Source organism: Phoca vitulina, unplaced genomic scaffold (genome assembly GCF_004348235.1).
Source record: "Phoca vitulina isolate PV1807 unplaced genomic scaffold, GSC_HSeal_1.0 scaffold4, whole genome shotgun sequence".
Lineage (NCBI taxonomy): Eukaryota > Metazoa > Chordata > Mammalia > Carnivora > Phocidae > Phoca > Phoca vitulina.
The window spans coordinates 44,837,991-44,970,591 of NW_022589707.1; the positions used below are offsets into that span (position 1 = coordinate 44,837,991).

At 39.3% G+C, this 132,601-nt stretch overlaps 1 protein-coding gene and 1 pseudogene across 6 annotated transcripts; one reads left to right on the forward strand and one right to left on the reverse strand.

Annotated features, from left to right (window-relative positions):
* Nucleotides 1-1,319: 1,319 nt before the first annotated feature.
* KLHL7 (kelch like family member 7) lies at nt 1,320-69,999 on the reverse strand. Of its 6 annotated transcripts, none has more exons than XM_032401948.1 (12): nt 69,921-69,997; nt 53,435-53,565; nt 48,791-48,893; nt 47,790-47,883; nt 47,391-47,515; nt 42,015-42,190; nt 39,155-39,329; nt 27,113-27,255; nt 11,965-12,205; nt 9,140-9,341; nt 3,947-4,044; nt 1,320-2,736 (listed from the first exon to the last, which is right to left on the reverse strand). In XM_032401948.1, exons 3-12 carry the CDS (start codon nt 48,867-48,869, stop codon nt 2,453-2,455), a joined length of 1,617 nt encoding a protein of 538 aa, XP_032257839.1. In that variant the 5' UTR covers nt 48,870-48,893; nt 53,435-53,565; nt 69,921-69,997; the 3' UTR covers nt 1,320-2,452. The 6 variants fall into 6 exon arrangements, with proteins under 6 accessions (XP_032257839.1, XP_032257842.1, XP_032257838.1 ...); XM_032401951.1 differs by lacking the exon at nt 69,921-69,997 and adding an exon at nt 69,625-69,750; XM_032401947.1 differs by lacking the exon at nt 69,921-69,997 and adding an exon at nt 68,975-69,595.
* A 10,373-nt stretch (nt 70,000-80,372) lies between these two features.
* Nucleotides 80,373-80,758, forward strand: LOC116630656 (annotated as a pseudogene).
* Nucleotides 80,759-132,601: the final 51,843 nt, after the last annotated feature.

A 132,601-nucleotide genomic window follows, 5' to 3' on the forward strand; every position in this document is an offset into this window, starting at 1 on the left:
TACATACTTATAATGGTGTGTTCTAGTCAGTTGATACAGCCTAAAGAAAAGGCTAATCCATTTAAAATATTTCAAACAGTGCTGCACATTCCATATGGGAGAGTATTAAATTAAGTAATATAAGTAAATTGTAATATGACAAATGGATGTTCTTTTCTCCAAAAAAACTGGACATTTTTTTTTCCCAGTGGAGTACAGAATTGAAAACCCAACATAAAAATGTTCAAGATAGGCAAATCTAGAGACAGAAAGATTTAATGGTTGTCTAGGTCTATCTGGGGGATGTAATTGGGTTGGATAATGTCCCCCCAAAATTCATGTCCACTTGGAATTTCAGTATGTGACCTTATCTGGAAACAGGTTCTTTGCAGATGTCCTTAGTTAAGATAAGGTCATGCTAGATTGGGAGGAGGGTTGGCTAAATCCAATGACTGCTGTCCTTATCACACCATATGAAAACACAGGGACACAAAGGAAAGAAGGACATGTGAAGCTAGAGGCAGTGAGTGAAGTGGCACAGTTATAAGTCAATGAATGCCAAGGACTGCCAGCAACCACCAGAAGCTGGGCGGGGGAGGTGGGCAATTTTTGCCTTAGAACTCCAGAAGGAGACAACCCTGCCAACACCCTGATTTAGGACTTCTGGCTTCCTGAGCTGTGAAAGAATAAGTTTCTGTTGTTTTAAGTCACCAACTTTGTGGTAATTCATTACAGGAGCCAAAGGAAACTAATACGGGGGAAAATGGGGGACTGACTGCTAATGAGTATGGGCTTTCTTTCTGTGGTAATAAGAATGTTCCAGAATTGTGATGATGATTACACAACTCTGTGAATATGTTAAAGACCACTGAATGATACACTTTAAATGGGTGAATTGTGTAATGTGATTTATATTTCAATGAAGCTGTTACATGCATAAAAAGTCCTAAATAAAAATATACTTTTTAAAAAAAGATTTATTTTCTAGAGAGCACACGTGCGCGAGCACAGGGGAAAGGGGCAGAGGGAAAAGGAAAGTCTTAAGCAGCAGAGGAGCCCCACACGGGGCTGATCTCATAACCGTGAGATCACGACCTGAGCCGAAACCAAAAGTCGGATGCTTAACCCGATTGCGCAATGCAGGTGCCCCTATCATTATGCTTTTTATAATCTCTTTCATTTAAACATTTTTAGGATTTAAGATTATAACCCCCATATAAATAAAGCAATGAAAATTAGAAACACAGCTTCACAAATTTTAAAAACAACCACTGCCTAATACATTTAAAATGAAGGATGAATAAAACTTGGTCTATTTTAAGTTAAAAAATATTTAATATTATTGGATAAAAACACCAATGGTGACAGCTTTACATGGCTCATCCCATACATTCCGTAATGTAAAAGGGCAAAACATTACTAGGAAAGAAATGAGTAGTTGGGTTTGTAAAAGATTTATTGACCAGATAAAAGCAATTAATACGAGATGACAACATTGAACTCAAATTATTACAAAACTTTTAGGAGATAACTGGGTCAAATCTCTCTCATGTGTCCTGCTAAGGAAAAGAAATCATGTATCTTTTTAATCCATAAGAAGTTCAAAGTCAACATTGATATTGTGTAACTATCAGTGCTATTCTAGTAACCTAGAAATTTGCTATAAATAGCTTTATCTTTTGCTAATCATTCTTACTATGATTTTATTTTATTTAACAGTGAGGACTGAAGAGGCATAATCATTTTTTAACCACTGGGTAAAACAGTACTATAAATTAAAGAGGGTGCTAAGCTTGACATTTTGTGTTTTAAAAGATGGAATATATTTAATTGGACTGAATATATTTCATGAGGACTTGGGTACATTTTTAAGCCCAAAATGTGTTTATGAAAGTTCTGTGAGAGAATACGTGTATGCCTTGACTCACTCTGGCTTGCTTTTAAAATGAAATAAATTTGGCACTATATGGAACAAATGAAGACAAGCAAAATTAGGTGAGACTAAGATGCTTCATCAGAGTTGCCTGTCTTGACTTACAATTCTTACTATTTCTTAGTTCTTGACCGAAGAGAAACAAATAGACCTAACTACAGAGCACTTCTATGATGTATGAAAATAGAATCTAGAGCTAAGATGAGACCGCTTCACTGATGAGCCAATCCCCCACTCTGCATAATCATAGTTACAAATGTGTAATTCATTCAAGAATTCGTATTTTCACCAAATGCTTATGATTTTTCAAGTTTTCTTGCTAGATATGTCATGGTTAAGTGGCCAGCTAATATATGGTCTTTGAATTAAATAAGGAAATTCATATAAAAGAAACATCTATTTTATAGCGATCTTACTTTACTTGAAATTTCCTTTAAAAAAACAAAACACCCAACTAAAACTTTGTAACCAAACTCTTGGAACAAAGCACTGGTGGCCATATTTTTGAGTCTCCGATAAATCTTGAAGTCCATTCCCTTTTCATGTTTCAAGTGTTTCTTCATTTGCTCCACAAGTATCAACAACACAAATTAAACAACTTGTTACTGGAAAAGCTCGGACTTTGGAGTTGGCGACCCATTTGTCTGTCTCAGTATTATATTCAAGGATGTGTCCTAATCGACCCACACCTTGGAAACCAGCCAAGACATAAACTATAGAGCCAACTGCTGCACACTTCACTGTTACACCTTTCCATGGCATTGGTGAGACCATCTTCCATTCGTTTAATTTAATATCGTAATATTCCACGTTGTCCAGACCACCTTCAAAAGAATAAAATAACATGAACAACTACAATTAACAATTCTAAGATCTCTTAATGTAATAATTCCTTGCATCTTCCCATCATTTTATTATGAACATTTTCCAAATATGCAAAACAGTTAAGAATCTTACAGTGAATGCCCGTATATCTACTATCTATTCTTATTTTTACTTTAACACAATAAAAATTTAACTTGTTACTTGAATCCTAAAATATGTATATTTATTTTTACAAAATTATAAATGTTCTATCTGTTCTGGGAAAGCAAACAAGTCAGTGGATTTTCCTTCTGATTAACTTTGACTATAATTGACTATAATTATTCAGAAGTCTTCTGCCATTTATCTTTTAGCAGTTTTTGGAAAACAGCAATGGCAAGAGACAGGAGAAGGGAAGAAGGTATTTCTTTGTTATACTTAAGTAATGCTTAAAGGTACTGACTAAAATGAAGTTTGTGGACTATAGATTCAGTCCAGATTCTCTATTATTTAAAGAAATAATTTCAGATTTTTTACTACAAATTATTTAAGGAAATAAAAAGTCAAATTTACTCATTTAAAAAATAGTAATATTGATATTTTCATGCAATGTTTAAAAATGTGAAGGAAACTTTGCCATTCAGGGCCTGTAATTCAAGTCTTAAAAGTTGTATTTAAAAGTTTGTAAAAATTCAAATGTTTGTGGGGCGCCTGGGTGGCTCAGTCATTAAGCGTCTGCCTTCGGCTCAGGTCATGATCCCAGGGTCCTAGGATCGAGCCCCGCATTGGGTGCCCTGCTCTGCGGGAAGCCTGCTTCTCCCTCTGCCACTCCCCCTGCTTGTGTTCCCTCTCTCGCTGTGTCTCTCTCTGTCAAATAAATAAATAAAATCTTAAAAAAAAAAAAAAAAATTCAAATGTTTGTCACTTAATAGTCCTTTAGCTAGTGTGACACTGTTACCCAGAGGGTGTTTGGAAATGTGTGAAGCTGAGACTGTCACAATGACTGATGGCAATTACAGGGATGTTAAATGTACTGCAATGTTTCTTAAAATATATTAGTTCTCAGAAACTATAAGTATAATAATATATATGATAAATGCTTGTATTTATTTTTTTTATATATTTTTTAAATGCTTGTATTTAGATTTTAAGAAATGTTTCAAAAATTTATGAGAAGGAGCTATCAGCAAACTCACTGGGAAAGTTGAACAGTGAATTAATGTCACATACCCAAGCCATTCTGACCACCTACAGCAAATATCTTGTCTTTTACAAATACCAGTCCATGATTCTTCCTGGCCTCAATCATTGGACACAGCTCAGTCCATCTGAAAAATAAGAGAAAGCTTTTAGAGTACTTGTTCACAGGAAGTAAAGTACTCATACTACTTTAAAAGAAAGGTCTGTTATCCCAGTTAAGTGCTCATTTAGTACTCACGTGTTCACACCCACACACACACACCTGAAAGACTAGAAAACAAAGGTTTAATGTGGTTTTGAGAACTTTATTTACAGGTGGGGTAAACAGGGATTTTATTCCTTTCAACTCCAACAGAATATGAGAAAGAGAGAATATCTGGAGACTAACACATCTTTGGAAGAAATCCATTTCCTAGTTCACAGTAACTTGTTAAAATGGTAACAAAAAAGAAAGGGAGGATACTTAAGAAAATATAAAATACTAATATTGTCACATATGGTTTTTTAAAGAATTTTTTTTAAGAAAAGATTTTATTTGAGAGAGAGAATGAGAGAGAGAGAGAGCATGAGGGGGAGGGTCAGAGGGAAAAGCAGACTCCCTGCTGAGCAGGAATGCGGGCCTTGATCCCAGGACTCCAGGATCATGACCTGAGCCGAAGGCAGTCGCTTAACCAACTGAGCCACCAGGCGCCCGTCACATAGGGTTTTAATTAATATTTATGTAGGAGTCAAACATAAATTTAACATTGGGCTCTAGCAATCAGCAAATTAGAAGTATCTGTTACTTTTCATATGTCCACCTTCAAATGTACATTTAGAACTTTAGGCAGCACTAGTAACAGAAGTACTGTCATTCTGTCAAATTTAATAACTTATTAGCATGTTGTTTTGTTCATGGCCACTACTATAAATAATGAGATTGAGGGGCGCCTGGGTGGCTCAGTCAGTTAAGTGTCTGCCTTCGGCTCAGGTCATGATCCCAGGGTCCTAGGATCAAGTCCCACATCGGCTCCCTGCTCAGCAGGGGGTCTGCTTCTCCCTCTCCCTCCGCTGCTCCCCTTGCTTGTGCTCTCTTGTGCTCTGTCAAATAACTAAATAAATAAAATCTTTAAAAAAAAATAACAAGAGGGGTGCTTGGGTGGCTCAGTTGGTTAAGCGACTGCCTTCGGCTCAGGTCATGATCCTGGAGTCCCGGGATCGAGTCCCACATCGGGCTCCCTGCTCAGCAGGGGGTCTGCTTCTCCCTCTGACCCTCCCCCCCTCATGCTCTCTCTCTCTCTCTCATTCTAATAAATAATAAAATCTTAAAAAAAAATAACAAGACTGAGAACATAAATGTGGACACAAGTGTTGAGAACACTAATTCATAGGTAGCAGCCTCATATACACAGACGAGTGTTACTTTTTTCTGTGAGACGCAATCCCTTCTTCTGCATACGATCCCACACGTACGACTGACGTCTGTGATGTGAAGGTGGTGCTGCCACACAGGCTTGTGCCTCAACAGCCAACATAAACCAAAGTGTCCAAGCAACAAGAAGAGGTAATCTGACGTAAGTGTAACTCTTTAATATGGTTATTTATATCTCTTCTTTTAAATAATTTACTAAATTTAACTTTTCAAAATATAATTAGGACATAATGATTAACTCTGAAATACTAACTGTTTTGTTGCCATAATTATATTCATAAAATTGTTTTGTTTTAAAAGTGGTTTGACAGTTGCCACATTCATTTTCAGAGCACTCTGTAAGGTGAGGTGGGCAACACTGTTCTTTTTTTCTTTTTTTTTTTTTTAAAGATTTTATTTATTTATTTGACAGAGAAAGACACAGCGAGAGAGGGAACACAAGCAGGGGGAGTGGGAGAGGGAGAAGCAGGCTTCCCGCGGAGCAGGGAGCCAGACGCGGGGCTCGATCCCAGGACCCTGGGATCATGACCTGAGCCGAAGGCAGACGCTTAACGACTGAGCCACCAGGCGCCCCAACACTGTTCCTTTTTTTCCCCCCCAGGGTAAACACACATGCTCTTCCAGGTGAAAAGACCAGCATTCAGCTCAGAGGTGGGAGCCAGTACTGGCCCTCCACTCCCTCTCCATGCAGTGAGCCGCACAAAGTGACTGTCAAAGTGTATTAAACATAGTATCTGACTTGGAAAAATTCAAAATATATACCCCTTTCTTCTCCACACATGTCCATGATATAAAGTAAGAGCACATTTTTATGTAGGGTGGTCCTTGACTTACAATGGTTCAACTTAGGATTTTCTGACTTTATGATAATGCAAAAGTGAAACATATACAGTAGAAACTGTACTTCACATTTTGAGTTTTGATCTTTTCCTGGGCTCGCTGTATGATACTCTCATGATGCTGGACAGCCGCGGTGAGCTGCAGTTCCCACTCAGTCATGGGATCACGAGCGTAAAGACGTGATACACTTGCAACCATTCTGTACCCACACAGCCATTCTGTTTGTCACTTTCAGTACAGTAATCAATACATTACATGAGGTATTCAACACTTTATTACAAAGCAGTTTCTGTGTGAGATGATTTTGCCCAACTGTAGGCTAACGTAAGTGTTCTGCGCATGTTTAAGGTAGGTTAGGCTCAGCTATGAGGTTCAGTACGTTAGTTGTATTAAATGCCATTTTCAAGGTAACAGTATTTTCAACTTACAGTGGGTTTATCAGGATGTAACCCCACTGTAAGTGGAAGAAGACCTGTGTAGCTAAGTCTCCTGAAGGTTTAGAGTTAGGAAGTTTCACAAAATATACTTTCTTCTTCCTGTAACTTCACATGCAGAGTATGTACTAGGTGCTTGCTCTCCCCAACCTGGACTTTAGTGTTTAGAAGCTTTTCTTAAAATTCTGACTGCAGCAACTGTGTCATGTCATTTCCATAAGGCTTCAATTCTTCGCTTCCAATTAAACCACTGTAGTTACAAAACACTTAAGAAAACTGTAAAAATTGGAAAGAGTTCTTATAAAAAATAACTTAGATGGATAGATCACATATTAAAAAAAGGAAATCATTGTAGCACATAACTTTTCATTTTGAGATCTGGATAATTATAGTCACACTAGCTTTTCACTTAGGAAAATTTAAGGGCATTGAAGAGAATATAGAATATTCAAGTTTCACACATAAGCTCAATATGTACAAAAGAAATGCTAACTTGTGTGAGTTTTAAGATATTCCCCAAACTAAATATATCCACCTAGTTTTAAAAAATATTGAGGTTGCAGAATTCCTTTATACCTTTTCCCTGCTACTATGAATAAGAATATATTGATTTACACTCATAGTGCCTGAATAAAGATCTCAAAATTTAGAATCCTGGAGTTTATCTAGTATGGGTTCTACTTTAAGAGATTTTTTAGAAATGAAAAAATAATTAGGAAGCAGGATAATGAGACCACAGTTTTCCAATTAGTATGCTGTAATACTTTTTTTTTTTTTTTTTTGAAGATTTTATTTATTTATTTGACAGAGAGAGAGACAGTGAGAGAGGGAACACAAGCAGGGGGAGTGGGAGAGGCAGAAGCAGGCTTCCCGCGGAGCAGGGAGCCCGATGCGGGGCTCGATCCCAGGACCCTGGGATCATGACCTGAGCCGAAGGCAGACGCTTAACGACTGAGCCACCCAGGCGCCCCATTATGCTGTAATACTTTTTGAGCATAAGGTGTCTGGGAGGTAAAGTAGAGACTGATATAAGAGGGAAGAGAGTTGGTATACACCCCCCTCTTATAGTTTGGGACAAGATGGGGCAGATAGCTCAAGTGATGGATGATAGAATGAGATAAGGGGTATCCCCAGAGTGCCCAGGTAAGTACAAAGATACATTTTGAAAAACACTGAGAAGTAGTAAATTTGATGATCTCAAAGAGATTTTCTAGTCTCAACATAAGATTTTATTTATTTATTTGACAGAGAGAGAGACAGCGAGAGAGGGAACACAAGCAAGGGGAGTGGGAGAGGGAGAAGCAGGCTCCCCGAGCCCGATGTGGGGCTTGATCTCAGGACCCTGGGATTACGACCTGAGCCGAAGGCAGACGCTTAATGACTGAGCCACCTAGGCACCCCCCCCTTTTTTTTTTTTTTTAAAGATTTTATTTATTTATTTTACAGAGAGAGAGACAGCGAGAGAGGGAACACAAGCAAGGGAGTGGGAGAGGGAGAAGCAGGCTCCCCGGCGAGCAGGGAGCCCGATGTGGGGCTCGATCCCAGGACCCCGGGATTATGACCTGAGCCGAAGGCAGACGCTTAATGACTGAGCCACCCAGGCACCCCTGGATTTTGCCTTTTAAAAAGCAGTTATTTACTTCCCAGATTTAAGAATAATCATAATGAATAAATATGTATCGAAACATACTTTAGTAAGCATGAACTCAGAATTAAGACATTATACCTAGGGGTATGATGACACAAATCAATATATAATGTTTCTAATTAAAGGCAAATTTATGGGGCACCTGGGTGGCTCAGTCAGTTAAGCATCTGCCTTCGGCTCAGGTCATGATCCCAGGGTCCTGGGATCGAGCCCCGCATTGGGCTCCCTGCTCTGTGGGGAGCCTGCTTCTCCCTCTCCCTCTGCCTCTCCCCTGGCTCGTGCTTGCTCTCTCTCTCAAATAAATAAATAAAATCTTAAAAAAAAAATAAAGGCAAAGTTACTACTGACTGTAAATTTCTTCCATCTCCCCTACATTTCCTGACCTCAAACAAAAATATTTTATGAATTTGATGAATTAGTCAGACTTGTCTCATTCATAGGCATTTATTGCACAAACAGGAACAGAAAGAGAGGGGCTCCCACAGGGTAAATAAGGTCAAGTCATTTCTTAAAGCACAGAGGAAGGGAGGGTCCAGGACATAAACATGTCCCGAACCCAGCTCATTCAAAAGTGTGTACACATTCTTAATACAAGAACTAAATTCTTCTGTTGGGTTCCTTCTACTTTTTGCCACCTTCTTCCTCTGAGCTTATAGAATATAATTAACTGTGAGATAAGACTTTTTTTTGTTTTTTGTTTTATACACAGTGTAGTTTTAATGAGTTATGCATAAGGTTATTCCCATACACTTCTACACATAAGTTTACAAACACATATCTAAATAAAGAAGTTACTTGAAAGACAAATTATACACAGCATAATTTCACTGAGTTAAGAACAGGTCTATTCCCAGATGATTTTAAAATAAGACTTTTAAATGGATACATACGTTTCTGTGGCAGGATCATACACCTCACAGGAATTCAGCACTCGCCCAGAAACATTGTTCCCTAAACTTCCACCACAAACATAGATCAGGCCATTGGCTTCCACCATGCCGTGGCTGCAGCGCTGAGTCAGCATGCTGGGCTTCGTGTGCCAGCTTTCGGTTCTCGTGTCGTAGCACTCAAATAAATACAAAGCTGAGTTCCCTGTAAAAGAAAAAGGGCTCCATCATGCCTCACTTAGTATATGTGTGGGTTTGGAGTGAGCTGACGGTAGAGCTGGGTCATTAGTTACTGGAGAGAAGAATTTAAAGTTGTAGTCTTTTCTTCCCTTTTTTTTTTTTTTTTTAAATATTTTATTTATTTGACAGAGAGAGACACAGCGAGAGAGGGAACACAAGCAGGGGGAGTGGGAGAGAGAGAAGCAGGCTCCCCGCGGAGCAGGGAGTCCGATGTGGGGCTCGATCCCAGGACCCTGGGATCACGACCTGAGCCGAAGGCAGACACTTAACTGACTGAGCCACCCAGGCGCCCCCAAAGTTGTAGTCTTTTCTAAACTTAACGATAACAGCAAAATGGAGGAATAACTTAAGAAAAAGCTAACCCTGTTTGTATGGACCTTAGAAAAATATTTTTAAAAAGGATCTGCTGGAGAGACTTATTTATTGGTAATTGGAAATTGGTTTGATTTCAGAAGAAAAATTAAGTAACATTACATATGTCTTCGTGCCCAGTTATGCATGATGGGAATTATTCAAACTTTAAATGCTTATAGAGGAGAAAAGCATAGCTATTTATAGATGGTAAATCCATACCTTAGACTCCGAAAACTACTATCTGATAATATTCTAAAGTTTATCATTTAACATTCTATAGTAGTCACTGCACCATTAACAAAACTATTTTTCCTGACTACTCTCGGTGGCTGTGTGAGTAAGCCCTGAAGTCATGCTGGCCCATTTTTGACTATACTCTCAAGATATCACTGTATGTCTCTGGTGTGCTTTGATTACACTTTTTTTCCCCAAAGATTTTATTTATTTATTTGGGAGAGAGAGAGAGTGCACGCACACAAGCACAAGTGGGGGGAGCTGCAGAGGGAGAGGGAGAAGCAGGCTCCCTGCTGAGCAGGGAGCCCAATGTGGGGCTCGATCCCAGGACCCCGGGATCATGACCTGAGCTGAAAGCAGATGCTTAACTGACTGAGCCACCCAGGTGCCCCTTGATTACACATTTTAACAGCAAAACATATACATCCTGTCTCATTATAGGGGCTCAATAAAGAGTTTTAGAAATGATACTAATAAAGCAACAAGTGCTTTTTTCCTTCCTGAGAAAAAAATTAAAATTTAACCAAATCGTATCTCATCTCCCACTCCTGGAGTTCTTGCTAATAGTCAAAAACACCACCACCCCTAAAATTCTCAATCACAGTCAAAGTCTACAGAAAGCAAAGTTCAGGGAGTAACAAATGGAAGAAGCAATGGTCCTGATTAACAATAACTTCTTTTTAACTTTTAAAATATTTTCAATTAGATTCAGTTGGTTGATATTAAGGGGAAATACACAGTGTATGGCAGACATGAGAAACTACTACTTAACTAAAAAACTTAGTAATTGCTGAAGATATAAAGTTACCTACTCTACTTTCTACAAAAAGTGTTTCTATAGAACAGTTACTTTCTATTATCTTTAGGATTTATTGTATTTGAAATATACTGTATTAGACATTCTCTAAAAAATGCTTTTGGGGGGGAAGGTCATTTCTTAAGTCACATTTTAAAAAATCTTTAATTTTTCTAATATTCATTTGATATTTTGTGGGAGAGTAAAAACTTAAAACATAAATATGCTGACCAAAAGTAAAACATTCTTTGGCCTAATATAAAAATCTCAAAGAAAATAAGGACTTAATTAACATTTGAATTCCACACCTTAGGTTTACTTGGTCTTCCTAGTTTTCTTTATAAGCCCATTATTTAGCTAAAGAAATTATTTGAAAAGGTTAAAGCTATTATTAATCTAGTCTGTACCTAGAATATCCATTTAGAAAACTTATTCATTTAGAAAAAGACCACCACTGGACACTAACAAATTACCCATTGACGAGAAAGATTTTTTACACACAAACCCATACCCTGTTCTGCTCAGTGAGCATAAAACACCACTACCAGCCATTATATTACATATTTAAAGAATAAAAGCAAATGAGAAAGATCATTCTTACTTTTTTCAGATACAAAGAAAGAAAAGGTAATAAGGTATAACAGATTTTAAAAGTGTGAATGTAATAAAGAGATTTTAAAGGGTCTATGGAGTGAGCCAAACTGAAATCTTTAAAGCAAATTAATATTATGTATCTAAAACTAATCAGGGGCGCCTGGGTGACTCAGTCAGTTAAGCGTCTGCCTTCGGCTCAGGTCGTGATCCCAGGGTCCTGGGATTGATCCACATGTCGGGCTCCCGGCTCTGCGGGGAGTCTGCTTCTCCCTCTCTCTCTGCCCCTCCCCCCCCCCGGCTTTTTCCTCTCTCACAAATAAATACAAATAAAATCTTTAAAAAAATAAAACTAATCTAGATAGAACTAAAATCCAGATGGTGTGAGGAAAAAATGGGACAATTAACATAATCGAGGAAGCTGAAGTTCTTGTAAAAGGATTTTTTTAAGAAAAGTAAGGTAAACTGTCAGGGAAATGGGCTCTAAAATGTGACAGATATGTATTTAAATTATCTCAAAAAGACACCACCAACTGTTTATGTAAATATGAAAGCCAAGAAACATATTTGGTAAAACACCTTCCCCAAAGAAAAATACCGAGTCAGTCCTTACCAACTTCGGAACCTCCAGATGTGTAAATTTTGCCTTCGGCGGCACAGGCAGCAAGGCTGTCTCGAGGTGTCGGAGGGCCCAGTTTGGAATACCAGCTGTCCTTCACGACATTATAGCAATCCATTCGTTTTATGGGGAAAAGCTGAGAGCCACCCAAAATGTATACTACATTGTCCCAAAACACACATGCTGCATCTCTTCGTTTTTCAAAGGGGCAGCGGATGTCTGTCCAGCTATAATCCTATAAAAGGAAAGGACAGGAAGCGGTCAGTAATGTAAAAATACAATTGATACAGATGAGGCAAGGATATAGTTGAGAAAATACAAAGTATGAGTATGTTAATTTGCTAGAGTACATATAACAATGTTTGGCTTGAGACAGGATCTAATTTAATCTTGTGTGATTTCTTCAGAATGTTGGTTAGCTGGGGCAGAGGGCAAGAGGAAGATGGTGACTGCTTTGGGTGTTTTCTGGCTCCAGATTAAACTCTAATATATTTGGATGTATCACTACCACCAGTCTTCTAAAGTAGTTTTGTTATTTAGAAAAAAACTTCTTTCAAATGTAAATACGGGCACCTGGGTAGCTCAGTTGGTTGAGCGCCTGACTCTTGATTTTGGCTCAGGTCATGATCTTGGGGTCGTGGGATGGAGCCCCATGTGGGGCTCTGTGTTCAGCGGGGAGTCTGCTTAAGATTCTCTCTCTCTGCCCCTCCCCCTGCTCGCACACACTCTCTCAAATAAATAAATAAATCTTTAAAAACAACAACAACAGGGGCGCCTGGGTGGCTCAGTCGTTAAGCGTCTGCCTTCAGCTCAGGTCATGATCCCAGGGTCCTGGGACTGAGCCCCGCATCGGGCTCCCTGCTCAGCGGGGAGTTTGCTTCTCCCTCTGCCTCTGCCCCTCCCCCCTGCTCGTGCTCTCTCTCTCTCGTTCTCAAATAAATAAAAAAAAAAAATTAAGAAAAGTAAACAAGAAGAAGAACAAAAAAAACCCAAATGCAAACATACCCATCCCTTCCCTGCCAGATATATAGAGTGGTTTAAAGAATCATTGGAGGGGCGCCTGGGTGGCTCAGTTGGTTAGGCGTGTCGGACTGTTGATTTCAGCTCAGGTCATGATCTTGGGTTGTGGGATCTGGCCTCAAGTATAGCTCCACAGTCGGTGAGAAGATTGCTTGAGATTCTCTCTCTCCCTCTGCCCCTCCCCCAGCTCACACACATACTTACTCTCTCTCAATCAATAAATAATATCTAAAAAAAAAAAAGAATCACTGGATAATATGAAGCTTAAACTGCTGTTATCCTACTGATGTCTAAAGCTAGAAGATATTTTGTAGACTTGTGTGATAATAAATTTTTACAAAATATTCAGTTGAGCCAGTTTATTCAGAAGGACTCTTAAGGCTGTGATATTTACTATGAAATACTTGAGTAATGTTTTGACTAGTCTGGAAACTCACTTTTCTCTTCCTGATAATTAGAAGTGAGCATGTATCAGTATTTCACAACAAGGGCTGTTCACAGGTTCATTTAGTTTCCTTACTATGTTTGGCACATCCAGGAATATATTCTTTTGAATGATCTTTAAGACATGCTACTCTTCAAATTAACTGCCCAGGGGTGCCTGGGTGGCTCAGTCGTTAAGCGTCTGCCTTCGGCTCAGGTCATGATCCCAGGGTCCTGGGATCGAGCCCCACACTGGGCTCCCTGCTCTGCAGGAAGCCTGCTTCTCCCTCCCCCACTCCCCCTGCTTGTGTTCCCTCTCTCGCTGTGTCTCTGTCAAAAAAATAAAATCTTAAAAAAAATAAAATAACTGCCCATGTAGGAGCTGGGATTAAAAACACAAACAAAATACGTTTTCTTTTAGCTAAATGAACATTTAGGCACTAGGGTATGAAGTTCCAAAAGAAAGGGGGAAATAATACCCAAGAGTTTGGTAACAGAACAGTTCTAATTTTCTAGTACTACTCAAGGGTTTGAGTAAGGAATAAATGAGTACTCATATGTCCCTGTCATATAGGGCTTAGGCTTCAGATTTAAGAATTAAAAATAAATTGCTCTCTTGGAACTATAAGCCCAAAGGAGAAATGATTAGCCAGTGTGTGTGTGCAGTGTGTGTGTATGTGTGTGTGCACGCACGTGGGACAAGAAAGGCACATGCTTCTATCTACTTATAATATGGGCTCTGATTTCCTTAAATATCCTCGTTTTTTTTTAATATCCTTAAGTTTTTTTTAAATTTTTTTATTAAAAGATTTTATTTTATTTATTTGACAGAGAGAGACACAGTGAGAGAGGAAACACAAGCAGGGGGATTGGGAGAGGGAGAAGCAGGCTTCCTGCCGAGCAGGGAGCCCGATGCGGGGCTTGATCCCAGGACCCTGGGATCACGACCTGAGCTGAAGGCAGACGCTTAATGACTGAGCCACCCAGGCACCCCTATCCTCAAGTTTTTAAATCTTTTTCAACTCTCCAAATACTGTCATTGGTTGAAGTACATGTTAGACACTAGGTTTGATCAATACTGACTATATTTAATGTTCTGCCTAATAGTTTACCTTCTAGGCAGATGAAATGACCTTTGCAAGAATTTTACCTAGAATGCAAGTACGATTTCATTTCAGCTAAAATTTAATGTTTTACATTTGAGCTCATTAAATATACCCGTCAGGTGTTAAATGCACCTGTGTTTGAAAACACCTGGCTTTGGCTGTATCCATGTATGGAGGGAAGCTTTTTTCCCGTGTGTGTATGGGTAGATCTCACTGGAAAGTCTAATTTTCCCAATCTATACCTCATCCAAAACAGAATACTAAGAAGGTGATTTGATCTTTGCCCTTTAATAACTTGTTATACTGCCTAGGAGATAACATGTGTAGTTGAGGAAACAAGCAGAGAAGGTAAAAATATAGATGAGAAGTCAGACTTACAGGCTCCATAGATATGAATGCCAGGTATTATCTTAGTGATGGGACTACTCCCAACGTGGGGCCTGCAGGTAGAGGAGGGGTTGCTTAAGGCTCCCTGAGCTCCTAGGCTACAGGTCAAGCTAGAGGGACATGCAGCTTTTCTGTCAGCAATAAGATAGATACATAGCAGTAAAGTTACAGTGTATGTGTGTGGGCAGAGAATTGTTACTCTAGAAACATAATTTAATTCAGTCAAGTTTTATTGAGTATCTATTTCATGCAAGGTTCTGTGCTTGGCTGAGGAGAAGATATGAAAATGGGAAAATTGGAAAGCCTGGAAAAGACAAAGGTAGAAGGAAGTTTTGACAGATCACCCATCTATGCATCCACACACATACATATTCATGTATAAAGTCCTGTCTACCCTCGTCCTAGTTAGCCTTTTTTGTCTCTGCTGTGATACACCTCATTCTAGACTTTTTTCAAGCTCAAGGTCGAGGCTCCTTTCCTTTTTGTAGGCTTCCCTGACTGCCTTGTTCTGAATCCCCACCACACTAAAGTCTGGGCTTGATGACTGAGTGCTCCATTACATCTTGCCCTGGGTGAGTCTCCAGCAGCAGTGCGATGCTACAGACAGTGAGATGCTTCCTTTTTTTTTTTTTTTTTTTTAAAGATTTTTATTTATTTATTTATTTGACAGAGAGAGACAGTGAGAGAGGGAACACAAGCAGGGGGAGTGGGAGAGGGAGAAGCAGGCTTCCTGCCGAGCAGGGAGCCTGATGTGGGGCTCGATCCCAGGACCCTGGGATCATGACCTGAGCCGAAGGCAGACGCTTAACCGACTGAGCCACCCAGGTGCTGCGACAGTGAGATGCTTCTTGAGGTGAGGGGCTGTAACAGCTTCTCTAAATCCCTCCAGGCAAAAACATCAGCCTGCTATTTTCCTTGAGAGTAAGGACTGATTTTATACTAATCTGCATTCTGAAAACACATGAATCTTCAAATAATAGAGATACCACAGATGTAGATTTTAATAATCAAGACAACCAAAATCCAAAATAAAAGAAACACTATTTATTTGTAAGACTTGAGAATTTTATTTTGGATCATTTTGAGAGGAAACCAAGCAAAAACAGGGAAGACAGGTCTTAGAAAAAAGGAAAGCAAAATTAACAAAAATGTAAAGCCTTAAGATTTCTTGCAGAAACTTCAAGGAGTCAATCTAATCTAAGATGACCAAATTATAAGCACTTTCTGTTAAGCCATTTATCTAATTTTAGTTTTTTTTTTTTTAAAAAGATTGTATTTATTTGAAAGAGAGAAAGAGAGCGAGCGAGCACGAGCAGGGGGAGGGGCAGAGGCAGAGGGAGAAGCAGACTCCTCCCTGATCAAGGAGTCCAGTGTGGGGCTCGATCCCAGGAACCTAGGATCATGACCTGAGCCGAAGGCAGATGCTTAACTGACTGAGCCACCCAGGTGCCCCTAATTTTAGTTTCTAAGAGCTGTTTAAAAAATAATCACAGAACTATGGAAACAATCTATATAGAAAGCAGGTTTATGCCAGATGCAAGAACATCCCTAGAAGTAGTTTCATGAAAAATGCATAAAAACACTTCTGGCTTCATTCATTTCACAAGATCACAAAGAATGCAGCTCTAGGGAGCTGGGAAAGGCGGGCACTGAGCTAGGCTGTGGAGAAGCTATGGGTCGCACGGAGTCACTTCACCTTTCAGGGATGTTAGCTCCCTTCCCCGTGAAACAAAAAGACTGAACTAGATGAGCTTAGAGCTCTCCCCCCCTTTCAGCCCTAAAATCCAATGATTTTAAGGTCCAAATGATTTAGAAAAGCATCGCTGAACAAAGAGCTACTAGTTAATTTATTCATTATCAAGCACTTCCCTTTCCAGGAACTATGCTGAAATATCTTAAAACATTATTTAATTTCCTCAATAATCCTATGAGGTAAGAACCTTATCTAACAGATAACAAAACCTCAGAGAGTTAAGTACCATGTCCAACGTTACGGAGTTAGAAAGTGGTGAACCCAAGATTTAAGTTCAAATTTGTCAGACTCCAAAACTGCACTCTTAACCCCTACACTGCCCTGCTTCTCTAAAAATCTTATTACAGGGCCTCCTAGAAAGAACACTGGATTGGGAATGGAGTAATCTGGGTTCTTCCTGTTCCTGTTATATTTCTAGCTAAGTCACTCCAGGTATCTGACTTGACATCAAAGGACCTGAACCAGCCTCATCTACAAATCATACAAATCAGGAAGCTGGCAGGATGGCTGTGAGGTCCTCCTGAACAGCCTCCATATCTTATCACTTAGAAAAGCAATGCTTAAGCACTAAAACCAGAGCTCCTCTGAAAACGGGGATTTTCCCCGTCTTTGTATGGTATTTAGCCCAGGGCTCAGCACACCGAAGGGAGTATTTCTATTGAGTGTTAGGCCACAGTTGTGGAAAAGTATGTCTCATCCAGCTGAGCCATCTTCATTTCATACTTTCTAAAGGTCCAAGGCTACAGATCCTGCACAGGGCTCCTAGCACAGCAGTGCTGCCTTTAAATTATACTGACTCCAGGATGCATCTTGTCACTCTGGCCCCTGGTCGTTTGGTGGCTGCACTACTGAGGGACAGAAAACCTGTGACAACCAACAAACAGTACCCGATGTTAGAAACCAGGCTTTTCTTTACTTTTTTGGTAAATCAAAATAGTTTCCATCTTTATCCTTTGCTAGAGCAATTCTTCTCCCAGGAATTTATCCTACAGAAAAAATTGGGACAGTGTACAAAGTTGGCGTATACAAGATGTTTCACTGCAGGGGTATTTTAACAGGGAAAAATAGGAAATAGGCCAATTGTGCATGAAGAAGATAAGCATTAAACAAATTATGGTATATCCTTAGATTTAGATAAATTATGCTATATCCTTATGATGGAATACTCTGTAGCCCTTCAAAAGGATGATATTTTCACTGACATGAAAATACCTCCACAATATAAATGCTGAAAGAGTGAAAACAGTTTCTGCAAGACAGCACATATAGTATGATCTCATATATGTAAAATGAGAAGACTGGAATGATGTTCACTAGCTACTGATGACTGTCTTTTGATATTGGGAGTGCCTGGGCTTTCTCTTTTATATCTTGCTAAATTTGAATTTTCTACAGTGAGCATGTGTTTATTCTTTTTTTTTTTTTTTTTTAAGATTTTATTTATTTATTTGAGAGAGAGAGTGAGGGAGAGAGAGAGCACAAGCCCTGGGGGAGAGGCAGAGGGAGAGGGAGAAGCGGACTCCCTGCTCTGATGCAGGGTTCAATCCCAGGATCCTGGGGTCATGAGCTGAGCCGAAGGCAGACACTTAACCAGCTGAGCCACCCAGGCACCACTGTTTTGTTTTGTTTTGTTTTAAACAGAAAAAGTAAATACAACAACCAGGCAAATGGTACCAAAAATATGGTACAAGGAAAACAACTTCTCAGAGCAAATGCTTATAACAGTGCTAAATGTTTTAACAAAGAAGTGAAAGTAAAACTAATTTAAGGTTTTAAGAACTGAAAAACTTAACAGCTACTATACTATGAGGCTGCATTTCAACTACAGGACAGATCAAAAACAGTCTTTGCCTTCCTTCCAAACAGCACAGTTACTAGGGCACTCTGGTTTTCAGAAGTAAACACTTGATCATGCCAAGTAATTTCATAGGTTGTACCCATTTTGAAATACACTCATTTTCAACACGGTCACGCAAATATTTCTGGATACATATTAAACTCTTAAAGTCCAGAAAGGGGTTTAATAATCAGCCATTAGGAGAAACCACTCTTGTAATCTAAGTTCTTCAAGAAATACAGCATTGTAGTTGAAAAATGGCTTCCACTGTGGGTGCTGGGTGGGGTAGGAGGGGCATGATTGTGCTGTTGTAAACTGCTAGATAAAATGAGGAACAACAAACCTGTTAAGTGGTCATTTTTCAGCTGTTAATGACTGTTAAACATTAGCAAGGAGACTGAAGTAAGGCCAGAGACCAGTTTAAAGGGAATCACTGATTCAGAATAACTGCTGTTTTATAAAGTCACAAAATGTTCTTCCTTTCCACTCTCAGATGAAAACTGTACCACCAAAACCCAAAAACTCAAACCTAAACTACTTAGAAATTTAGATATGAAATGAAACTCAATCCAAAAGTGAAACCCGAGAAGGATATTATGCTCAATAATACAGCTTGTCCTTTGAGTAGAAAATAAATGAAATAGGAGGGAAATATCCCTGTGCTGGTACTCTGCCAATTATCTCAACAGAAGATTTACCTTGAGATGAACCCTGATATGTTATTTTAAATCTTGGCACAGGAAGGCATATTACCCTTTAAATGATTATCTCACATCTCAAAATGCAGTTAACATACTCATTTAATAAACTGTCCTCACCATGGGACAAACATCTGCTCTGTCTCAGATGTGCAGAGTATAAGAGATAATGCCGAGGGGCACGAGTTAGGGAAGGTGAAGAGACAAACAAAATGAAGAAATGAAGATGGTAAGCCTTTTTACATTTAAATATGGAAAGTGAGGAATCCGAAAGATGGCAGGGAGAAACTGAGTGCATGAAGATCAAAGAAAAGATGGAGTCAAATGAACATAATTGAAATTCACACAAATCCTGAGAAGATTTCAACTTTTTGTTAACAGACCAGAAAACTGAAGTTTAGAAAGACTAGCTGATTTGCCTAAGCTCATATACCTAAACCTGAAATGCTCTTTCTATATAAAAGAGCTGCTTTCCTTTACAAAAAAAAAAAAAAAAAAGACCAGTGGCCTAGTCCTTCAGTTTTTCCACCTGTCTAATTTCTTTTTTTAAAGCGCAAAGTTGTTAGATTCCATTCAGTTAAGTAATGCTTTGGAAGCTTGTATGAAAAATTTTAATAACCATACTTATCAAGCCAAAAAGATGCATTCATACTTAGGAGTCAATATATTACTGTCTTTTCTCTTTCTTCCTATCCAAACTCTACCAATAAGTTTCCCTCAAGAAAATCTCCATGAAGCTTCCATGGACAAATCCAATTCAGGGGGAGCTCTTCAAATCAATAAGGCTGTTTCTGCCTGTCCCATATTGGGACTTTTTCTTTCTTTCTTTTTTTTTTTTTAAGTAGCCTCCACCCTGGGCATGGAGCCCAACATGGGGCTTGAACTCACAACCCTGAGATCAAGACCTGAGCTGAGATCAACAGCTGGACACTTAACCAACTGAGCCACCCAGATGGCCCCCATATTGGGACTTTTAAATGGCTATGTTCAGTGGCCACCTCACTGACCTCAACCTCTAACTGCTTTATGCTTCTGTACATATTCCGTACAATGTGCTCTGTTGTTTCTAATAGCTGAGGATAATTATCTCTTATACCTGATCATCAATATTCAAAGAAAATAATCACACCAAATCTATTCGGACATGTTTTAATACTCCTAGGATGACAGATCTGACTGTGCCTCTGGGTCATCATATGAACAATTACCAAGGTAGCCAACAGAAATTTTTTAAGTGACATGGTATAGTAAATAGTGATAATTTATCTCCTTCTCTGTTGGTTACCCTCAGCCTGACCCTTACCCCTGTAGCCCTGTATTCATATGCCCACTACTCTCCAGCTAATCCTAGGATGGCTGGAGTCCTTTAAAATACCACCACACACAGATACCATTTTTAGTTTCCTCATTCCTTCCCACTTACAGCCCTCACTCAAACACCTACAGCTCTATTTCTGCTCTCTCCCAGGTTTTTTAGGGGACTGATCTGTTAATCTTTGATAATTAAAGACAATGAGTCTGACATCATCACTCCCATGGTTAGTCATATTTCCCTGGGGTTTCTTGCAGATGCAGTGACAAAAGGAACCAGATCCCTGAAGTGGGAACTTCGTGGGACACAACGGGCTGTTAGTTTGATTTTAGAACAAAACCACAAAACTGTGTGGTGCTTGAAAAGAGAAGAACAGAGGCTCTCAATATCTTGGAAGACATTCTAGGGAGGCAGAGCACTCTGCTGAGAATTTACTTCAGAGTATGTTCCAGTCTCTTCCACATGAACGTGAGGGACCACTTGTCTAACCAAACTGCCTGCAAACAATCAAGCTTGAGGAACACTTACTGTGCACAAACTGCAGAGGACACTGTTACCACTGGGTGCCTATTATAACGACAACTAAGGAAGCTTAAGGGATACCCATGATGACCCACACTTGCATTCCAACAATGTCAGCCCCTGGGCACGAAGCTATAGGACCAATCCACTTGGGATGACTGCTGCCCATGTTGGATATTTTGTCCCTGTAGGTGCTCCTGATCATTTTAGCAGTGCTCACCCTTTTACCTCGGTGTACTGCTTCTACAGCACTCTTTTGCTGGTAGCAAGCACTACTGATAGACTCTTATAAAAAGCCTCGTTAGTTTTTTAATTTAAGGTTTATACTTCTTTATGCACACATCTTTCACAATCATATGCAATGTACAACTGCCCATTTCCACCCTGATCACAGAGTGGGACCATCTCCTCAGGAGAGGGCTGTTTTAAGAGGTAAGGTGGCTACGATACTGTGAGAAAAAGCACTGCAATACCTATATTAAACAATATTTCCAACAGGAAAATGTGTTCTAAGTTGAAGGTAATTTCATTTTTTTTTATTTAGGGCCCACCTATATTTAAATCCAGTCCTATAAAGCCAAATGACAAAATTGCTTGTGAAATGTTATATAAAGTTATACTGCTTTATTCATCCTTTTGAACTTGAGTATCCACATTGGGCCAGACACTAAGCTCAGTGATGGGTCTACTTAAGAGTTCTGAATAAGAAAATGTACTCAGGGTAAACCTTCTGAACCTGATGGTTCCATGTGATACAGCACCATGTGGTTTTCTGCCTTTGTAATTTATAGGCTCTGGCCCTTACTTACCCTACTGGTCTTAGTCCTTACTTGTTTTTGGCAGGGAATATGCAGAATCCCTTTTTCTCTAGGGCACAGTCTCCTATTTCTCCACCATATTAAAGTGGTGAGCCACTTCACAAAGTTCTAAGCCCTTCAGAGCTCATCGTTTTACCGGTAGGAAGAGTCCAAATAAAAACTGGTCCGTTAAGTCAACTTTTATTTAGGCATCAATATCATAAGACATTCTCATTCTACAATTAGAGAATACCAATACTAAGAGAATAGAGCACTGGTTACATATAAACAACTTTCAGTAATCACTAAGCACTTGAAAACTTTAAAAACAGGTACAGGTGAGGAAAGGGAGGCTTAACAAGCTTTATAAAAGGACCATAACAAGAATTATATAATTTCAATTTGATACAGCAACCCAAGACTTTTTTCTATTAATACTCAGGAAAGAAAATTAAGATTTTCTTTATCATTTTTCAGTCAGCAATTAATACAAATATTTGCCTCCTCTCACCAGTGACATCCAAGGAAAAATCTAAAGACAATAGTTTTTAGGGATACTGTCTTAATTCTGGATAATTTGATTATGTAATACTGCTTCAATTGCCCCCTTTGAAGGAGATCAATTCTGAAAATGATAAATTTTTCGCTAGTACAGGACATACAAATGGGTCCCACTTAATGAAGGTCAATTCTGAATTTCTGAATTCTGAATTCTAAGTTCAAGAATTTTAAAGTAATTCCTGTATAGTACTTTTCATTAAGCAATTTATTTGAATCGAATAATGAAATAATGTTCACTTAGGCAGATTCAAGATAAATAATAATAATGAAATCAGCCTTCTCAATTATTTTATTAGAATAATGATTTATCAACTTATATTAAAATATTATATACAAAAAATAGTAATGGGTGAAAGTTCCTCAAGATAAAGTTTTATAGTAAAAAGAAGGGAGGGCCTGGTACTCCTAACAGACACATTTAATAAACATTGAAGTGGGATTCTAATGGTGTTAGCTTCAGGGCATAAGAGATAATTGATAGAATGAGGATATTTTTATTGGTAGTTATTTCCTCAATTATTTGAATTTTTCCATTGAAAGTCTAAAAATTTGTGGATGACTATACAAAAGAGCAGTTAAGTATGTATGGGCCACTGATAAGAGCAAATAGGAATTCTGAAGTTACAGTCTTCATTTCCAGGCTTGTGGAGAATACGTGTTTCTTTTCAACTGTCCAGTAAAAAAAAATCAAGGAAAGTGTTAGGACTACAGACCAAAAGAGAGTGCTAAGAGTCATTCCACGTTTGCCATATACTACAAACAATGCTTACTGTCTCCTAAATGAAATCAGGGTTCTCCTATCCCTCTGTACATCAAAATAGCCACCTCCTTTATTTTAATATAAAATATTTTCTACCAAAATGTAGTTTAATTGCCTTTTTAAAAAACTGAAGTATAGTTGACACACAACGTGACACTAGTTTCAGGTGTACAACATTCGACAAGTTTGTATGTTATGCTCTCCTCGTAAGTGTAGCTAGGTTTTTTGCTTTTAACCGTAAACCAATACCATAGTTAGGCTTTGGAAAACAAGAGGGGATTATGATCAACACCCGAAAGCTGCAATTCATAGAATTATAAAGTCCTATGATTTCAATTTTTGCTTGGAAAAAAACACCATATTTATAAATTTCCCGCTCTTGAATCAAAAGGATCCTGAAAAATCAAAAAGCACTTTAATTAAATAGGCACTGGTATGTCAAGACTCTTAACCTTACCTGGTGTGAAACAGATGGGTAGGTGTATCAATCTCTTAAGCACAATGCCATTGTGCTTACTGGAGTGTACTGCATAGGCCAGGAAGCCTTGTGGTACCTGCCGGACACCCAGTCTTTACTGAGAAAGGAAGCCAGATGTCTTTGTAAGAAGATCAGCTTATATTCTGGAGACAGAGGAATGGGCCAGACACAGATGGATGAGCTGAGAGCAGCCCAACAGGGACAGTCCAAATATGATGGTGTTTAACCAATCCAATTCTGATCCTCCATACTTGGAGAGGTCTTTTTGCTATCTGACAGCATATCTGTTCTATGAATCATGGTGTTAAGTATTACAGTAAGCAGGAGAAGCCTTCTTTATAAGACCTCCTTCTCTACCAAAATAGAGGAGGAACTGCTGCTTCGTAGGACCTGCCAAGACCATGCCTCTAACAGTTGCGGCAGTGCCACGTGTGGCCTTCTTCCTGGACCAGACTGAAGCAACTACTAAAACTCGGCATATAGCTAACACTTTGGCTAATGTATATTTCTGTTACTGTCTGCTCAGACAATTAGATGGGATTTCTTTTCAGCTGGAAGGGAAAACAAAATGATTTCATGGTCTGACCCCAAGGATCTCCTGACTCTCTGTAAGCTGCAGGAGCCTTGGTCTATCTCACTTTACCAAAGGTAGTCACACACGGTCTCGTATATTGATGCCCATAATACTGATCAGGTCTGGGGAACAGGACACGGTAAGACAAGTGCTTGACGGAAATTTATCCTAGAATACAGTGGTGGTCACTACAAAGTTCCCAGCTGTCTACAGGTCTAGAGCAGGGGTTGGCAAACTATGGCCTACACACCAACTCTAGCCCACTGCCTGTTTTTGTAAATAATGTTTTATTGGAACACAGCCATGCCCATTTGTTCACGTATGGAAAAAAAACGGAAAATATTTATTTTCTGGTCTTTTACGTAAGAAAAAAAGTTTGTCAAGTTCTGACCTACAGTAGGTTGGTACAGCTCCTTGGAAACAAAGGATATACCTTGCTGCCCCAACTATCTCCCACATATTATAGATGGCATATCCTGTAATTGAGTGTCCCATTTAAATACTTTAACTGGGTAAACCAAAAATCCCTGCCAGTTGCAAGTAAAAGCTAGAGCAGGAGACAGCTTTCTAAATGGGACAGGCTACAGTAAAATGGCCTGGCTGCTTAGATTACTTTGTGATCCTGGGGCATGAGGATACTGACCAGGATGCTGCTTATAGAGGCGCCTGGGTGGCTCAGTCATTAAGCATCTGCCTTCGGCTCAGGTCATGATCCCAGGGTCCTGGGATCGAGCCCCACATCGGGCTCCCTGCTCCGCGGGAAGCCTGCTTCTCCCTCTCCCACTCCCCCTGCTTGTGTTCCCTCTCTCGCTCTCTGTCAAATAAATAAATAAAATCTTAAAAAAAAAAAAAAGGATGCTGCTTATAGTTTGGATCATGTTCCAATATGACCACAGAGCATGACCCTGGGATTCTGGAGCTAGGTCAACCTCCTTTAAGCAGGTATCATTTTTTTCAGGAAATAGTTCCTGGCTGGCCACTAGGTCTTGACAGACAGCAAATGTCTGACATCAAGGAAAACCAGGTAACCATACCATTAACACATTTTGAACAGTTTTACCTAATCTACCAAATCACAAATAGCATGCCTTCGACCAATAATTTGGTATTTAAATGTAGCCCTGGGCTTACAGAGGTTTCAAACGCACAGAATACCCAAATGAGCTAATTACAACCCTTTCCTAGGAGGCCTTCTCCGTCAACCAGCGTTCTGTCTCCATAGAGGTGGTCCCTATAAATCAGCTGATAAATTTGAGAGACCTGAGCTTGGTTCATTTATGACAGTACTAGCCAAGAGTAGACTGCTAAAGCATTATAGTCCCTTCAGAAATGGTACCTGAAGGACAATTCAGAAGAAACCTTCTGATCTGGCAGAATCTTAAGTAGTTCCTTTTATTTTCCATTATGCCCTTCAGGAGGGAAAGGCTAAGGTCAGTTTTTATCAATTCTTGACAGTGGCTAATGGTTTACCTAGATGGATGTAGACCTGAAGTAAGTAACAATGTAAGATTATTGACAAAAAGGTTTGAGGAAGGATAATGTAGATGACCCTTTAGAAAGGACACAAATTTGCATCCCATATGAATTCTTACCAGAGTACCCACAACTTCAGCAAAGTCTCTTAATAATTTTAATCACATGGATAGGACTGCATCTCTATCTTCCCTCTCCAATCTGAGGCTTGCTCAGTGGGTTTATGAGTGACCACAGGGGCAGTGATAGAAGCTGCATAAGCCAGCAGCTTTGGAAGCTAATGTACTTCCTCTCCCTAAGGTCAAGCGGCTATCCACTACTGGACAGCACCCATTTTGTCAGGAATATGGACCAATCCTAAGCCCTTGATTCGTTACCAAACCTTGGGGAACCAGTTAGTTACCTAATGCGAGGCTAATTGCACTGGGACCCCTCCACTGTTAAAGGGACAATGCCCTGCTCTCATTGGAATTGATACTGATTCTAGACTTGGATTGATCTTCACTGTTTTGCACTCTTCACAACATCACTGTATGCGTTTTTACAAATGCTTTGTTCATCACCTCTACAGTATTACATAAAACACCTCCAAAGAAATGAGTATCAGATTAAGTATCCTGAAGTCAAGAGGATGCTTCACTCATCAGGTATCTATCATCAACCAAAAATGGGCCAACAAAATGATAAAATAGACCATTGTATGCTTAGATTCAATACCAGTTATAGGTGATATCTTTTATGACTGTGGTATTTGCTCAGCCCCAGAAATACATACAGAACTAGCAAAATACAATATTATCTCTTCCATAGCCAAAACACACAGGTCTAAGAAACAAGGGGTAGAAATGTGAGTGTACTCTCTTCTCAAGGTTTTAACTAATAATCTATTAAGAAAAATTGTGTTTCTAGACCTAAGACTCAGGCTTTGCTGGCCCAAATGGCATTAACATATACCAGAAAACACATTAAAATTGGCGATCATTTCTAGATGGTTGAGTTAAAGGTAACTTTATCTTTTTTCTTTCTTATTTTCTTGGTTTTCCAAATTTTCTAGAATTACTATGTATTATTTTACATTAAAACATAACTACTAAAAAAAACCCCCCAAAAAACACATACAGCTCCAGAATATTTTCACTGAAGATTACACATAAGGAAAGCAAGGAGTTGCTAACAAAATGAGATAAGATAGGAGAACTAGTTTTCCATTTTCTCTGATAGTGATTACTATGCAGTGCTCCAGAGCAATTATGGAAACATTTAAAATCTGACTAAGCTTCAATTTCCTTATTTGTTAAACAAAGAGAACTGTGTATCTCAAAAGATACATGAAAGAACAAATAAACTGCAACTTCTCTAAAGGCATGAGCTATTATTACTAATGGCAGGTTGAGTGTATATGTGCTCAAGGCTTTCAAAAGCAAAAACAAAAATTAGTTACCTTTGGGTTAAAATATCTACAAGACTGTGGCTGGGAGCCTCCAAATAGGGCTATGCGATAGTCATGTTTCTTTCTTCTGGGCCTTGTGCCTTCTACCAATTCCTCTCGATCCTCTGGAGACAGCAGATGATACCTCATTCCACCTGTAGAAAAACACATGGCAACTTTTCAAGAACTTCAGGCACTTTAATGCTTTGAAGAGGAAATAACCAAATATCATAGTGCTTTTATTTCTGTAACTTTTTCTACTATCCCTCTATAGCATTTAAGCAAAGAGTGAGGGGGGAAGAGGCAGGAAAATGTGTAAGGATCTGAGCCCCAACCAATTTGTTATTCTTAGCAATCACTTTTATGCTAAGAATGCCCCATCCACTTATTACATACCAGTGAATTATCTGGCTCTTCAAGCAATGGCTGCCAAAATAATAATGACTGAAATTCAGATCTCCTAACCTAGCAGTTCTCAATCTTACCTGTACATGAGAATCACCTAGGAAATCTCTGAAACTACTACAGACCTCTCAAATAAAAAATTCTGTTGGTATGGTCCAGGCACTAGTACTAACACTTAAAATGTGGTTCAAAGGCCAGCAGCTTCAGCATCTGGGAGTTTGTTAGAACTACTGAACCTCAGAATCTACTAAGCTTAGTGAATCAGAATCTACATATTTAACAAAATCCCATGGTAATTTAGATGCACATAAAACTTTGAGAAGTAGATGCCTTAGATGATTTTTTTTTTGAAGATTTATTTATTTGAGAGAGAGAGGGGGATCAAGTGGAGGAGTTAAGCGACCAACTCCTGGTTCTGGCTCAGGCCTTGATCTCAGGGTTGTGTGATCAAGCCCAGCGTCCGACTCCACGCTCAGCACGGAGTCTGCTGGAGATTCTTTCTTCTTTCTCCCTCTGGCCCTCCAGCTGTGCTCTCTCCCCCTCTAAAATAAATAAATAAATCTTAAAAAAAGAAAAAAAAAAAAAAAAAAGGCCCCAAATGGGGACGCAAGGCAAAAAAACACAGAAGCCATGAAAAAAAATTCAGACTTAACTACATAAAATTTTAAGTTAAATTGCTGCATGGCAGAAAAAAAAAAAAGACAATGACAAACTAGGAAAGTATTTATTAATCATATAACAGACCAATTGGAAAGATACCCAATTAATAAAATTAAAACCAGTTACTAAAAGAAATTCCATTAAGTGACAGAACACAGTTCACAGAAAAAGAACTAACTACAAACAACTCTTAAACATATGAAAAGATGCTCAAGTGTTCTAGAGAAATACAAATTAAATCATACTTTTTCACTTATCAGATTGGCCATGATCAAACTGTCTGGAACACAGTATAATATAGGTGTGGGGAAACACATGCTGATTCCTACACATTGCTGGTGGGGATGTGGACAGGTACAAACTATATGCAGAGCAATATACTATGATCTCCCCAAAATTACAAATGCACACACTCTTTAGTCAGTAATTCTTCTAGGAGTTTATCAACGTAAAGTTCAGTCAGGGAAGTGGTTAAAAATTACTGTATATTCATACAATGGAATATTCTACGTGGCTTTTAAGAAAAGTGAAAAAGGGTAGTATATACCCATGGAATGATCTCCAAAAACTAATGTGGGATGAAAAAAAGCAGTATGTAGCCGAATACACAGTATGATACCATTTGTGTTTTAAAACTTTGTATTTTATACATATAGTTATATACACAATTTATACAAGTATATGTAAGTAAAAGCGTATGTAGACTATCTATGGAAGGATATATAAGATAGTAATAGTACCTCCAGCATGAGGGGATGAGGGGGTAGGGAGCAGGGGTATTGGAGAGATTTTCTTTTCACTATATACCCTTTTGTATCTTTGAACTATATATGATGTGTAGTATTACTGATCCAAAAATAAAATAATGTCAACAATTCTTAACACATGCAAAACACTTTGTTCATGAGGCTATCTATGTTGGGCCTTTATAAAAGAGAGACAGGTTGGAGAAGTTTGCGAGCGAATGAAAATCAGTATCAGTATTTAGCATTTCCTTCGTTTTGGAGTTTGGGTAAAAGCACTTCGTATTAGACCAGCAGGCAACCTTTGTAGCTAAGGCTCTGGTTCATGATCTAGGTCAGGGGTCAGACTTTCTGGAAAGGGCCAGATAGTAAATATTTTAGGCTTTGCAGGCCACATACGGTTTCTGTCACACACTCTCCATTTGTTTGTTTTTATAATCCTTTATAAATGCAAAAACCACTTTTTACTCAGGGCTAGCTACAGCCTGCGGCATGTAGTTTGCTGACCTCCCCTTCAGCCCTCCCACTCCAGGTCTAAGACAGCAGTCCTTAAAGTGTGCTTCCCTGACCACCACCAGCAGCAACGGCACCTGAAAACTTGTTAAAAATCCAGATTACTGTACACTACCCCAGACTTCGAAATCAGAAATGCTAGGGTTTGAGAGCTACCGCTCTTAGGAGGGCTCCACACAGGCCACAAGTGCACTGTGGATACTCCCAACCAGAGAAGACAGGTAGCAAAGAAGGAGAGAGACAGGAGGGAACTGTTTCCAGGCAGGTCACTGGGTAAAAGTGGTGGACTGTGGCCAACGGTGTTGACCCCTGAAGGAAGCATAAGCTGGGGCTTCACTGATAGGCTTTTTCTCTCCAAGGACAGGGTTGGGGACAAACATTCTGACATCTTTCCCTGAGGAGCTCTTTGCTTCTTAGGCTTATCGCTTTAGGAGTTATTCCTTTGAGAGTCAGGTATTGTCATTTGCAAATTTTGAGTAAGAAGTTGGTCTGGCCCTTTGTGGTGGCTTTGACTGTGTTTTTCATTTTTATTTTATAACTCATTTTCTTTTAGTTATAAATTCTTTTACTTTTACTCTATTTTTCTACTGTCTTTCTGTTTTGCTTCCACTCTCAAAAGACAGCTCTAACGCAGATGGTAGGAAGGTTAACTAACTGATGACCTTAAGAAGGGAGGCTGGAGGTCTTCTTTCCCCCATTTAGCTCTGCCCAGGTCCCAAAGTCAAGAAGATTCTCAGCTGCTTGTGCCAGGCAAGGAATTTTAGAATAACCTACTGTCTTTATTTAAAAAGAGAAAAGGGAAAAAAAATGTAATAAACAACAGAGTTTCCTGCTCAAGAGCCTTACTGGCTTTCTGGAATCCCTGTACTTGGTTGGATTTCTGGAACAATCCTGCTATCCTGTTTCTAAATCAATTCACAATTCACATAAGAACTAAATACTGCACTTGACTGAGATTGGATAGTTGTCTTTCTTCAGCTTTACAGTATGAAGAAACAGGTGCAGCTCTTTGTCAATGAAACCAGAAATACAACACACGGTTTGGGAATGGAGGCATGACAGAAAACCTCATATTAACATGTATGAAATCCAAAAGGTGAAAGCTCTAATCTAAATGTATCTTTTTGGTCCCCATTTTCATTCATCTCTCTAAACTTAAGAGACTAGGGGCCACCCACGCTCCACTTAAAACTCTCCTTGTACCTTGGTTTTCAAGACACTGGACTTCAGTTCAAGCAGTTTAGTACATTCTTCTTTCCTGGTTCTTTTCCTCCTAGCACTGCTTAAATGTAGGTATTCACAAAAATATGTCCTTGACTTATACCCTCTTCTCTTTTTCCCTTGACATTTTAACTGGATTAAAATATTCCTAGTCTTTTAAAAAAATTTTTATTTTCATTTAACAGAAAGATATTATACCATATACTGCTTTATGCTTTTGCCAATTATGAAAAATTTCTAAATTATTCATTTAAAATATTTTTAGTAAATACAAAGCATTCCATTGTATGAATATATCATGATATTTTTCCAATTTAAGGGACAATATTAGGTCAACATACCTAAAATCACAACAATATTATTAAGTAGTAGGTGTTTAATGAAAATTTTACTTAACTTCCAAATAAGAGGCAAGTGATACAATTTAATAACTAGGACATTCAAACTTAAGGCCACTCTTGAGAAAGATGTCTTAGGCAGGAGGGAAAATGCTCATTTCTCTTTCAATTATTTCCTTAACTTTGTGACTGAAACCAGCTATACCTTAAATGAAATGTCCAGATGAGGTACCAAAAACAACTTAATGGTTCAAAATAGGTTCCAACTACCTTCTATGAGAGGCTTTCTTGCTCATCACATTAATTGAAATCGAACTGCTGGTTCCATTTGTAGATACTGTCTATGTGGTTTTTTGGTTTAAGATGAATGGGAATTCAAGAGCCCAGGAGAGTTAGCAGGAGTCTACTTAACTCAGCACATTACAGTCAGTACACTGCATATTTCATGCCTTTTTAAAGAATAAGCTAAACTTCTCTTTACAGCAGTAGGACAGTTCAGACTTTCACAAACACTTCCCAGTACAAAATAACTATAATGCTGGAAAGAATGAACATTAAAACATTGTTTTAGGGGTGCCTCGGTGGCACAGTTGCTTTAGTATCCAACTCTTGGTTTCGGCTCTGTCGTGAGAACAAACCCCACATCAGGCTCTGTGTTCAGTGCAGAGTCTGCTGGAGATTCTCTCTCCCTCTCTTTGCCCCTCCTGCTTGTGCTCTCTCTCTCTAAAATAAATAAATAGGGACGCCTGGGTGGCTCAGTTGGTTAAGCGTCTCCCTTTGGCTCAGGTCATGAGGTTCTGGGATCGAGCCCCGCATTGGGCTCCCTGCTCAGTGGGGAGCCTGCTTCTCCCTCTCCCGCTGCCATTCCCCCAGCTTGCACCCTTTCTTTCTCAAATAAATAAAATCTTATAAAGAATAAAATAAAATAAATAAATCTTAAAAAGAAAAAAAAACCCATATTCTTTTTTTTTTTGAAAGAGCGAATAAACATGAGTGGTGGGAGGGGCAGAGGGAACAAGAGAGAACGAGAGAGAGATATCTGAGAGAGAAAATCCTTGAGCAGATTCCCCACTGAGCAGGGAGCCCGATGCAGGGCTCGATCCCAGGACCCCGGGATCATGACCTGAGCCGAAGGCAGACACTTAGCCGACTGAGCCACCCAGGTGCCACTACCCCCCACATTCTTTTAAATGCACAGTTAAGGGGCACCTGGCTGGCTGTCAGTAGGGTATGCGACTCTCCTGATTCCTGGGTTTTGAGTTCGAGCCCCACATTGTTGGGTAGAGATTACTTAAAACAAAACAAAACAAAATAAAATGGTTAAAGTGGCAAAGTAAATGTACAGCTAAGATCAGAGGGTGAAAAATGAGAAAACTAAGCTCTAGAATGGTAAGCATTAAGAGACCTCTAGAATGGCAAGCACTAATGGTGCTACTCTGAGGGCTTTTGATAATATTGGAAACCTAGAAATTTATCTTACTGGCTATATGAGGGAGAGAAGATAAGGTCTTGGATTTATACAAGTAAGATGTTGGAATTGAGATCTTTGTTTAAAGCCAGATCACTTGGATTGTTATACCTTTAATGAAAAGATGAGCTAAAAAAAAAAAGGGCAAAAAACCAAACTGCCTTATGGCAAAAGATGTAAATAGTAATTTGCTTATTTAAATTTCAGCTCCAGGTGAGGTAAAGTTTCCTTCCTTTAAGAATTTATAATGATGGCCCTGCCCTTGTGCAGGTTTGAGGTTTGAATTTACCTACTTGCAAGTCTAGGGAAACCATCAGTCAAGAAAGATTCAAAGTAGTCTTGGTTTTTTGTGCCCCAGGGCACCTGGCAAAAGCAAACACCATTCTCCTTTTGAAGAGAGCAGGGAAGACCCACAGTAATATATCCCAGGCCTCCCAATATTCTTGGAAATCAAGATAAAAAAATATAAACTCACAATCCAAAATTACAAAACACATAAGGAATTAAGCCACCAGGAATAAGTCAAAAGAAACAACAAATAGCAGCATTTGGTCTTCAAAGACTTCAGATATTGGCATCATCAAACACAAAACACAAAATAACCACATTTAAAATGTTTACAGAAATGAAAGAACTGAAAACATGAGCAAAGACCATCAAAAATGACCAGGCTGCTCTGAAAAAATGAAATATTTAGTTAATATTCAAAACTCAAAGGATAAGTTAAACAACTGATCAGAATAGAGACAGATGAAAGAAGAATTAGTGAACTGTAATATAGATTTCAACAATTATCCCAAATGCAACACAAAGAGACAAAGATGAGTGAAAAGTTTAGAAATCACAAAGGAAAGACTTGCCAACATTTCTAATTAGAATTCCTGAAGCAGTGGCATTATTTGAAGAAAAATGGCTGAGGATTTTCTAAATGATGAAAAACACAGATCGCTGGATTCAGGAAACAAAACAAATACCAAGAAGGATAAACCAAAGAAATGAATGTCCATACACATTTGGTGTTAAACATCAAAAGTAAAGAAAAGCTCTTGTAAAAAGCCACAGAAAAAATTCAGATTGTCTACAAAGAATGACAACTAGACTAACAGCAGGGACCAACAGTAATGATGAAGGCAGGATGAAATATCTTCAAAGTATTCGATCTAGAATTACATGCCCAGTTAACCTTTCATTTAAGAACAGCGTGGAAAAAAAAAAAGACAGTTCCAGATAACTAAAACAATTTACAACAAATAGACTATAAATGTATGAACTTTGTAAAAGATGTTCTCTAGAAATATGGAAAATTATCTCAGAAGGAAGGTCTAAGATACAAGAAGAAATGGTGGGGAAAGAAACTGGCAAACATGAATAAATCTAAACACTCACTGTATTTTTTAAAAATTATAAAAAAATTATCATGTCCCATTTGCAAAGTTAAAAAAAGAGAACTAAAGTACAGAACTAAACATATAAATACATAAATTGAATTGAAGTGTCCTAAGAGGGCGCCTGGGTGGCTCAGTCGTTAAGTGTCTGCCTTCGGCTTAGGTCATGATCCCAGGGTCCTGGGATCGAGTCCCACATCGGGCTCCCTGCTCGGTGGGAAGCCTGCTTCTCCCTCTCCCACTCCCCCTGCTTATGTTCCCTCTCTCACCGCCTCTCTGTCAAATAACTAAATAAAATCTTTAAAAATAAATAAATAAAGTGTCCTAAGATCCTTGTTTTCTTCTGGAGGAGGGTAGAAATATTAATGTCTAAGGCACATATATTAAAATAGAAAGGATAAGAGTATAAAAGTTCTCAAACAGTAGAAGGAAAAAAATGTAGGCAAAAAAACCTCAACCCAAAAGGAGAGAAGAGAGAAGCATAGAAAAATTGAGATGAACAGAAAGTGCAAAATAAGGTATTAGAAATAATTCAAATAAGTAGTACTTACAATAAATTAAATGGAATATAATTTACCTGCTAAAAGATAATCAGAAAGAATTTAAAAAAGAAAATTAAGCTATATGCTGTTTTGAAAAAGATCTAACTAAAACATAAGGACACAAAATGTTTGAAAAGACACAAAAGGATGAAGATAAGCCAGGAAAACACTAACCAGATAAAAAGGCAGGTTAGTTATATAAATATCTAATAAAACAGAAAGGCAACAATCATTACTAGGGAAAAAGTAGATCATTACATGATGATAAAAGGTTCCATTCACTAGGAAGATAACAATTTCTTTTTTTCTTTTTTTAAAGATTTTATTTATTTATTTGACAGAGACACAGCGAGAGAGGGAACACAAGCAGGGGGAGTGGGAGAGGGAGAAGCAGGCTTCCCGTGGAGCAGGGAGCCCGATGCGGGGCTCGATCCCAGGACCCTGGGATCATGACCTGAGCCGAAGGCAGACGCCTAAAGACTGAGCCACCCAGGAGCCCCTGAAGATAACATTTCTAAACTCATATTGATAAGCCCTCAAAATATATAAAAGAAAAATTAATAGAATTACAGAAGAAACTGAGAAATCTACTATAGTGGGTGAACATAATACAACTTTGTCAGTAAGTGATAAATTAACTAGACCAAAAAATTAGGTCATAAAAGACACAAATGACAATTTTACAAAAATTGACAACTTTCAATAATTATTAAAGAACTAGTATCTGATCACGATGTTCCTGGACCACACTGCAATTAAGTTAAAAATCTATAACCAAAGGCTGATTTAAAATCTTATTCTACTAAACTTACTGGTCACAAGAGAAAACATAATGGAAATTACAAAGTATTTTTAAAAGCAAGTTGCAGAAGAATACACACAGTGTACCATTTATGTAGAGTTTAGAAACATGCAAAACAATACCAGATGTTGCTTACATATACGGTAACTGTTTAAAGAACTGTATGGTAATCAAACACCATATTCAGGGCTGTTTCCTCTCAGGTGGAAGAATGGGAGCTGTCACTGGGGAGGAGTACACTGGATGCTGCAGCTGTACTGATTTCTCAAGGTGCTACATAAGTTCAGGAATATCTGCATTATTTTTACACCTTTCTGTACAGCTTAAATATGCATACCAAATTTTAGAATAACAACACTATAGCAATATTTGCCAAAATCCTCAAACTCAGGAAAAAAATAATTAACTTTTATAGGTGTTTATTCAAGTTTAAGATTTAGGCAAAGTACTTTCTTAATTATAGACACCTCCTACCCACTCTACTCATATCCACCTATGTACCACACACATACAGCCAACCAGTCAAAACCCATGTCCACACCACTAGGACTAAAGGTATTCCCATTAAAGTAAGGAAAAGACAAGGCTGCCATTACTCACCATTATTAGTTAATTGAACACTGTCATGAAAAAGCCATTTAATGTAATAAGGCAATGTAATAAAATAATAGAGGGGAAAAGCTAAAATTATCATTATTAGCAGATAAAGGAATAAAGCCCTAGAAAAAGAGAAATCAACTGAAAAAGTTTTAAAAGGGATCAGTAATGACTAATACAAAGAAAAAGATACAATTTATAATAGCAACAACAAAGATATCTAAAAAAAATGTTTAAGTGTAGAAGTTATAAAAAGAAAATTATAAATTGTCCAGAATATAGAATTTAAATGAGGTAACAATAATTAAAAGGTACTAGAATGAAATGGAAGAGAAACTGATTTTTGTGCATGTATAGATAAGTGGGAATTTAGTTTATGATGTTTCAAATCAGTGGGAAAAGATGAATTATTCAATAATGATACTGGGCCATCTTGCCACTTTTACAGGAAAAAAACCCCTAGATTCTTATTTATTCAAATAAATTTCAGTTGGGTATAAGGTTTAAAATTAAAAAAAAAAAAAAAAGGAGAAAAGAAGAAATCTATTAAGTGCATGAGAAGAATTTATAAAATTAAAAAAAAATCATCTTGGAATAAGGAAGATATTTCCAACTACACCCTAGAGCCAGATTCAGATTTAACAATATAAAAGAACTTGAGATTGAATGTGCCATTTTAAGACCTTTTTTCCCCCTCTTCTCTTAAAAGCCATCCCAGACAACAAGGAAGCAAGAAACAAACACAAACTCTACCTTTGATAATAGAAGATATGTAACCCTAAAACTCAGTTAATGAAGACAGGTAGCAGATAGAATGCTAAACCAAAATGGATGTGGAAGAAGAGGCCAATGAGAAGCAAGCCAAATTATCCTGCAGAACACTGGAAAGAGTCATAATTGGAGATAGGAAGTATCCCAGAAAGTGGGGTGGTGATGAAAACAAGAGAACTGTAAAATTCTGAACCAACAACATTTGAACTGCCAGGTCTCCTACACAGTCAGGTAACGTGCCATGCCTTCTCCACTGTAGGATATATGAGGACTGGTCTTTGGAGATATTCTAGTCTCAAGGAATAACACAGAGAAGGATATGAGCCTGAAGACAAGGATTAAATGAAAGTTTACATATCAAAATATTCCCTACCCAGGTTTCAAATGTCTGTACCCAGCTATCTGAGAAAATATCTACAGATACTGACATTTGAGGGCTCCTCAATTAAAAAACTGTGTTACACTGATTACCCTACAGTTCAGCCCAAGAGGTGAGAAGCCCATTCACATATACAGCCTTATCTACTGGTTTTATAATAACTTAAGTCTTATAAATATGACTCACAGATGACACCAAACATTTAAGAAAAGCTTCCAATAGCAACAAAAAGAGAAAAAATTCAAAGGTAATATAGACAATACAGACAAGAAAGCATGAAAGGCACTACAATGCTCCTTCAGAATAAGATATTATAGCCATGAAATAAGAAATTAGAGAATAAATAAAAGCTCACAGAAATTAAAAAGAGCTGAAATAAAAGTGTTGGTAGAAAAATTAAGGCTATCTCCCAGAAGATAGAACAAAGAGGGAAAGATGGATAACAAGAGAGACAAGAAAAGATTAGAGACTCAACTGCTGAAGAATCACAATACCAATAATAGAGAACGAAGAAATCCGTTGAAAAGATAGAAAATGCCCAACATAACTTCAAAAAATAAAGAAAGAAGCACACCAAGTTACATTATTGTGAACTTCCAGAACATCAGGGATATGAAAAAAGATTTTATTTTATTTTTTTATTTTTTTTTTTTTTAAAGATTTTATTTATTTATTTGAGAGAGAGAGAATGAGAGACAGAGAGCATGAGAGGGAGGAGGGTCAGAGGGAGAAGCAGACTCCCTGCCGAGCAGGGAGCCCGATGCGGGACTCGATCCAGGGACTCCAGGATCATGACCTGAGCCGAAGGCAGTTGCTTAACCAACTGAGCCACCCAGGCGCCCAAGATTTTATTTTTTTAAAGATTTATTTATTTGCGGGTACCTGGGTGGCTCAGTTGGTTAAGCGACTGCCTTAGGCTCAGGTCATGATCCTGGAGTCCCACAATGGAGCCCCGCATTGGTCTCCCTGCTCAGCAGGGAGTCTGCTTCTGCCCTCTGACCCTCCCCCGTTTTGTGCTCTCTCTCTCATTCTCTCTCTCAAATAAATAAAATCTTAAATAAATAAATATTTATTTATTTGAGAGAGCGCGTGTGCACGTGCACGTGCACACACAAGTGGGGGAGGGGCAGAGGGAGATGATCTTCAAGCGGACTCCCGGCTGAGTGCAGAGCCTGGGGCCAGGCTTGATCTCAGATCAGAACCTGAGATCATGACCTGAGCTGAAATCAAGAGTCAGACACTTACCTGGGCCAAAACCAAGAGTCAGACACTTAACCGACTGAGCCACCCAGGAGCACCCCCAAAGATTTTAAATGCTTACAAAGAGGAATAAAAAATAAAAGGATCAGACCGACATCGTATTTCTCAAAAATAACACCAGAAGCTAGTTAATAATGGAGCAATGCCTTCAAAATTCTAACTGAAAATGATTTTCAACATAATTCTATACCCCGTTTAAGAATCCTTCAATGTTTTATGGTAAAATAAAGATATGAGATTCATCAAGTCTCCAAATATTTACTATCATATACACTTTCTCAGGAATCTTTCAGGGGATACATTCCATTCAATAGAGAGAATTATGAAAAGGGAAGACCTGGGTTCCAGGAGTCAGTGGGTCTAACTTAGGAGAGGACTGAAAGGACATCCCAGGATGGCAGAGAAGGGAAGTCCAAGACAAGTGTGCCTTAGGATTAGAGTGCAAACAGTCCATATAGGAATATGTAGAAGGAAGGCTCTATGAAGGATGTTTCCAGGAAATAAAAGAAAAGCAACAAATTGTCTAATTGTACAATTTTATTAAGGAGCATTTTACAGAGGGATTGGGACGTAGCCTGCAAGTCAAGAAAAACTAAGTAAATGAAAAAATATGGCAGCTATTAGTTCCAGGCCAAAAAAAAAAAAAAAAAAAAAATGATCACAGTACACTATTTGGTTGAATAAAATAAAAAAGGAAACACCAGAAACGAAGTGCAAGAAAGCTATCACACACAAAAGAAAACAAGGTATAAGTAATTTTTACCCTCTACCACACGTGTCCCTATAAAATAAGGGCTGGGGCTAAGTCTTCTCCAAGTAGACAGCTGACAACCCCAGTGGATTAATTATCTAAAAGAGCTAAGTCTTGAATGTTTCTCCCTGGTGCGGAGTCTGATCCGTTCTAAAGGGTTTAAGCTCAAGAGAAACTGGCTACAGGATCAGGTTATAAATGGACAGCAAGGCAACTTACTTATCACCATCTTAAGGCATTCAGGATTGTCTTGAATAAGTGGTTCAGCTTGTACCGTTTTACTTAAGAAATTCTTTGATATAAGAGGAAACCTGACTTTAGCAAGGATATCAACCATAAATGGCTGGCGATTAGGTTCATCGTATTTCAACCATCTGACAGCAGCATCATAAACCTAAGGGGGGAAAACAGCATAGTAAAGTTCTTAGAAGGCAGCAACATTTCCAATTACCTATTTACTCTCATATTGAAGGTTGGGGGAGGATCTCATGAAGACACAACCACTTATTCCCAATATTTTATTCAGCTATTTTCTTTCATTCCCAAACACTTGCCAGTACTTCACAACAGTTTACCCACTGCTCTAATGATTCTTGTAGAGAAATATTTTTAGAACTAATTACTACTATATAATGTAATCACAGGGAGGATATTGAATTTGTGATTTTTTAGAACAAAATATAACTTCTTTTCAGAAGGAGCTATGATGTACATTTCTACTGAAAGAAATCTACTGGTCAATGATAGTTTTAATACATGTTCACTCGGTACCAGGAAAACAGGCTAATTTCCTCAGGGGGCTTCCATCCCAAGAGATATGAAGGTCATCTATGATTTTATTTTAATACGATATTCCTGAATTATGAATTGATAGACTTACCTGTTTTCCAGAAACTTTACGATATAAAAATTCTATATTTAAAAAAATACATTAAAGGATATTTATATAAGAATTGTTTTCAAAGTGGTACTGTAGCACTCATTTATCTTTACCAAACAAGTCCAAGTTTATCAACACAGTTTGATTTATAAATTATTAGGGTTTTTTTGTTTTTTTTTTTTTAAAGTAGGCTGCATGCCCAGGGGCCCCTGAGTGGCACCGTCAGTTAAGCATATGACTCTTGGTTGTGAGATAAAGCCCTGAGTTGGCTCTGCGTCTCGTGCAGAGTCTGCTTGAGATTCTCTCCCTCTGCTCGTGCTCTCTCAAATAAATAAATAAATCTTTTTTAAAAAAATAAAGTAGGCTCCACGCCCAACGTGAAGCTTGAGCTCATAGCCCTGAGATCAAGAGTCCCATGAACCAGCTAGGCGCACCACAAATCATGAGTTTAGACACACTGAAAACACACCTATTATTTCATAAACATACACATCTACCACATACATGTTTGAGCTACTTAAATTGGTTAATTTGGGGTTGGTGTTAATATGGCCTAAGTTCTGATCTCCATATGAATTAATTTTTTATGGGAACTGGCCTATTTTTTTAAAAATAAACTTTTAATTTTGGAAAAGTTTTAGATTTACAGAAAAGTTGCAAAGATGGTGCAGAGTCCTCATATACCCTGCACCCAGTTGTTAAAATGTTACATTAGCATGATACTCTTATCACAACTAAGGAATCAATTATTAACTAAAGTCCATACTTCTAAAACTTTAGTTTGTCTAATTTTTTTCTCTGTCCCATAATCCCATAAAAGATACCACATCACATTTACCCATTATGTCACCTTAGGATCTTCTAGACTATGACAGTTTCCCAGACTTTCCTTGTTTCTGATCACTTTGACACTTTTGAGTGCTGGTCAGGTATTCTGTAAAACGTCCTTCAATTTGGGTTTGTCTGATGTTCTTCTCATGATTAGACCAGGATTACAGTTTTTTAGGAGGAAGACCACAGAGTTGCCATGCCATTCTCCTTACATTATATTAAGGGTGCATGATATCAACATGACTTATCACTCAAAATATTAACCTATACGTAGTGCTCATCAGGTTTGATGATCTGTAGGTACTGTTTGCCAGGTTTTCTTCAGACTAAAGTTACTTTTAAATTCCCTTTCCATAATGCATACAAGTCAGTTAATTTTGGTCACAGAACTGAGGATTTTTGTTTGTTTGTTTTTTGTTTTTACCTAGTCAGGTCTTCCAGGTCCAAGTTGTCAACTTGCAGACTAATATAACTCATGACCTTGGGCCATTAAGAAGACCAGACAAAAAATGGCTCAGTGCAAATCTTTTATCTTTAGAACAAAAGTAACTCAAAGCATATGATCTTACAGTATCTCTATTAGTTTTCTATTGCTGATGTAACCAATTATCACAAATTTACTGGCTTCAAATACAGAGAAAGGTGTAGGACTGAAAAGAGGGATTAACTGAATGTCTGCATATCAAAGTGTTACTGTTAGTCCATCTAGCTCCCAAATGCCTGCACCCAGCTTTCACCTCTGACAGTTTATTTGACAGTTCTGGAGGTTGAGTCCAAAATGGGTCACACTGGGTTAAAATCAGGGCTGCCTGAAGGCTCTAGAGGAGAAAGCATTTCCTTGCCTTTTCCAGAAGCTAACAGCTGCCTGCATTCCTTGGCTTGTGGCCTCTTCCTCCATCTTCAAAGCCAGCAATCACTGGCCAAGTCTTTCTCACATTGCATCACTCTGACACTGACTCTTCTGCCTCCCTCTTCCACATTTAAGGACCCTCGTGATTACATTGGGCCCACCTGAGGTTAAAGACCTCAAAGATCTTTAACTTAACCACATCTGCAAAGTCCCACTTGCCATGTAAGGTAACATACTCATTGGTTCTGGGGATTAGGATGTGGACATCTTTGGAGGGGAAGCATTGTTCTTCCTACCATGGTATCCAATAGGTTTATTTCTACCAAATGGCCTCTCTCTCAAATAGAAAGCCCTTATAAGCACCCAAGATTTACTTTTCCTATGAAACAGATTTTGGAATACTCTGTTTAATGTAAAGAACAGATTCTCTCCTAATAGGATTCTTTTCCTTGTCATGTATCCAAACATGAAACATAAGAAATCAAAAAGGATAAAACGTGAGAAGACAATTTAGTCACCTGATCCTCTGCTCTCACAGTCAGTGTGTCCTGGTTGAGGAGATGTGTAACTCGCTTGACATCAAGTTGCAGAAATTCATCAGTTTTGTAAACTTCAGTAAAGTGCTGATGAATGAAGTCATCTGCAGTTGCTTTCAATTCAGGACAATCCAGACACTCTGCTAGCACACTTATACCTAAATACAGAAGAAAATAAATGAATAGAAAATAACTTCAAAAAACCCCAAACATACACTGAAGACAAAGTATGACTCCAGAAATATAAGGCTGAATGAATTTCATAAATTCGGATCCTTTTCTGTTCTACTGATTTGTTTATTCTTATGCCAATACCATACTGACTTAAGTATGGCTGATGTTGATACTTTGTAGGAAAAGCCCCTTCAATGCTTTTTCACATTTTTCTTGGCTAGTGTTAAACACTTTCTCTTGCAAATAAATTTTAAAATAAGTTTACAACATTCTACTGTAAAAAATCCTGATACGATTTTAAGTTCTACAGCTGTTTTAGGTTCAAAGCAAAATTTAATAGGAAGTAGAGTTCCCACATACTCTTGTTCCACACATGAACAACTTCCTCCATTACCAACACCTCACACCAGGGTGGCAAAGTATTATTATTATTTTTTTGGTAAAGCATTATTATTATTATTTTTTAAGATTTTATTTATTGGGGCGCCTGGGTGGCTCAGTCGTTAGGTGTCTGCCTTCGACTCAGGTCGTGATCCCAGGGTCCTGGGATCGAGCCCCACATCGGGCTCCCTGCTTGGCGGGAAGCCTGCTTCTCCCTCTCCTGCTCCCCCTGCTTGTGTTCCCTCTCTCGCTGTGTCTCCCTCTGTCAAATAAATAAATCTTAAAAAAAAAAATATTTTATTTGAGAGAGAGAGAATGAGAGAGAGCGAGTACATGAGAGGGGGGAAGGTCAGAGGGAGAAGCAGACTCCCTGCCAAGCAGGGAGCCCGATGCGGGACTCGATCCAGGGACTCCAGGATCATGACCTGAGCCGAAGGCAGTCACTTAACCAACTGAGCCACCCAGGCGCCCAGTAAAGCATTATTTTTAAAAATACATTCATCGATGGATTCAATTTGCCTAATGGGGGTGGGGGAGGGGGACTTGATCCCAGGACCCTGAGACCATGACCTGAGGCGAAACCAAGAGCTGGATGCTCAACCGGAGCCACCCAGGTGCCCCTCATCTTTCCTTCTTGTTTAGACTTGTTAACTATTTTATACCATTCTTTGAAATAGCTTTTCTTTCTCTGGCCAATCTATAGTCTATTAGTGTTATTTTTCTATTTTATTAATTTTACTTTAAAAGATATTTTCTTCTACTTTCATTAGGTGTCAAAAAAAATTTTTTTCCTACCTCCTTGAGTACAACACTCAGTCAAGATAAAAATAAATGCATTTATTTGGAAATATTTAAGACTACAAATTTTCTTTAAAGAAATACTCCAGTCACATTCCAAAGGTTTTGATTTATTCTGTGCTTATTGTCATATATTTCTATACAGCCTGTGAGTTCATTTTTAATACCTCTTTATAAATGCCTATTTAAATAATTCTTCAGTTAAGTATCTAAGTGTTCAGAGTGGAGCGGGAGAAAATAGCTCTCCTTTTGAGGTTAGTTCACACCTTTATTGCGCTGTAATCAGCAGATGTAGCCTGTGTCTCTTTTAGGTGCTCCAGATTTTCTGTTTTTGTAAACAGAATTTGTATTTGTAAACACTCCAAGGGTGCCCGAAAACCATTTGTGTTCTCTGATTATTGGGTAAAAGATTCTGTGATATCTAAACAACTTTGTGTTGTTCAAAACCTTATTTTCCTAAGCTTTATTTTTGAGATTTCTAGGCAATTCTTTGGTGTGTTTTTTATTTTAAGTAAACTCCCCGTCACACGTGGGGCTTGAATTCACAACCCTGAGATCAAGACTCACAGGCTCCCCCAACTGAGCCGGCCAGGCACCCCTGTAGGTAGGTCTATGAGTAGCTCAAAAGCATTCAATAAATTCCTTTTCTGTTTAAGCCAGCAAGTCAGTTTATTTTGCTTGTAACAAAGGAAGCTGACCAGCACATCCCTATCTTGAGATCTTTACCTCTTACTTTGCTGTAGTACTTCCCCTAATACTTTTCTCAGAAGGCTATACGTGGATTATACATCGTGTCTTTGCAACGTCTCCAGTGAATGATGTTTTAAAATGTAATTGGTTTTTTTCTCCCTCCACCATTTGCATATCTTATGCTACTACCTTCTAACTTCCTGTTGCAGATAAATTAACATCACTCTGATTCTTTCTTTTCTAAGTAAACTTTTATAATAGTTACCTATTTTTTTTAAGATTTTATTTATTTATTTGAGAGAGAGAGTGAGAGCAAGAGAGATCACAGAGGGAGAGAAAGAGGGAGAAGCAGACTTCCAGCTGAGCAGGGAGCCCGACGTAGGGCTTGATCCCAAGACGCTGAGATCATGACCTGAGCCGAAGGTAGATGCTTAACTGACTGAGCCACCCAGGTGCCCCAGTTATCTACTGATGCAGGAAAAACAACCCCAGAACTTAGTGGCTCAACCTAACAAAAATGTATTATTTCTTGCAATTCTATGAGTCAAGTGGGTTGTTCTTTTGAACTGGGCTGGTTTAGCTAATCTCTGTAGTTAGCTGGTTGCTCAGCTGGGGACTGGATGGTCTAGATTGGCCTCATTTACTTATCTAGTAATAAGTAAGCTGGTTGGTACAGACATCAGCTAGTACAGCTCATCTGTGCCCCAAATGGTCTCTCATCTTTTCATGATGGCAGAAGAGTCCCCAGCAGCAAAGAAGGGCAAGCCCCAATGCACAATCATTTTTTAAGCCTTTGCTCATGTCACATTTGCCAATGTCCCATGGGCTAAAGCATGCTACATGGCCAAGTCTAGACTACACAGGGAAAAGACTCTCTACCTCTTGATGGAAAGCTACAAAGTCACATATATAAAGGCTTATGCATATAGGGATGGAAAGAATTTGTGGCCAATTTCTGGCTAACCTACCATACTCTTTCTCTCTAAAAGCTTATAAATTCTTTTTATATTGATTTAAAAAAAAAAAATATGGTAAAACACATGCAACATAAAACTTACCATTAGTGACATTTAGTTTATTCACCATGTTGTACCACCGTCACCACTATCTAGTGCCAGAGCATTTTTAACACCCCAAACAGAAGTTCTCTCTTGATCTTGGAGGCAAAAAATATCACTAGGATACATCGAGGAGAGGAATATCTTTTTTTTTTTTTAAAGATTTTATTTATTTATTTGACAGAGAGAGACACACAGCGAAATAGGGAACACAAGCAGGGGGAGTGGGAGAAGCAGGCCTCTCACGGAGCAGGGAGCCTGATGCGGGGCTCGATCCCAGGACCCTGGGATCATGACCTGAGCCTAAGGCAGATGCTTAACGACTGAGCCACCTGGGCGCCCCTAGGAGAGGAATATCTTACTTCATCAGGTCTGGTACTTAGTTTAGTGTGAAAGGTAAAGTCTTTTTAAGCTCAAATAAGTTTTCTTTTATTACTTCTTTGATACTGCTTTTCCTCTATCTGTTCCTTCTGGACTTCCTACCTCATATCAGTGTCCCTTTATCTTCCTTCCATGTCTTTTATGTTTTCACTAATGATTTCCATTTCTTTGCATTTCTGTTTTGTTATCATAAGGCAGTTTTCTCTGTTTGATCTTCTTTAGTTTGATTTTTAGGAATATCCATTCTATTTTTCAATTCAATTGAATTTCATGGAAAATCACAGCTTCCCCCCACCCCTTCATATGCATCCTTTCTATTTTAAGTTCTCCACTTCTTACATTAAATTTGTCTACAGGAAACATTCATTTTGGCTGTTTAGCTTGATATTCTGTCCTCCAAACTACTGGGGGGACTACTTTAATCTAGTACAATCTTTGCCCAATTCCATTAGGTGCCATGAGTTCCTTTAGTATTCATGGAAATCAGCTTGTTGGGGTCTTCTGGGCAGCAGAGAACTGACAAGTGGTAAAAACAAAGACAGAGTTCTCTGATCAGCTCACAGGGAGAGCCATACTCAGGGCTAAATAGAAACAGGCTGAAGTAGTTCCCTTGGGTACTGACAGTATACTTGGCTCAACTGGGTGGGCCACTATATTTGCCCCAGGATTAGCCAGAGAATCAGGCTCCCTTCTAGGCTGCTATGCTGTCCTTCCTCTCAGCTTTGAAAACAATGATGACAGAAGGCATCCAGAAGTAAAACTCTAAATGGTCTCCTCAGAAGCCCAAAGCCTAAGATGTGGTTAGCACAAACTTGCTCCAGGTTCCACAGTATGCTTTGTACCACCATATCCACTCCCTACTCTGGCTGGTTTTCTTTTAGTTGAATCACCTGGTTGGAAATTTAGAGCAGTAGGGAGTTAGGGAAAAATACTTAAGTCATCATCTTCCAAAAACTTCTCTGAATTCCCTTTTTACAATAAATTTTGTGAGAATATTTATGTAAGGAGAAATAAGTAAAATCTCAGGAACATTAATCTTATTGATGAATGGAGCCCCAAACTATGGCCCAGAGAAACAGACTCATTCCAGAATGTCTCTGTTGCACGGGTGAGATTAGAGACTGGTCTTTTTAAAGAATGTATTTATTTACTTGAGAGAAAGAGAATTGCACGAGTGGGGAGAGGAACAGAGGGAGAGGGACAAGCAGACTCTGTGCTGAGTGTGGAGCCCAACATGGGGCTCAATCTCAAGACCCCGAGATCATGACCTGAGCTGAAATGAAGTTGGATGCTTAACTGACTGAGCCACCCAGGTGCCCCCTACAGCAGTCCCTTAATTAGTATCTTAATTTATAGTCTAGGATTTTTAAGTCTTCTAGTATACAATAGCTAGCATATCTGACAATGTGGAGAGGCAACATGGTGTAGTAGTTAAGAACAAGATTATTTTAATTCCAACCTCAACACCTCCATATACTAGCTATAAGACCTCAGGCAATATATACAACCTGTTTTCTCATTCAAGACAGACTTTAGCAATCTTAAGTGCTTCAACGGTGAACATTCATACTTATGATATCATATATCACACCACCACCAGATGCAATCCTTACTCTCCATTCCAGATTCATAAAAACTCATTATTAAAGTTATTTTATATTTTAGAAAATGTTAATACAGTATTTAATGGGCTTCTTGCTGCGCAGGTTAATAGGCACCTCCCTAAGTGTCTCTTAAAATGCATTTTAAGTGTATTTTCTAGTGGACAATGTCTTTAAAATTAAATGAGGATACTTATAACCATACTTTTTAAAATTAAAATACACATTAAAGTTTGTTTTTGTTTTTATTTTAAGTTACGAATCTGATTTCTTACCAAGACAATTTGAAGCATCAACTTGTTCTTTCAAAAAATCAACACACATTTTCTTCACAGGTTCAATCTGGTACTGGTTTGCTGCATCTAACAAAGACTGAACGTTGTTGCTATTCACAGAAATTCTGCAAAGAAGTTAAAGTGAATATTAATTTCCTACAATTTTTTATTATTTAAATAATGCTATTGTAAAATGTATCCTACTAGCCCCTGAAATTAGACAGAAAATTAAAACTTTTCAGTCCTTGCATCAGTATGGTGTAGGTTCCTCAAACTTCCCCATCCTTGTAGTTTTTCATGTTGAAGAATTTGGAGGACATCAATTTGTCACCACAATACTCTGCCATGGTAGATCCCAACCTTTCTTCTCTACAACAGAAATGATCCTCCTTAACTTACCTAGCAGTATAAGCAAATTCCACAAGTTGTTCGATAATGTCAGGTTCAGCATCTTTGAGTTCAACTTCAAAGGATTTTGATTCGAGCATGTTAGCTAAAATGAAGAGCAGAAATATAAATGGCATGAGTACTATTACCAGTTTAACTGAGGACCAGATCATTCCAGGCCATGTTAAATATGGAAAAGAATAATAGGACAGAGATCTCTCTGGAAAAAAAATACCCAGAAAGCCCAATATTCCTATAATAAATGCAAATTAATTCTCCATACTTGAGATGTGTCTTAAATTAAAATAAGCTAAGAAATTAGTTAATTAGTATATTTCTTTTAAAAAAAGGCCAAGTAAACATATACATAAAAATAGATTCAGTATTTCCCCAAGTCCTAAAATAATTTGGTAGCACTCTTCTAAATTGCTATGAGCAAAACTACATCTGATGTAGCCGGAAAACATATACAAGAATAATGACAATTATATATACAGTAAGCTATAGCTTGCAAAGCTCTCATTCTTTACCAAAAACCTCATAGGTAGCCAGAGCACCAAAGAGAAAGCTTGAGGCAGATATATTACATAACCTGATCAAGCTCATAAAACAGTACTAAGCAAAGGAACCAGGACTTGGACCCAGTTCTCAACTCTAAATCTGAGTTTTTTCTAGTATGATATGCTATATTTCATATTTCATTTTTATTTAGTTTAACTTGCTAGATAAATTATCCTAACATTTATTTTCTTCTTTGCCTTTCCATCTAAGGTTAAGAAGAAAACTGGGCATTCAAGTAGAAACTGTATCTTCATCCATAAAAGTCTTGGGCCTGTAGGGCTAATGAAAGGACATTTTTCTTTTGCTCAATCCTCATCATAACCACTTTTCAATCTCTTCATTGTTTTATGGCCTTAATTTCTTAAGTGCTTTAAAAACTAGAAAGATATTTTCATTTAGACTCTACCTCATTCTCACGGAAAAAATATTATGTTTTACTTTAAGATACTTACTTGTGAACATTAAGTTAAAAAAATGACTGGCTGCTGCAAGGACAACTCGATGAGCAGGTATCTTTCTTTCCTGGACCATAAGGATCACATCACAAAGTGTTTTCTAGTCAAGAGAGAAATAAATGAAATTAAAAGGGGCTCACTGGGTCTGGCTTAGCAAACATACAAAACCAGTGCTTGACAAATGCTTTATCTCTATTTTCTATTCAAATCCAGTCTTTGTCCAGCACAGAATTTGTTCATCAGACACATTTAGAAAGGACTTACAGAGTTGCTATCATGATTTGCTGTATCAAAATGTGGTACTGAGCTTCCCAGCAGTAAAAACAGGGGAAAAAAGAAAAGATCTTTATAATCAGAAAAGTAGTCTACTTATCCTTTAGGGAAACCAATTTTTTTTCTGACACAAATTCAAGGTATTTCTCATGGTGAGATTTTATGGAAACATTAAATGAAGTAAGAGCAATGTCCTTGATGGTTTTTCAAACATAGCAATCTGGGTTTTTAAAAAATTATCTATTCTTGATAAGTTCCAAAGTGCACACTGTGTTTCCCAAGAAAGTAGCTTACACAGATCTAACTTGAAACAAAAACAATTCAGAATACAGAGTGGACAAACCAAATGAGCATTCAGCACTCTTTCCTTAGTAACACTTCTCTCAAATGTATGTCTGATAAGAGCTGGATAGCAACCACTTTTAAATTGTGATTTCTGACCAAGGCCAAAATGGTGTCACCCTAGGTTCCTAAAAGAAGGCAGAGTTAAATACTTACAATGCTGACGAAATGAAATATTAATGAAAAAATTTAAGGTTTACTGGAACCCTTAAAGATGAATTTCAAGGAGAAAGAATACCTTTTTTGTCAAAATTTCAATTTCTTAATGAAGTTAAAGATATAATGTACAGGTTAGTCTCAGAGAAAATCTGCAGCTTGTGATATGTCAGGCACTCTTTTAGCACTGGGAATATGAGGCAAATAATACTTTCAGAGTAAAAAAAAAAATCTATCACAAATCTAAATATTGGCTTAGTAGCTCAGACGATATGGCATTTTGTAAATTTTAAGTATTTACTAAAACTATTAATACAGGGCACCTGGGTGGCTCAGTCAGTTAAGCATCTGCCTTCGGCTCAGGTCATGATCTCAGGGTCCTGGGATTGAGTCCCCTGTTGGGCTCTCTGCTCAGCAGGGAGTCTGCTTCTCCCTCTCCCTGTCCCTCCTGCTTGCGCTCTCACTTCCTCTCTCAAATAAATAAATAAAATCCTTAAAAAAATAAAACTACTAATACAATTTCGGATAGGTAAGTCACTATATTCTACTTTATTACTCCACGAATAAAAATCCAAGTGAGATGGTACTGCTCAGTACAAGAAAGGAAATGGGCTTTGTTTTTATTTTATAGTGGGCTAAAAGATGAACAAAATTTCATTTTTACAGCCATGTGAAGATTTTTTTTGTAAGGCCTATGGACTACTGCTTAGAATTACATGCAGATTACTTATAGTTAAAGCCATTGTTATCCCAATAGTGTCTTGAATTTTTAAATTTTTATTTCCTTTGATTTGGTGGGGGAGGTACAGAGTAGGCATAGTTCTTAGGTGATTTTGCCACATACCATACCAAAAATACCAGGTAGCAAAACCAGGTCAACTATTTGGTTACCACCAAAACAAGCTGATCTAGTTGCTCCAGAGAAAGAAAGAAAAAGGCGGAAAGAAGGAAGGGAGGAAGAAAAAGAATTCGGACAGAAGAACAAGCAAGTCAGATAAGGGAGGGGTTCTATGGCTGCTGACAGAAAGTTCCAGAAGATGTACAACTATACTGAAATGCAGCGAAAAACCTTTCCAAAATATACACTCAGCAATAAGGATTTTTAGTGCCATGAATTTATAGGCACTTTAGGAAGTTAAAGAAATCAGAGAGATCTCTGCACAGCAATTTAGTCTTCTCTAAGAATAATCTCCAGCTGGATATTAATGTTATGGAAGGAATGGGAGGAACCTTTTGTATCCAAATGGTACATGTGACTGTACTACAATAGATTAACAGGTTTCAACAGGAGATGGGACTGACTTAAAGAGAGAGGCTCTGCTCGGGAAGAGTGTATCTGCAGATAGAAAATGGGAAGAGACAGAGATCTGGGTTACACTGGAGAATATGAAAGGTAACAAGTCCTATGTGAATTGAAGAGAAACTTAAACAAAACTACCTTCTGAACAATACATGTTCACTGGATAAAACAAGAAAAAAAAACCCCTGGCAACTTCTGTTTATATCCCCCCATATTTGTTATATCTTTATATTTATTATTCTCAGCTTTTGAATTTTTAGTCTCTTAGATATTGCATAGATTTGTGTGACTTAATCTGAAAATCTCACCATCTAAAATTACTTTTAGTAGGATTTAGATCCTTCATATTTATTACTGATAACTTATGTTTCCTCTTACATAGGCCATCTTCTTTTACACAATTTATTATGCTTCCTTGCTGTCTTCTTTTTTAACTACCAGGTGGTATTTTAGTCACATTTTCTTTGCACTTTTGCACTTTTTTCTTCTTTTAGGGACTTACTTACAGATCTGTCAAATATTTGCAAAGTGAATTCAGCAGGGTTATTAGTCAAATATTGTTCTAGGAATGCAAGGAGGCTTCAAGAACAATAATTCTTTAATATAATCAGCATATTCACAGGTTAAAAGAGAAAAACTTCAATAGATGGCAAAATTAAAAATTCATTTCCTTTTATACTCTTTAATAAAGAAAATGATGTATCTGTATGCTGAAGGTGTTTTGACTCAAAAGCAAACATCACATTTAATAGTGACACAAAAGAAGCATTCTCATTTAAGTTTGAAAAGACACATAACACTGTCACTACTATTATTCAATTACTGAATAATCTGAAATCTGAAAATTTTAGCCAAATTGAAAATTGCCTCTGCCTCGGCCCCTTTGGCCAACTTACCAGTCTCTAAGTTTAGCAAGCATCTTTAGCCCTCCTGATTAACTAAACCTTTCTTTGTATGGGAACCAAACTCTCTCGCACAACCTCCCCCGTCAGCCCGGGGCACCAATACACAACTTTCAGGCACGGCTATAATGTCTGTAGCTGGTACCATTGAGTCTGCACGCAATCAAGAAGTGTTATAGACCACTGTGCTCCCCTTTACTGATTAACTGCCCTAAAGTTCCTTTAAAAATCTTTGGCCCAGGCAAAAACCTTAGAGTTGGTTTTTAAACAAAAGTCTGCCTTCTTCCCAGGTGGCCTGCCTCCTGAATAAAGCTCATATTCCTTTCCAATCAAAATTCGTCTCTTAAGTACTGGCTTTTTGAGCAATGAGCAGCTGACTTGGGTTTTTAGGTAACAAAATCAGTAAGAAAATAAATAAACTTAATACTTACAGAACTAAATAAAAAGTCAGTAAGATAGCTAGACAGAAATAAGATAAATATGAAAAAGCAATTAGCTAACCTATATGTGAGCAGTAAGCCACAAAGAAACACAAATGAGGAAAAAATAACAAAAAACCCCAACAACCTCGCATAGCAGCAACAAAATAAATGTTGAGAAATAAACTTAAGAAATGTGAGGGATCTACATTAAATAGGAATTTAATATAGATAAAGATACTATCTCAAAAATGTGGTAAGAAGCTGGAGTACCCGCAATGTTTAGGGCAGTGAAACTATTTCCTATGATACTGTAACAGGATACATGTATAGTATACATCTGTCAACATCCACAGAATGTACAACACAGAGAATAAACCCTAATGTAAACTATGGTTAATAACAATGTAACAATACTGGCTCATCAATTTTAACAAATGTATCGTACTTGTGTTAGCAAGATGTTAATAGTAGGGGAAACTGGGAGGGGGAGAGGGAAAATGGAAACTCTTGTACTTTCTGTTCAATTTTTTGGTAAACCTAAAACTACTCTAAAAAGCAAAGTCTATTAATTTAAAGAATGTGATGAGAGAATGGATAACTGAAAAAATGGTATTAGCATAACTGTTACCCATTGAGGGGAAACATTAGATTTCTCTCTCATACCGTAGTGTTTCTTCTCTGGGGCAAGTTAAGTACTGGGAAGGAAGGTTCAGTCCTTTTCTCCCCTGTCACTTGTGGAAGAGGTTCTATAGGATGAGCAAGAATAAAGTAGAGGTCACTGACCACACACTGCCAGGCCTTCTGGTTCACTTTCTTCTATAAGTCTGCCCCAAAGTGGAACATAACTCATCTCAAATGTTTGGAACCAAGAGTGGAAGAGGGCTGCTGAAATCCGTATGCAGAGACATTCAATGCACTGCAGACAGAGAGAAACTCAGGTGATGCTTTAGTGCCTATAATTATTAGGGGTTTCTGCAGGAACAGTCCTTTGGTTAGGAAAGATTTCACTTCAAAACAGGCAAGAATTTCAGGCAAGTGTTGGTAGAATGACCTTTTCTGCTCTCTTTACGTGTTTGCCAGGTAGGACTGCAAAAGGCAGTAGGCTCCACGTAAGCTCCACAGCACTGTGCGAGGCTCTAACTTTTAACAATGTGTGCTGGCATTACTAAGGCATGCAATCAGCTAATTCTATTCCCAAATTCTATCCTTCATCGTATCCCAAGAAGAGGACTGAGGAATGACTAACCTTCGGATTTATGTAGCTTGTCAACAAGGTTCTGCAATCAGTCCCGCCCAGCGTGATTTCAAGTTGGCCCTGGGTATAAATCCCTGAGTAGACTGTAGATTCAACTATAGTTGGGTGGTGGATTTAAATCACTGAAAAGATAAAGGGAAATGAAGCCCTTATTATATGGGGGTAAATCATCTTCTTGGATTGAGATACTAGAAAAGCCTCAACAAAGCCATAATAAACTCAAAAGCTAAGAGAAAAATTAAGAAGGCCTTAGGAATCTTATTTGCTCAGAAAAGCAAGAAAAATAGCATTGGATTTAAACACACATAATCACAATAAGGCAAGTGGGAAAGTAAAAGAAAAACAAAGTTAGACACCCAGATTCATTGGGGAAAAGCAGATTTCTTCCTTAAGGGAAACATGACAAGTTAGGTCAAACAGCTTTAAAAGGCAGAGGAAATACAGTTTGATATAACTGCTCTTTAAAAGATGAGGCTAGGGGAAAAAAAAAGTTATTTTTGCTGTTATTTATTTAAGTAAGGTGATATAAGCCAAAGAGATATACGGAGGAAGAAAAGTAAAATTCAGCTGTAGTCTCAAACAGTTCTCAGAAAAAGCCTGGATCGAAGAAATTTTTGTTAAGAGCTCTCTTAAAGCTAAAGAAATCAAACACATAATTAGAGGACTATGCTTAAAGACAGAGACAGTTGTAACAGGTGATTACATTAAATTCAGATTTGTAAAGTTTTGGAAAAGGAAGATCAGCAATAAAATAGTTCATCCATTATGTAATTTGCAATGTGATATGGGTGGAAAGACAGGAATGCTACATACTATAGTAGAACATATCTGGGAAGTCTGTGGAAAAAAGACTCTAAGGGAGAGTACTAGGTCACATTAAAGGGAAGCCAAATAACCCAGACATAATCCAAGCCTAAGTTAGATGCTGAACCTGTCCATAGCTGTAATTACTTTACTGAGGGTGGTGAAGATTGGCAGCAGCTGAACCAATCCTGAACACATGGACCTCTTCATTTCCACTGTGACGGTGTCTATAAGAAAGGCACTAAAGGAAGAAGAAGCAAAACAAACATTTGGGCCCAAAATCGAAAGGAAAAGTAAGGAAGGTATTCTGATCTAAACAGTGTTAGCTCTATACTATGTAGAAAGGAAAGGATTCAACTTGACAGGTTAACAACTCCGCTGGGGATGCCTGAAAGGAACAAATAGACAACAGAGTCATAGCCTATTTTGACACATACAGGTAACAAAAAGGAATATGTCTGCTACCACTGAGTTTCCAAAGCCTGGAAGACTCAAATAATGAGGAATGGCAAGGTTTTGAGGAGCACACTGTCAAGGCCATGTTGGTCCCTATGCGACCAACAGGCTTTAGAGGAATCAAAGGTCATTCTCCAGCTGAGATAAATGGAAAGGAAAAAAGACCCCTCCAAGAGACAGGATTAGTAGTAGAAACAAGGAATTTCACAGCAGGATAGGATCATAATGGGGACATGGGGTACAGAACAACTAGTTGGATCAGAACTGTAGAGAATGCAAGGCCACAAACTGCTCTGCACGACCGCCTGCTACAAATGTGGATCATTCTTCTCTCAAAATACTTCGTCACTACACAGAACTCAACTGCCAACAACATAAGGTTCAAAAGAGAAATAAAAATTAAGATTTAAATGTGCAGGACAGACAACAGGGAAAAAAGGGAGACTCTAGAAGACCTGGCAGCTGGGTAAATCCCCCTGGCAAATTTTTCCAAGAGCAAGGTATCCTATGTCAGTGAAGCATTATTACACGTAGATGAAATTCCTTCCCTATTCGGTGAAGTGTCCTATTAGCCTCTTGATAAGTGATTCCTCTCACCTGAGTTTAGAGTCTGCAAATTACAGACAGCCAACACAGACTGGTAACCTGTGCAAGCAAAAAGCCCAGACATCCTTATGTTTTCTTTGAAGATTCTCTGTTCCCTAGAAACTGAAGTTTCTGTTGTTTTAGTCTGGGAACAATAAGGTGGGTTAGGACTTCATCGTGAGGTGTCAACATCTGCACTATTTATTGTAGAGATGGGAGATTTGCTTGTATCTTTTCAGGTTTCTGGGGGTGGAGATGATGCTGTGCTAAGGTGCTAGGGCCCTTCAACATTCTGAAAACACGTGGCACCAACTACCTTGAAATTGGAGAAATTCACCTTTGGAGTTGCTAAACTAACTAAATATATTCCAATGGAAGATAGCCCAGGCTGCAGCTGCTGAAGAAAGCTTCCCAGAATCTACCCAAACACTTAAGCAAATGCTTTCTGGCTGAGACTGAGCAGTGTAAGAAACCAGGGAGAGCACATATTTGGAACGGCCTTTAATTTTAACTCACAGGAAGATCACAGATGTGGGAATTTAACAATGAGGGGGTTCATAAGAGTCAAATTTAGCAGATTTTACGTTGCTAGTACGGAATTAGATGAAGTGTTTTAAGTGGTCATTTGGCTGTTCACTGCAGATAATCTGGAGAGCTAAAAATGAAATTTTGGTCGAGAAAAATTTGAGATGGGAAATAGAAGTGAATTTCCAGTCTGGAGTTAATAGATTACCCATTTAAAAGCTTTCTGGAGTAAAAAAATTAAATAACCTTTCTAAGTGGGTCTACAGAGGATACACAGAAGAACAGTTATCGTAGAGGATGCCTTTAAGATAGAACAAAATGCTCCCTGTGCAGGTAAAACAACAACAACAACAAAAGCCAAACAGAAAACCTTAAAAAAAACAAATTTGGAAATAAATTCTTATTTACTTGGTCCAGTTAGTTTCTGTTGGGAGTTGGGATAGGGCTTTGGTTCCTGGTCTACTATTCAGCCCTCTGAGATTCTCATCAGGGAGTTTACATAAAGATTAATAGCCAAGCGAGACATAATAAAACACACTACTGGGGCGCCTGAGTGGCTCCGTTGGTTAAGCATCTGCCTTCGGCTCAGGTCATGATCCCTGGGGCTCAGCACTGGGCTCCCTGCTCAGCAGGGAGCCTGCTTCTCCCTCAGCCCCTTCCCTGGGCTCATGTGTGTGTACTCTCTCTCTCAAATAAATAAAATCTTTTAAAAATTATATATATTAAAAAAACACACTATTGATAAATGTGTGAGTACCTGGTAATCCCCATCTACTCACACCCGTATACCCCAATAATCTAAATTTTGGAATTTGCATATTCATATGTCCTGTAGTGGGGAATAAAAGACGGCGGGGCCCAAATCCAGCTTACAGAGTCCACCATAAGACATACCTTACCTATTCTCCTTAGCTGATGGAGATCTTAAGTAGATGTGAATCTCAAAAGAATAATCACACCATTAATAAAACAGCAGAGTCTTAACTTCTAGCTTCATTAGATTACAACTTCTCTCTCATTGGGCAAAACTTGTAGGAGAGAGAGATGAGCTCAATATACCTCATTTCCTTTCCTTTGGGTGAGGTGAAGGTCACACATGTTTTCCCAGCCCCAGCCCCTTTGCCCTCTGTTCCCCACACCACATACAGAGACAAACTCACACACATATATAAATGTGTGGGCGTGTGTGTGTGTGTGTGTTCATTCTCCTCCTTTCAGGGAAAAGCCTTATAACAGTGGTTTTCAAACTTTTTAAGCAGCAGAATCCATTTTTTTCTTTTTTCTTTTTTTTAAAGATTTTGTTTACTTATTTGACAGAGACACAGCGAGAGAGGGAACACAAGCAGGGGGAGAGGGAGAGGGAGAAGCAGGCTTCCTGCGGAGCAGGGAGCCTGATGCGGGGCTTGATCCCAGGACCCTGGGATCATGACCTGAGCCGAAGGCAGACACTTAACGACTGAGCCACCCAGGCACCACCAGCAGAATCCATTTTCAAATGATGTGATTTCACATAATATACAGACACAAGGGGCAGATGGTTTGGCTCAGGTCATGACCTCCAGGTCCTGGGATAGTGTCCCACATCGGGCTCCTTGCTCAGTGGGGAGCCTGCTTCTCCCTCTCCCGGTTTGTGCTCTCTTTCTGTCAAATCAATAAATGAAATCTTTAAAAAAATAAAAAAATAAACATTTAAAAAAATTTACAGAGACAAAATGGTTTCTATATAGTCAGACTTAGCCTGGCAACCAAGGGATGGAAGAAGCTCCCCTCACTGTTAAGCTTAATGATTCACTCACAAATATTTTGCTTCTGATCTCAGCAATTAGTCTTTCTGGAGGTGGATTCTGCTAGTTTAAAGATATGAGGACCCAAAAGAAGAATGCTTCAACCAAGTGACAGAAAAATGTTTTTACAGAATTAGAAGTTAAGACTACAACCTGGGAATTTTGGCATCCTCCTGGCGCTGGGTAAAAAGAACAAAAGTTATTACATTTGGTTAGGTGCCTGAACCTGGCCATGAAGGAAAAAAAAAAAAAAGATTTCTGTTCTCTATGGGACAGAAGACAGCTGGAGCTCAGGGGATCCCCTTGGGTACCTTCTTGTCGTTGGGAAAGAAGAGTCCTCTATGGTTCTCTTGAATTCCTACATATCTTCCTGGACATGCCAAGAAGGCAAGGCCCTGACACTTTTTACCTGGGGCACCATTTCTCAGGGTTATGTTGGCAGCAAGGAATCATAAGGGATGTAATAGTCTTCCCCATAAGAATAAGGAATAGGCTTGCTTACTGTTTGCTATAATATGGCAGATTCCTTAAGCTCAGTGTTCATTCTGTAGCGACAACACAAATCCACTGTGTGTATAACATCCATCTGGGCCCCAGTGGGTCACCCTCAGTACTTGTGGGGCGAGGGGAACTGACACATACATGTGGATGCCCATGATGCTGTGCTGTGAGTAATCAAGTCTGTTGTCTCTAACCTAGGAGTCTCATGTCTTCTGCCAGCATCCATTAAACAGCAACAGGCTAACTAATCAGCTTATAAATACCATAAAATCAAATCCCAGGCCCTCTGCTGGTACTGCTAAATCTAGTAATAAATGTTAATAAAAGACTAAACTGACCCTATACAGGCAAGACCAAAGGTTCAAGGCACCTAGGAATAAAGGATTAGGTCACCCCATCAGATAAAGAATCTTGAGGAGTTGGCTAAAGAGAAAGAATAGGAATAGGCAGTGAAGGAAGAAATCATGAATAATAAAAACATTAACAAATAAATCATAAGCAATGAATGTGGCTTCTATTTTTATTTTCATCCTTGCTCTTATATTTATATGTTTTAACTATGAAACTTTTCCCTCCACAATCATATAAAGAATCTACTAAGACTTAGGCCTTAGAATCTTGAAATGATGAAACTTGATGACTTTTTTAAATGGATTCTGGCAATCTAGCATCCAGTTTCCTGCCTATTAGAACCCCAAGCTCCCATTTCTGGAAAAATTCCTCATTATGAACTACGTTGGTGAGAGGCCAATTCTCAGAGCTTGCCTCTCATTATGGAAGATAAAAGTCAGTTATTTCTTCTGTTCACTCAGCACAGCCTAAATCTGGCAAACAATCTAAGGCCAGCCAATTATATACCTACTTTCAGGATTTTAAATTTTGAGCAAATAATAGAAAGAGGGAGGAAGAACTGTCTTTGCGGCAGCGGCAGCTGTGGCAAGCAGTCAAGACTGCCCCTGCCTTGTAACTGACTCCAGAGTCTCTGAAGCCCAGCTAACACAGAATGCCAGGGTTTCTGCTTGTCTGCCATGCCTGCTCATCTTCCAGCCTGTGGTCAATACGGTAAGTTCCTGATGTTCTTGCAATAAATTATTTTGACTTAAGAGAGAACATATTTTGGTTGCCTGGTAACCAATAATTCCAGGAGATTCACTGTGATAACAGTAATACCAACAACATTTGATAATGCTGAATAATTTATCAAGAGTTTTCAGGGGCGGGTGCCTGGGGTGGCTCAGTCGTTAAGCGTCTGCCTTCGGCTCAGGTCATGATCCCAGGGTCCTGGGATCGAGTCCCACATCGGGCTCCCTGCTCGGCGGGAAGCCTGCTTCTCCCTCTCCTACTCTCCCTGCTTGTGTTCCTGCTCTCGCTGTCTCTCTCTCTGTCAGATAAATAAATAAAATCTTTAAAAAAAAAAAAAAAAAGAGTTTTCAGGGGCACCTGGGTGGCTCAGTTGGTTAAGCATCTGCCTTCAGCTCAGGTCGTGATCCCAGAGTCCTGGGATCGAGCATTGGGCTCCCTGTCCAGCGGGGAGTCTGCTTTTCCCTCTTCCCCTCACCCCGCTCTTGTGCTCTCTCTCAAATAAATAAATAAAATCTTAAAAAAAAAAGAGTTTTTACATTCTCTGTCTCACTATCCCCAACATCAGTAAGCGAGGTCAATATAATATTATGATCATTGTTGTGCAGATACTAACATAAAAGGCTAAAGAAGTTGTGACTTGCCCAATGTCACACAATTAGTGAGAAGACAGAGCTAGGATTCAAACCCAGATCTATTTGATTCCAAAATCCATCTTATTTCCACTATAGCATACTGTTTCCCATAGTAATGAGTGACTAAAGGCAACACTACTAAAAGAAGTTTTATAGAAGATACAAAGCCACTTTATTTTTTTTAATTTTATTTATTTATTTGAGAGACAGAGAGGGAGCACAAGCAGTGAGAAGGGTCAGAGGGAGAGGGAGAAGCAGGCTTCCTGCTGAGCAGGGAGTCCGATGCGGGGCTCGATCCAAGCACCCTGGGATTATGACCTGAGCTGCAGGCAGATGCTTAACTGACTGAGCCACTCAGGTGCCCCACAAGCCTCTTTACAATAATTTTTCATGATGAACGCTTACAGTATAATATTAAACTGTGATTTGATTTAAGTGCAATTCAAAGAGAAGTTCTAAAAAAGAACTCATTTAATCCTGGTATACCATTTTCCAGTAGGTTAACCTGATATTAAGTATAGAATTTATGATATTTAGCATAGATGGCATTAAGAATGTCTCTCTTAAATATTAATCAACCACATTTTTGACAGTTTAACAGAATGTAACTAAATTACATGCTGTATTATTATGTACTAAAATATTTAATATGCTGGCTATTTCAAAGATACGAAATTTTGTAGTGGTTTTTCACTGGAGTAGCTACCTGACTTATAATTCTCCCCTCTCAGGAAATGGCCTCAGTACATAAAATGAATCTTTCAAGACATGTTTGTGCTACATGACCTTGTTCTCCTTAGCATAGATAATTGATTCAAAGGGTTAACACTCCACCCAAGCTAGGTCTATCAGATCCTCTCTATCCAGGATTTGAAACTCTGAAAGAGAAACAGTTAGTGGTAGTTACAGCTGAAGTCCAACGAAGGCAGTGTCCCAAAGGCTAGAGGCCTTTGGGGTTGGCATGAAGAGTTCTTGCATCTCCCAAATCTTGACTGTCTTTCTCTTCAGAAGGAATTTTAATACAATCATGTCTCCCTTAAGATACGCTTCTGTATTCATTCATTCAACACACATGGGGTAAGTGTCATGATGGTAGTATGCACTTTATACTACTGGAGTTTATTTTTTTAAATGTGGAGATCAATATATGTTTAGTTTTTATTTAAATTCCAGTTAGTTAACGTGCCATGGAATATTAGTTTCAAGTGTACAATGATTCAACTCTTCCATACATCAACTGGTGCTCATCACAACTGCCCTCCTTAATCCCCTTCACCTATTTAACCCATTCTCCCCCACCTCCCTTCTGGTAACCATCAGTTTGTTCTCTATTATTAAGAGTCTATTTCTTGGTTTGCCCCCCCCCCTTTTCCCCTCTGCTCATTTATTTTGTTTCTTAAATTCCATGAACGAGTGAAATCATATGATATTTGTCTTTCTCTTACTTATTTTGCCTAACATAATACCCTCTAGCTCCATCCATGTTGTTGCAAATGGCAAGATTTCACTCTTTTTTATGACTGGGTAATATTTTGTGTGTGTGTGTATACACACACAACATCTTTATCCATTCATCAGTCAATGAGCACTTGGGTTGTTTCCATAGTTTGGCTACTGTAGATAATGATGCTATAAACACTTTGAATTAGTATTTTTGTATTCTTTGGGTATATACTACTGGAATTTAAAGAACATTAATCCCATCCTGAAAAGCCTAGGCCATACAGAAGGCAGGTCCCTCTCCATCTACTCACCACTTTGTCCCTCCTTTGTCCTGTAAAATCTGCCCCCTCCCCCACCACTCCATTAAAACTTAACTTGCTAAAACCACCAATTTTCAAATCCAGGGGACACTTTATCTTTTTTAGCCTCCCTACTACATTTGATACTCCTGACTGTCTCTTCTTTGTAACTTGTATCTTGGTTTGAATGACATTATTCCCTGCTGTCTTTCTTCCTTCCATACCTTAATCTCCAATGCACTGTTCTTCCTATCCTTTAAAATGTTGGTGCTCCCCCAGAGTTTTATCTTCTGTCCACTTTCCTTCTTACTCTGCCCTCAACCTCTAGGTGTTATCACCCATACGTATGACATCAACTATTTACGTAACAAATATTTGAGCACCTATATTGTAGATGTTGGCAATATAGCACTGAATAAGACAGTGTCCCTACCCTCATGAAGCTTAGAGCCTAGCAGCAAAGACATACTTTAAAATAAGAAGTCATTCTTGCCTTTATATAGATGATCAGTGCGTGAACGAAAGGAATGGAGTATATATAATAGAGGCTCTTGACATAATACAGGGCATTCAGGGAGGAAGTGGCAAGCACGAGGAGGAGAGAAAGAGAGTTAACAGGCATTGTTACAACATTTCAGGCTCTGAAGGAAGACAGGTGCCTGGAGTGAAATGGCTAAGAGAAAAGTGGTGATCTGACTGAAACAGGTTGGGATTACGTCAGACAGGACTGTGAAGACCTGGTTAAGAATATATATTCATTACAAATCCATGATAATTAACCTCAAAAATACTGCCAGCCATTATACCAATTCTACTCTTCACAAAAATTACTTTCCTCAACCTCTAGCTTCATCTTCCTCCTTCATTTTAGTGGATGATCTCATCTCCTACTTTTCAGAGAGAGCAAAGGCCTCTGGACAGAAACTCCTTTATTCTCCTGATTCCAAACACAACTATATACTAATCTCTCTTCCTTCCCACTCTTATGGAAGAGAAACTGTCCTCCTCCCAAAAGAGATTAATTACCTTTACTTTAGATCTCATCTCAGGAATCATCTATCAATTATCCATTCTGTCTCATATACATTCAAGCTCTACACCTCAAATGAATTCTTTTTTAAAAATTTTTTAATTTAAATTCAACTGAATTAACATATACTGTATTCTCAGTTTCAGAGTTAGAACTTAGTGATTTTTAAGCACACTTATATCTCTCCAATTTAAACAAATAAAACCAAATGAACTTCATTTGACTCCCCTACTTCCTTCAGGGCCAAATTTCTCCAATAAAGCTGTTTCAATTGTCTCATATCTTACTCAAGATAACCTGACTTCCATCTGTCTCCCTATCAAAACAACACTCACTACAGTCAATTAGCTCTCCTGTGTCGCTATATCCTGATTTCTCATAGGCTTCAAAATTTGCCATGCTCCTTCTGAAACAATTTCTTCTCAGATTCTGAAAACTCTCATTTTCCTCTTACTCTTCTGGCCATTTTTTGGGGGGATGAGGGGCCTCCTTATAGGCTCATTCCTTATCCTTGACTCGCCATGGTTTCAACAAAGAAGTTATCTTCCATCTGCAGATAATCACAAATTAACACTTAAATTTTTTTATTTAATTTTTATTTTTTAAGATTTTTTATTTATTTATTTGACAGCGAGAGCAGGAACACAAGCAGGGGGAGTGGGAGAGGGAGAAGCAGGCTTCCTTGGGGCAGGGAGCCCGATGCGGGGCTCGATCCCAGGACCCTGGGATCATGACCTGAGCCGAAGGCAGAGGCTTAACCATCTGAGCCACCCAGGCGCCCCACACTTAAATTTTTTTTCAAGATTTTATTTATTTGAGAGACAGAGAGAGAGTGAGCACGTGCGTGCACACACACAAGTGGGAGGGAGGGGCATAGGGAGAGGGAAACAGACTCCCATGAGCAGGGAGCCTTACATGGGGCTCCAACCCAGGACCCCAGGATCGTGACCTGAGCCGAAGGCAGACGCTTAACTGACTGAGCCACCCAGGTGCCCTTTTTTTTCTTTTTTTTAAAGATTTATTTATTTTAGAGAGAGAAAGCGGGAGGAGGGGCAGAGGGAGAGGGAGAGAGATAATCTTAAGCAGACTCCCCACTGAGCTCAAGCCCGACAAGGGACTTGATCTCAGGACTGTGAGATCATGACCTGAGTCAAAATCCAGAGTCACATGCTTAACCGACTGAGCCACCCAGGTGCCCCTAAAATAAAATTTTTTTGAAAAAGATTTTATTTATTCATTTGAGAGAGAGACAGAGAGAGCACATGAGCAGGGGGGAGAGGAAGAGGGAGAAAGAAAAGCAGACTCCCCGCTGAGCTGGGAGCCCGATGTGGGGCTCGATCCCAGGACCTGGAGATCATGACCTGAGCCAAAGGCAGACGCTTAACCATATGAGCCACCCAGGCGTGCCGCCCCCCCCCGCAAATTTTTTTAAGTAAACTCTACCATCAACATGGGGCTCGAACTCACAACCCTGAGATCAAGAGTTGCACAAGGTATGACTGAGCCAGCCAGGTGCCCCACGAATTTACACTTTTAACCTGTAACTCTCCAGACCTGTCAATTCATCATATGTACCTTAATGTCTCATGGGCACTGTAAACTGAACATATCTAAAATACAAACTATAATCCTTTCCTCAAAGCCTTGATCCTTTTCCAGTATCTCCTAGTGTCACCATCTACCTAGTTATGCATTCTAGAACCCTAGAGGTCATAACCGAAAACTTGTATTGAATCCCTCAGCATCCAGTCAACCACCACTATCATAATAGCAACAAAAATAGCTAACATTTATTGTGAACTTATCAGATCCTGTTTCAAGTTATCTTAATTTGGTTATCTAATTTAGTCATCACAGCCACATGTGGAAGTTATCACCAAGTCCTGTCAATTTTACCTCCTAAATTTCTTGAATATGTCACCTTTTCTTCATTGCTACTGCTGCTACCACCTTAGTTCAAGGGACCGTCTCACTGAGCTACTGAACAACTTCCTGTTTGGTTTGCCAACAACCACTCTGAGAACTCCCTCATTTGCCACAGATCAGGAACTATCTTTTTCAAAAGAAAAACAAATACCTGCAGATCCCTCCTCTCTCTCTCTCCCTTTTTCTCTCGCACAACACACATCTGAAGGGGTTTTAGAATAAAGGCAAATCCTCCTAACTTGACTTAGGAGACTGTGCATGGGCAGGTCTCTAGCTACTTCTCCAGTTTCATCTTACACCATCCTCCCCCTTATGTTCTGTGCTCCAGTCATACTGGCCTTTAATCAGCCTCTTGAACTTGCCATTCTATGGTAAGTAGGTCTCTGACTCAGGGCCTCTGCATCTGCTGTTCATCGACCTAAGAAGCTCTTCCTTAAGGTGCCTAATTAACACGTACTCTTATTTCAGCTCTCAGTTCATTTACCAGTTCCTTGGGAAAATCTTCCTGATTTGATGGTCAAATCATCCAATCATACCCCTCACTGTATCACGTTCTTCTCTTTAATAATACCTACCACTGCTGCAATTTTACATTTCTTTTGTGTGACTGCTTGACTAATGTCTCACTCTCCTACTAGACTAAAACCACATGAGAGTAAGGACTGTCTGGTTTTGCTCATCACTGCAACTATAGAATCTAGCAAAACGCCTAGCATGCAGTGGGTCTCAGTAAGTATTCATCCAAATGGATGAGTTAGAAAGCCAAACTGAGCTAGAGGAGTAAGTCAACAATGAGCCAAAAAAAGGTGGGGGGGGGGGGCAGTGAATCTACCCACCCTCTGGTTTTAACAGCGGGGAGAGAGTTATTATTTATAGAGGAATGTTGAAACTAAGAATAGGTGGACTGGTTTGGATGGTTGGTTTAAAAGTTAGAGAAATTAAAACATGCCTAAATGCTAGACTCAGGTAGAGAAGGAGAAGTTAAAGATGCTCAACAGAGATGGAATAACCAACAATATAACTTTTCTGACTAGGCTAATACTGAGGGAGCCAAAGCCCAAGTGAAAGTACTGGCTTTAGATGGAAAGGAGGCAGCTTCTTCACTGTAGCAAAATTAAAAACTGTCAAAATAGGTGTATAGATATGGTGGTGGAAATTTAAAAGTTAGATAGTACCAAAATAATGTCTTTTATTTATTTATGATATCAAAAGGGGGTGATCTATTGAAAGTGAAGATACAGAGACAGGACTCATTTTAGAGGAAAACAGTAAAATAATGGAGATCACCAGTACTGACAGCTGAGTTGAAATTAGGACTTAACTGGCAAAGAACTGCCCAGTAATGGGATATTTTCCAGCTGTGCTTGGAAACCTTGCACAAAAAAGGTAAATAGTCATCGATGCTTTTTACCAGACGGATGTGAAAAAAGGATGGAAGGTCAAGAAAGCCTGGGGCATTGGAAAGGGAGTGAAGAGAGATGATTATCTCCTAACCTGGACAGACAAAAGGAGAAGACAGCAGAGAGTTAAAAATAGGAAGGTCTGGATGATGGGAGATGACAATGAGAGCTGTTGGAATTAAATGAGACAAAGCATGTAAAACACATTGCACAATGGCTGATAGAAAAGAAATGCTCAAGAAGTGTTTCTATTACTGAGGATTTAATGCAGAGGGTACAGATTATTCACAAGAGACCCTAAAGATTAATGACTAGTAGTAACTTACAATCTTGAAAAGGTGAGTGTACAGAAGTTGATTCATTTTTAGTTACTAAGTAAGCCCAGCTGACTGCTCAGCATCCATTCTTAAATCAGTTTTGGTTCTCTCACATAATTCTCAATAGGTCTTTAACATAAGCTTCTAAATTCTAATTATGCTTTAATTCACTTAACATGAGGAAACTGTAAACTGTAGTGGTACTAAGGAAGGTCTCAAAACATATCCCTCAAATGTTAAGGGTCTCCTAGACTTCATTAACACAAGAGCAAAAGCAATTAGATATGAGCAGTAGTGACTATGACCTAGCCCTGCTTTGTAGAGCTCCTCTGTAGTGTATCAAGTAATAAAATTAATCTAAACAAAAAGGATAATAAAAAGGTGCTCAACCTAATTAAATAAGATGCTACTATATACCCATTAGAATGGCTAACATTATAAAGACTGACAATACCAAGTGTTGATAAGGAGGTAGAGTAAAAACCTAATACATGGCTGGCATGAGCATAAACTGGCACAACCTTGGAAACTGCAGGACAGTATCTATTAAAGCTGAGTGTAGCATAATCTATGACTCCACAACTCCACTCTTAGGTATTTCCCAACAGAAATGCATACATGTGCACATCTAAAGACATGTACAAAATATACAAAAATGTTCAAAGTAGTACTATTCTTCATAGTGCTAAACTAGAAATAATTCAAATGTCCATAATGATAGAATGGATAAACTGTGGTATATTTCTACAATGGAATACTAAATACAATGAGGATGTACTAGAGCTACATAGAGCATCATCCTAAATCTCACAAAAATAATGTTAAGCTTTCTGAAACCAAGACTCAGGAGTATATACTGTATGATTCCATTTATATACATTTTAAAACAGGAAAAAACAAATCTATGGTGATAGAAGTTAAAACAGTGGTTACCTTTGGGGGGTGGCTAGTGATTGAGAAGAGTGTAAAGGGGGACCTCTAGTGTACTCTTCATGTTCTATTTCTTGTTGGCAGTGGTATGTCTATTTTGTAATAATTCATTGAGCTGCATGTTTATGATTTGTATCCTTTAATGAATCCTATACTTCATTGGAAAGCTGACTTTAAAAACAAAAGGCTAGAAATGACTGCAAGGATGATGAAGGAAAAGGCTCCATAAGAAGCTGAGGCTGCTGGCTCTGAAGAACCCCCACTGGCCACTATGTATGGAGTTGGCTGCTAGGCTAGCAAGAGATGAAATGACCTAAATCATATTTATCTAAGATCACAAAACTAATTAACGGGAGAGCAGGAACTGGAATTCAGACATTCTAATTTCACCGCGTTCTCAACTTCCTGTAAGAATGTTTCTGGGTGTGTACAGAGGGGTCCTTGTCATCCAGGCACTCATTATTCTGATCCCCAAAGTAATGAGGTCATATGGGGAAGCAAAAATAGTCACAACATAATATTCACTAAAGAACAAGAACACTTATAAAATTGGTTCTCACTCAAACATTCTTCCGCTGGCCCAGACGGGTTTCTATTTCTGCTAATTCCCATCAACTGCCCTTGTCAGTCATTCTTGGTGAGTCTCTCTTGTGTTATGATGTTATACAGAACAATGTGAGTACAACGTAAATCAACTGCAGAGTGAAACTGCACATCTTGCAAAAGATGCAGGATTCCATGAAGTTGGTAAAAGTTCTATTGGAGAATACCCGAATAACATGTAAAGCCATTGACAAAGAGAGAATCTAACAGATTAAGGTCAGTTAACCACTGTGGAAGAGATCCCTGGTTGTTCCACCCAGCATCTATTTTCCCCTTCCTACTAAGTAACAGTAACAGCATCCTGATTGTTCAGTAACTTTATTTCTAGCTTACCAGTAAATAAACAGATGTTAATATACTCTAAAGCTAAGTCTAAGGACGGGATATGAATCAATTTTTAAACCCAAAGAGCTGAACATACAGTTTCAGAAAAATCCCCTCTTCCTCAAGTAAACAACTGATGCTGCAACCCAGCTGCACCCTATCTACATAAGGAATGAGGCAATGCTTCACCATGCTGGCGTTCATAGACAAAACCACATATCTAGGGGGAGTGAGAGGGCTGTTGGAAACAAATTTGAGCACTGGTGAAGGCTGTTCACCCTTTATAAGCAGACACTTGTTAAATGCACCAGTAATATGAAGTCACTGGTGTTGTAAATATAAAAAGGTTTACATGAAAGGAACTTGAATGTATACATGGAAATAGATACATGAAAGTAAGTTACACATGATACTGAATTCAGACGTTCACAGCTACTTCAGCACAAAAGCCAGGAAAGATTTAAAGGCATGCGGACAGGTATCTACTGCATTCATGCACCACGCCAGGCGCTGATGAACAAAGACAAGATCCCGGCAGTCAGAGTTTGCTTAAAGAAACCAGAAGCTAGTATCTTCATACAAATCTCAAATTCCTGTACTGTTTTCCATATTCTCATCAGAACCACTAGATAAGCAAACGAGGTTTTGCTATTATTCATACATCCTGCTTTTGTCTTCTTTAAAAACAGAACCACGGTTACAAAACAGAAACATTCCTGCATCTCCTTAGATGCGTATTTTTTAGAATAAAGCTTACGGAATAAAAAAAAGTAACCAAGTGACTTTTCTATGCTCTTTGGTATCAGATGTTATGGAATTAAAAAAACAAAACAAAAAACCTCTCTAGTCTACATTCTCCGTGTTAAAATCCATTCTTTTCATAACCCACCTTTCGCCGACGTGAAGACTTTCATTAATGCGCCACACATCAAAGACAGAACAAAGAGCTCCTCTTAATAACAGAGGCGCACAGGGGCCTTAAAAGACTGCGCGGCATTTATCGGTGACTGTTTCTGCTCTAAATTAACACGTACAGGAGGATTGTCTTCAACTAGCTCCACCCGGCTAACACAGAGGAGGGGCGGGGATCGTTATTTAGAGTAGCTGATTTCAGGCCAGCACTGCTTCTCCCTTCTTTGGGGGCTTCGGGTTGGGCTGTGCCAATGGGCTTCTTCGCACAAGATCTCACGACACCTTAAAGCGGCTCGCCAATGGAGGGATCCTCGCCTCACAAAGAGATAACTAGGGCAGAGCTGTTATACAACCGATACGCGACGCCGAACGCCAGCCCGGGGAGTCCCCCAGGAGTGTGACCTGGGAGCCACAGCATCCGCAGACGAGGAGACGCTGCTGCTCGAGAACGGGTTAACGCGACCCTCTGCTAAACAGCAGCTTGACTAGCGTGCGAAAATGGGAGGAAGGGCGAGGACCGAGGAAGAGAGCCGCGATCCACCGGGCGCGGTTTCGGCCCAGGGAGCCAGGGGCGCGAGTCCCGGACCCCCTCCCCCCTGGCGTCCGTCACTCCCACAAAGGCGGTACCTGTTTCCGCATGTTATTCATGACGCCCATGAAGCCCGCCAACAATTTAGCTTCTTCTCGAGCAGCAAGTTTCTTCTCGGTCTTCTTCTTGCTGCTCTTCTCCACCCCGGAGGCTGCCATCCTCCGTCAGCTCGGTGCACGCCCGGGGCTGGCCTACCGAGCGAGGGGTTGCACGCTCCGGGCACGCTGGGGCTTCTGTTTACCAAACAGCGCGGCCGGGACTGCGGCTGCAGCGCCCTGCTGCCGGCGCGGCCACTGCGGAACGACAAGGCCTGGCGGCCCCCTCAAAAACTCACCGGGAGGCGACGTCGCGGGCTCGGCGGCGTCCCGACAGAACCGGAGCCGGGCCGAGGAGTCTGCGCACTTGGCTCCGGGGGCGGGCGCGCTCGGAAGGGAGCAGGGGGCGGGGCCTGCGCGTCACAGCGGCGCGCCGCTCCCGGCGACGGGGTGCGGGCCGGTGTCTTTGTCGCCGCCGGCCGCCGGCGGAATTTTCACTGCCAGCCGCTCCGAGGGCGTGCGTGCCCTTCCGTTTCCCCGAGTCAGGTTTTACAAATTTAGATTACGGGGTGAGATTTTCTTTTTTTGGATAGGGAGGCGGTATCTCCTGTTGGTGTAAGCACCAGAGGAACCGGGTTGGTGTTTTCCTCCCTGCAGCATCACAGACTGGCAAATTGTAGACGCTCAATATATATTTATTAAATGATGAAAGATTATCACGGACTGCAAGTGAAAGGCATCGTGCATGGAACACAAGAGTTATTTGCTTGGTATTCGTAAAGCAAAAACACACGATCCCGTTGGTGTCTCCTGGATGTGGAACGCCTGCTTACTTAGGCTGGTTTACGCAGTGTTTGAGAGCAGATCAGGTGTCAGCTCCAGAAATCCTCAGTCCAGTTAGTCTTCCCCAATATTCTACCGTGACGCGAAACTCAGTCACGGAACTCATGAAGAGGATTTTTTTTTTTTTTAACTATAATAATCTGTTCTTTCGAGTGTATGCTAATAATACAAGATTATTTGAAATGGTACATTATTTTACATTCTGAAAATTTTCTACATATCCTTTTAATTTTCTACCTAGGTCTATATAGGCATATACGGAGACATAGTTCATGGAAAATAACACTATTGAAGCATGCTTTCTCTTGAGGACAAACAATATACAATAACTCAAATGAAAGAGCAGGTGGCATATAAGCCTCCATTTTTATGAAAGAGTAAGGCATTTATGCCTATGTGCACTTTATCTTTCTTCCGTTAATCTAGACGTTCTCGGATCTTCTATTTCAATAATTTGAGGTTCTAGAGTGGACCCTGGCAAGAGAAACCATTTGTTCCTCATGAAATGAGAAACAAGGAAAATTTTGTTTATTAAATGACCCAGAACACTGAAGAATAAGAGTGTATTTAAGCATTTCTTTTCATTGGGCTGCCTGGGTAGCTCAGTTGTTAAGCATCTGCCTTCTGCTCAGGTCATGATCTCAGGGTCCTGGGCTCGAGCCCCGCATTGGGCTCCCTGGTCCACGGGAAGCCTCCTTCTCCCTCTCCCACTCGCCCTGCTTGTGTTCCTGCTCTTGCTATCTCGCTCTGTCAAATAAATAAATAAAATCTTTAAAAAAAAGAAATGAAACATTTCTTTTCATTGAAAGAAAGTGGAAACCCGTCTTTTAACTCTAAGGCCTTGGGAGACACTAAGGATGTAGGATTCAAAGGCAAAAATGCAGGTGATGAGATGGAATACTATTCTGTAACAAAGCAAAAGAAACAAGGAACAGCAATCATCCTACTTGATATTGAAACAGTTATTTCACATGTTGCAGGATATACCTCATTTTATTGTGCTTCATTTCATCGCACTTTGCAGTATTGCTTTTTTTTTTTTTTTTTTTTTTTTTTTTACAATTTAAAGGTTTGTGGCAACACTGTGCTAAGCAAGTCTATCAGCACAATTTTTCCAATAGCATTTGCTCACTTTGTGTCTGTCACATTTTGGAATTCTAGCAGTATTTCATATTTTTTATCATATTTGTTACGGTGCTCTTGATCATATGCTGCTCAGTGATCTTTGATGTTACCAAACCAATTGTTTTGGGGTGCCACAAACTGCCCCTATGTAAGATGGTGAACTTAATAAATGTGTGTTCTGACTGTTCCACCAACCAGCTGTTTCCCTGTCTCTCTCTCCTCAGACCTCCATATTCCCTGAGACACATCAGTATGGGAAGTAGGTCAATTAATAACCCTATAATGGTCTCTAAGTGTTCAAGCAGAAGGAAGAGTTGCAGGTCTGTGTCACTTTAAGTCAAAAGCTAGAAGTGATTAAGCTTAGTGAGGAAGACATGTTGAAAGTAGAGGAAGACATGAGATAGGCTCAAAGCTAGGTCTCCAAACTAGGTACCAAAGTTAGGTACCACACTGTGGGCCAACTTGTGAATGCAAAGGAAAAGTTCTTGAGGGAAATCAAAAGTGTTACTCCAGTGAACACACAAATGATAAGAAAGTGAAACAGCCCTACTGCTTATATACAGAAAGTTCTAGTGGTCTAGATAGAAGATCAAACAAGTCACAGCATTGCCTTAAGCCAAAGCCTAATCCAGAGCAAGGTCCTAACTCTCTTCAATTCTGTGAAGGCTGAGAGAGGTGAGGGAGCTACAGAAATTTTAAGCTAGCAGAGGTTGGTTCATGAGGTTTAAGGAAAGAAGTTTCTATAATGTAAAAGTGCAAGGTGAAGCAGTGATGATGTAGAAGCTGTAGTAAATTATTTAGAAGATCTAGCTAAGATAATTAATGAGGGTGGCTACACCAAACAACAGATTTTCAATATAGGTGAAACAGTCTTCTATTGAAAGAAGACGCCATTTGGGACTTCCATAGCTAGAGAAGAAAAATCAATGCCTGGTTTTAAAGTGTCAAAGACAGGGTTATTCTCTTGTTAGGGGCTAATGAAGCTGGTGACTTTAAGTTGAAACCAATGCTCATTTACCATTCCAAAACTCCTAGGGCCCTTAAGAATTATGCTAGATTTACTCTGTCTGCACTATACATGGAACAACAAAGCCTGGGTGATGGCACATCTGTTTACAACATGGTTTACTTAATATTTTAGTCCCACTGTCAAGATCTGCTCAGAAAAAAAGGATTCCTTTCAAAATATGATTGCTCATTGACAATACTCCTGGTCACTCAAGAGCTCTAACGGAGATATGAAACAACATTAATGTTGTTTTCATGCCTGCTAACACAGCATCCATTCTGCAGCCCACGGATCAAAGAGTAATTTTGACTTTCAGGTCTTATTATTTAAGAAATACATTTCATAGGGCTATAGATGCCATAGATAGTGATTCCTCTGATGAATCTGAGCACAGTAAATTGAAAATCTTCTGGAAAGGATTCACCATTTTAGATGTCATTAAGAACATTTGTAACTCATGGAAGAGGCCAAGATGTCAACATTAATGGGAATTTGGAAGAAATTGATTCCAATCCTCATGGATGACCTGGAGGGGTTCAAGACTTCAGTGAAGGACAGAACTGTTGATGTGGTGGAAACAGCAAGAGTAGATCCTGGGGGTGCGTGGGTACCTAAGTCACTTAACCATCCAGCTCTTGGTTTCGACTCAGGTTGTGATCTCATGGGTTGTGAGATCAAGCCCCGTGTCAGGCTCCCTGCTCAGTGGGGAGTCTGCTTGAAGATTCTCTCTGTCTGTCCCTCCCCTGTGCTCTTCCTCTCTCTAAAATAAATAAAAAATCTTAAAAAAAGAAATAAAATAAAATAAATAAATCTTAAAAAAAAAAAGAAGGGAGGCTGAAGATGTGATTGAATTGCTGCAATCTCATGATAAAACTTTAATGGATAAGGAATTGTTTTTCATGGATGAGCAAAGGAAGTTGGTTTCTTGAGATGGAATCTACTCCTGGTGAAGATATTGTGCAGATTGTTTAAATGACAACAAAGGATTTGTAATATTACATAAACTTAGTTGACAAAGCAGTGGCAAGGTTTGAGAGGCTTGACTCCAATTTTGAAAGAAATTCTACTATGAGTAAAATGCTATCAAAGATCATCACATGGTACAGAGAAATTAGCTGTGAAAGGAAGAGTCTATTGAGGCAGCAAACTTCACTGTTGTCTTATTTTAAGAAATTGCCCAGCCACCCCAGCCTTCAGCAGCCACCGTCCTGACCAGTCAGCAACCATCAACACTGAGGCAAAACCCTCCACCAGCAAAAAGATTACAGCTCACTGGAGGTTCAGATGATGATTAGCAATTTTTAGCAATAATTTTTTTTAAATTAGGGTATGTACCTTGTTTTTTTAATATATAATGCTATTTCACACTTAATAGTCTTCAGTATAATGCACAGAGGTTAAGCATGAAACTTTGCCTGATGCCAGTCAAGCACCCCCACTCTTTAGTTGTTCAACTTTGGACAAATTGCTCAACTTCTCTCATGCCTCAGTCTCTTTATTTATAAGAATAGAACCTGCCACATGTAACTGATATAAGGATTACAAAAATGCTTAGATTGGTGCCACCCTGAGACAAACAATATTACTTAACTCAGTTAATAATTTCACTACCATTATTTAATCCAGAATTCCCCAAAATGTGTTCCTCAGAATTCTAGGGCTGTGAACCACTGAAATAGGATCCCCACCTCCCCTACCTCCCCCTGAAATAGGATCCCTGTGATTACAACTTTGGGAAATAAGATATATGTTCTTAGAGAAAATCCACAATATATTTGCATATGAAGTGTTTGGCGAGGGCTGCTGTACCTATTGCTTGAACCTACCAATTTGCCGTAGTATACTGCCTTTTGAGGTATCAGGTTAGCCCATTCCTATTTTCCATGGATTATTCAATCCTTTATCCACGTGTAGTATGGGGCCTAAAGAGGCTCTTGTTCTGTGGGACTTATACTTGGTACAGCTTATTGGATCACAGTTGAACACCCGAATCAAAGATAGCCAATTAATAAAGTGGAGGGAAGAGCGATTAGCTTCTCTCTGGAAAATGGACAGATAGATGTTAGTGAGCTGGCACTTAGCAATTCTACAGGGAATATGTAACAAACTATAGAAATGATCCCTGAAAGTATAGTCTTTCTACAGGGAATATGTAGAAGGGGCTCAGGCAGCCATCTCCGGGCCATGTGCATCGAGAAGCAGAAAAAGGCAGTCTGCAGGAACTGCATAGAGAGAAAAACAAACAAACAACTAAGCAAAACAAAACCAGAAATCCAAAGAGAAGTCAAAGGAGAGACCAGGTGGGGTGTGTGTGTGTGTGCGTGTGTGTGTGTGTGTGTGTGAGAGAGATAGAGACAGAGACAGAGATAGAGATAGAGACAGAGATAGATAGAGATAGAAAGAGCTACAGTGAGGTTAACTGAGCTTAAAATTCAGGATCTCTAACTTTAATAGACCCCTATCAAGTTTGGGGTCCTAGCAATGCGTTCATATGGTCATTTGGTTTTGTAAAATTTCTAAAAGATATTCTAACCATTATAGGTTGAGTCTGTTGTCTCATTCTACTCTGATTTTGCCTTATCATATTTCTTTTACTATAAAGTGGTATTGGAGTGGATGAGGACTTCTTGGGAACTGACTAAGAACAAATTGAGTTGGGGATACATTTTGTTGGGGGTTAGTAGCATATACTTTTGTGGATCATAGTTACTTCTATATAATTAGGTTATTTTTAGCCCTTCTGATGTTATGTGTGACTTCCAGTAATGGTCCCTGTGTCCACTGTGCCAATGCAAAGATGTAGGGCCAGAGATCTTATCACAATATATCCTACAGTGCCCAACACTGAAAGTGTGTAAGGAGTGGAGGACAAACAAGTTTGAAATATATAAAGCCAGGAGCTGATCTGTGCAGAATTCTTTCACATCTTCAGATGTGTAAAATTGTAAGCAAAAGATTTAGTACTCATTGAATTCTAGTCAAAAATGGTATAAATATACTTGTCATGCATATATTTTATAATAGAGCATGTAAGTTACAAGTGTGACCTCAACTTGCAAAATGGCAGAGTAAGGACCTCTGAAAATCCATTCCCCCATAAAAGTGACAAGAACACTGGGAAATTGTCAAAATCAGCTTTTTCAGATTGCTGAAAATTAGCTAAAGGCTTGCAGTAATCCAAGGAGTATTTTTCTGCACCTTGTTTTCTTTCTTCAATATTATGTTTATGAAGCTCATCTATGTTAATACTTAGAGCTTTAAGTATCATTTTTTTTTACTACAATATGATTTTTTACTGTATCAATATCCATCCTTTATCCATTTTCCTATTAGGGGACATTTAGGTTGTTTAGACTTTTTTCTATCACCCAAACATAGCTACTCATATATAAATACGTATCTCCTTGTGTATATGTGTGACATTCTAAGTAAGGTCCAGGTGTGGAATTGCTTAGAGAGGAAATATGCATTGTCAACTTTACCACGTTTTATCAAAATGCTCTCCAAAGTGGTTGTACCAAATTATATTCTTGCCAGCAATGGATACATGCTCAATAAACTCAGAGCCCCAATTTTTGTTTACACAGCTCATAATCATAAATGGTAAGGAACTGCGGGACTTAAGCTGACAATTAGTCTTAATTATCGAAGTCATTTTTCCTTCAATAAAGTCAACAAAAATCAACATTTAATGAGAACTTACTATATCGTAATCACTGTTACATATTTTCTCTATATCACTCCCTTCATCTTCATGGCCCTGTGAGCTAGGCACTGATAATTCAGACTTCACAAAAATTAAGAACTTCTCTTCAAAAGTCATTGTTAAGGGAATGAAAAGACAAGCTACAGACTGGGAGAAAATATTTGCAAATCACATATCTGATGAATGACTCATTTCCAGAATATGTAAAGAACCCTCAAAACTCAATAGGAAGAAAGGAAACAATTTTGGGGAGAAAAAGACAACCAAGCAAAATATTTGAACAGATATTTCACCAAAAAATATATTTATAGATAGGAAACAAGCATTATTAACTATCAGGAAAATACAAATTAAAACCAAATAAGATACCACTTCACACCCAAAAGAATGTCTGAAGTTAAAAAGATTGACCACATCAAGTGTGTGAGGATATGGAAAAAACTGATGCTCTCATACATGGTCAGTGGGAACATAAAATGTATAACCGCTTTGGAACACAGTTTGGCAGTTTCTTAAAAGTAAGCATATGCTCACTAGGTAAATCAGTCATTCAACTTATAGGTATTTACCTCCAAAGAAGTGAAAGTATATGTCCTGCTAATATTTGTAAAAAATGTTTATAGAAAACTTATTTGTAATAGCGTGAAGCTGGAAACAACTCTATGTTCAACAGGTGAAGATATTAAAAGAAAGTGATATATCCATACAGTGGAATACTGTGCATCAATAAAAAGGAATGAACTCTGATACATGCAAAAAATGGATGAATATTAAAATAATTTTTTGCTGAGTAGAAGGCAGGCAAAAAATAGTACATATTGTATGAGTCCATTTATATAATTCTAGACAATGCAAACTAATCTGTATTGATAGAAAGCAGATCAGTGGTTGCCTGGGCTATGGGTTGGGATCAGGGAGGGACAAAAGGGAAGGATTACAAAGGGGCATGAAGAAAAATTTGGGGGAGCTCTAATGGTGATGTCAGCAAGATGGCTGAATAAGATCTCCCTTTCTTGTATTCCCTCCTCAACAACGACCATTTGATATCCATCCATGAGCAAAAGTGCCCTTGTGGAAACTACAGGATTCAGTTAGGAGATTGTGAAACTCCTGTGCAGTCCAAGAATTAGGAGAGCTGTTTGGGAGGATAGGCCTGTACCCAGGCAGCTGACCTACCTACTGTAGTTCCAGCCCTAGACCCAAAAGAGCTTCATACTCCTAAGACTCAGCTACAGCCTTGTTTGGCTTTGGTTCTGCTACCAGCACCATACACCACAGGATCTGGAGGGCACTTGCCTACTTGTGGGTCGAGTAATAGACATACAGACCTCAGTCTAGGCTGTGGACCCTGAAGTAGCCCTTGAACTGGCTTCTGTCTCTCTTAGCCACAGTCCAGGAGATCCTGGAGAACACTGATTTAGGCAATCACCCACAGATGAGAGAGCCTTTGTGGAAGTCCAAGCGTCCAGCAGATAAGATCCAGCACACCACTGGAGCCCAAACATAAAAAATTCAAGCCTGAATGCAGCGGTGAGAGTAAGAGGAATGGACTCTACCTGCATCAACCTTCCCACAAGGCAGCCCAGCTCAGTACTAAGAGAGCCCTTCTCAGCTCATGATTTCTCCCATAGGAGAAAGTAAAAGCACGTGAATGAACACCTGACTTTCCTACCTGTTCAGGATGTTGCCCAAAAGGCCCATTTCTCTCTAATCACAATCCAGAGTACTGAGTCATGAGCTGCATGATGGGGGTGGGGTGGGAGGGGTGAGGGGATAGAGGTGGTGCGTAGCTGGGAGAATAGCAGCCAGGACTCAGAATGACTGGCGTAAGGGACACAGATCCTCTAACCCTGACATGGACTCCATTGGGAGGCTTGCCCATGAGCCACTGGGGATGCCTTGCATGCAGATCCCCCTCAATTGGCCCACAGGTACCCCCAGCACTCTATATGCCTCACCCACACAAACTCCCACCCCATGGCCAGCTCCCTGTGTACACTCCCAATGACAGGGAGAGGGAGCTTTTGCAGACAGCTAGTGAGCACACGCAGAAAGTCCAAATCTGTAAGCCTGGGAGAGACCACAAACTTGAGAATTTAGTACCTCCTTTGGGAAAGCAAAAGGGAAGCTATCAGCACTTGATCTGGTGCTTTGCAGGACCCAGACAAGGCATACGAGTTTAAGAATTCTGCCACAAGAGGAAGCAAAAGGCATGAGGCAGGCATATTCATAGAAGGTCTGAGAAAGCCTCAGAAGCCCTAGCAGGACTGATGGGAGGTATCGCTCTTCCAGTCAGTCAGGAAAAGACAGGAGAAGGTGACTGCTACACAAATGTAAAGATAGCAACGTGAGACTTCAAGAAACATGAAAAATCAAGGAAACATGACATCACTAAAGGATCACAATTTCTTTTTATTTTTAATTTTTTTAAAGATTACTTATTTATTTGAGAGAGAGAGAGTAAGCAGGGGGAGAGGCAGAGGGAGAGAATCCTAAGCAGACTCCAAGCTGAGCATGGAGCTTGATGCAGGGCTTGATCTCACAACCCCGAGACCATGACCGAGCCAAAATCAAGAGTTGGACACTCAATTGAATGAGTCACCCAGGCACAGCCCCCCATTTTTAAAAGTAGGCTCCATGCCCAGCATGGAGCCCAATGCAGGGCTCGAGCCCACAACCCTGAGATCGAGACCTGAGCTGAGATCAAGAGTTGGGCACTTAACCGACACAGCCACCCAAGCGCCCCTCACAACAATTTTTCAGTAATCAACCCCAAAGACATGAAGCTCTGTGATTTACCTGATAAAGAATTCAAAATAACTGTTTTAAGGAAGCTCAATGAGCCAACAGAAAACACAGGGACAATTCAATGAAATTAAGAAAACAGTACACGAACAAAATGAAAAGTGTACCAAACAGATAGAAATCATAAAAAAAGAACCAAACAGAAGTATTGGAGCTGAAGAATACAATGAATGGAGTGGGGAAAAAAAAATGCAACAGAGAACATCAACAACAGAATGGAGCAGAGGCTGCTGGGAAGATGGTGGAGTAGGAGGACGCTGGGCTTACCTTGGGCAGTGTGGCCACCTAGAGAATACCCACATCAGCATAAATAACCCAGAAAGCAACCCGAAGACTGGCAGAACAGACTCTGTACAGCTGGGTGTAGACAAGAGGCCACAGCACAGGGGATCTACCCCCTCCAATAATGCTCTTGGCAAGATCCCATCAAAACAGTGCCACAAGCCTGGCAGTGTGCAAGCAGCCCTGACAAGGGCCAGCACCAGTCCAAAGTGAGTCCTGCTCCAGGGAGAGGGAAGATAACTACACACCAGTCTGACTGCAACCCCAGCAGTGGGCGGGGGCAGGCAGCTGGTCTGACTGCAGACCCCACCCACCAATAAGGGCTTCTCAGGGCACAGCACAGGGAAAGTGCCCTGCAGTTTGGTGCTACTGCATCTCTGGCAAACACCTGGTCTGACTCAACTCAAGCCCAAGGCAGCCCCTGACTGGCCCTCTAACACTGCAGGCACCAGACTCTGCCCACAACAGGCAGAGAGCCACCGCAGGCTGGACTGAAGGCAAACACAGCTCCGCCACAGCGGCAGGACACCCCTGCAGCAACACACATAGGAGACACCCCTGAAGACCATCTTCTGGTGAAAAGGAGACATTGCACTGGGGGGCACTACAGGACCTCTTCTTCATAAAGCCACTACCTTCAAGTGTGGGAGACATAGCTGACTTTCCTAACACTTAGAAACAGACACGGCAATAGACAAAATGAGGAGACAGAGGAATATGTCCTAAATGAAAGAGCAGAACAAAATCATAGCAAGAGACCTAAACAAAATGGAGATAAGTAATATGTCTGATAGCAAATTTAAAGTAATGCTCATAAACATACTCACTAAAATTGAGAAAGGAGTGCAGGACCTCCATGAGACCCTCCACAAAAAGATAGGAGATCTAAAAAAGAACCAATTAGAGATCATGAACTCACTAAATGAAATTAAAAATAGACTGCCTGGAATAAATAACAAAAAAGAGGAAGAAGCAGACAACATGGCTGCTTCCGTGCTGGGCTCTCTGCTGCGGACTGTCTGGCAGGTGTTCCTTCATCACCTTCAGGCCAAGTTCAAGGTTATTAGGTAGACTGGAAAATGTTGCCTGATGTGAAGAGACGAAAAATGGCCTATGAATATGCATATGAGAGGCTACAGATCAATTTACTCAGGAAGAATACCATTTTGCCAAAAGATCTTCAGGCAGTGGCTGATGGAGAAATTGCTGCCCTTCCTTGGGATACCTGTCCTGTTAGAATCTGAAATCAGTGTGTTATGACGTCCTGTCCACGTGGTGTGAAGCGGCACTGGAGGCTTAGTTGTATTGTCTTCCGTCACTTAGCAGACCATGGGCAGCTGTCGGGGGTCCAGCGAGCAATATGGTGACCCACTCCGGAACCTACTGAGCAGGAAAACCAGTTCTGGCAAGAAGAGGCTTCTCTAATAGACGAAAACCTAGTTTTATAGGGGTCAGTATGGGAGTCTAGTCTACCTGATGCTGCCTGTAGTTAAATTACTTTTTAATTTTAAATTAAGAAATTTAGAAGTTTCATTCTGTCAGTGAATTCTGGCTATCTGTGAATTATCTCTTCTCTTGGACTTAAAAATGAACCATACTGGGGCGCCTGGGTGGCTCAGTTGTTCAGCGTCTGCCTTCGGCTCAGGTCATGATCCCAGGTCCTGGGATTGAGCCCTGCATTGGGCTCCCTGCTCCATGGGAAGCCTGCTTCTCCCTCTCACACTCCCCCTGCTGTGTTCCCTCCCTTGCTGTGTCTCTCTCCGTCAAATAAATATATAAAATCTTAAAAAAAAAAAAATGAACCATACTGTTTCCATACATAGTACAAGGAGTAGAGTAATAAAAAATATTCTGTGAAAATTAAAAAAAAAAAAAAAAGAGGAAACAGAAGAACGTATCAGTAACCTGGAGGACAGAGTAATGGAAAGTAATCAAGCTGAGCAGATGAGAGGCGGAAAAAATACACAAAATGAGAATAGACCCAGGGAACTCAGTGACATTGTCAAGCATAACAGTTGCATGATAGGGATCCCAGAAGGAGAAGAAAGAGAAAAGGGGGCAGAAGATTTATTTGAAGAAATAATAGCTGAAAACTTACTGAATCTGGGGAAGGAAAGAGAAATTCAGATCCAGGAGGCACAGAGAGCCCACCAACCCAAGGAGGTCTGCACCAAGACAGAAAGTAAATAAGATGGCCAAAAGTAGTGATAAAGAGAGAATTTTAAAAGCAGCAAGAAAAAGGAGAGCAATTATATACAAGGGAAACCCCCTAAAGCTATCAATGGATTTTTCAGCAGAAACTTTGTAGGCCAGAAGAAAGTGGCACAGTATATTCAAAGCACTAAAAGGGAAAAAAATCTGCAGCCAAGAATACTCTATCCAGTAAGGCTTTCATTCAGAATAGAAGGAGAGATAGAGTTTCCTAGAAAAACAAAAGTTAAAGTTATTCATGGCCAGAAGCAAAACCAAACATGTCCCCATCACACACAATTCCATTAACCTGTGGGTCTCAAATCCACAGTCCAGCCACCCTCCTGCCCAAGTCAGCATGCACTGCCTGCCACCTGCTCAATGCCAAGTCAACATGTCTTCACCTCAGATTGACAAGGACTAAAACTGACACTAGTCCCCTCAAATTCCAGCCCCTGTGCTCAAGTTTATTCACAAAAGTGGGCATAATTATAACAGCAGAATGAAGCAACCCAAATAGTGACACTAATGCTGTGGAATATATACTGGATAAAAGAAGTGTGCTAGGCTGAGAACATCTCAACAAGCACATCAAAGAACAATACAAACAGCATGATTCTTGTTTACTAAAAGAAACAAACCTGGAAAAATAAAACAAGATGAAATCAGAGAGGGAAACAAACCATAAGAGACTCTTAATCATAGGAAACAAACTGAGGGTTGCTGGAGGGGCGTGGGGTAGGTGGATGGGATAACTGGATGATGGGCATTAAGGAGGGCACATGATGTACTGAGCACTAGGTGTTATATGCAACTGATGAATCACTGAACTCTACGTCTGAAACTAGTAATACACTAGATGTTAATTAATTGAATTTAAATTAATAAAAAGACCCCCCCCCAAAAAAAACAACAGAATGGATCAAGCAGAAGAAAGAATCTATGAAGCAGAAGACAAGACGTTTGAAATTATCCAGTCCGAGGAGAACAAAGAAAAAAGAATGAAAAAGATTGAAGAAAGCCTACACAAACTATAAGATACCATCAAAAGAAGTGGCCTGCGAGTTACTGAAGGCACAGAAGGAGAAGAGAAGGAGAAGAGAGGGAGAAGGGGGCAGAAGTCTTATTTAAAGAAATAATGGCCAAGAACTTCTCAAATCTGGGGTGAGATTTGGCCATCCAAGTTCATGAAGCTTATAGGTCTCCCTAAGAATTCAATTAAAAAAGATCTCCAAGACACAGTGTAATAAAACTGTCAAAAATTGAAGACAAAGAAAATAGCTTAAAAGTGGCAGGAAAAAAAGAAGCTTGTCTCTTACAAGGGAACCCCCATAAGTTGATCAGCCAATTTCTCAACAGAAATCTTAGAATAGCAAGTGGGATGATACATTCAAAGAGCTGAAAGAAAAAAACAACTGCCATCCAAGAATACTTTATCCAGCAAAGTCATCCTTTAGAAATGAAGGAGATAAAGACTTTCCCAGACAAACAAAAACAGGGAGTTCATCATTACTAGACCTGCCTTGCAAGAAATGCTGCAAGGAATTTTTTCAAGATGAAATGAAAGGATGCTATTTGGTAACATATGAAAATATACAACACACAGGTAAAGTTAAGTATGTAGTCAAAGTTCAGAATATTCTAATAGGATAATATAGTGATGTGTTTACCACTTAACCTTAGTAAAAAAGTAAAGGATAAAAGTATTAAAAATAACTATAGCTACAATATTTTGTTAATGAATAAACAATATAAAAGGGGGAAATATGTGACATCAAAAACATAAAAGGGTAAAAGATAGAGTTTTGGTATGCAATTAGAGTTAAGTTGTTATCAATATAAAGTATACTATAAATATACCATGTTTTATATAGACTCATGGTAACCACAATGCAGAAACCTACAGTAGATACACAAAAGACAGAGAGGGAGTCAAAGCATACCACTATGGAGAATTATTAATTCACAAAGGAAGAAAGTGAGAGAAGAAGAAAAGAACAAGAGAATTACAGGGGCACCTGGGCAGCTCGGTTGGTTGTGCGTCTAACTTTTGATTTTGGCTCGGGGTGTGATCATGGAATCACGGGATTGAGTCCCACATCGGGCTCCGAGCTCTACTTGGGATTCTCTCTCCCTCTCCCTCTGCCCCTCCCCCGCTCTCTCTCTCAAGTGAATAAATAAATCTTAAAAAAAAAAAGAATAAGAGAACTATAAAAGAGCCAGACAAAATGAGTAAAATGGCATTAGTAAGTCTTCTGTATCAATAATTACTCTAAATTTAAGTAGACTAAATTATCTAATCAAAAGGCATAGAGTGGCTGAATGGATAAAAAAGCAAGACCCAACAATATACTGCCTACAAGAGGCTCACTTCATCTTTAAGGACACACATAAGCTCAAAGGAAAGGGTTACAAAAAAAAATATTCTGTGCAGGTGGAAGCCAAAAGAATGCAGGGATAGCTGTACTTATACCAGACAAAATAGATTTTAACTCAAAAGCTATGACAAGGGACAAAGAAGGTCATTATATAATGATAAAGTAGAAAATTAATCCAGACGATATAATGATTGTAAATACACATGCACTTAACATTAGAGCACCTAATATATTAAGCAAATACTAACAGATCTGAAGGGAAAAATAGACAATACAATGATAGTAGGGGACTTCAATACCCTACTTTCAACAACAGCTAGACCATCAAAAAAAAATGTTGAACTTAAACTATACTTTAGACCAAACAGACAAATAGACCTTACAACATATACAGCATACACAGAACATTCCATCCAGCAACAGCAGAATACACATTCTTTTCGAGCACACACAGAACGTTCTCCAGGATAGATCATATGGTAGGTCACAAAATAAGTCTTAGCAAATTTAAGAAGATTGAAATCATGCCAAGTATCTTTTTTGACCACAGTGATATGAAACTAGAAATAAATACCAAGAGAAAAATTGTAAAATTCACAAGTACACAAACAAATGGAAAGATAGCCCACATTCATGGATTAGAAAAATTAATATTGTTAAAGGTCCCTACTACCCAAAGCCATCTATAGATTCAAGGCAATCCTTATCAAAATTCCAATGGCATTTTTCATAGAAATGGAAAAAAAGAATCCTGAAATTTTTGTGGAGCCACAAAAGACCCTGAATAACCAAAGCAATGTTGAGAAAGAAGAACAAAACTGGAGGCACCACACTTCCCAATTTTAACTATCCTACAAAGCTATAATAGTCAAAACAGTATGGTACTGGCATAAAATAGGCACATCTACCAATGGAATAGAATTGAGAGTCCGAAAATAAACCCTCACCTGTAAGGGTAACTAATAGTTGACAAAGGAGCCAAGAAAACTCAATGGGGAAAAGATAGGCTCTATAATAAATGGCTTGGAAAAACTGGACAATCCCATGCAAAAGAATGAAATTGGACCCCTAAATTACACCACTTATAAGAATTAACTCAAGATGGATTAGGTAATTAAACATAAGAGTAGAAACTATAAAATTCCTAGAAGAAAACATAGGTCAAAGACTCCATGACATTGGTCTTGACAATGACTTTTTTGGATATAATATCAAAAGAACAAGCAACCAAGGCAAATATAAGTGGGACTACATAAAAATAAAATGCTTCAGCACAGCAAAAGAATCAACAAAATAAAAAGGCAATCTATGGAATGGGAGAAAATATTTGCAAACAAACTGGCTTATAAGGGGTTAATAATCAAACTATATAAGGAACTCATACAACTCAATAGCAAAAAACAATCTGATTTTTAAATGGGTAGAGGACCCAAATGGACATTTTTCCAAAGAAGACATAGACATGGCTAATAGGTACATTAAAATGTGCTCAACAAAACATTAGGAAAATGCAAATCAAAACCACAATGAAGGATCACATCACACCTTTTGGAATGGATATCGTCAAAAAGACAAGAGATAACAAGTGGTAAGGATGTGAGAAAAAGGAATCCTTTTGCACTATTGATGAGAATGTACAGCAACAAGAGAAAACAGTATGGAGGTTCCTCAGAAAGTTAAAAATAGAACTACCATATGATCCAGCAATCCCACTTCTGCATATATATCCAAAGGAAATGAATCAAGATTTCAAAGAGACATCTGTACTCCCACATTCATTGCAGCATTAATCACAATAGCCAAGATATGGAAACAACTTAAGTGTTCATAATGTGATATATATTATTATTACAAATATTATTACATATAAATTAACAAATTGTATACCTTATGTGCAACTTATTGTACGCCCATTATACCTCAGTGAAGTTGTTTTTTTAAAAAAAGCAGCTATGAGGTCATGGAGATTTTATATACATGTGAGCAAAAACACTTTGTTATTTGAACTGCTCAGTACTTTTAAAAAAGCATCCAAAGATTTTTTTTCCCTTTTGTGGTGGGCATCTGCTTTGCCTGGTATTTTATTTTTCAACTTAAAATCACATTCATTTTTTTAAAAATTTAAACCAATCAATTAACATATAGTGTATTATTAGTTTCAGAGGTAGAGTTCAGTGATTTATCTGTTGCATGTAACACCCAGTGCTCAGTATGTCATGTGCCCTCCTTAATGCCCATCACCCAGTTACCCCATCCCCTACCCACCTCCCCTCCAGCAACCCTCAGTTTGTTTCCTATAGTTAAGGGTCTCTTATGGTTTATCTCCCTCTCTGATTTCATCTTATTTTATTTTTCCTTCCCTTCCCCTATGTTCTTTAATTATACATATGAGTGAAATCATATATTTGTCTTTCTCTGACTGATTTATTTAGCTTAGCATAATACCTTCTAGTTCCACCCACATCATTGCAAATGACAAGATTTCATTCTTTTCGATGGCTGGGTAATATTCCTCTGTGTGTGTGTGTGTGTGTGTGTGTGTGTGTGTGTGTGTATAACATCTTCTTTACCCATTCATCTGTCGATGGACATCTGGGCGCTTTCTATTTTTTGGCTATTGTGGACATTGCTGCTATAAAAAAAAGCATCTAAAGATTTAATAGGCTTACATATTACAGCTTGTTTACAAGATAATTTCTCAAATATAACATTATTGAGTGCATACTTGTGTCAAGAACCATACCACTATCTCCCCATTTTACAGATAAGAAGACAAGGCTTAGGAAAGTCAAGAAACAGCTAGTAAACAGCAATGTCAAGATAGGAAATTAAATCTGCCCAACGCTAGGGTTCAGGTACTTAACAACCATGCTATCCACCTTTCTGAATTAAATTTATTATTGAAATTTTTATACTGTATGGAAGATAATCAAGAAATGAATGAATGTTTATCTCACATTTTCTGTGTGAGAAATACTGTAGCAGAAGTCAAAGAAATATAACATGGTTCTGGGCTCCTTCCACCTCCCCCAAAAGCTTAGATTGTATTAGGATTACAAGACACCTGAAAGCGTCAAAGGCATCATGGTAGCAAGTGAAAAGAGTCAGGTGAAAGGTTTGTAAGAATGTCTTTTCATCGGGGCGCCTGGGTGGCTCAGTCGGTTAGGCGTCTGCCTTCGGCTCAGGTCATGATCCCAGGGTCCTGGGATCGAGCTCCCACATTGGGCTCCCTGCTCGGCGGGGAGCCTGCTTCTCCTTCTCTCTCTGCCTGCCACTCTGCCTACTTGTGTTCTCTCTCTCTGTCAAATAAATAAATAAAATCTTAAAAAAAAATTATAAAAAAAAATTATAAAAAGAATGTCTTTTCATCTATCCAGATCTTCTGCTGCTCTCAGGAGAGAGTGAATAAATGAACATTTAGAAAAAAACAATTAATTTTGTTGGACCCATACTGTTTTCTTATCTTTTCTAAATGTCAGAAGACCTCCTTTGATCCCTTTGTGAAGAAACCTGATGAATGGAGGGATCATTCACCTAGAGAGAAGAGTCCCAAGTGGACAGAGGAAACTGGTAACAAGCTTGTAGACCTTGGGATCACCTTTTTAAAAAGAGCTTTAGATCTGAATTATGACAGTGCAAGCTTAGGTTTTGGGGAAACCTTTACCAATATGACAGGCAAAAAAAAAGTTTTTTCAGTGTTATTTAAAAAATTTCTAATGAGATTGAACATCTTTTCATATGTTTCTTGGCCATTTGTGTTTTTTCTGTCGTGAATTGCCTATTTATGTCCTTTGTTCATTTTTGTTTTTTGATTTTGTAAGCATTTTCTGCTAAGGTGGGTTTTAGGCAAATTGAGTTTGAGATAATGTAAGTCATTGAAGACGCATGATGAAGTCTCCAAGAAAAGCATACAAATGAGCAAAAGTAGATTACTGATTCATATAGCTCAAAGAGAAAAAGCATCCTGCAGAGGCAAAAGAGAAGTATTCAGAGTGACCTGGAAAAACATGTCCTTATATGATCCTTACCAGTCACACTTCCTTTTACAATACAATTTAGTGTGGCATGCATGACTGCAGGAAGTCCAGTCTTTTTTGAGTCTTCTTTCTCAACTATATTCAAGAAGCCCCAGGGTAGCTGATTCATGTCCAGATGTTTGTCATTCTAAGTATTATTTTTTTCTTAGCAAACCCAAAAGTCAGTGCGCCCTCTTGAGGCTAGAGGATTGCACAGAGCTGCCCTGATGCTCTAACTCCGGAACGTGCTGCTGTTACAGGGTCGGCTAAGATGCCCGGTCTACTGCTTTCTGAAATCAGAGCAGTCTGAAGACATGCCCTGACTAGGCCATGTTCCTGTTGCCCAGTGACCATCTGCATCGTCACTACTGTTGCTGGAGCCGAACCTCGGGATTGCTGTCTGCTGACCCTGGCCGAGCCAAACAGCTGTGTCTCAAGCTGTGGCTCTAATTATGCCACCAAGGATATTGTAGATCTTAGCCGAGACCATGGTTGTTCCTCACTGTACAGGGGAGGAGTGCACAATTCATTGTCAAATGGGATCTATACCAAATATAGCCCCGCCTTACCACCTCCAAATGCTTATGGTACACACAGGCCCGAGTCGGCCTCCAGCTGGCTGTGTTGGGGGCACATTCACGAATGAATCCAGATTTGGGATTGACTTTTCCCAGCTCATCTCTTCATCTATCTTTCTTTCCCCATCCTCACGGTAAGTTATCTCCTAGGGGTCTTGTTGCTTTTTCCTGTTGCCTAATTTGGGTTGGGCTGTCCAAGTCCATCAAATGATTTTGATTCTTTTGAACTTGAGAGGAAAAGAAACAAGCTCTCACTTCCATTCCTCCCAAAAGTACTTCATGTGTTGAGGGCTCTGACCAACACATCCTCTTTCCCAGCAGCATCTCCGTTTTTCAACAGTAATGAATACTTCTGGCGGTGGGAGGGTACTATTGAAGTGTCCTGTGGCATTACAAAACACCTTCTCTCACTATTAACCAGGCAAAGTTAACCTGCAATGTTGAATTCCCAACAAAGGTGGGCTGTCTATGATGTTAATGAAGCTTGAGGGTTACTTGCCCGGACTCCTTCCAGGTGACAGGAAATTTAGTGTGTATTTAAAAAATTTTCAGAAGCATGTGTTTCTTTGACGCACTTGACCTGAGTTCTGAGACACAATTAAATGCCTTGGGCTGAAATCCTTTCATAGAAGGATCATCATGTTGTCTTCTTAACTAAAACAACCTTTCAATTACAAGCTACAGTTACAGTGAATTAGAGTGTGACCCACAGGCAAAACAATTAAGCAATTATAAGAAGTGTACCAATCTCCTTGGGTTTCCTCTGTGTTCCAAATCATTTCTTGAGTGTATTTGAGGTATTTTCTTTCATCCCCACGTCTTACCCTTACCATGTAATCACATGCTCTTATATTTTTGTAAAAATTGCAAAAGTAAGATATTTTTGTATTGTTTTCCTTAAAGAAGTTTTCTCCCCCCAATTAGATGACCATTAGGCTCTCCAAAACCTGGATCCAACCCTGATCTCAGGCAGAAACTTTTTGTCACTTAACTTTAGGAAGCAAAGTGGCATAATAGCATCAAGCTAATCTGATTCCATCCCAGCTTCCACTTCTTGCTAGCTGTGTAATCCTAGGCATGTTACTTAACCTCCCTGAACCTGAGGTTCTTCAGCTAGAAGGTGGGGATGATCATCCACGTCTTGCAGGATTGTTGTGGGAATTAGAGCACCGAGTATGGTGTTGGAACATAGTAAGTAATCAAAAGCATTGTGTGTTATTATTACTTTGTCAACTGCAAAAAGATCTTTGCTTTGGAGGAGTGGGTACTTATTTCCCACATTTCTTACATATCTATTTAGTCTCTCTTCTTGCCAAGACCTGATCAAAAAGAGCCTTGAACATGAAAGAACAAGCCAGAAGAATGGGGCTCTGCTCTGAACTTTTAACTGAGTAATCCAATTGCCAAGCATTATTTTCTTTTTTCATATCTCAAATTTGAGGTTTTCTGGGTGGCTAGATTGTCTTGACTTTCCTGATGTTATATTACAAAAAAAAAATTCATATCTGATGTAGAAGAAGTGTTAGGGTTTGAAGCCAAGAGCCAAGAAAGAATACTTGAGACCTCTTTGGTGCAAAAAGGTGGTTTTATTAAAGCATAGGGACAGGACCTGTGGGCAGAAAGAGCTGTACTGGGGTCATGAGGAGGGGCCATTATACACTTTCAAGTTGGGAGGGGGTTAGGGATAGCGTAAGTCTCTAAGGAATTTTGGAAGCAAGGTTCCCAGGACCTTGGGGGGGCTAGGTATTGTTGGGAAAAGGTCATTTATTACTGTCTAATAAAACCTTAGTCATGAGACCCTTCAGATGGATATCGGTGGGTCATATGCTTGGGGGATGATTGCCAACATATCTCTTGGGGGATAGAGATAAAGGAAGTTTCCAAGGGAATTTTTATACATTAAAGTAGACTTACAGGATCCTGGGGGATTGGGCTAAGATCGCCTTTTGCACTTAGTAAAGTATTAACATCGAGGCAGTTGAGTCCCAGAGAATTGTCACTCGGCCTGTTTCAAGGACTTGTCAATGGGCTGTAAGTAGTTAGGAAATTTAATAATTTTTCTTCACTTTTGTTTCCCACATCAATATCTAGGCAAGAAGGCTAAAAAATGTCTTTCAAAACCCATTTATTTTCGGTCTAAATCTCAAAGAGAAAATTTGATATTGAAAGTATAATTAAAGTCAAAGTTCTTTCAAATGTGATGGGAAATGGACAAGGTGGTGGTCTTCAGCCCATATGCCAATATGTTAATTCAAGTGGCCATGCCCCAGGAATATAGTGGTTCTTTTTTTTCCAACTGAAGTGCCAAACATATTTAGTCTTCCAAGCTATGTGAGGGGGGGAAAAAGTATAATTTAGTCACATCCTCACTTTAAAAAATATGAAATTTACACATAGGTGCTCTAGTAAAAAAGACATGGGGATGAAAGAAAATATCTCAAATACACTCAAGAAATGACTTGGAACACAGAGGAAACCCAAGGAGATTGGTACACTTCTTATAATTGCTTAATTGTTTTGCCTGTGGGTCACACTCTAATTCACTGTAACTGTAGCTTGTAATTGAAAGGTTGTTTTAGTTAAGAAGACAACATGATGATCCTTCTATGAAAGGATTTCAGCCCAAGGCATTTAATTGTGTCTCAGAACTCAGGTCAAGTGTGTGGAAGAAACACATGCTTCTGAATTCCTTACTCCCGAGCTTCAACATCTTTGTCTGGCTTATTTTGAAGATACATCTGCTGTCTCTTTCTCCCAGTGCACCCTCCCCTCCCCCACCCCCCAGGATAGTTGTTCTCCTGCACTTAGATTTATCTTCATTCTTCTTCGTATCCTCCTGTCTACCTCACAAACACAAAGGAGAGTGGCCCTGTAAAGTCAATTGGAATTCTGCCCCCAACTTCCTTCTCACTGGGGCCTTGTCGACCAGACTTTGAGGTAACCCTTTCCACCTTCTCTAGGCTTATTTTCTATCCTCTTCCTCTCCATACTTCATCTACCTTTCCCCACACTCCACAAGCTTTTCCAACAATAGGCACACAAATGGGAAAATGACAATGATTTTCTAAATCCCCAAATAGGTTGAATACAATCCCCAGGTATTGCATTGCTATACCAATATTCAAAGTCTGTTGGGAAAATCTTTCATTGTTGTGAGGAAATGGTTCAAAAAGACAGCCTCTTGACATGGCAAGATAGCAGAACATATTGAAAATACATAGGAGATCTGTCTGGAAACCAAATGATAAACCAAACTGCTAACAATGCTTAAATACAGGAGATGAGAGATAATTGAACAGAAATAAAAAAGGAAAAATATTCTCATAACTCCTCAATGTAGGCTCCTCTTATTTTAAGTTTTACCACTTCTTTTAGGAAAACAAATAAGTAATAACAGAAATAGCAAATACAAGGAAGTTAAAAATGTTGCAAAGTTCTTTCAGAAAAGGCCCCTGGGCCCATTTCTCTTGCCACAGAGCTTGGGTATTTTATTTTAATAGGACTTTGGTATTTTATTATAGTAAGATGGTTATACTGGTTATCTAAATAGTCCAGATCAAGTCCTTCATGGTGGCAGTCAGCTGATGAGATGCTGGGAAGGAGAGGTCCAGGGAGCTGCTGTGAGCAAAACCTTTATCTCTTTTGGGCACAACCACAAAGGCACCGATGCTCCCAAGAGAGCAGCACTCTGGGGTGACTGTTAAGATGGTTCCCTTCTTCGTAGACAGGCTAGGAGCTAAGAAGAAAATGACACAGGTCAAGTACCTGTGAACCTCTGTCAGTATTTTTTTTTAGAGGTTTATTTATTTTAGAGAGAGCGAGAGAGAGAGCGCGAGCGAGAGAGCAGGGGGGGCGGGGCAGAGGGAGATGGAGAAAGAGCATCTCAAGCAGACTCCCTGAGGAGCATGAAGCGTGATGTGGGGCTCTATCCCACATCCCTGAGATCATGACCTGAGCCAAAAGCAAGAATCAGAGGCTTTGGCTGAGCTACCCAGGAGCCCCTCTATCAGTCCTGGAAAAGCAGGTAAATACGTCAGATAATGTGTGGAACAATACAGAGCTTTAAAAGCAAAATTCTCGAACAGTTGCTTATCAGAATGTGTCTAATTTTATTTTAATTTTTTTAAAAGATTTTATTTATTTATTTATTTATTTATTTATTTAAGAGAGAGCACATGAGTGGAGAGAGGGGCAGAGGGAGAGGGAGAAGCAGACTCCCCACTGAGCAGGGAGCCCAATGTAGGGGCTCGATCCCAGGACCCTGGGATCATGACCTGAGCCGAAGGCAGACACTTAACCAACTGAGCCACCCAGGCGCCCCAGAATGTGTCTATTTTTAATTTAAATTCTTAATGAGGGAATCAGGAATTAGACAATTAGGCAAAAGAGCTGATTTCCATTAGTGCTTTCACACACACACACACATGTCTACACAGTTAGCAAAAGAAGGCATTACTAATTGAGACACAAAACTGGTTAACATTCTACAGGGCAATAAAACCATAACATCTTCAGGGTTAATTTCTCTAAAGGCTATAAAACATAACACCTTATCAAGTCCTTCGAGGGTAACCTTTCAAGGGCTGTAGCACTATTTGCCCTTTTATCCATTGTGAGTAGTTAGTCAAATATACTTTGAAAACAAAGTTACGGCCGTGATTGTATAGTGGTTAGTACTCTGCGTTGTGAAAACAAAGTTACAATGGCCACTAGAATCAGTTGAGGGTAAAGCAGGACTGCCTGATTTCACTCCACCTTCCCTCTGGAGAGTCTCCTTCTAGTATTATCTGTGAACGTTCTTGATATTTACCTCGTAAAGGAGCCAGTATTTTCCAATGCCAATGATGCAGTTTTGGAATGTTGGTGAGGTCCGGAGCTGATGGCCAAGAAAGAATTCTTGAGATGTCTTTGGCACAAGAAGGTGATTTTATGAAAGCCCGGGGACAGGACCCGTGGGCAGAAAGAGCTGCTGCACTGGGGTTGTGAGGAAGGGCTGATTATATACTTGGGAGTTGGGGGTGGGGGTAAGGAAAAAGGGAGGTGTTCAAAAGGACTTTCTTGGCTAAAGAAGATTCGCAGGATACTGGAGGCCTGGCTACTGCCCAGTTAAGGTTGTTTTTCTTCTAGTAAGACAGTAACACACAAAGACAGCTGGGAGCTTTCTGGAGGACTGTTAGACTCCTTCTATTACAAGTCCTTGTCAATAGGCTGCAGGTCGTAAAGAAACTTAACTTTGTTTACTTTCTTGATGCTTCTGTTTGCCACATCACTCATGAAGCGAGGGTGATGTTAGAGCTCCAGGAAATTGAGTTATGGGTCTCCGAAAGTTAGGTTATTGATAAGAATGCTTTTTCCTTGTAAGTCACTAAGACATTGGTAAACTGATGGATACTCCTGTCCTGCAGGACTGTGATCTCTATTAGTTAATCATTTGCTCTTTCCTTCCCTTAGCTTTAGGGCAGCCAGGGGTGCCTGAGGAAGGTCACACAGATCCCATCCGGGAGGTGGGGTGGGGGGTTTGCGGGGTGTCAGCTTGTACTTTGTCCTCAGCCTGCCTTCTGCTCCCTCATCATCATTTTTGCCCGACTTGTGTGTAAAGGGGGAATAAATAGGAGGAGCCATGTTTAGGGCTTTAACCCATGACTTTCAGTATTTGGAATGTGTGAAATCAGTTTTGGCTGCTCAGAAACCTCTTTTGCTCACCAGCTAATTCCTCACTGAGGTCTGTTTAGGCAAAATGACTGTTTCTTTTCTAGCTGTCTTTACTACTACAACTGCTTCTCTCCAGTTCAAGAGCCAGAGGACTGTTTGTAAAACCAGGACCAGACCAATGAATCCCCGGTGGCAGGGATTTATTTTTCCAACTTACCTTTTTTTTTTTTTTTAAATTATTTCTTTATTTGAGAGAGAGAGAGAGAAAGAGAGAGAGCATGAGCAGGGGGAAGGGGCAAAGGGAGAGGGAGAATCCCAAGCAGACTCCATGTTGAGTGCAGAGCTCGACTCAGGCCTGGATCCCACAGTCCTGATATCACCACGGAAGCCACCCAGGCACCCCCCTCCTTACCTCTGTATCCCTACTCCTAACGTAGGGTCTGGCACATAGTAGACATTCAGTAAATGAAGTAAGCATATACAAACTTAACTAGACTATGACTATGATCTGTCCATGAATTTTATCCAATACTGGAATGTGATGAAATGGATAAATTGAGTTTGTAAATTACCTGTTCAAATTTCAATATCTTTTCAGAAAGTAGGGCAGTCAGGTATCCATCCTATTAACATCACCCTCATTATGAAAAATCTTTTATACATTCATCCTCCTGCATTTGTAAGGCCAAATAACTCAAAATTTTGTCCTTATAAATGCTTTAGAAGAGACAGTAATTTAAATATGTTCCCAAATTTGGTTCATTTATGATTTTTAGAGGATAACTTCTCTTCCTTGGGGGCAATATTAACTTCTCGGTGATCAGGTATGAACGTAGCACTTTGTTGCTTCATACATGCTTGGCATTAACTGCTACTTGCTTCAGACAAGCAGGGAAGAAGCCCTTTTCAAGAGTGAAATATAATATAAATTGTAGACCCTATAGTATTGCCGCAAAGTTTGTAAAAATCATTTGAGTTCATTCTTTACCGGGTAATCTGTGACATAGTCTTAGGAAGAATCTTATTGTAACGCAACCGCATTTACCCAGTTTGTGTGTTTGCGCGCGCATACGCACACGTCCATGGGAGAGAGAGAGTGAGCATTTAAATGTTGAGTTTGATTGTTTTTGTTTGAGGAACAATCTAGATTTTTAGAGAAAGGTCAGCTAAGGTTATGTGAGCTCTGTGCTAAGGCAAAACCAATCCATGGTACCGGAGCCGTATCCTCTCTCCACCCTCTGGCCGCCTTCCAAGAGAACTGTGAGGATGCTGAGCCCTCTAACTCAGATGTGGCTGTATTTGATGCTTACATCCCACAATCTCACATTAGTCATGGCTCCTTGCCCTCTGGGTGGGGCAGGATGCAATTTGTTCTGATGAAATCTGCACCTAAGGGGAGGAAACTCAGTGGGGAATTAGCTGGTATGAGGAAAACTCTTTAGAATCAAGTGATACTTGATTTTCATAGGCAAGCTCAACCTCCCTTTCTCCACCCCCCATCCCCATCGGTGTAAAAAAAAATCACATTTCTGGTTTTAGAGACAGCTCTAGGGGTCTGCAAGCCACAGTTACAGTGTCCTCAGAGAACATTGACTTCTTTGTCATTGCTAAGGAAGAGGTTAAAATGCACATTATACTTCATCTAGTTTGGGGACCCAGTTTGAACCCAGAAGAATGGAGATTGAGACAGAATATTTGAGTTCTTGATCATGGCTCATATCTTGTCCTCATTTTGTCTCTGAAGCAATTTTCCCAAACCCTTTTCCCTTCTCTGGTTGTATGTAAATAACTATCCATGCAAGAGTAGAGCAGGGAAATAAATGACAATTAAAATGCAAATCTTTGTTTTGCAGCCATCCCCCAACCCCTTCCTCTTTGTATCTGGAAACCTATGTTTCTGTATTTTTCTATGGGTTTAGCATCTTTTCCTCAGCAGAAACATGGTAGAAAGTCTCAGAGGTCAGTAAAACTCTGGCCTATAAGAAAAGTAGGACATAGTAACTTAATATACTTGGGAAAATCAATATGAACTCAAGACTTTATTTTTTTTTTAAAGATTTTATTTATTTACTTGAGAGCGGTGGGGAGAGAGCGCAGAGGGAGACTAGTGAAAGGGAGAAGCAGACTCCCCCTGAGCCGAGAGCCCAATGCAGGACTCAATCCTAGGACCCCGAGATCATGACTTCAGCCAAAGGCAGATGCCTAACCGACTGAGCCACTCAGGTGCCCCGAACTCAAGACTTTAAAAAGCTGTGTATTTTCAGCTCTGCGACTTCTCAAATGCCCCAGCTGCGGTAGTGTTTGCTCACTCACCAACTCTCCTGGGTACAAATGCTCAGATTTGTGTCTTTGATACTTTCTCCACTAGAAGGAGCCTCGACCTTGGACTGCAGCAGTTTCCAAGATTAGAGACAGGAAAAAAATTTAAATGGGTCAGGAAATATCCTTCTATTGGCAGAAAACAAGGATTCTTTAAAAACACATTAGTGCCAGTGCTGAAAGGGCAAAGGAGCCAAATTAAAGGTGTTCCACTGATTAAATGTTGAAAAATTAAAAATGAAATGATTATTTTTATTAAGTTCGTAATAATACCCAAAAGAAGGTTAAAGTAAGTGTTAAAAAAGGTGAGTAAAAGAATGATGAAGATGAATAGATTTGTTCAATTTTTACTTTTTATTGAAATTAATTGGTAAAGACAGTTGGTAGTTTTTTTCTTTTCAATTTCTATGCCTTGCTAAAAGATAATTTTTAAAAGAGGGCATTATATCTATACAATTTTCTCATGTAGATATACATAAATCTACGAGAAAGAATTATTTAACTCATTAATTAATGCGAGAACCAGCCCTATGTTACCACTTGGTCAAAGGGGAATGCAAAGAACCACATATTACAGGCAATAAGGAAAGCTGAAATGAATTTACAGAGAGATGCATAATAGGTCTATTTCGAGGCAGTAGTAAATTGCCTTCAACTGTTAATTTGCATTTGCATGGACAGAAATTATTTGTACTATTATTAGTTCACTGCAATTTACAGAGTTGTAAAATAGTTTGTAGTGGAGGAAAAATATATTCTTCTGTCTTTCTAAGTTCTCGGCTGGGACCTCTGTAACAAAAGACATTGGCAAGAATTTGTTGACTATAAATTCTTTGTGACAAGAGAGACTTCATAAGAAAATGAAGGCCTGAAGAAATGGTTATACATGAGGGTTTTAGTGCTAGGTTTGATGAAGAGTGGAGAGCAGCAGAAAAACATGATAGGACAAAAAAAGAGTATGAGCTTAGTGTAGTAAACTGTGACAAACAGGAAGACTTGTTTGTTCAGATTCCTCTTGGAGTCTTGGAGATAAGGATGTTCTTTTCCTCAGTGTATGGGGGTGGGGAACAGCCTCTCACATGAAGATTTTATGACCTGCTTCAGGAGAAGGTCAGAAAGTCCTTCCTGCACACGCCATTTCTTAAATTCCTTCAGCTTAAAATATTCCTTATGTCAAGATGCCATATTTTGGGGTAGTGTGTCCTGAACCCCATCAAGTTCAAAGACAAGGAAACTTGGAAAAGTGTGCTAGACAGGACAGCCAACAATTTTTATTTTTTGCCTACTTCAAAGTCTTTCACAATTTTTCCAGAGAGTCTGTTTATAAAGTATACAAATGTCTTTTTTTCTATGTTGGCTGTTACCCTTAAACATAAAACTGCCAGTGATTTTCCAGGAAAAATGGGTTTATTTGGGAAAAGCAAAGAATTGTAGTCCAGGACAAGCAAGCTAGGGCAAGAACTATAGGCAGATCCGCCAAACAAAAAAGTATACTCTTTTATAGAAGAAAGAGGGAAGTTCAGAGGACTGTTATAAACAAAAAGTCCACTGGAATAAATTAGGAGTTTGAAGTATAGTGGCTTTTCATTGGCTGAGCTGTGACCGTCTCTTATTGGCTGGGCTATTGGGCTGAGGAGGAAAGCCTTTTCCCCTCCTGCTGGGATAGTAAAGTAGCATTGGCTTGTAAGGTACATCTCCTTCTGTTGGAGTTGCAATGGACTACTAGTGGTAGGGCATGAGAGCTCCCCTACGGAAGCTCCTCATTCTATTTTACTTTATTTTATTATTTTATTTTATTTTTTTGCTCCTGCTTCTATTTTAGTGAGGTTTCCCATTATTAATTTTCACATAGTATACAGGAAAGAATGTATGCAGGGAACATCAGAAGAGGTAGATATTGTTCCTAGAAAGAGAAAAACTGACCCAAAACAGCAGCTACATGAAGTAACAGAATAGAGATTTGACATTTTTCAGCACACACAATAGCCATGCAGGAAGATAACATATTCCAAGAAAATAAAGGAGCCAAATTATCCCAAAGAAGAGAATTAACTATGTAGGCTTAATCCCTCACCACCCAGGAGAAGACAACTCTACATCCTTGCTGTGCAAAGTATGGTTCAAGGGCCAATAGCAACAGCCCTACTTGCAAGCTTATTAGAAATGCAGAATCTCAGGTCCTACTCCAGACCTACTATACCGAAGTCTGTATTTTAACAAGATTCACAGGTGATCCACCATAAAGTTTGCAAAACCCTGATCTAGATATTATAATAAGATATTCATGAAACAGAAGTCTCCAATTACATCTTTAGGCCAGACTGTTTTATCATAGTGGTAAGACTATTGGTTAGAGATACTGCCAGCGCAGAAAACATGAAAGAATGTAGAGAGAAACTATGAATCAAAAAATTAAAGTCCATAGGTAAAGCATTTAACTGAAAGTAAAAGTGAGTTTTAACCGTAAATAGTCGCTGGCTTAATGATAGTTTGACTTACAATTTTTTTGACTTCACAATGGTGTAATAGTGATATGCATTCAGTAAAAACTGTACTTCAGATTTTGAATTTTGATCTTTTCCTTGGCCAGCAATGCTGCTTGATACTCTCTTGTGATGCTGGACAGTGGGAGCTCCCAGCAGCTCCCGGTCAGCCACCCAATCACAAAGGACAACAGCTGATCCACTTAGAACCATTCATACAGCCATTCTGTTTTTCATTTTCAGTACAGTTGTCGATACATTACATGAGACATGCAACACTTTATTATAAAATAGGCTCTGCATTGGATGATTTTGCCCAACCTTAGGCTAATGGAAGTGTTCTGAGTGTTACAGGATTTCTCAGCCTTTAGTGTCCGCGGTTCTTGGTCACACCACTTCAATGAATGAAGAGGTAGACCAGACGAAGAGTGGTGGGCAGCAAAGTTTATTGAGCAGTGGTACAAAGCTCCTGGAGAGGGAGGGGACCCGAGAGGGCTGCCGTTGGAGTCTCTAAGTTTAGGGGTTTTTTATGAGCTCCTTTGTGGGACTATCTTAAGCAGTCAGGTTGTGCTGAGTCGGGCCAAGCAGGGCTTAGGTCACGTATCTGTCTACCTATTAGGTTAATGTCTTTGTGCTGATGTCTTTTTTGCTAACATCTGGGGGCTGATATCTTAATTGCCCCTTTCCCCTGATAGGGACAAATGCCTTGTGGTTAACTGTCTTATTTTTGGACGTTTTGCCGAAGTCATTTCTGCAAAGGCTGCAAAACAGAATGCTAGTGCGGTCCTGTCTATGCTGCAAAACAGGATGTCGCTGCTGTTTTATCTTAGCTGTTCTGACTCCGTATTTTCTTGTTGGGGACCCTGGCCCTGATTACCTAACTGTCCAACTAACTCCTAATATGAGTACGATTATTTTTTTAAAAAGATTTATTTCTTTATTTGAGAGAGAGACCACCAGTGGGAGGGGCAGAGGGAAAGAGAATCTGAAGCCGACTCCACGCTGAGCACCGAGCCTAATGCCAGCTTGATCTCAGGACCCCAAGACCACAATCTTGAAATCACAACCTGAGATCACGACCTGAGCTGAAACCAAGAGTCAGATGCTTAAACGACTGTGCCATATAGGAGCCCCTGTTCTGAGTACGTTTATAGTAGGCTAGGCTAAGCTCTGATGTTTGGTAGGTTAGGTGTATTAAATGCATTTTTGATTTATGCTATTTTGAGATGTAACCCCATCATAAGTTGAAGAAGACCTGTATAATAGAGGTTTAATTTAATAACTAGTCGTTTGGGATAGAATCATTTGGACTGTGATCAGAGTCCAAATCCAGTTGAGAAGCAATCACTTGACTACCCAAACCCGGCAGTGCTGGTAATCAATATAATACTGTGCGTGTGTTTTGTTTCTAAGTTGTTTAAAACATTTATAAGAACTTGAGATGTTAAAATTGTGATTTTAAGTAATTATTTAGAGAGTATAATTAAATAAGTTTATAATCAATGTTTGGATATCTGGGAAATTTTAACTTCTTACATCTGTCATTTGGTTTAGCAGTTTTATGAATGGTGTGTAAATGTTTAGGATGATGTTAGTCACTTAGTATTTAAAGAAATGCTAAGGGGCACCTGGGTATCTCAGTCAGTTAAGTGTGTGCCTTCGGCTCAAGTCATGATCTTAGGGTCTTGGGATGTAGCCCCGTGTTGGGCTCCCCGCTCAGCAGGGAGTCTGCTTCTCCCTCTCCCTCTGCCCCTCCCTTCTGCTTGTGCTCTCTCTCTGTCAAATAAATAAATAAAATCTTTAAAATCTTAAAATCTTTAAAACAAAATAAATAAATGCTAATTGCTTAATGCATCAGTCAGTTTTCTCCTGCAATACTGATGTATAAAATGTAACTCCCCAATCACTTACTTTCATCTTCATGGCCTTCAGGCAGGCTGTGTGGCTCTCCTTCAGATTGTGAGTTGAGTTTAGGCATGTTCCATGTGTTTGTATTGTGGAACCAGTGGCTACTCAAGGCTTTTCTTAAGGCAGATGGCAGAAGTGCAAGAGAGGAGAGTGGAACATGTGACTACCTTAATTCCTTGGCTCAAAACTGACTGGCTCTCTTTTCTGTCCGCATTCCGTTGTCTGAAGCAAGTCACAGGGCCAAGGCCAGTCTCAAAGAGGTAGAGAAGAATGCTCTGCCTACAGTAAACTGTGGCAAAGGAGGGAGGGCAGGAAAATTCTGGGCAAATAATGTAATCACCCTTAATACATATATTAGATAAAAATATTGGATACTAACCAAAGCACAAATAGTAGTTATCATTTTCCATGCACAAAAGCCTCTCATAAATAAAAGACTTTATCTACAACAAAGTTCTGAGTAGTGAATGATTACTTATTTTTATGGGGTCAAATGCAATATGATGTGAACTTAACATTATTTGATCTTTTTGTTTTTGAAGCAGGATTGCAAAATTACTCCTGACATAGAAATTTAGAAGAGATTTAGTTTCTTTATTCTGTCTATAGCAATTTGGTCTTGTGGCCTGGTAGGTGGTGGGAAAGATAAAAACAAAACCAAACAAACTCAGTTTAATCTGGTTTAGCGTGTATTGTGAGCCAGTCATTTAAGCCACCTCATTAGGTGATTCTCAGATTCTCAGATTTCCCACATTTTTACTCCTCACTGCTCTCTTATCTGAGAGGACATAGGGCCCCTTCTCTGAAAGTATATGTGGAAGGAGTAGAGCTTACTGTATCCTTACAGTATGGGTAGGGAGAGGGGTCCCTAGGACCTTGTCCTGGTTCTTGATTGTGTACTGGTCAGTTCGTCCAAGTTTTGGCTAAAAACTTCAGTAGCTGCTAAAGTTGTCTATCTTTTCCTCGTTCAGTCAGGTCTCATTACTCTTCTCGTTGGCTTGGCCCCATTTCAGCTCTCTCTGGCTGTAGACCTTTCCAAGTCTCTCCCCATCCAGCCCCTGGCCAGACCGTCTGAATACTTCTACTATGGGACCATCTCTCCCACTGCCACAGCATGTCCCGAGGCAGGCTGCTGGCTCTCAGCTCTGTGTCCATGTCACCAAGGTAGGCTTTGGAGTATGAATTAGGTTCTCCCCTCCCACCTCCCCACTTCTCCCAGAGACCCCAGCACTCCAATTTCCTAATCACGCTGGGGGATTTCATATTGAGATGAAGTCAGTCAGTGTAGCTCCCCCAGAATCCCACACAGGTAAGAGGACCACCTTGGAGCATGCCTTTCTCACTGTCTACCTTTCCCTCCCTCTGACCCCTCTTTTCTTTCTCATGACCCCCTGGACTACAAGAGAAAGGTTTACTTCTATATCTACATCTCCTCTATCACATTCTTTTTCTACCACAGAGTAGGAAGTTTCTTGGCATAGTTTTACAGGCAAAAGAAGAAAAGCTCTATGATTTGGTTTGCCAAATCTAGTTTTTAACATGTTAAGTGGAGCCAAAGATGTAGAAAATCTCTTTCACCTCGACAGTTTCTCATTGCAAAATCCAAGTTTGCATGTCAGGAGCTGATGGTTACTTCTTTCATTCATAATTACCATCCTCCCCACAACAGGCACCCAGACGGATGCTTTTAGCTTGTTCAAGAGAAAGTCATGACTAGGAAAAGCAAAAGAGAAAAGCGCGTGGATGTTTCAAAGTTTTGCTGTTGCCCTGACACTTTGTATTTGTCAGGGCTCAAGTTGAATAATATTTCAGGAAATCAGATTTGTTTCCACTTTTAGATCTATTATCTTCTTAGGCAACACAGTAGAGAGGAATCTAGGGTATACATGACATGAGGGTTGATATTCACTTGTAAACAGTCATTAACTTTTTGTATGTGTGTAGTTTGGGGGTTGGGAGAACTATCTAATAGGAAAGAAAAATAAATTACTCATCTCAAAATTACCTGTCATTATAGGTTAGACAATAGGAATCCTTGTCATGTCTATCACTCGCCCTTAATCTCTGATCAAAAGAAGTCTCATTTCCATTGTCATGCTTACCTGTTCCCTCTCTCTGTGGCCAGACCCTGGCATATGCAGCTTTAGTACAATGAACTGCTCCTCTGTGGCATTAAGCACCTCAGAAAGAGATCCTACCTCTTCCCCTGGTTGATGGCCCCTGGGAAGACTGGGGACACTATTCTAGTAGGAGCCATACATCACAGAATTAATGCTATTCCTGCTCTTCAGAGCTTTTAAGAAATGGAAAACACTTCATACTTATCATTCATCTTCTCAAATCCTATCCAGAGTAGAGTTTTGTAGAATCTCCTAGAGGAGATTTCAGTACAATCCGCAACTCCACCAGGACTTGCTAAGATCTGGGAGATGAACTGATTTCTCCAATGAGAAGGAAACACCCCTTCTACTGCTTCTCTCCTATTACCGTGCTAGCACCAGGCTAACAGAGACACCTTGATAACAAGACACTTTGATAGCATCATGCCCTGCAGAGTGATACTCTGAGAGTTACAAGCTTCTTAGTAGAAGAGAGTATCTCTCTCAGATATCTCCCAGGGCCTTTAAAATCCTTTTAAAAACTCAGAATCATATTGGTATACACTTTATGGGAAAATCTGGACTCTGAGATTGATTATCCAGTCAAGAGGAGAGCTGCAACTATTTTAGAACCATTCTTGGACACAGGGAGAAACAGCATTCTCTACTGTATTACTACTCTCTGCAATAGGAACTCAGTTGGCATGAGCACGAGGCCAGTGAGGCTAAAGCTGTATGTTTGGATCTCCAGGGTACAGTTATCTTGACCCTACTTCATGGCCTTATATGAGCATCCCAACCCCAAGTTGCTCCTGGGCATGAGGAAAGCAAGCAAGTAATTGGAATGATGCCTCAAAGCTCAGGTCTTAACTAATCCCGTAGACAGATTCTTTCCTGTCCTATGAACCTAAGAGACCCTAATAGTAGCAGGGCCTAAGAGTCTCAGCAATTTCAGTTTTTTTTTTTTTGCTGTAAATTGTCAAATTCAACCACCATTTATAGCTCACCAAAGTTAGATATTTTGTTATATCTGGGAAGAGGTCCCTACTGGTCTTTGATTCCAGGCACTGAATTTAGGTAGATTCAAAGATGCCTGAAGCCCCAGGAAGAACCTCAAGAAGATTTAATATTTTTTTAATGTATAAAATAGTGATCTTCCTCAACTAGATGGGGGTGAGCAGCACCCCCCAGAAAGGGTATTTAAGAGTCTCTGAGAGAAGATATTAATTTTTAAAGATTATTTAATATTATAGTGTACTTTGGGAACTGGATAGTAAGTGAACCTTTCCTGTTATCTTGGAGTTTCAGCAGAAGCTTCCAAGGCCAAAAAGAATATGATACCAAGTGCTCACACGCCCTAAAGAAAAGGCTGGGCTACCTCCGGATGGCCTTATTCTGCTGCCATCAGCTCATGACCCACTCCCAGACTGTTTCAGAACATGAGAAGCATTCAAGTTTGAGGAGACTTGAAAAGAGGGGCAGGATGTTCTGCATTTCTTCTTCTTGCCTCCAAGAAAGGAGGATGCAGACGGGAGGGACTTAACCTTCGTCAGAAGCTATAGGTGAAATAGGCTTTGGGGGGGCATTTGTAGCACTTGGCAAGTTGGGGTTGGAGGGACACAAAGACTGACATTGGACTCACAGCTGAACAGTCTGAAGTGGAGAGGCTGCCCCTGAATCTGACAGGGTAACAAGTGCTTCAGTAGGTCAGTAATACAGGCGTATTTTCTCTGGGCCAGGGATGGACGCTGCAGATTAAACCAGGATGTGGGTTACACTTTTATCTTGAAATGGACTAAGCCCTAAAAGGCCTCCTGATAAGGGTGAGGCAACCACAGCAGGAAGAAGCTGCAGATGACTCTGGAAGTGGAGGCAGGTGGCCTGAGGAGGCATCAAGGGAAAGAGAGACCGCTGATCCCAGAAGGTAGGAAGGTGCAGGGAGGATAATGACTGCAGCTTCCCCAAAGAACCCAAAACGGTGTGCCAGAGAGAAGGAGCATGCATTCGGAAACTAGCACACCCAGATTATAACTCTATCGGTCAAGTGGGACCATTCCTGCCCCCTATCCTTCTCTGCACCCCCCGGCTCCATACCTGTACTGTACGGGGTGCTAAACCACAGCCAACAGATGTGGGAAAGGATAACGTCAGACAGAGAGAGGAAACTGAGGCAGCATCCCTGCAGGTCCCAATGCTAATTCAACCTGAGCAGAAAGGGGGGATGAGAGATGTTTTCAATTAGATGAGAGTTCAGGGGAGTTTTGATATTTCACTGCTGGGTTACTTAAGACCTGAAAAAAAAAAAAAAGAGAGAGAGAGAGAGAGAGAGGACATTCTTTTATTGCCTGAGAAGGGCAAGAAAAGCTATGAGATTTGCTAAAGGTTTTATCCAAAAGACAGAAAAGAACAATTAGGATTTGCAAGGGAAGTGGGGAGAAAAAATTATGATCTTTTCTGTCTGTTCCCCATGGAATCTGGATTGTTCAATAAATGTTATAATTTTATATTTGGAAAAATTTTTCCCGAAAGATTTATGGAATGATTGATTGATTAGAGAGAGAGAGCGGGTGCAAGCGCACGGGCAAATGGGGAGAGGGGCAGAGGGAGAAGGAGAAGCAGGCTTCCCACTGAGTGGGGAGCCTGACGAAGGGCTTGATCCCAGGACAGATATGACCTGAGCCAAACCCAAGAGTCAGAGGCTCAACTGACTGAGCCACCCAGGTGCCCCAATATTTTTTTTTTAAAGATTTTATTTATTTATTTGACAGAGAGAGACACAGTGAGAGAGGGAACACAAGCAGGGGGAGTGGGAGAGGGAGAAGCAGGCTGCCAGCCGAGCAGGGAGCCCAATGTGGGGCTCGATCCCAGGACCCTGGGATCACGACCTGAGCCAAAGGCAGAGGCTTAATGACTGAGCCACCCAGGCACCCCAAGGTGCCCCAATATTTGGAAAATTTTGTATTGTTTCTCCAAAACAAACTACAGAAAGGATTGAGATACTTCTGTTTATTAAAGTGAGGCATGATATGGTGAGTCACTAAACACTCTCTTTATAGAAAGAATATATAATACAAATATATAATAATTGTATTTGTTTCCCAAATTGCTTTCTATAATACAGTTGTCACATGTTTAAAACCAAAATGAGGGGTGTCTGGGTGGCTCAGTTGTTAAGCGTCTGCCTGGGATCAAGCCCTGCATTGGGCTCCCTGCTCATTGGGGAGCCTGCTTCTCCCTCTCCCACTCCCCCTGCTTGTGTTCCTTCTCTCGCTTTGTTTCTGTCAAATAAATAAATAAATTAAATATTTAAATAAAATGAAAAATAGAACCAAAACGATTCAGTTCTCAGTTGCCAGCATTTGAGGATGACAGTGATAATCTGGGATAATTATAATCTGGGAATAATGATCATATAGGTATAACTTTCTTGCTTTTTGTAATATGATCAAGTTGAAGAATGTTTCCCATTTAAGCAGGTGCTCAAAGGAAAGGAGTCTTTTAATTCTTTTTCCATGGTAGAGTGTATTTGCACAGAATTTTACCTTTTTTTCAGAACAGTTTCCTGTAAGTCATTTTATTTTGCTCTATAACAGCCATGTGAAATCCATCTATAAAATGATGCTATTATGGGCGCCTGGGTGGCTCAGTCGGTTAAGCATCTGACTCCTGACCTCAGCTCAGGTCTTGATGTCCGGGTCATGAGTTCAAGACCCACGTGGGGTTCCATGCTGGGTGTGGAGCCTACTTAAAAAAACAAAAACAAAAACGATGCTATTAAAAAGAAAGGGAAGAGGAGTGGGTGCTCTCATATTTTTCAGATGAGAAAGCTAAAGTTGAGTGAGTTGTCCAGGGCCTACCAGCTGGTTAGTATAAACTCTTTGAAGATAGATACAGGGTCTTAAAAATCATCGTCATCCCAGCACATGGCACTATGCTGGATGCAGGAAAGGTTTTTAGTAGAGGATGTTGAATGAATCAATGAATGTATAACATAGGGACTGAGAAGGCAATGGGACCCAGCTCAGCTTACTTCTAAACTAGCGTTCTTCCTGCTCTCCAGGATCTGGACACACAATTTAGAACTTAGAACCAAGGCTGACTGCAGCTTTTAATGTTCTTCTGCACTTTTGATGACCAAAGGTTGTTTTAGGGCCATAGTATGCCTGAGGGCAAACAGGGCTTGGTAGATGCTGGGCTCATCTATCCAGTACTATGAGGTGGAGTCAGACTGAGTAGCCTGAGACTTAGTGGCCTGGCTTCACCTGAGGCTGCTGGCCTGCTCAGAGTGGGTGAGCCGGTCTTAGGGAAGTTCATGGGTATGGAGGGCAGTGGGGCCTGTGAGCATGCCTGGCTGAATCCCTGTAGAAGGTGAGTTGGTCAGACTTCTTTCATAAATACTTACTTCCTTTGTTTGGTAAAACTTTATTGAGTATTCACTATTTATCAGACACTGTTTAGGAGAAGGAGCACCGTCTGTGATTAGTAAATATTTCTTTCCCTGGATACCCCATCATCCATTGTTTCTACTCTGCTTTTGGCCAGGGAAGATGGGGCTTGAGGCCAGAGGCACAGGTCTTTGTCCCATTTTTGTCACCCACTCCCTGGTAAGCCACTGTGCCAGATTTCTTTGAATGTCCCCCTACTGATTTACTTTCTACTCTCTTCTATTCTGCTCCTCACTCTGGAAGGCTAGCCTGGATGAACTGCACTAGAAAGGGCCCCCGTTCTCTCTGGCTTTGGTTGAATTCAGCAAAAGCAGGGCACTGGCTGGAGATAGGGAGGAGGACAGTAAGGTCAGGATATTTATTCCTCTAGCCCCTTCCGCCCCAAGTGACCAAAGCTGGCTGGGTCTTCCTGTCAGATAGTCCTTTCCATACAGGCCTCTGGTTTAGTAACTGCTCCCTTTTCTCTCTCCTTCAGACCCTGGATGGGAAAGCTTATCCACGGATCCTGGCTCTGGTGCTTTTCCTAAGCCCTGGCCACAGCTTTATTATAAATAGACAGTCTGTCTGCCACGTTTGGGAGAGAAGGTAAGTCCTGCTGAGGGCTTGGATGTGGTCAAGATTTGGGGCTGCGGGTAAGCTCTATCATACCAGGGGAAGGACAGGGAAGGGGAGAGAAAGGCAAAAAAGTGGAGAAAGGAGGCAGCAAGATAAAGAGGCCGGAATCAGGCAAAGCCAGTGGAAGTCCATGGTAGCAGCCTAACCCAGGAGTCTTTTAAGAATGAAGTGCCTAGGTTACTTAAGTGTAAACTCTCCCTGTCTCCCCTGAAATCCTATGCAGAATCTACTGTATTCTGGCATGTTATATGTGGGTGATTTTGGTTTTGATGTTGTGGAACCTAAAGAAGGTCACAGGTTTGACATGAGAGATAACGAGGTGTGGGGTGGGAGCAGCTCAAGAGGCCCCTGAAGACTGGACCCGAGGTGTCCTGAGGTGGAAAGTCACTGAGATCCTGGAGAGGGCTCAGAGCTTCTCTTGGCCAGGAAAGTGGCAGAAGGGGCTGAGAATACCTCCAGCCTAAATGGCATTGCATGTAAAAATGAAGGATTTATATAAGATTAACTCTAAATTGATGAGGGATAGACAGAGAGACAGAGAGGGAGGGGGGGCAAGGAAGGGAGTGCACTTAGAGCCTAGGATGACCGTAAGTCTTGATTGCCTGACTCAATCCCAGTTTAAACAACAAATTACACAGGCATTGAATTAAGGTCCTCCTACGTACCGGGGTCTGCATATTCAAAGGAGAGATTAAGTAACACAGTGCTTTCTATGTATTTCTATATGACCCTCACCACAAATGCTACCAGGTAAGTATTGTTCTTTCCATAGGACACATTTCAAAAATGAGGCTCACGGTTGTTAAATAATTTGCTTAAATTCACACTGCTGGTAAGTGGCAGAGCCAAGATTCAAGTTCATACCTGTCTCATTCTATAACCTTTTTAAAGATTTTATTTATCTGAGAGAGAACGTATGAGTGGGGGAGCGGCAGAAGGAGAAGAAGTCTCCCTGCTGAGCAGGGAGCCCAATAAGGGGCTCTGATCCCAGGACCCCGGGATCATGACCTGAGCCGAAGGCAGACGTCTAACCGACTGAGCCACCCAGGCACCCCCATACCTGTCTCATTCTAAAGCTCACTTCTTTTCATTCTTTTTTCATCCTAACGTATGAGGGAATTTGGGGTTATATGACAATACAATGTTGTGATAAGCCTAGTTAGTTTACTGCTTATTCCCCCATAACATATCCTTTTCATAGAGAGCTTTGGAACTCTCCTGACTTCACACAAAATGGGTTTAGCTTAGAACCAAATGGATTATGGCTTGGATTAATTAGGAGGTTGTAAGTAACAGATTATCTGACTAACCATGGCTAAACAATAGGGGTCTTTTATCTAGCATAAAAAGAAGTCTGGAAGTGGGAGGTCTCAGAAGGCTTAAGGATGTTTGAGCTCTTGGTCAGCTAGGCAGCAATTCTCTTGGCTTTCTCATGGTCACAGGATAGCTGCCCTCATCTAAATGTTCTGCCCTCATCTGACAATACCAGCAAAAGGAGAGGGTTTTCTTCTCATATGACTTTCTCTTTTATCAGGGAATAAAATCTTTTTACTAACTCCCAGCTGATTGTTCCTCACAATTAATTGACCCCCATTGTGTCATACTCTCATCCTTAAGCTAATGTAAGTAAAGGGAAATACCATGATTGGCTTTGGCTGCTTATGATTCATTCCTGGAGGCAGAATCTACCATCCCTGAGCATACTGCTGTCTGATACTTGAACACAGTTGACCTCCTAGTAGTGATGGAGAAGAGAAGAATAGCAGTTGGATCTACAATGTCTATTATAGTATTCTATGCCAAAGGTTCATAATGGTGGATCTGTGTAAGCAGGGCTACTCTGATGAGTCACTGTTCTTATGTGTCGGAGAAGATCCTCCTTGATAACGAAGGCTCCTCTCTCATCCCTGCCCCAGGGATTAATGCAAAAAATTGTATTCAAATTTCTGAGTTTGCATTTGTGAGAAGTAACTGCCGTTCTCTGGTACATGGTGTTTTAACATAAAGCACACTATTGTTCCGAATTCCTACTCTTTGCTTCAAATGTTTTTGAGAAAGAACAATATGAGTCATTTATCACAGGATTGGAAATCTGAGTACTTCCCTTTGGAATAGCACACAAATATATAATAAAAAATGGCAAGCATCCTCACCATCATGTTTTGTGTTCCTGGTATAATAGTAACACAGTGATATAATTACAACAGTGATGATGATGATGATGATGATGATGATGATGATGGTGTGTACCATTTACTGAATGGTGCCAGCCACTGGGCTGAGAATATTTATACACACATGCATTTTTAATTCTCTCAACAATTACATGAGATAGGGTTGAATATCCTCATTTTACAGATAAGAGAACTGAAGGTTAGAGAGGTTGTAGGACTTGCCCAATTTTACACAGCTGGGAGCTAGGCTCTGAATCCTATCTGCTGAGTCAAGTGAGCCTGCTGAACGACTATGGTGTGCTGCTTTCTTTAAGCTCATGACATCACCTGCTACAGATGAAGAACTAGGGTGGGAAAGGCAGTAGGAAGAGAGATGTTTCCAATGCTAAAACTAATCCATACTTAGGAGGAATTCAAAATTCATTTGTAAGAAGAAAATCTTTCTTTTTTTTTAGTTTTTATTTAAATTCCAGTTAGCACACACCATAATATTACTTTCAGGTGGACAATATAGTGATTCAGCACTTCCATACAACACCTGGTGTTCATCACAACAAATGCACTCCTTAATCTCCATCACCTATTTAACCCACACTCCCCCCCAACCTCCCCTCTGGTAACTATCAGTTTGTTCTGTAGTTAAGACTCTGTTTCTTGGTTTGCCTCTATCTCTCTTCTTTCCCCCCTTTCTTGTTTGTTTTGTTTCTTAAATTCTACCTATGAGTGAAATCATATGGTATTTGTCTTTCTCTGACTGATTTTGTGTAGCGTAATACTCTCTAGCTCGATCCATGTCACTGCAAATGGCAAGATTTCATTCTTTTTATGGCTGAGTAATATACTACTTCTTTATCCATCAATCAAGGGACACGGGCTGTTTCCATAATTTGGCGATTGTAGATAATGCTGCTATAAACATCAGGGTGCATATATCCCTTTGAATCATTATTTTTGTATCCTTTGGGTAAATACCTAGTAGTGCAATTGCTCCATCATAGGATACTTCTATTCTTAACTTTCCAAGGAACCTCCATACTGTTTTCCAGAGTGGCTGCACCAGTTTGCATTCCCAATAACAGTGCAGGAGGGTTCTCCTTTCTCCACATCCTCGCCAACACCTGTTGTTTCTTTGTTGTTGATTTTAGCCATTCTGACAGGTGTGAGGTGATATCTCATTGTAGTTTTGATTTGCATTTCCCTGATGATGAGAGATGTTGAGCATCTTTTCATGCGTCTGTTAACCAACAGAATGTCTTCTTTGGAAAAATGTCTATTCATGTCTTCTGCCAATTTCTCAACTTGATTATTTGTTTTTTTGGGTAGTTTGATAAGTTCTTTATATATTTTTGACACTAACCCTTTATCAGATATGTTATTTACAAATATCTTCTCCTGTTCTGTAGGTTGCCTTTTAATTTTGTCAGTTGTTTCCCTCACTGTGCAGAAGCTTTTTATTTTGATGAAGTCCTAGTAGTTTATTTTTGCCTTTGTTTCCCTTGCCTCAGGAGACATATCTAGTAAGAAGTTGCTATGACCGATGTCAAAGAGGTTACTTCCTGTGTTCTCTAGGATTTTATGGTTTCAGGTCTCACATTTAGATCCTAAATCCATTTTGAATTTATTTTTGTGTCTGGAATAAGAAAGTAGTCCAGTTTCATTCTTTTGCATGTTGCTGTCCAGTTTTCTCAACACCATCTGTTGAAGAGACTTTTTTTTCTGCATTGGATATCCTTTCCTGCTTTGGAAAGATTAGTTGACCATGTAGTTGTGGATCCATATCTGGGTTCTCTCTTCTGTTCCTTTGATCTCCGTGTAAGAAGACAAATCTTGAACTACAGTTTAAGAGAAGCATTATTGTATTTTCAAGGTTACCTGGAGTCAAGTCCAAGCTTTACCATCTACTATTTGCAAATTATTTCAGCTGCCACGGCCTTAGTGTCTTCATGTGTAAATAGAGGTAATAATGTTATCTTCTTCACAGAGCTGCAGGGAAGATTAAATGAGTTAGTGGGTATAAAGCGCTTAAAACAGTGGCTAAAACTTAATGGGTCATTGAGAGGATGTAGAAATAATGTGGGCTTCAATCAACTGGGCTTGGGTTTGAATCCTGTCTGTGCTCCTTAATAGCTGTATGACCTGAGCCGAAATCCTAGACTCTCTGTGCCTAATATATGCTTGCGTTAATAAATGGGTTTTTTTTTTTTTAAAGATTTTATTTATTTATTTAACAGAGAGATAGAGAGAGAGAACAAGTAGGCAGAGAGGCAGGCAGAGGGAGAGGGAGAAGTAGGCTCCCCGCCGAGCAGGGAGCCCGATGCGGGCTCGATCCCAGGACTCTGGGATCATGACCTGAGCCAAAGGCAGCTGCTTAACTGACTGAGCCACCCAGGCGCCCCAATAAATGGGTTTTAAGAATATGACCTGCTTGTCACAGACCTGTGCCCCTGATACAAATGATACATTATATGTTAATAAAAAAATTTTAAAAAAAGAATATGACCTGCTTGTAACATTATGTCTACAACATTTCCTCTTCCTCTATACTCATTTCTCCATTTTTGATAGGTCTGATTGGTAACAAGTGACAAGTAAAATCAGGTTGATGCTGCTTTGAGTATAGTAGCTCAGACTTCTCTGCCCTGAAGATAACTAGACCTGAGTGTAGTATCTGAAATTAATGTCTGGCCAAAAGAATGCCCCAAGTAAACCGTGGTTTTAAGAACTCAAAGAAGGGGCGCCTGGGTGGCTCAGTCGGTTAAGCAGCTGCCTTCGGCTCAGGTCATGATCCCAGAGTCCTGGGATCGAGCCCCACGTCGGGCTCCCTGCTCAGAGGAGAGCCTGCTTCTCCCTCTCCCTCTGCCTGCCTCTCTGCCTACTTGTGCTCTCTCTCTCTCTCTCTGTCAAATAAATAAATAAAATCTTAAAAAAAAAAAAAAGAACTCAAAGAAGAGGGAAATGTTAGGAAAGGCAATAGCAGCTATCCAGTAGGTATTTTATCTTCTGAATTTCTCAGCAGAGGAATCTGGATATTAAGTAAGAGGCAAAGATTCATGGCTCCTTGCTGTTGCTGCTTGTAATAAACATCTTGAAGCAGAATGGCCGCGGCTACGGTGTGTTGGGCAATCCTCTGAAGGTCCCAATTCTTTCTTCTTCCAAAATTACTCCTCCTCTTTCTTCAAAAGATACATGAGATGATTACCCAAAGAAAAGGAAAACACTAATTCAAAAACTTATATGCATCCCTAGTTTATTTTATTTATTTATTTATTTATTTATTTATTTTAAGATTTTATTTATTTGACAGAGATAGAGAGAGGGAGAGCACAAGCAGGTGGAGTGGCAGGCAGAGGGAGAGGGAGAAGCAGGCTCTCCACTGAGCAGGGAGCCCGATGTGTGACTCGATCCCAGGACCCTGGGATCATGACCTGAGCCGAAGGCAGCCGCTTAACCGACTGAGCCACCCAGGCGCCCTGCATCCCTGGTTTAATGCATCATCATTTACAATAGCCAAGATATGGGAGTAACTAAAGTGTCCACGAATAGATGAATGGATAAAGAAGATGTGGTATATATATGCAATGGAACATAACCACACCATAAAAAAGAATGAGATCTTGCCATTTGCAACAACATGGATGGACCTAGAGGGTATTATGTTAGGTGAGATAAGTCAGAGAAAGAAAAATGCCATGATTTCACTTATATGTCGAATCTAAAAAACAAAACAAATGAACAAACAAACACAGACTCTTAAATACAGAAAACAAACTGGTGGTTGTCAGAGGGGTGGGGGATGAACAAAATAAATAAATAAAGGGGATTAAGAAGTATAAACTTTCACTTATAAAATAGATAAATCACAGAGATGAAAAGTAAACCGAAGGAAATATGGTCAATAACATTGTAATATGTTGTATGGTGACTACACTTTTCATGGTGAACATTGGCTAATGTATCAAATTGTTGAACCATATGTTGTACACCTGAAACTAATACAACATTGTATGTTAATTATACTTCGGTAAAAGAAGAAAAGAGTATGTGATTTCTTTAGGGCTCCATTCCTAGCCAGATGCTACAGAAAAGGGAAATCTGACAAATGAATTCACCCAAGAGCATTAGTGACCCCTATAATTGCAATATAGAGCGAACAACCAGAAAGAACTGCAATTTACAAAATAAGATAAAGAAATGGATTTCTAATGAGAGTTTAGGCTATCAGGAGACTTTCTAAGGCTCCCCACATCTCACATGGTCTGCTTCTCTCCCAGAAGCCCCCGTAGACTAGGTTTTGTATATGCACCAGGGTATGCCGGAGCAAGCTAAGTGCAAGGTAGGACTCCAGTGGGGGTACAGAGATTTACTTCCTTCAGTTTTATGTCTTCATTTGGGACAGGGGTTTTTCCTTAGACACAAACCAAACACATTTAGTAACATGAGACCAAAATAATATCTTTTAACCCGACTAAGATGAACAGTTACAGCTATGATCTGATCTTACAATTATTTTTTCTGTTTGCTCGGGTTAGGCCTGCTCAGTCCTGAAGGCAGAAAGTTGTTATTTTGTGATTTTTTTCTTGAAATTTTTATTATCAGACCCAAACTCCAAAAAACTCAGGCCAAAAGACAAAGTTCTTTCTTGAATTCTTTGCTCAAGCAATTGTGCAAATGTCTACCTCCCTTTGAGTTTTATGGAGATGAATGAAAAATATTTCCCCTTTGGTAAGTATCAAGGGTTCAGATGAGGGCATATAGAAATCATGGTTTGCTGGAATGCCATTCTGCTTTCTGGGATAAAATGGTAATCAATTTTAAAGCCTAAGACTTTTTACAATGGAACTGACAGGCCAAAAGCAATTTTCGTTTTTTTCAGAAGGATTCAGGAAGTAGAACTCCTTACAATACTATTAAACATTTGTTGGCAGGGCCTTGCTAGATGTGCCTGAGAGCTCTTGGCAGAAGCTATAATGGAATCATCCTTTTTCCCTTTATCACCCCAGCAATTCATGGTTGATTTATAGTACTTTCTGAGAAAGGCAATTCTCAGTCCTAAAGGACATCAAAATGAAAAGCACACCAAATGAAATGTTTAATTTAATCAACCCAAGATTAAGTAAAAAGTCTTTTTCTCTTTAGGGCTTATAGTAGCAAAATAACCTTCTGTTAGAGAGACTTGCTTACACCAACACTTATAAAATAAACTTCTGGCATAGATTACATGTCAGTTAAAATTGTAGCAGAGGAAAACATGGGAACGTAAACCTGTTCAATTCATTCTTTATGGGACCACATACATTTTTTTTTCTGTAACAAAGAGATCCTATAATATGTCTCAATATGATAAAAGTTTATTTCATCTTATTTTTTAAAATTAATAGGCTATTTTTAGAGCAGTTTTGTTTACAGAAAAATCGAGCAGAAAGTAGAGAGTTCTTACATACTTCCCTTCTTCCTTACCAGCTCCCCCCTCCTCACAGTTTCTCCTATTATGAACATCTTGCATTAGTGTGGCACATTTATTACAATTAATGATCCAATATTGATCTGTTATTGTTAAAGTCCATAGTTGACATTAGGGTTCACTCTTTGTTTTATACATTCTATGGATTGAACACATGTATAATGAAATGTAACCACCGTTACAGTATCACACAGAATAGTTTCACTGTCCTAAAGATCCCCATTCTCCACCTATTCATTCCTCCCTCCCCCTTAACCCCTGGCAACCTCTAAACTTTCTGTCTCCATAGTTTTGCCTTTTCCAGAATGTCATATAGTTGAAATTATAAAGTATGGAGCTTTCTTCAGACTGACTTCTTGCACTTAGCTATTGCATTTAAGGTTCATCCATCTTTTTGTGACTTGACAGTTTATTTATTTATTTTATTTTTTAAGATTTTATTTTTAAGTAACCTCTACACCCAGTGTGGGGCTCAAACTCACAACCCCGAGATCAAGAGCCACATGCTTTACTGACTAAGCCAGCCAGGCGCCTTGTTTATTTTTATTGCTGAATAATATTTTATAGTGTGGATGTATTGTAGTTTGTTCATTCATTCACCTACTAAAAGACATCTTGGTTGCTTTCAAGTTTTGGCAAATAGGAATAAAGCTTCTGTCAACATTTGCACATGGATTTTTGTGTGGACATAAATTTTCAACTAATTTTGGGTAAATACCAAGGAGTATGAGTGCTTGGTCACTCATAAGATGTGTTTAGTTTTATAAGGACTGTCAACTGTCTTCTAAAGTGACTGTAGCATTTCACATTCCACCAACAGTGAATGAGAGTTCCTGTTGCTCTACATACTTGCCGTCATTTGGTGGTGTTAATGTTTTGGATTTCAGCCATTCCAGTAGGTCCATAGTGACATCTCACTTTGTTTTAATTTGTTTACATGCATTTTAAAGTGTCTTAAAACATATTGGCACCTTCTGATCTGGGGTTCTTAACCTAGAATTGACAGATCAGATTTAGACCATTGTGTGATTGTATGTAAAATTGTGTGTGATTTTTTTTGGAACATGAGATTTACTTTTTAAAAAGATTTTATTTATTTATTTGACAGAAAGAGAGAGAGCACAAGCAGGGGGAGCAGCAGGGAGAGGGAGAAGCAGGATCCCGCTGAGCAGAGAGGCAGATGTGCAGCTTGATCCCAGGACCCTAGGATCATGACCTGAGCCAAAGGCAGACGCTTAACCAACTGAGACACCCAGGTTCCCCAAGACTTATTTTTATTGTTAGAATTTAAGGGAGGTTTATAAACCACAAAGACAAAGACACTTCATTTTAGAGCATTTTACTATTATTATTTTTTAATCTAATTAACTCTTACAGTACTGCTCAGATTCCAGGCTTTTTAAGATTAGATTATGAGCAATTATGTTCATGATCATCCAACACATTTTAGAACATCTTTAATGTGACAAACACAAATATTAGGCGCTAGAGATAGCTCAAAAAATGCATCATCTCTGTTCTTAAAAAATTCAGGCTAGTGTAATTCAGGTTATCAGTAATCATAGAGGAAGACTCACAACTGCTCTGTCAGTTTGAAGATTAACCCTGGGTGCTTAGTCTGGTTGTGCCAGTAGATGTCATGATAGTGTAGGCCAATGGACTGATCAGCTAGCGCGAAGATGTGGAATTCAGAAATGTCTTTTTTTGTCTCGATGCATGATATACATACATATTAAAAAGTCGTCATATGGATTTTTTTCTCTTACTGACACAGACACAGAGCTGTCATAAGTATAAAATTGTTGTTATTTTGAAAGTTAAGGGAGATTTTGAAGCCTAAATAAAAAATATTTTTGCAGACCAAACAACAATATAACTTCTAATATATAGTGTAGTTGGCAAGTTGAGCCTGTTAAGCTTGCAGCATTATCTTGAGGTTTATTACAACCTCCAGGTAAAGAAAACCCAATAATAACAATTACTTGGATTTAGTAACATTTGGCTTTTCTCCCATAAAACCCAAAGACAAATTGAATGCTTCTAGTAGCAGTGAAAGATTTAAATTTTAGTGTTTATGACATATATGTTGTTTCAGACAGTATTCTATTGTGAAATAAGAATTTTGTACAAGAAAAAGCTGAACTAAAAATCAAAAGCCTTGTTTTCATTTTTAGAGTGCTCATTCATTTATTAAATAAATTATGCTGATGTCCAAGATTTTCCAAGCCTTTTATGAGCATTGCAAATACAAAGGTGACTAAATTATATGCCTTGCCCATAAGGAGATTTTATTCTAGTGAGAGTGAATTTTATTTTTGTCTTTGGAAACAAAAATTAGATTAGCAATTACATAGATCCAGACTCAATCTGATTTAACATGTGTTTTAGCTAGTAAGCCAGTAAGAAATCAATGAGGTAGGTACACTAATATACAATTGTGCTGAGGCTTAGAATTTTTCTTTAATACCAAGTTGTTAGGGTTCTGGAGCCAGTTACTGAACCAATGAGTATGTCTAGCTTACTGCTTGTTATCCATATCCTAAAGAGGTCTTGCCAATGCACACTCTTTTTCATATAGGGAGTCACCTTGAAGAGGTTGCTATGTTTTAAAATGTTCATCAAGTAAGTGGGTGAACATTGAAAAGCTGTCTATTTTCTAGTGGGAGGTTTGACATAAGAAAATCATTTTGTGAGGTCAGCATTATCGTGATACTGAAACCAGACAAAACCAGTACAAGAAAATAAAAACTAACAACCATTATCCTGCATAAACATAGACCCAAAAATCACCAACAAAGTATTAGCTGATCAAATCTAGCAATATATAAAAAAGGTAATGCATCCTGAGCAAGGGAAGGCAAGGTAGCTCAATATTGAAACTAAATCACTGCAGTTCACTATATCAATAGACTAAAGAAGGAAAACTTTGATCATTTCAATAGATGCCAAAAGAGTGTTCAACAAAATTCAGTATTTATTCATGGTAAAAACTCTGAGTAGAAATAGAAAGGAGCTTCCTCAATTTAATAAATGACATCTGTGAAAAACTTACTGACATCATATGTAATGGTGAAAGACTGAATGCTTTCTCTTAAGGTCAGGGACAAAGGGGAACTGTATACTCTCACCACTGCTATTTAACACTTTATTGGAGGTCATAGCCAGTGCAATAAGGAAGGAAAAAAAAATGCAAAGATATTGAAAAGGAAGAAATAAAACTATCTCTATATACAGGTGATATGATTGTCTAGATAAGAAATCCCAAAGAATCTACAAAATAGCTACTGGAACTAATAAGTGAATTTAACAAGCTTGCAGGATACATGCTCAATACACAAAAATCAATTATATTTCTATATATTAACAATGAACAACTGAAGTTAAAATTAAAAAATCACTTAACAATAGGACTGAAATCATTAAATACTTATGTATAAATCTAACAAAATATGGGTAAGATTTGTATGCTGAAAATTATAAAACATTGATAATAGAATAAAAATCTCTAAAGAAAGAAGTATCTGTGTTCATGGGTTAGAAGACTCAAGATTGTTAAGATGCTAATTCTTCCCAAAATGATTATTGATTCAGCACAATCCTAATAAAAATTCCAGCAGACTTTTTTTTTTTCTTTAGAGAGGAAGTGGGGGAAGGGCAGAGGGAGAAGGAGAGAGAGAATCTTAAGCAGGCCTCATGCCAAGCGCAGAGCCCGATGCAGGGCTCTATCTCACAACCCTAAGATCATGACCTGAGCCAAAATCAAGAGTCGGATGCTTAACTGACTGAGCCACCCAGGCGGCCCCAGCAGACTTTTTGTTTTATCAAAGCGGCAAGTAAATCCTAAATGTAAGTGGAAAAGCAAGGGATAGCCAAAACAATTCTGCAAAGGAATGGCTAAAGCAAAGGAATGGTCAAAACAATTCTGAAAAAAGAAAAAATTTGGAGGAATCATACTCCTACCTGATTTCAAAACTTACAATAATCCATTTAAAAAATGGGCAGAAGACATGAATAGACATTTTTCCAAAGAAGACATCTAGATGGCTAACAGACACATGAAAAGATGCTCAACATCACTCATCATCAGGGAAACACAAATCAAAACTACAATGAGCTACCACCTCACACCTGTCAGAAGGGCTAAAAACAACAACACAAGAAACAACAGGTGTTGGTGAGGATGTGGAGAAAGGGAAACCCTCTTGTACTGTTGGTGGGAATGCAAACTGAGGCAGCCCCTCCGGAGAACAGTATGGAGGTTCCTCAGAAAGTTAAAAAATAGGACTACCCTATGACCCAGCAATTGCACTACTAGGTATTTACCCAAAGGATACAAAAATAATGATTCAAAAGGATATATGCACCCTGATATTTATAGCAGCATTATCAACAATAGCCAAATTATGGAAAGAGCCCAAGTGTCCATTGACTGATGAATGGATAAAGAAGTTGTGGTATATATACACCATGGGATATTATTCAGCCATCAAAAAGAATGAAATCTTGCCATTTGCAATGATGTGGATAGAGCTAGAGAGTATTATGCTAAGTGAAATAAATCAGAGAAAGACAAAGACTATATAATTTCACTCATATGTAGAATTTAAGAAAAAAACAGATGAACATAGGAGGAAGAAAAGAGAGAGGCAAACCATAAAACAAACTGTTAACTATACAGAACAAACTGAGGGTTGCTGAAGGGGAGGTGGGTGGGGGGACGGGTTAAATGGGTGATGGGGATTAAGGAGGGCACTTGTTGTGATGAGCACTGGGTGTTGTATGTAAGTGATGAATCACCAAATCCTACACCTGAAACTAGTATTACACTGTATGTTAAATAACTGGGATTGAAATAAAAACTTGGAAGAAAAAAAAAAGAAAAAAAGAAAAAAAATACCCTAAAAACCTTATAGGCCACAGTAATCAAGATAGCGTGGTATTGATAAAAGGATAGACACCGATTAATGAAATAGACTATAGCAAGAGTTGTCAAACTATAGCCTGAAGCCCTAATCTAGCTTGTTGCCTATTTTGCAAATAAAGTTTTATTGAAATATAGCCCGGATCATTTGTCTACATGTTGTCTATGGCTGCCGTTGAGCTGTGATGCTAGAGCTGAGAAGTTATAGCAGAGACGGTATGGCCTGCAAAGCCTAAAATATTTCTTATCTCTTCCTTTAGAGGAAAAGTTGTCTAATTCCTAAAATAGAATCCAGATATTGAACGACTCGTATATGGTCAATTGATTTTTGACAAATTGCTGAGATAATTCAATAGAGAAAGGATAGACTTTAAATACCTGCCGCTGGGACAATATATGCTGGACATATACGTATAAAAATAGGAACCTTGACCCATATCCCACAGCCTTTTAAAAGCGTAACTCAAAATAGATCATAGATCTAAGTGTAAAACTGAGACTGTATAATCTCTAGAAGAAAACATGTGAAAATCTTTGTGAACTTGAGTTAGGCAGTTCTAAAATAGCATCTAAAAGTGGAGACCAGAAAAGAAAAAGTTGGTACACTAGACGTGATCAAAATTTAAAACACTTATTCTTCAAAAGACGCTGCTAAGGAAGTAAAAAAGAAGCCACTGGAAAAAACATTTACAAACACTATCTAATAAAAGACTGATTGCTTTAATATGCAAAGAACTCTGACAACTCAATAATAGGAAAACAGAGAATCACTTTAAAAAAATCAACAGCATATTTGAACAGACATTTCACAAAACAAGAGATACAGATGGCAGATAAACACTGAAAGTATCTTTAGTCATTAGGGAAATGTAAATTAAAATCACAGTGAGCTATTACTACAGTTTTCTTAGTGCTGCCAAGGATCCTATGCCACTGGATCTCTCATACATTGTGGGTGGAATATAAAATGGTGCAGCCACTTTGAAAAAACCATGTGATGGTTTCTTATAAAATTAAACATGTACTTACTACACAACCGAACTTATCTTCTAGCTCTTTACCCAAAAGAAATAAAAACACATAGGTCCACACAAAGACTAGTACATGAATATTTATAGTAGCTTTATTTATAACCACCCCAAACTGTAAACAACCCAAATGGTCCTCAGCCTGTGAAGGGATGCATAAGCTATGGTATCCCCATGCTGTGTGTACACGTACCGTGATGCCTTCCACACCATGAGTTCCATACAATGCAATGCTACTCAGCAACAAAAAGGACAAACCTTAATTGCATTATCCTAACCAAAAAACAAAACAAAACAAAAGCCAGGCTTATAAGACCACATGCTATCTGTTTCAATTTATATGGCACTCTGGAAAATTTAAAATCATAGGGACAGCCATAGGCTGGGGATTGACCACAAAGGGGCACCTGGGAACCTTTTGGGGTAGAAGAAATGTTTTATATCTTAATTGTAGCGGTGGTTATATGGCTGAATGTATTTGTCAGAAATCATAAAATTATACATCTGAAAAAGGTGAATTTTACTCTATGTAAATTACATCCCAATAAACCTGACTTGAAAATAGCTGTCAAGGGGCACCCAGGTGGTTCAGTTGGTTAAGCATCTGCCTTCGGCTCAGGTCATGATCTTGGGAGTCCTGGGATTGAGTCCTGAGTCAGGCTCCTTGCTCAGCGGGGAGTCTGCTTCTCCCTCTCCCTCTGCCTCCCCCCGCCACTCGTGCTCTTGCTCACCCTCACTGTCTCTCTCTCTCAAATAAATAAATAAAATCTTTAAAAAAATAGCTATCAAGTAAGAAAAAGATTTTGAGTAAAAGTTGTAAAGCTGACTAACTTGTGCGAGGAGGAAACTCAGCATTCAAGCTCGTAATTTGACTTAGAAGAAATCCAGAAGCCCACATAAAAGTTTGCATATTCAAACATTTGGATCTGTGAGGTCTCAGGGGGTATACCTTGGGAATATTAAGGGTCTATGGCACGTACCATAAAGCGCAAGTTAACTCTGCGTAGAGTCTCAGGAAAGCTTAACAGAGATAATGACGTTACCTCCTGAGTAGCTTCTTGAAGGATGAGACAAGAATAAGATTGAAGAGACAAACATTCTAGACAGAAGGGACAACCTAAGATACTAAGACTTGATAGAGTAAAGTACCTTCTAGGAAAGAGAAGTATTTTTGAAAGTTTAAAGCACAGTTATTCATTGTATTTCACATTTATTAACTTTTCTCTTGCTTAATTTGTTCCCTTCATTTATTTCACACATTCCTGAGCATCTACTTTGTACCAGGTACTAGGTAAGGCTTAAGGAGATAAAGATAAATAATTTATAGTTTCTGTTTTCTAGAAGCTCATGGGCAATAGTACACACTCACACACACATGCATACGTGTGCACACAGAGAGCTGTTATGAACTTTTTAAATAAGGGTATGTGCATGCATATTCAAGCTGCTCAGAGAATAGAGAGTCTAACTGAATAGGGTGGTGGTGAGCAACCAGTAGTGAAAGAGTAAATAAAGGATATTCAAGTTGAATCTTAGAGTATGAGCAAGATTTGTCAAATAGACTTGCAAGGCGGAAGGAATAGCATATGCAAAAACAGCAGCAGAACAGAACATGGCACTGGGAGAAAATGATGAGTTGTTTAGTATGGTTAGAGAGCAAAGGACAAGGTGCATTTGAATGCATAGACAAAGAGGTGTGGCTAGAAAAGTGGACAACGGTCCGACATGCTAAGGAATTTTGACTTCTATAGACAGTTGGGAGCTACTGAAATATTTTACTCAGAGTAATGACATGATCAGATTTGGGTGTTACAATGCCATTTTGCCAGCTTTCTGGAATGTGATTTGAAAAAAGAAGAAACCAGAAATAGAGAAACTGGTTTTACAATTGCTGCAAAAAATGTAATTGTGGGATGCTGAAGACCTGGCCTATGAAAGTATAGATTAAGGGGCACTTTCAAAAGATATCTGAGAGAAGAAGCTGATGGACTGTGAATCATTTTCAAGTGTCAGGGGGAGTGGAGGGAGAAAATGGAGCTCAGTGTATCTACCAGAGCTCTGGTTTGAGTGGTGAGATTGTGAAGCCATTAACTGGCTTATTATAGAAGAAAGAGCAAATTCTAAGCACAGTTGTCTAATAATCCATTTTTCACATTGGAAATCTAAAAACAGTATAAATTTGGGACGCCTGGGTGGCTCAGTTGGTTAAGCGTCTGCCTTCAGCTCAGGTCATGATCGCAAAGTCTTGGGATCGAGCCCCACATCAGGCTCCTTGCTCAGCAGGGAGCCTGCTGCTCCCCCTGCTTGTGCTCTCTCTCTGTCTGACAAATAAATAAAATCCTTTTTAAAAGAGTAAAAACAGTATAAATGTAAATTACAGAAAATTGTAAAAAAATATTCTGGATCCTGTCCTCCTCTTTGCCAGTCAAGGACATATTTCTTTGCTCCTTCTCATTCAAATACGTACTGAAACAGAATGGAATCTGAGACCTTGCAAACCAGGTGCAATTTACTCCTGAACTGTTTCACTAGTGATACAATGGTTACCTTAGAAATGAGATAAATAGAAAGTTGTTTCCTTCTGTGTTCTGAATAATTGTCTTGTTGCCTAGGAAGATAAGTTCTAACCTCAGGCTCTCTGTGAAAGGCTACTAACCTTTCTCTTTGTTGGTTCACTTCATTCTGCTTTGAGATTTCGTTTGAAATTTCACAACATGTTGTTCCAAGTTTCTTTGAAATGCCTGTCTTCAATATTTTCTATAATTATAACAATAGCTACTGAGTGTCTAGTATGTGTCAGGCATGGTGCTAGGTGCTTTAGAGGTATTATTTCTTTTAATTTTTTTAAAAAATTTTTTTCCAGAGAGAGAGTGAGAGAGCATGTGCATGATCAGGAGGTGGGTGGGGTTGGGGGCAGAGGGAGAGGGAGAGAGACAATCTCAAGCAGGTTCCAAACCCAGGGCAGAGCCTGATGCAAGGCTCGATTTCATGACACTGAGATCATGACCTGAGCCGAAATCAAGAGTTAGACACTTAACCGACTGAGCCACCCAGGTGCCCTGAGGTATTATTTCTTTTAATTCTCAGTAGCACTATGAGATACACGTAGTTTTTTAAAAGATGAAGAAGAAGCTCTGTAAGTTTCAGAATCTTGCCGCAGATTCCCTAACTGGTTAGTGAAATGAACCACTATTTGCACATTGATCTACCTGACTTCAAATTTTCATTATGCCACACTGATTAGATCTATATATAGAAAAATAAAACATTTTAATGGAAAAGTTTAAACAAACAAATAATAGGGGATAGTATAACGAACCTCCTTGTACTCTTCCCCCAGCTTCTCTAAATATTAACTCATAGCCAATCTTGTTTGATCTTTACCCACCTATTTTTTCTCCACTCCCTCCTTCTACCACTGAATTATTTTGTACCAAATCTCAGACATCATATCATTTCATCTAGATATTTTTGTATGGAGATTTAACAGATAAATATTCTTTAAAAAACCAACCACAATACTGTTATTACATCAAAAGAGGTAGGCAATAGATTCCTTAACATCATGAAATCTGCGGTCAGTGTCCCTATTTCCCTGATTGTCTTATACATTCTTTTTAATGGCTGGTTGTTTGAATTAGGATCATTGGAGCTAATTTTTACTTGAGGTACATAGTTTAATTTAGTTAAAACACCAGCTCATTTGGTCTATCTATCATTGCATCCACATGCATAGGAGCTAAGGGGAACTCAGTGACAAATTATAAATGAACTACTGAATCAGTGAGTGATTTGTGGGTCTCTATTTCTTTTTTTTTATTGAGATATAATTGACATTATATTAGTTTCAGGTGTACAACATAATGACTTGATATTTGTATATATTGTGAAATGCTCACCACAGTAAGTATATCACCACAGAGCTATAATTTTTTTCCTTGTGATGAAAACTTTTAAGGTCTACTCTCTTAGTAACTTTCAAATATACAATACAGTATTATTAACCATAGTCACCATGCGGTACATCATATCCCCAGGGCTTATTTATTTTATAACTGGAAGTTTGAACCTTTTGACCCCCTTAATTTATTTCTGACATAGACCAGAACAGACAAGGCTGGAAGTCAATCCCATCTGTGATCTGTGTGAAATGAATCATTACTTTGACACATTAACCAACATGCAAAGTTTCACAGTGTTTGACCACCTATGTCAAATCAGATTATTTTCATTTCCTTTGCTAACTGCCTCAGAAACAAGATGAAGAATTGATTAAGTGCAGAATTCTAATGTAGATCTTCTTGATCAGATTAAAATGTCACACAATAAAAAAATGTAAGAGCTGTACATATTTAGTTTCTACACCACATCTGGTGATGCCCAGGTATTAGAATCTGTTTCATGGTGGTCAGATTTTTGGAGTAGCTAATATTTGTCTCTAGTGCCCTCCTTGTCCTTGTCCTTCTTCCCCGAGTCCCTGTTGGCTGGGGTCATGGTTCCCTATGTCTTCCCAGAAACCCCTACTAAAAACAGTTAGGCTTGATCTGATTCCAAATTCACCCATTCTCTAAATTGCCCATCTTTTACCTCATCCTCCAGTCAAAAGCCCTTTCCCCAAGGACAAGCAAATGTCATGGAAAGGCTGTAGGCTTTGGAGTCAGACAGGAATGACGTGGAATCCCATCTCCACTACTCTGTGACCTTGGCCAAGTTGGTTAACCTTCTAAACATAGGTTTTGAGATTAAGCATTGGGTTGTTGGCAGACATAGAATATTTATCCACCCTATAACTTTCAGGTAGCACCTTCAACCAAACTCTTTTTTGTATGATGAATCAAAAAGATTGGTCCAGGTCCCAAGCCCTGGATGGGTGGCTCAGTGGATACACAGACTAATGGTAGAGATTCAGAGATGGTTGGAGAAAGGACATGCTGTCAACCAGTCTTTCTTCATTTTGTTTTGTTTTTTACTTTTTTTTTTTTAATGTTTTGTTTATTTATTTGAGGGGGCGGTCAGAGGGAGAGAAAATCTGAAGCAGACTCCACGCTGACCATGGAGCCCAATGCAGGACTCGATCTCACCATCAAGAGGTCATGACCTGAGTTGAAACCAAGAATTGGTCGCTTAACTGACTGAGCCACCCAGGCGCCCCTTGTTTTGTTTTTTTATTTTTTATTTTATTTTTAAAGATTTTATTTATTCATTTGAGACACAGAGATACAGAGAGAGAGAGAGCATGAGCAGGGGGAGAGGCAGAGGGAGAGGGAGAAGCAGGCTCCCCGCTGAGCAAGGACCCTGGGATCATGACCTGGCCCGAAGGCAGACGCTTAACCATCTGAGCCACCCAGGTGTCCCTTGTTTTGTTTTTTAAAAAGACCAAGACTCATATGCCACCTACCCACAACTACTTCCTCAAATCACCAAAGCAAAGTAGGCCAAACCGCCCTCTCTTTCTCCACACACCCCTTTTGGGCTATGTGTTGCCCTTTCATGATTTGTAATCCCTTTTCAGATCCCTTGAGAAGTTCCCCGAGACCTGATTTAGAGGCAGGAGGACAGTAGGGAGCAGAGCACACAGTATGATTTGCTTCATTTCACCCCCCATTAGAAAAGGCCCTGCTTAGAACTATTCACATCAGGAACTGGAGGAAAACAGTCTTTTAAATATCTGCAGTTAACTGGTATGTCACAGCATGGCCATGGGCAAGCAGAGGTCAGTCAGGGACTGCCTGACTGGAGTTTCCTGGTGTACGATTCAGCATATTGTTCTGGGGCCCTTCCTATAACCTTTGAAATAAGCCTTCTTCTGGCAGCCACTAAGAGAGCCAACCAAGTTCTCTAACATCTTGCAGGCAGTTTTAAAATGGTGCTCTGGGGAGCCCTGGGGGTCCAACAATGACGGAGAAGAGGGTAGGAGAGCAGAAGAGGCTGCAAGCACTCCATTTCTGTTCTGTAAGTCCCGCTTTGTTCAGTTTCTTTATTCAGTCTAAAGGAAATATTTGGGAAAAGGACAAAGGTTGCTACTAAACACACACACACACTGGCAAACCAGTCTTGGATATTCTATTCAAGGGGAAGTTAAAGAAGGATAATGGGGAGCGGGAGCAGGCAAGAAGCAGCAAAGCCCTTGAACTTGTCTTACTATGAGATTATGTTACTAGTATTAGGTGTTCCCAGTGAAGTTAAGAAAATATACGTGTTCATGTTCACGTGTGGCTGGTAGAGCCCCTTGAGTTGCTCTCAATTCTGCTTGCACATTGTAATCACCTGAGGGGCTTTTAAAAAAAATACTAGTGCCTGGGTTTCACCCCACAGAGTCTCATAATGCTTGGTTATTAACTCACCTCTGGTGTCTGGTAATTAAAAACATATATCCATATTGTAACATTTGAGCAATTATATACAGATATATGTATATATAGTAATATACATATATAAAAATACATGCATATTATATATAAAAGTTTTATAGGGAAATTTGACACAATTATAGAGTTGAATATTAAGAATGACTACTGGTGATGACATTTTTGGATATTTTCTCAATTTTATATTCTCCTCTGCTCACGAAGACACAAGATAAATAGCCATAGGCTTTCCTGGCATTGTGTTAGATAAAGAGAGGCCATAAAACAACCTTTTATCATTTTTGTTTTCTTTATCAACCAGAGGGATAATAACATACATTTATCTTCATGATCTATTCCTGCCTCCTGGTTGCAATAAAGGCATTTTAGAGAGTTATTCTCTGGGTGAATTATCTGATGTCAAACATTTGCTTCAAAATATGACTATAAGGGGTATTGGTCATGGTCTTGGAAAACACAAGGCCATAAATGTGCACTCTGCTTGAATAATGTTGCAGGAAAATACAAGCATTAAATAAATTCAGTAGCCATTTATCATAAATTTATTCCAAAACTCTCTGTTATTTTCAAGATGACGAAATTAAACAGCCCACAATGAACTATAGCACTAGAATACGAAGCAAACATAGGTGCTTCCTACTTTTCAAGTATTTGAAAGAGCTGTTTCCTAAATCTAGTACTTTTCACCATTAAAAATAATGTGATGATAGAACCATAAAACAATTTGTCCTGAAGAATCCTTTAAACCTCATGGGAGTGAATCATGAAATATTTACAACACATACCCTTCTGAGCTCTGAGAGTAAAATTCTTCTCTCCTTAATGTAGTTGCTTTAAAAGGAGCATTCTTTCCTTGGGAATGGCCTTTGTTGTCATGAGCCAAATAACTTCTCCCAAACTCTGTCTGTGGGTGCTGTTACCCCTCCGTTGCAGGGAGGGGTGGGGAGTGGCTGTGAAAGGAGAGAGTGGACTCCTTACTCCATAGAGACTGTTCTATTTTGAGATTAAAACAGGTTAAGAGAAATAGTTCTGAAATTTGAAATGTTCTTCTGAATTCAAATGTGGGCTTGCATAGCTCACTTGAAAAAACTCTGGGAAGAGATTGTGAGGAGAGCATGAATATGGGGGTGCTGACGGAAGGTCTAGGGTTGTTCTTGTCCTTGACAAGTTCCTCTTACCTGGGTTCTTACATTTAGAAAAGTTTTAATCAAGAAGTCACAGACAGAATTTTTCCATTCCTGGTGTTACTTACTAAGGTCACTTTTGAATGAAAATATTTGGTCAAATAAATAAGTAAGTAAGTAAGTAAGTAAGTAAATGTTCCAAAATGTTTCCCCTTGTTCAGCAAATAACAGTTCCCATCAAGCAATAGGCAGGGGGAGAAAATGAACGTTTATTAAATACCTATTGTAACCCAGGCACGGTGCTAAGCACTATTATATGTATTATCTCCTTTAATCCTTACAAATGTCATGCAAAATGTTATTTTACAGATTGAAAATTAAAGTTTCCGAGACGCTAAGTAACTTTCCCAAAGTCATAGATCAGGAGAGTAGTGAAGCCAACATTCAAATGATAGCCTAAATTCAAAGTCCACATTGTTTTCATTATACTAAACTGCATCTTTCCTAAGAAGCATAATGAGTTAAACCATATGAAACCAAATGAATTACAGCATTATAGAGTTAGTTTGTTGGGGGTGGGGGAGAGTGAGCCAGGGGAGAGTAGTGGTTTAGCAAATAGACTGTGGGAGCAGATAGACCGAAATCCCAGATTCTTTACTCAGCAGGCCACTGAATTTGGGCAAGTTACATACTTCGTAGGGGCTATTCTTAGTATTAAATGATAAGCATGCTAAGTAAAATCATTGGCAGTGCATGGCACATAAGTGCTCAATAAATTCTAGCTACAATTGTTTTCATTTTCAGGAATTTAATGACTCTGTTCCAATACCTTTAAAGAAGTAAAAGCCGGGGTTCCGAGAGTCTAAGTGAATTTCTCAAGGACATAAAGTTCATCAGAGGCAAAACTAGAATTGGAACTCTGCTCTTTGGGATCCTGATATAGTCTTGCTGTCTTTCTAAGACACGGTACATTCACAAGAGGATTTCAAGAAAGTGTCTGAGTTATTTTAATGCAAACCCCATGGAACAGAATATTGGAAATATAAGAAAACATTCTAATTATTTTCTTAAAAAAACCTCCGATATGGATATTGTTAGTATCTCAAAAGGATATCTTCCTCTTCTTCCTTTCTAACATAATCCCAGTTTAGTCCAGGTGTCCACCCCTTTCCCATCTCTCGGAGTGGGTTCTACATAGTTTAAGGCAGTAGACATAGAATACATGGAAAATGTATTTTATAATACATGAAAGATTTGCTAAAACTCAGATTGCTGGACTCCAACCCCAGCATTTCTGATTCAGTAAAGCTGGAGTAAAGCACAAAAATTTGCATTTCAAACAGAGTTCCTGGTTCTCAGAAGCTTCAACTGCAGATATGGGAACTGTAGTTTGGGAGTCACTGGTCGAGACCAATCAATGTCGTTCCTCTGTTCTGGGGATGGGCAGGTGTAGTGAGTTGGTCCAATCTGACTAAAGGCAATGATTCATAGTCCTTGGTTGGAGGATTTACTTTCTTCTGTTGCAGATGAATAATGAACAGTCATTGGTTGCTGGCAGCCATTTTATTACCATGAGGTCGGAACCATGAGTAAAAAGGCAGTGCTATAGAGGGTAGAGCAGAGAGAGGGATAGAGCCCAAGCCTTTCATAACTTTGAGCTTCTGAATCAGCCAAACCAGGGGCTTTATCTTCCTCCTTACCCCCTGGTATGCGAGGTTGTGTAAATTTGCCTTGTTGAAGCCCCACCAGATCAGAGCTTCTGTTACTTTGACCACCCTTAACTACTTAATGTCAGATGCATTCCTAAAATGAAATAAGTAACGTTTTTATTTAATGCCAACATATCCTTTTCCAAATAACTGACCATTTTATCTTTCATTAATGAGATAAAAAATATATAAAAATCTATTACTGCGCTTTAAATCACAGAAAATAAATAAAAATAATATTTTATTAATAAATATATAAATAAAATAAAAGCACAGCCCTAGTCTTAAGGCTTTTGTGATATACTATCGACAGGAAAACCAACTTTCTTTCAAAAGACTTGATGTGATTAGTTAGTAGTTGTTGTAAGAAACATACTTTAGTACATTTCTAAATTAGGAAACACTTGCAATTCTTAGACAAGATAAATTCCTTCTAAGGACGTTGATCCACAGAATCTTACTATGTGCAGTCTGTTAGTTTCCATTCCATTCTGTAAGTCCAGAAAGGAACAGAAGTGAAATGAATTACTTCACCTCTCCGTGTTTTACATTTTTACTGTAAATAACTGCAACCGTGATAAGGATGTTATAAATTAAAAAGCAAAACTCTCTGTCTCTTTTTTTTAAGATTTTCTTTATTTATTTGACACAGAGAGACAAAGCGAGAGCAGGAACACAAGCAGGGGGAGTGGGAGAGGGAGAAGCAGGCTTCCCGCTGAGCAGGGAGCCTGACCCCTTAACGACTGAGCCACCCAGGCGCCCCAAAAAGCAAAACTCTCAAGTAACATACCAGCCCTTCCTATTAGCATCAGGGAACTGAACTTTTCCTTTTTTTTTTTTTTTTTAAGAGTTTTATTTATTTATTTGACAGAGAGAGACACAGCAAGAGAGGGAAACAAGCAGGCGGAGTGGGAGAGGGAGAAGCAGGCTTCCTGCGGAGCAGGGAGCCCGATGCGGGGCTCGATCCCAGGACCCCCAGATCATGACCTGAGCGGAAGGCAGACGCTTAACGACTGAGCCACCCAGGCGCCCCTGAATTTTTTCTTTATCCAGTTTGTTTCTTCCTTGTACAAACATGCTATTTATTGTTTGTGACTGTAAGCAAACAACATTTTTTTTCTGTGATTCTAATACATTTCCATGTAAGTCCTCCCTGTGTGGAAGGTTATTTCATTGTGGCATAATCAGTTGATTCCCTTTCAGAAAATGTCTGTTACCTGGGTACAGAGCCTATCTAAGTCTTGAAGTTATTTTGAAGGGGGCTAATAACAAGTTTCAAGTTTTTCTGTTTCCTCTAAACCAAAGATCATTATGAATAGTAATAATAGCGTTTGTTGCTACTTACGCTGTTAGGCATTATGCTAAAGGCTTTACAGGGATTTTCTTATTTCATTCAATCATTAATTCATTCAACAAACATTTGCAGAACACCTAACATTTGCCAGTCTGCTACTACAGACCATTTTCAGCTAGAGTGTTCATCAGGATGGAAAAGAGCAGCAGTCTGATTTTGGATCCCAGGGCAAGAGCCACATTGCTCAGGAGGTAGGAGATGGAGAAGATAGAAATCATATTCTCTCAGGGGCACCTGGGTGGCTCAGTCAGTTAAATGTCCGACTCCTGGTTTCAGCTCAGGTCATGATCTCAGGGTTCTGAGATCAGCAGGGAGTCTGCTTCTTCTCTCTCTCCCTCTGCCCTTTCCCCTGACCATGCTCTCTCTCTTTCTAAAATAAATAGATAAA

Coding starts and splice junctions, on each gene's coding strand:
- KLHL7 (XM_032401946.1), bottom strand. CDS start 69,744: ATGGCAGCCTCCGGGGTGGAGAAGAGCAGCAAGAAGAAGACCGAGAAG. Junction 39,330..42,014: donor CTGTGAGAGCAGAGGATCAG/GTGACTAAATTG, acceptor TTCCCCCCTTAG/GTTTATGATGCTGCTGTCAG. Junction 2,737..3,946: donor AGGTGGTCAGAATGGCTTGG/GTATGTGACATT, acceptor ATTCTTTTGAAG/GTGGTCTGGACAACGTGGAA.